At 39.8% G+C, this 144,179-nt stretch overlaps 1 protein-coding gene across 4 annotated transcripts; it reads left to right on the top strand.

The window, feature by feature from the left end:
* The first annotated feature begins 31,052 nt into the window (after positions 1-31,052).
* Positions 31,053-84,254, top strand: MACC1 (MET transcriptional regulator MACC1). Of its 4 annotated transcripts, none has more exons than XM_070767385.1 (5): positions 31,053-31,105; positions 47,153-47,260; positions 51,981-54,028; positions 61,175-61,363; positions 65,339-70,412. In XM_070767385.1, the coding sequence occupies exons 2-5, from the start codon at positions 47,161-47,163 to the stop codon at positions 65,549-65,551; spliced, it is 2,550 nt and encodes an 849-aa protein (XP_070623486.1). In that variant the 5' UTR covers positions 31,053-31,105; positions 47,153-47,160; the 3' UTR covers positions 65,552-70,412. The 4 variants fall into 4 exon arrangements, with proteins under 4 accessions (XP_070623486.1, XP_070623487.1, XP_070623484.1 ...); XM_070767386.1 differs by lacking the exon at positions 65,339-70,412 and adding an exon at positions 84,207-84,254 and having other exon boundaries at positions 31,073-31,224; XM_070767383.1 differs by having other exon boundaries at positions 31,074-31,224.
* Positions 84,255-144,179: the final 59,925 nt, after the last annotated feature.

Below are 144,179 nucleotides of genomic sequence, written 5' to 3'. Positions count from 1 at the left end.
TTCTATTTTGCATGTGAAATTATTTTGGTTCAATAAAAATTGTTTTGTAACGTCAAACATTTTTTTCTTATTACTGTTTTCTTAATGTTGCCAGTATATTTCCTATGCATAATAATGATGCTGCTCCATGGAAATTATATCTACTACATATACTATATTCATTTTTTAAATCAGAACAAAAAATGTTTCAAAAAAGTACAAAGTCAACTGGGCTAATTACAAAAAAATATTTTTGTAGACCTGTGGTATTTGTATTACTATGTCAATACAACACAGCAAACGAGATCACTATGCTGGATTTTGTATTATTATTATTATTATTATTATTATTATTATTATTATTATTATTATTATTATTATTCAGTGGTTAGAGTGCAGCACTGCAGGCTACTTGAGCTAAGGGCCTGTTGGCCACAGGACATGGATGCCGGCGGCAGAGAGGGTAAATGGGGGGGTAGCGAGTGGGGCGTAGGGAGGAGGTGCCCCCTCCCACTCCCCTCTGTCCCAGTGTGCCCCGCATTGTTGCGGGGCGTGATGTGCTTCTAGGAGGCGAGCGAGCAGCTTCCCCCATTTAAAAGGGGGCGGAGGGTCGCTCGCCTCCCTCTTTCGCCACGCTGCCTTTGGAAGGTGAACGGCCGCTCCCTGACATGGCTACAGGGCTCAGACGGCTCGGGTATGGAGGGGAGACACCATTGGGGCTCACCCACCGTACGCCCAGAGTTGAGTATCTGGGTGGGTGAGCCTCCCCACACGCAAGGGCATTGCAGGGAACAAAGGGGGGAGGTCAAGTTCAAGTTCAAGGTGACTTCCCCCTTTTGCTCAGCAGGAGGCTTTGCCCAGAGTTGCTCAGAAAATTTGGATTGATGTTTCTGCCCTCTTTGTCTTACCTCTGCAGGTCCTGTTTGATTATAATAAATGTGGCCCATTTTATAACCCATTTCTGTGTCCGTGTGCTTACTCCGCATCCACCGCAACTGCTAGCTGTAGTTAACCAGTTCAAATCTCACCATCAGCTGAAGGTTGACTCAGTCTTCCATTCTTCTGAGATGGGTAAAATGAGGACCCAGATTGTTGGGGGAAATGTGGTGATTCAGTAAACCATTTAGAGAGGGTTCTAAAAGCACTATGAAGTGGTATATAAGTCTAAATGCTATTACTATATTGTAAAGTCCCCTGCTTTACATCCTTAGAGATTTCAATACAACATTAACATGAAAATTTATCCATCACTGACATATGGATCAATCTCAAGTTTATGTCCTGTATTATTCTTATGGACAAATTTTAGTTTTATATCATTCATGGCTTTTAGGGTGGAAGAAGCAGTGCTTGTTCGAAACATGTCTACAGAGAGTTCCCTCCAGACATAAAGATTACATTTTTCCTGGGATAACAGGAAGACTGTGGGTTTTTATGTGGGTGGAAAACGTGGACTGTCATTTATCCTTTGGGGAACTGACATCTGGCTAAGCTAATCTATTTCCACTATTCCTTCCTAAAAATGAACAAAATGTTCTGTTGTTTGGTGGAAGAGAGATAAGGAATCCTTTGCAGATTTTCCTAAATCAACAGGCCATTAATATGTACTAATATCTCTCAGCACTAAGAAGATGATTATGATAATAATACATATATGCTTACGATGACTTTCTTGAAGTATCCAGTATTGCTTAAATACTGAAAGATTGTTGAATGTCCAGGCCACAAGTAACATTCAAGGAATGTGTTCTGAGATATTTCATGATGTAAGTATGATATAATTTCTTAGGAAATTGCCCCAAAGAACTCCATTCATTTGGTAATTCTAAACAGCTTGATGCATGAAGAAAAAGGTGTTTTATATTTTCACTTATTTGAAAATGAAAGGGCTGTGGGGGAGGGGGGATGTATAATAGCAAAGTTCTTCTCCTCTCTGCTTTTCATGTATGAAAAGTGCTTAAAAACCAAAATGTATAGTGGCCCATGAAACCTTTAGGTGGCAGGCAAGGGCTGCTATTAATTTCTACAGGTATAACTATTTTTGTGTTCTTATGTTTTAAAGTCAGCATTCAAAATATCCCATTGCTAACTTGTAAAAGCTATTTTCAGTGAAGTACCTTGACTTTTGCAGCATACATTCAGTTATGATAGAACTTTTGATAGTTTCTCTGTGTTTTGTAAAATAAGATTACTGAAAATTACGTGATAGTTAAGAATGAACCTATGTTATTCCTAAGAAATCATTCTTTTTTTTCTTTAATTAATTTACTATGATGTAATCCCTTGCCCTTAACTATAATATGCTAGCTGCAGTAATTCTGACAATTAGTCGTCTTATTACAATTGCTGATTACTGAGGAATTGGAATCAATAGATTTCATTTTTAATTTTTAAAAAATCTATTTCTTTTTAACCAAGGAGCACAGGTGAGCAGATATCATTTTCAAATCTATAGAGAAGTATAGAAGTATAGAAGTTTAGTAATAATTATTTAGTGCTGTCACTTAAATAAGTTTTGCAATTCTTGTTTTAAATCAATGTTTCATTTTTAATATTCAACAGTTTGACTTGGCATGGGTTCATTAGGTTCCCAGGTTCTAGGGTCTAGGTTCATCTGGAGAATCAAACTTGACTGTAAAAAATATGACTTTAACAATCGAGTTGTAGAAGCGTGGAACTCATTACCAGACTCAATAGTGTCAACCCCTAACCCCCAACATTTCTCCCTTAGACTCTCCACGATTGACCTCTCCTGGTTCCTAAGAGGCCAGTAAGGGGCGTACATAAGTGCACTGATCTGCCTATCGTCCCCTGTCCAATTGTCTTTCCTTATCCCTTTTATCTTATATATTCTCTCCTTTATATATACAGTGATCCCCCGGTTATTGCGTCCCCGACCATTGCGAACAGGGTAATTTGCGATTTTTGAACCCGGAAGTCAAAACACCATCTGCGCATGCGTGCCCTTTTTTCTATGGGCACGCATGCGTAGATGGCGCCGGGCAGATCAGCTGCTGGGCGGCTTCCCTGGGTCTTCCCCCTCTTGCTGGCGGGAGGGCGAAGCCCCCCCCCAGCACCCGCTCGCCCGCCCTTCGCTCTTCGCCCGGGAAGTTCGCCAGGAGTCAGCGGAGAATGGCGCGCCTGTTTTAAAACGATCGGAGCCAGCCGGCTCCGATCGTTTTAAAACAGGCGCGCCGTTCTCCGCTGACTCCTAAAGCGGGGAAGTTCGCCAGGAGTCAGCGGAGAACGGCGCGCCTGTTTTAAAATGATCGGAGCCAGCCGGCTCCGATCGTTTTAAAACAGGCGCGCCGTTCTCCGCTGACTCCTAAAGCGGGGAAGTTCGCCAGGAGTCAGCGGAGAACGGCGCGCCTGTTTTAAAACGATCGGAGCCGGCCGGCTCCGATCGTTTTAAAGCAGGTGCGCCATTCTCCGCTGACTCCTAAACCGGGGAAATTCGCCAGGAGTCAGCGGAGAACGGCGCGCCTGTTTTAAAACGATCGGAGCCGGCCGGCTCCGATCGTTTTAAAGCAGGCGCGCCGTTCTCCGCTGACTCCTAAAGCGGGGAAGTTCGCCAGGAGTCAGCGGAGAACGGCGCGCCTGTTTTAAAACGATCGGAGCCGGCCGGCTCCGATCGTTTTAAAGCAGGCGCGCCGTTCTCCGCTGACTCCTAAAGCGGGGAAGTTCGCCAGGAGTCAGCGGAGAACGGCGCGCCTCTTTTAAAACGATCGGAGCTTTCCAATGAGTCCCGAAGACAAACGTCAAACTTCCGTGTTTGTCTTCGGGACTCATTGGAAAGCCGTGCGGGTGTTTTAAAACGTCGCCGCCGACATGGGGGGCTTGCTAGCACCCCCCCAAACCCGGGTTGGGGGTTCGGGGGGGTGCTAGCGAGCCCCCCATGTCGGCGGTGACGTTTTAAAACACCCGCGCGGCTTTCCAATGAGTCCCGAAGACAAACGCGGAAGTTTGACGTTTGTCTTCGGGACTCATTGGAAAGCCGCGCGGGTGTTTTAAAACGTCGCCGCCGACATGGGGGGCTTGCTAGCACCCCCCCAAACCCGGGTTGGGGGTTCGGGGGGGTGCTAGCGAGCCCCCCATGTCGGTGGCGACGTTTTAAAACAGCCGCGCCGTTTTAAAACAGCCGCACATGCGCAGATGGTGTTTTTACTTCCGCAGCGCTACTTCGCGAAAACCCGCTCGTTGCGGGGGGTCCTGGAACGGAACCCTCGCAACGAGCGGGGGATCACTGTATTCTCTTCCTATCTACTTCTCTTCTTTTTACTTCCTATCTTTATATATATTACTTATTGTCTATTCTCTTTCATATGTATTGTATTTTGGACAAAGAATAAATAAATAAATAAATAAATAAATAAATAAATAAATAAATAAATAAATAAATAAATAAATAAAAAATCTCAGACATTGATCATGAGGTCATACCTAGGTAAAATTATGGCTATTATTATTTCATTACATTTATTATACTTGTTCATTAATTTCATCCTAGCCCCTAAATTGTCCTTTGCCAGGATGAAAATAGCCACTTCTTGTACTCTATATTTCTGTCTGCTACTTCTTTTCCTATGCTTCCCATAGTTTATGTTGTGGTTATCTCTGGCCCAGCTGCTGCCCCAAGGACTGTGGATGTGGGGGAGACATCCACATGCTGCAGACCTGTTTTGCCCCCGGTGGAATATGATGATGAAGGCTCCTCTGACCAAGAAGACATGAGTGACAGGGAGGAGGAGAGTGTGGCAGACAGCTCAGAAGGAGATCAATTATCTAGCTCCTCCTTGGATTCAGAACAAGAGTTAATGATACAGCCACGCATGTGGAGAGTGATGCATAGGCAACAACAACTGAGAGATTATTATCAACGAAAATGAGGCCACCTGTGGTCAGGTGGGGCTGTGGTAATTAGTGAGGCTGCTATAAATAGCAGCCTGTGGGTTTGGCCATTGTGGAGGATTATCTGATCGTTTCATGACTGCTTTACTGACTTTGACTTTTTGTGTGCTGATTTTTCCCTGCTTTGAAACTAAACCAGAGCAAAGTGTGTTTCACTTTGTGAAAGAAGGACTGTGAATTGCCTCACAGCTGCAAGCTAAGTATCACAGGACTGATAAGGGACTTGTATAAATTACCAGTTTGTTTGGAGACGAGTGCTCTTTGCTATACCAAAAGAGGGCTTAGTTTAAGTGAATTTTCATTATAAAGAACATTGTTTTGAATTTTCAAACGTGTGTGTGTCTGAAATTTGTACCTGTGAATTTTTGGGAGGATTCTACCAGAGAGCCCGACAGAACAGTTTAATATATTTTTTTGTAGTCTAGTACTTTTTGAATTTGAAGCTGCCATTCATAACTGGCATCTCTCTCCTGAGCAACTCTATTTCTCAGATCTTACATTTACATGAGTTTACTTTAAATTATTTCACTGATGTAATTTTCTTTTTTGTGCTGGTATGTAAATGTGACCATTCTTAATATTTAATCAATAATACCAGTGGTGGGTTGTAAATTATTTTGCCACCGCTTTGCGCACACACTTTTGCGCACACATGATGCTTATGCACATGCGCAGAAGCATTCCAGGCAAGTGAATGGAGCCTCCCATTGCTGGCTCTACCAATTCTAAGAATCAGTTAAAATCAGGAGCAACCCGTCACTAAATAATACATATTTGGGGTTCATTAGAAGCAGGGGCATCAAAATTCTAGAAGTACATATGGAACTTTAGTGCCATAAACAGAAATGATATGAAGGTTATAAAGTGAGAAATGTAGTTATTAAGGTTATAAAGTGAGAAATGAAGTTATTTATAAATGTGGTTGCAAACTGAATATCAAGATAGTTAGAATGTTGTGTTTTTGTCAAATGCAGAGACATGACTGCTTGTCTGAACTGAAACAATAAGTTCAACACATTAACTTGATTAATATGCTTCTTGGATCAAAATAATGGGTAATTAATGGAACTATGGAATTCACCATGAAAAGAATAGGAGTTCTCTTTTGCAATATCTTCTTAAAGATAACAGATTTAATAAGGCATAATTATTATGGATCATATTTGACCAAATGTTTATACCATAATATGAGATTTAAGGTGGTAAATAAACAAAGTATAAATTTCTGATATGAGGACTTTTACTATGCTGTCTCTCTTACAGTCTGCTTCTTCAAACCTTAAAGACTATCACACAATATTTGCTTGTTGAAGAGACATTTACAATGAATCACACATTGTACAAGAGTTGATATCCTGGGTAAATCATAGCCTTTGCATTTAGGAGGCCTTACATGATATCTTTGGTATCTTCAGTTGAAAGAATCAACTGCTGGGAATTGCTATTTTTGTCCAATAAACAACCACCGATGATCATAGGTAGATGATACAGAACAACAAAGAAAAAAACTGATGTAAAGTAAGAAAATTTCTTCCTGGTCAACAGACCACTAAAATAATCATCTAAAATTAATTTTAGATAACATTAAAAGTTGACTTATTGGAACAGGAAAAAAAATGGTTTATGGAAGTTTGTTATCATAGCAAAAATTGTAGTTATAAACAAATAAATGCATAAATATTATGATTACTAAATGCTTCTTTTAAGATCATCAATATTAAACATAGACACTACTTGGTAGAGATGTCAGAAGGAGGACAGGATACCTATACGGGGAGCCCTTTTGAGTTACTATTCCTCTTTCTTTCTTGAAAGATTTCAAAAATGTTTAAACAGGCACTGCATTTACATATTATCCAATCAATCTAAGGAAGAAATGAGTGTGAAAGTAATAAAGAATGTGCTTGTGTCCTCCACCAGCTTTAAAATCAATCATATGAACCTTAGAGATATATCCTTTTTTAAACAAGAAGTTTTGTCCTAGGACTTTCAGAACACTGTTTATATAGACTTTACTACAACACTCTATATTAAAAATGTAGTATTTGTTTAGAATAAAATTTTTTAAAATAGTGCTTCACAAGAAGTCATAGGATAGGCTTCTGAATTCACAAGGCCTACCCATTGTTTTAAAAAATCTTGTAAGAAGCTAAAATAAAATAATCCAAATACTGGACATTGATTTTTAGGGCATTGATTTTTTTTTCTGTTCCAACTTATAGTTTATACCACATAGAGAAGTAAATTAGGAAAATAGTAAGATGCTGAATACAAAGTGACACACTGTTCATTGATTATTAAATAGTATTTGCCTGCTAAATTTAGAAGCAAGCAAAGTATGGAAGCTGTCCTAAACTATCTTTAAAAAAACACCTGAAAATTGATAGAAATGATAATAAGTAAGGATATTCATGTCTTGTCTGAGAGTTTTAAAGAAACTTTTGATTGCTTGATGCAGAAATAGCGTCTAGAAGAACTAGGTGCTATAAAGAATTATATTCTTTTATTGATAAATTACTGTTTGCTGTAATTTAATATTTGCAGGAGAGACGGAGTAACGACACGGACACAAGAGCTGGATTTAAAACTGGGTCATTTTTATTAAAATAAATTTGCATAATTTATTTAATTAAATTAGCATAATTAACATAACTAACTATGACCCAAACAATGGACCTGCAGGGTCAAACAATTGCTTCCGGGGCGGAAAATGACATCAGATAAACTTCCTGGGCAACTTATGGGCGTAGCTCCATGCTAGTCCAGGTGAGGGACCCCTCCCTCACCTGAGACCCTGCCATGCACTTGCATGTGGGAGGTCCCGCCGGCTAACCCCTAACAGGGGACTTAAAGGTGCGGGACCCAAAGACAGGTTCCCCCCAACTGCTCAGGTCGCTTCCACCACAAGCTTGGAGAGAACCTGTCAATCATCCCCAAAGATGCCCAATAGAGAACACGCAGTTGCTAAACCACCACCCAATTTTCCGCCCCAACCTGCCTACCCAAATGACCAAAGGTAAGCTAGTTAGACTAAACAGCAAGCACCCCCTAACCACTTATCCTTCTCCACAGTGTGGAATAGGCGAAAAAACGGCTGGGCTAACAGGCCATGCCACAAAAAAATCCTATTCGGCCCCCTAGGGCGACCCACAAAAGCACACTGAAAATAGGGAGGGCGGGCGGGTGTCTGCTTTCACCAGCTGTCCGGGCGAAAAGGCTGAGCCGGGGCTTGCACGCCCTTTTATAGGGCTCGCAGGCCCCGCCCGGACAGCGTCACGATCGGGCCATTCTGGCCCGATCCTCGGCCGAAGTCTCACGCAATCTTGCGAGACTTCGGCCGAAAAACACGGCGGCTACGCCGTGTGTCCAGCGTCTTCCCGGCCCCTGCCTGCAAAAGGCGCCAGCGGGTAAGTCCGCCGGCGCTATTCTTTTTAAATTATCATTTTGAGGCATGTACCTATCTAGTTTACTCTCATTATTATTACTATCCCTTTTTATTGTGAACTTTGTTATAACTTATTGCATGATGTCAGTTTCGTCTGGAAATAATTGTTTATTCTTACCTCATGTTCAGTATGTCAGATCCAATACATTATGAAAACATTTTGTGTTAAGTTCATAATTAAATAACTATTGTATAAATAATTGTGCTTTCAATAGACTTTGGAGACAAAACAACATTTCACAAAAATGTTTGCCTGGAATTTATCCGTATGCCTGGAATTTATCAGTATAACCCTTAAAATACATATTTTCTGCTTTTCCATTCCTTTTTTGGTTTTGTATTCTACTGTAAAAATACAGTTGCAAAATTCATTATTATGTAATGCAGATCTTAATTTTTTTCTTATTTTCAAAGAAAGCATGTGTCAATAGAAATGTGAAATTACCTACCTTGCAAGAGAACTGTTAGCCAATATTTAAACAGGGTGCACATAGAATCAGCCTATTTAAAGATTTTAGAGAATGCAAGGGTAAGGAGAAGTCAGGCATTAAAACATTACAGGTTGTGATAGCCCATCGAGGCAATTTATTTTTGACGCGTCAAAAGTCGAATTTGAAAAGTTGACATACAAAATGAAAGCTTCATTACCTCCAAATGAAACAGATGCTAACCCACACTCAGGTTTTGAAGCAATAATGCATTAATACTGGGAAGAAATCTAATGTTCAGCACTTTAGTGATGCTTAATAAGCATTTATAAATAAGAAAAGTATTTACTTTACACATTAATACGTTTTCCTGTAGAATACAGGAAAGATTACTATGTTGAGACAAACTCTGATAATTCCTCCGATTTCTTAATTTTTTCTCCTTTTTCTTTCTAAAAAGATATCTTATATTGGTCACCTATATTCTGGTCCATCACTACCTGAATATTGCATGTTAGAAGATTACTGTAGGAGATACACAAATAATAATTGTACTATTTTTAATTAATGAATTCCATAGTAGCGTCTTCTGATTATTAAGTATTTTAATCAATAAAAAAATTGGGACACCCGAGGACTGAGCCTCAACATTATGTATTAGTTTTTGGAGGGTGGAAGAATGGAGGCAAATTGGAATAATGATTAGCTAACTCTTTATTAGTTCTAAAAGTTCAGCTAAAAATGACAGCTCAGCTAACAACAGCTGACTCTTAATTTGACAGCTTTCCTTTTATAGTCAGCTGTCAGACAGACAGCCAATCAGAACAAATGTCTCTTCCCCAGTGAAGGGCTACCAACATCTTTACTATCACACTGTAGGTGTGGCTTATGCAGGACGCCCTGCATTTTCTTTCAATATCTTTCAGTGCAAATTGGGTGCTCTGGGATGGAGCTCCATTTTCGCTACCCCACTGTGTTTCCCCCTGTCCGGGAAGCAGTCCACCCCTGCTCTTCCCGCTTAAAACATCAGACTGAGTGAAACACAACATCCTTCCTACCCAGATGGACCATGCGTAGTCTTGCAAATATGCTGGGCAGTACATTTTCTGCAGCAATCTGTTTAGTTCAGTTTTGGTGGTTGGGCTACGCAGGCAGGTTGCTGAGGATTCAGGAACTACTGGAGCCATGTTGGAGACTCAGCCATAGGTGTTCCCAATATAAGTGGGACTGCCTCCATGGGTATTTTCACCTCATGGTTGGCCCAGCACGTTTCAAAGTCTATTTGTGGTTTTGCATTATGTCTCCATTAGGAGTTCAGCCAAACTCTAGTTGGTCGTAGAGCTGGGTGTGACATACTGGACTAGCAGGTATTTAGCTATTATTATCAGCCAGTCCCTGGGCCCATTCATGCTAAAGCCTCTTTTGCTAACTGCACCATTCTTTCTGTCTGCTCATTGATAGCAGGGTGGAATGATAAGATCAAGGGTATAGATGCCATGACCTGTCAGGAATAGTTCAAATTGTCTCAATGTGAACTATGGTCCATGGTCTGACACAAGTAGGTCTGGCAGTCCATGGGTTGCAAATAGTTGCTAAAGTGCCTTGACTAGGGCATTGGAGGTGGTAGACACCATAAACACTATCTCTATCTACTTGGAATACATGTCAACCATCACCATAAATGTTTGCTCCTGGAGTAGTTCTGCCAAGTCAATGTGGATTCTTGACCAGGGGTTTTTGGGAGTCTCCCATTGTGCGGGTTCAGAGGGGGTGCCAGCCTCAACTGTTGGCATGATTTGCAAGAGGTGATGGCTTTGTCTATATTGGGCCACCAGGCATAGCCTCAACTGAAGAGAAGAGGAAGTTGATAAGCCCCTGCACACAGATTGTAGCTGTATTCCAATAGGAAAACTGTCCAACGTGACATGCAAGGGCCAATATTTGTGGCATTTGTCAGTCCCTGGCAAGCAGGCCTCAAAGTGGCTTATGGTCCATTACAAGTTTGAAATGGTAGCCATACAGGTATTCATGGAACTGTTAGATTCCAGTGACTGCAGCCAATGCTTCCTTGCCTAATCGACTTTAATTTTGTTCAGCCAATGACAGACTTCTCAAAAAGAATACGATTAGCATTTCTTTCTTGTTCAGAGGTTTTTTGGCTTAGGACTGCTCCTATGCCAAATGAGGAAGCATCACAGGTAAGAACCTTGGGGAGGCTCTTGTTGTACATAGAAACATAGAAGATTGATGGCAGAAAAAGACCTCATGGTCCATCAAGTCTGTCCTTATACTATTTCCTGTATTTTATCTTAGGATGGATATATGTTTATCCCAGGCATGTTTAAATTGAGTTACTGTGGATTTACCAATCACATCTTCTGGAAATTTGTTATACTGTACTAAGATGCTGTTTGAGGTCAATAGATTTTTGATAGCCTTAAATGCAGCAGCTTCTTTTCAGATTCAGGACCACAGTATCTTTTTGTCCAAAAGCTAATGAAGGTGTTCAGCTACTGAAGCTGTGTGTGGTAAAAAATATGCTGTAAAAGTTTAAGAATCCTAAAAGTACTTGGAGCTCAGTTTTGCTCCTTGGGTCATGCTTCCTGGATGGCTTGGACCTTGGCCTTGGTTGGGTGCAGTCAAGCAGTGTAAATAAGGTAGCCCAGGAATTCTACCTGCTGAACCGAAATTTTGCATTTCTCTTTTTTTATTTTGAGTCCTCTTATTGGAATCAGCCTAACATTGCTCATAGATGGTCAAGGAATTCGGTGTTGTTGGTTGTTGAGATTAGGACATCATCAAAGTATGGAATGATACCTAAAATACCTTGTAACAGGTGCTCCATTAGGCTTTACCCCTAACTATAGCCGACAACACTTAAAGGCTCCCTGGTGCATGGCTATGGGCTGTGGCATCATCTACAGGAAGCTGCTACTAGGCTTGAGCCAGGTCTTGTTTTGTGAATACCTTTCCTTCACCAGAGAATGCAGTAGATGCTGTTTGACTGGTATCTGATATGCATTTTGTTGCAGTGCCTTATAGTCTGCACAAATGTGGACAGATCCATCTGGTTTGATAGGAGTCACAATCAGGGACTCCCACATCACATGATCTACTGGCTCCAGGATCCCTTGCACTTTGAGCTTGTCCAGTTGTTCATCTACTTTTGGTCTTAGCTTGAACAGCACATGTCAGGGCTTCCTGCATGTGGGAACAACCTGGTGATCAAGGTTAAAGGACATTGATGTTCCTATATACTTTCCCAGGTCATCTTCAAACACATTGGTGAATTCTTGGGTCAAAGTCACTATTTCATTGCTGCTGATGGCACTGACATTGACCACAATCAACTGTAGTCATACTACAATTCTTTAAATTCTACTTGGAATCTGCTACTCCCATCAATAAGGATGTTGTTTTCCTGGTAGTCCTGGAGGTGCAGGTGGCAAGACTGCAATCGTTTCTTTGCAATTTTGGGCAGCAGTCTTTTTAGTGTGGTATAGAATATGAAGAATATGGAGAATCCTATGTCTATTTCTATGTTTCAAGGGGCCCTGTTAAGTTTGACGGTGACATGGATCTTTATTTTAAAGTAAGGCTGGCCTATCCAATGACTATTTCTGTCTGGCAATTGTCACTTGAAATGGCAAAACAGTCTTCACCATGCTTTTGCTGCTTTTGTTCAGGTTTTTTGGCATAGGCTTGGCTTACAGGCTGAATTGCCATGCAGACTCTGGCCAAATGTCCTTTCTTTCTGCACATTTCACAGATGACGTTTTTAAAGTTGCATGCTGCTTGCAGATGTTTCATGTCACAGTCAACAGATGCTGTTTGTGGTTGTCTTTTCACTGTCTCAACCTTTTACTTTCACTGACTTGAGCCAGGTTAAATAATCATCCTTGTCTATTGCTTCTCTGAGATCCACATCATCATGATATACAGTGATGGTTTTCCTTGCTACTGATGGACTACTCATCCTTTGAATTTCTGCCATTGATTGGTTTGACATCTTGGCTGCTTGTGCCATCTGTAGGGTGCCATCTGTAGGGTGAAGTCTGTTTTGCCAAGTAGATGTCACAGTAGTCTGATGTCTATCACTCCGCACACCACTCTGTCCAGGAGGACCTCATCCAGGTCCCTGAAATCACAGTATAGTGCTGCCTTCCAGAGGGCTGCCATGTATTGGTTGATCGATTCACCCTCTGCCTAATTCCAGTGATGAAATGTATGTTGGCCGATAATCCACAATGGCTTGGGTGTATAATGATTCCTCAGTTTGTCTTTCAATGTCTCCCATGGTACCAACTGGACTGGCAGAAGGGCGAGGAGAGGCCCCTGTTTCAAATATGTTAGGCCTGCAGACACTCTGGAAATAAGCCTTTTTGTGGTTGCTCAAGATGCCAGTGTAGTTATTTGCTTTATAGGAATTTGTTTTGTAGCATTCAAAGCACATGATGTAAGAATCTCATGTCTCAGAGGCTGGGTTGTAGGAAGCAAAAGTCGATAGTGCAGCCATTTTGTTCTGCTAGGCCATGGCGACTCTACAGTCATCTACAGCTGATGGCATTGTGACACTGTATTTCATCATCCATGACTTCAGTTCTAGTGGTTAGCGATCAGCTCATTTTTTTGTGACTTCAGCTCCAAGTTACTGATCAGCTCTTTGTCAACTCAGTTTCCCTAACATCCCAACTTCATCTCCAGTATTAAGTTCAGAGAGTGGAAGAACGGAGGTGAATTGAAATAAAGTTTAGCTAACTCTATTGGTTGTAACAGCTCAGCTAACATGACAGCTCTGCTAACAACAGCTGACTCCCTGTCGGATAACACTCCTTTTATAGTCGGCTGTCAGACAGACAGACAATCAGAACAAATGTCCCTTCCCACTTAAAGCATTGGACCTGAATTTTACCAATAAAAAAATTGGGAGATGTGAGGACTGAGCTTCAACTTTAAGTTTATTCTAAAAACGTCTCCATGTCCCAAAGACATTCTTAAAATATAAAGAATATAATCTAGGCCAGGAGTGTCAAACTCACATCATCATGTGTCAGGCCAAATCCAAACAGTTGGCTTGGCAATATATAAACCAACAGTGTATGTAGATTTAACTGTGTTAATCTATATAGCTTTAAATGTATGCTATTTCTAATTGGGTGATTAGGTTGCACTTTGCCACAAGAGGGAGCTAGAGATCATGGTTCTCTCTTTTCTCTGATCTGATATTCTCTATCTGATAATCTCTCTGATATGCGTTCTTAGACATTCTGATCTTTGTTGTGGTTAAGCTGTGTTCAAGCTTGGTATCTTTGTTCACTGTTCATGGCAAAGACAACTGGTAAGAACACTTTGTAATTTGATATTCCTTGGACTGTTATTGTGACTATTATGTGTATGACCTGGACTGTTTATTGGACTGTGCTATTTCTTAAAATAAACTTTAACTTAAGTCAGTGTATATGTGTGCGGCTGAATAATTATTCATAACTACTCTCATAAATGTTTCTGTGTGTGTATCCTTGTTATTCAAGAGTTACTTTATGCATACATTAACATCATGGTGCCATCACATGATGTATCGGGACTTTCCCCCATCTTTGTTAAACCAAGCATGGGCATGGGCAGTACATGATGCATCTGGTCCATGGGCTGCTAGTTTGACAACCCTGATCTAGGCTTTACCTTGAAATGCACTCTGCCATCCATAATAGGAAAGATAAATTGAATTAATGTATATGGGAAATAATGGCATTTGTTATGTGCATTTTTCTGTCTGATCATCAAAAGTAATAGGGTTTAAAAAAAAAAAATTGGCGACCAGAAATATGCAATGGCCTTTAAGGCTTGGTGCCTGCCTTTATCATTTCCAGTTTTCTGGTCATAGTTATCATTTAATTTCACCAGTCTATCTTCTGTAAAACAGGAGATTTCAGATAGCTTCACAATCTGCTTCATGTTTTGAAATCATACTAAATCTTTGAAGTGTTGACTAGTGTTTTTTATTCTGCAGCTGCAACCATTCACCAATAACTTTGAAGAACCTGGTTTATTTGCTGCTAATCAGTGTGCAGAACAAATGAGCTGATAGAAGAAATAGGTATGGGAAAATAATATTTTGGCCTAAACAACTGGAACAATTACCTTCTGTTGGGAACTCTATAGCTTTTCTACAGCAAATGCCACTATATTTAGATACTTAAAGATGTAAACAAGCAAATGAGTATTTTAATTGACAAGGAAATATGGTTAGATTTTATTTTGCTGCTTCCTTTGGGAAGCACTTAACTTCAATAACATTACCACTAAACATGAATGCCAAGTCAAAGATTTTGTCCCAATACCAAAACAAAAAAACAAAACAAAACAAAAAACACCACACCGCCCGACAAAAAAACCAAAGACAGAAATAAACTTTCTAAGTTCAATGTTTGAGGTTTCGTCTTCTTTTTGTTTTGCTTTTTTGAGAAACCCCCTCCCATTTTGCCATGGGAGCAAATGAGTTGCTATGGAGACCAACCGGTGCAGTGGCAAAATATAGAAAGCTAAATCTCTCTAGAGCAACTAAATGAGTACACGGCCTACGTCAACCATACATCCTGTACAGAAATTGACCATAAATGTCTTCTTTTAGATAAACGTGGTCTCAATGTTAAAAGACAATAGTATAGTTTATGGGAATAAATTTAAGATGGAGAATTTTTATCTTTTAAATCCCATTGATGATAGTACAAATCTTATTTCTGGAAGTGAACTAATTTTGGGGATTAATTAATTTCTTGTAGATGTAAACATTTAGAAAAGAATTATTGCATTATGCAATTGATTATACCAAGCTGTAGCTATAGAAGTTAATTTACTAGTAATAATTTGAAAAAGGAAGAAAAATCTTAGAAGCAACAGGAACGAAAGACCTGAAAAAAATAGAAATATGATGATATCTGAATAATCCTGAAGAACTTCAGTATATTAAATTTTTTCTAAAATGAAAGAGCTTTCTAATGCAAGCAACAAAGTGCAAGCTTGGGAGATTAGTTATATCGGGAAAAGGATTTTGCAGCATAAACAATCTGCAAATGCTTAAACTACAATTCCCAGAATTTCCAATCAGCATACTCATGTCTGTTTTAATGGGGAATTGTAGCCCAACATATTTAGATGTTTGCATTGAGGCATTAAAAGGGTGGCAGCAGTGAAGAGGTACCAAAATTTTTACTACCAAACTGTGGGAGTGGCTTATGCAGGACACCCTGCATTTTCTTTCAACATTTTTCAGTGCAAATTGGGTGCTCTAGGGTGGAGCTCCATTTTCACTACCCCACTGTGTGTGTGTGTCGTCCCCCCCCCTGGTCCAGGCAGCAGCCCAGCCCACCCCTGGGTGGCAGGCACTATCATACAGTATACTCAAAGGCCAGCGTGTTGCCATAGGTTCGCCATCATGGCGATAAGGCTTCTGATTCTAAATGCATTCTCTTAGATTTTTTAAATTAATATTCATTTATTAACTTTCCTCCATGGATTTCCCTTCTCTCATTTCAAATTATCTAAATTAGGATCTCCTAATGACTTAATCATTTTCTATCTGGCTAGATGATGTTCTCAACAGAGCCACAATGTCATGTCATATTACTAAAAGGTTTCCAGGTATGCATAATCTCTATAGTAGTTTTAGTGGAAATGTACAGAAAGGGAATTTATATGCCCTTTTATAAATAGCCTATTGACTTGATTTTGTATATTTATCATAACAGCACTAGGACCATGGATAAATATTATTTTATGAAATATTTTACTTGATAAATTAAAGTATTACTTTTCATATTCCCACATGTGTCTAGAATGGAGTTTGGTTGATATATATATATAATGCCATGGAGATATTTTTAAAAAGAATAATTATAGTTCCAAATAACCTTTAAAAGAAAAACAAAGCAAAAAAAGAAACAAAAATATACATGCCATGTACAGATACACATACATGGATAAAAGTTTTATAATGAACATTTCAATGAATTGAAGTCATAATTCACTATAATTTATATCACTAATCTATATTAATAATTAATTGTTTATAAATTGTTGGTAATATCAATTATGCAGTGCACTGAATAATGGGGCCACATGTTTACTTCCCAGTGCTGAATATTAATTTTTTTTCTCTGTAAGCTGAGAACTGAAAATCTATTTTTTATTTGTCCAAGTGTTCAATTGTTCACTTTCTTGAATGATTGGTTTGCTTCATTTTGAAAATCCATTAAATATATTTTAACAGATTGTCAAGGCAGCTAATTATTGGAAACAACAGTAGAATTAAAATAGATTTCTACTCATTAATGAATTACCTACAACTAGCTTCTAATTTAGTCAAAACAAGTACAGTGGTACCTCAAGATACGAACCCCTCGTCTTACGAACAACTCGTGATACGAACCCGGGGTTCAGAAAAATTTTGCCTCTTCTTACCAACTTTTTTCGAGTTACGAACCGGTGTTCGGAGACTGCTGGGAAGCCGCGCAGCTATTTTAAAAGGTCACAGCCGGGCGGCGGGGCTTCCCAGAAGCCTCCCGAACGCCGGTTCGTAACTCGAAAAAAGTTTGTAAGAAGAGGCAAAAATTTTCTGAACCCCGGGTTCGGTTCGGGAGGTTTCTGGGAAGCCCCCCAGCCCGGCTGTCACCTTTTAAAACAGCCGCGTGACTTCCCAGCTGTCTCCGAAAGCCGAACGCGGAAGTTCGGGTTTGGCGTTCGGCTTCTGGAAGCTGCTGGGAAGCCGCACGGCTGTTTTAAAAGGTGACAGCCGGCCTGGGGGGGCTTCCCAGCAACCTCCCGAACCCCGAACTTTTGCCGAACTTCCAGGTTCAGGGTTCGGGAGGTTGCTGGGAAGCCCCCCAGGCCGGCTGTCACCTTTTAAAACAGCCGCGCGGCTTCCCAGCAGTCACCGAAAGCCGGTTTTTTGCGGGGGGGTTTCGGTTGCACGGATTAATTGACTTTACATTGTTTCCTATGGGAAACAATGTTTCGTCTTACGAACCTTTCGTCTTACGAACCTCCTTCTTGCACCAATTAAGTTCGTATCATGAGGTATTACTGTAGTTACATTTTTTTCTTACATTAGTCCTCAACTTAAGATCATAATTGTGTCCAGCATGTCTGTTACAAGTTAAGTGATCTTTGCTCTATTTAAACTTTAACATTGAAGTTTACATAAAACTCATTTTCTGTTATCAGTGTTAAGAATTGTTCTTGAAGTTTACACAAAACAAACACAGAGAGATAATTATTAACATTTTGATTCTCACCAATGACTGGAGCACAGAATGGGATTGATCAGAATCTTATACCATTAGGCTATAAAGAGAAAAACTAAAATACATCAAGGAAAAATCAGAACTTGTGTTTATCCTACCTTGTGTTTATCCAAAAAAAGACTCAACAATAGCTACTCCATTACAGACTAAGAAGAGAACAAGTGTAGCAATGTTGTCATTCCATATATTGCAGGAATATTTTAAAAAGTTCAGAAGGATTTTCAACCAGCATAACATACATGTATACTTTAAACCAAGGATCCAGGCTGTGATCCAGTACTGGGCTGCGGCTCATTCAGAACTGGGACATGGAAGCAATGGGCAAGTGCATGTGCAAACAGCAGATGTGAGTGTCGGCCATTGCACAAATGGAGCTGCGTGTGTGAGTGCTTGCCCACCACTTGCACAGAATCATTCTCCATAGTGCATGGAACTATCAGCCAGGAGGGTTTGACCTTGTCTAGTCAGATAAGGATTGAGTTTATCAATTTATATACTGGGGGTACTTCTGCCTTCCTCCCCCAGTTACAACTTAGTCCTCAGTCTGGACAGACATACTCTTGTTCCATTCTTGATAGTTTCATTAGCTGATATCTCTACCTTTCATCCTACATCCAAAGTGAGTTTAAGATTCCTTGATTCATCCGTCAGTTTCAAGAATCACTGACTCTAACTGGGATGCAAGAACAATAAGGGGCCTTGGCCCTACTCCAGTCCTGACAGGACTGAGGGAATACTCTCTGGGGTCTTGTTCCCCTTTAAAATCCCTCCTTTTGCCAGCTAATATCAGGAGCTCGTAGGTTCCACCTTTCCCTACCTGCCAACATCTGCATCAGACTGAGGGGAAAGATTTAAGTCGCTGTGGGAGCTATTCCTTGCTTTTCCCTTAAGCGCTAGCAGATATAGACATCAGCTGTTTCCAGTCAGCCCAGGTGACAGCCTTCAGCAATTGCCTGGCCACACCTACCTCCACAGCAAAAATGGAATTGTGCCTTCGTTCCTTGCTGTCTCCTCACTCTCTCATTACTGCCACTGCCACCTGAGCTCTCCCTTCATCCGACAATCGCTCGAAGAAGTCCAGAAGCTAAAGTGCTCTTTTCAGAAGGCTGTTGCATGTGCACACAAGCTAATTGAAGGCCGACAATCAGCTGAGAGCCATCAGCTGCCTTTTGGGAGCAATGGAGCGGCACAAGTGATCAGGAGGCACAATCATTGAGCCCTCATGTCAGGCAAGTTCCTAGTAGCCCCCAAAGAGTCTTTCCTGACTGCTGGGCCTCTCCTGCCTTCTCTGTAAGTTACTAGTGTCTTGGAGGTTTGGTAAGTGGCCATTTTAGGCCTCCTTTAGTCATGGCCACCATTTGTCTCTCCCATTACCCTGCCTTATCTTGTTCAGTCCTTACAAAGCCCTTGGTTTCAGGACTCCTCTTAACGAATTGTAATTCCCTTGGTAGCTCCCTCCCTGAAGGAGACATGGGAGAGCCTCCATCTAAGAAGAAGGTCAAGTCTAAACACCACTCTGCTGAGGCCTCATCCCCAAGTACAGCACTGCCTGGTTTCTCAAGGGGAGGGGGCAAGGAAGCATAGGCACAAACAGGCCAGCTGCATACATCCTGTGCCCCCAAAAGCTCCCCCTGCAGATGGTTCCAGATTTTCCCAAGAAACTTATGTCTCTGGTTAGAGACCAAATATTTCAGCCAGACAGCAATCTCTGGAGGCAGCCTCTTCAGCCTGTCCTACTTCCACCAGCTGTGCCTCCTCAACCTGAGGTACCCTTGTCAACCCCAGCCTCTCCAGAGAGCCAAGCCTCAATATTTCAGGGCCCAGCAGTACCTGAAGTTACTGCAGCCCAGGACCAGTTACCATGCCCAGCTTATACGGTGGGTGTCTCTGACATTGCAGTGGTGCAAATTAGCCTGGCTGACTTAAAGGCCATGCTTGCCTCAGCTGTTCAACAGGCAGTAATGACAGGACTGTATCAGAACCATCAGCAGTCCAGGGTCACGCAGCAGGCCCAACTCTCTATTCCCTAGCCCTCCAAGGGATATGTCCCAGCAACAAGCAGAGAAAATAGAGCTCAGGACTTATCAGATTCCTTCTCAGAGAGGTCATCAGACAAGTTGGTTGAGGAAGGTGAGATTCATCATGTGGTCTTGTCTGAAGATGAGGAGTTTGTACCAGAGTCACCCTCTTTTTCATCCCTCTTTAACCCAGATCTCTTCAGCTTCCTACTGTACAAAGCCAAGTTGAAAGCAGGTCTCAGCTCCACTCCATCTGTTGTTACTTCTACTGCTGACCCACTCTTTTCCAGCCAATCCCCAGTTTTGGACATAGTCCTGGTGCTCCAGCTTTTTGTGGACTCTGTCCTACATTAATGATTTGCTCCAGTGGCAAGCGTCTACTCCAGAAGGTCCAATTGCTGGTTCTTTAACTTTGGCAATTCCTTTCTACAGCTGCTATCTGACTCACTAGTGGATCTCCCGGTGACTGCCCTCTACTCCCCAAATGCCATGCATGGGGACTAAGGAGCTTCTTCGACCTGAGGAACATAGGTCTGAGTAATCCCTATGTAAGACTCATCAGGCAGCTGCCTGGGCAGTGCATGCAGCCTCATGGCCTCATTCCTCAATTGCTCATCCCTGAGGAGGCTACACCAACTACAGTAACACACACCATCCTCTGACCTATGTGCCCAGCAGGACATCACAAAACAGATCACGGCAACTCAATTTTCTGCCGATGTCACTCTTCAGGCCTCCACATACATGGCCAAAGCCATCACCAACGTGGTGGTCACCCGACGAATGCAGTGTCTCCAACAGTGGCAGGCAGATGCCCATCACAAATTGGGTCGCATCAGCCTCCTTCAAGGGTCGGACCCTATTTAGTGAGGTATTTGAATCCATCCTGATCGAGACCCAAGACCGCAAGAAGGTTGATCAGGATGGATTCAAGTACCTCACCTGTGCTATAGGTTCACCATCACTGCCTTATATACAGTGATGGGCTACCAAAATTTTTACTATTACACTGTGGGTGTGGCTTATGCATTTTGTTTTCAGTGCAAATTGGGTGCTATGGGGTGGAGCTCCATTTTTGCTACCCCACTGTGTTCTCCCCCATCCGGGCAGTAGCCCACCCCTGATTATCTACTATATTAAAGTGTATGTACACACACACACACACAGCTCTTCTAAAATTATACACATTCAATCTCATTTACTACAATAGGAAAAACATACCCAGAGCCCAGAAGGGAAAAAAAATCAAAATTTTGCTGCTGATACTGTGTACCTGACCAAAATTTTGCTACCGGTACTGCATACCTGACCGTACCTGTAGGAGCCCATCATTGCTTATATAATTACTCAGCCTTTACAAAAACGAATGCCTCCCCATAAAATAAAATGCAGGTATCGCTTATTTATGTGCATTCTTAATATACAGTATGAAACTCAGTACTACTAGAATCAATTTGTCAGTGAAGAGAAAATTTGATGTAGTGTTTAAGGCACCAGGCTATAAATCAGGAGACTGTGAGTTTTAGTCGTTAAATGTACAAAACCAGCTGGGGGCCCTTAGGCCAGTCATTTTCTCTCGGCCCTAGGAAGGAGGTAATAGCAAACCACTTCTGAAAAGCCTTGGCAAGAAAACTACAGGGACTTGTCCAGTCACTCACCAAGAATCAGACATAACTGAACAGAAGAAAAAAACAGAAGATATGTAAAATATCTGACATTGAAAGGTTCCATTTGTTTAATTTTTAACCATACAATTTTCCTCATGTTTATATTTTTTTATTTTATTGTTAGTTAAAATTTAGAACAAATGAATACATATTTTACATAGAGTCAGAAATCAAGGATAGGCAATACTCTGGGGCTAATAGTTGGAATTTTGAATCATACTACATATATATATTCACTTTGGTCTGGAATTCTCACTTTTCATGCCAATTTTAGCTACCTTAGAGCAGTGTTTTTCAACCAGTGTGCCGCGGGCCCGGCCCGGCTGGAGGTTCCCTGGTGGTGATGGCAAGTGAGCTTTTGGGGCCCGGTGGGAGGGCGCCGGCCACTGTTGTCTCTAAGCTGCGTGGGCATGCACCCACACAGCCATTAGGAACCCCCCCGCAGAAACTTTTGAAGTGGCGCAAAGTCACGCAGTCCCGAATCGCTCCCTTCTCTGGCCAGCAAAGCCGGCTGCTCAGGAAAGCGCCGCATTTGAAAAGCGCACGTTTAAAAAGTGCGCCATTTTCCCAGGCAGCTGGCTTGCTGGCTGGAGAAGAAGGGAGCGATCCAGGACTGCGTGGCTTTGCACCGTGACGACAGCAACGGCGCCGTGGCAGCCTTCAAGGGCCGCCCTTCGTGGCGCCCCACCACCCGTTCCTGCAGGGCGCGCTACCGGGAGGTGGAGGCGGTGTGTGGCTGGGCGCTGAGCACCGTGGACGCCTGGGAGTGCAAAGGGGTGGATGTGGCTGCTGCCTCTTAGCTGCAGAGCCGGACGGGGCGGAGGTGAAGGCGATGGCGGAGTCCGCGCTGGGGCCATGCGGGGCCTCTGATCCAGAGGGCTGCGGACCGGCAAGGAAGAGAGGGGTTTTTTGTCCAAATTGTTTTTAGCCCCTCACCCCCACCCCACCCCCCGCTCAATGTTCCCCAGGATTTTGTAAATGTGAATAATGTGCCGCGGCTCAAAAAAGGTTGGGAAACTCTGCCTTAGAGAACAGAATAGGATAGGATAGAATAGAATACAATAGAATTATTTACTGCCTAAGTGTGATTGGATACACAGTCAATCAGTCAGTCTGGTGTGTAGAGCCCAGAGTTTTGATAGTAGAAACTGAAACAATTTATGTCCAATATATGAGGAGTCTATTGATATTTTCACAGCCCTCTTTCACAGCCTGTAGTTATCTGCACATACTCATACAGTATTCAGATCCTCAGTGGAAGGCAGGTTGGTAGCAAATTTTTTTTCTGCAGTTCTAATTATCCGTTAAAGTTGTGCCTGTCTTGTTTGGTTACAGAGCCAAATCAGACAGTTATCATTGACAAATCAGTGACAAACAATCAGAATTTAATAGTACACAAACAGATAAGGAAGCTTTCTATTATCTCTTGAAGACTAATTAATTATGCATTATCTTAGGAGCTTATCTTTGTTTTGTTTGTTTTTCAAGCCAAGACTGTATACTCCCAAACAAAACATTAATCCACAATCATGATTTGGTCTTCTTTTCTAAGAATATTGACGATATCCCTGTGGATTCCCAAAGCATTAATGTAAACAAAGAAGCTGCTGCAATTCGGTGCTCTGCTCTTCAGCATTACAACTTCCCGCTCACAGCTGACTGCCCTGCTGCCACCCACGGCTACTGCCCAATGTTGCTGTTGCCAGCATGGTGTACGGCGCTGTTGTCGACCATTTGCAGCCGCTGCCCCGTGGCTACTGCCCGGTGCCATTGCTGCCGGCACCCTCCCGCTCTCGCTGTCGGCGCTCTCCCACCGGGACCCAAAGCTCACCTGCCGCCGCCGCCAGGGAAGCTCCAGCCAGGTGGGGCGCTGCAGCTGCCAGAAAACTTGGAAGGCATGAAGAAGGAAGCTCAGCTTCCGGTCTCGCAACTTTTTGCTCTTGCGTCCTCGGCAAAAAGTTGCAAGATCGGAACCTGAGCTTCCTTCTTCACGGCACACCTGACCATGTCTCGCAGCACACTACTGTGCCACGGCACATTGGTTGAAAAACACTGTTATCTGCCTGAAGACATCCATTATAGTGCCAGTCCCCAAGCAGACAATAATGGTACTTCTTAATAGATCAGTAGCTTTGGCATCTGTTGTCATGAAATGTTTCAAGAGACTGGTGTTGAACTACATTAAAGCTAGTCTTTCATCTACTTCGGACCAGGAACAGGTTTCTACTGGTATGGATGAGGACGCCGTACCAGTGGTGAAACTGGAGCTGTGTGCGCAGCTTTGGGTCTGTGGCATGCATGCGCATGCATCCCAGCAAGACTTTTGGAAGCAAAATCTCTCAAGAGGATATGCATGCGAGATTTTGGCAATTTTTGGCATGCATAGGAACAAAAAATCTCTTACCATATCACCAAAATCTCTTTTGTGCACACCCCCTTGCGAGATTTTGCTTCCTGCACATGCTCAGAAGCAAAATCTCACTGGGGCATGTACGCGTACACCCTAAAGACAAGAAGCTGCACATACAGCGCACTAGTAGCAGCGGTAGCAGCAACCCCGCCTGCTTTGGACCCATACCAATTTTCATATAGGAGTAATAGATCAACTGAGGATTCTATGTCTATTGTTGCCCATACTGTATTGAATCAATTGGAATTTATATAAGGCTGTTATTTATGGATTATAGCTCTGCTTTTAACACCATTCTATCCAACAAGTTGTTTCTTAAAATGTCCAGTTTGGGTATAAATCAAAGGATTTGTTTATGGATAAAGGATTTTTTTGACAGATAGGCCACAGTAAGTAAGGATGGGATCTTACCATTCTTCCACTCTGATACTAAGCAAAGGAGCCGCCTCGCCTTAGTTGTGTGCTAAGCCCTTTCCTTTATTCCTTGTACACACACGACTGCATCCCATTGTATAACACCAATACAATTATTACATTTATGGATGATATGACAGTGGTGGGCAGTGAAGGGCTATCAAAAGTTTTACTACCACACTGTGGGTGTGGCTTATGCATTTTCTTTCAACCTCTTTCAGTGCAAATTGGGTGCTCTGGGGTGGAATTCCATTTTCGCTACTCAACTGCACTCACCCCCATCCGGGCAGCAGCCCACCCCTGGTGGTATGTCTCATTAATAAGAACAATGAGTCTGCTTATAGAAAGGACGTACAAGGGCTGACTTGGTGGTGTAAAGAAAATAATCTTACCCTTAACATTAAAAATAAACCCAAATAATTTATAATTGACTTCAGGAGGAAGAAAGATGTACATTTACCATTGCCCATAAATGACAAGGAAGTAGAGAGGGTTGGTAGTTTAAAATTTCTGGGTATTTATATCTCAGAAGACCTCTCATAGATTATGAATGTTAACATGTTTGTGAAGAAGGTGTAGAAGAGGCTGTACTTCCTCAAAATGCTTAGGAAGATAAATCTATCTCAGTATCTACTACTGTTCTACTATCTCAGCATCATTGAGAATGTCCTAACATAGGGCATTCTTGCATGACATGGGAGCAGCTCTACAGTGGACAAAAAAAGTTCTACAGACAATCATTAAAATTGCGCAGAATATCATTGGGCTCCACCCACTAGCCCTGGAAGATGTCTTCACATCTCACTGTTTTAGGAAGTTGCACAACATTCTCAAAGACTTCTCATTCTGTTTACAATCTTTTTGGACTGTTGCCTTCTGGCAGAAGATGCAGGAAAATTAAAACCCAGAACACACGTATTCCGAATAGTTTTTATCCCAGAGCTATAATTGCACTTAATAAATTAAAGAACCGCCATTCTTTGTGGTATTACTTGGTCTGCTGTTTGGATGTTTGGATGGCTCAGGGTGGGGAATTTGTGGCAGATGGGGGTGTTTTTGAGATTGTTATGTGTGTTGGGCGTAGTCTTTGGGCATTATGTGAATTTTGTTGTATGTGTATACATATACTGTGTATATATGTATGATGACAATAATAATTAGCAATTAATAATGTATCAGATGACTTTAAATAAGGTATTTTTAAAGTAGGTGCTATTAGATTCCCTTACTTCACTGCTTTATATGTTCATATGTGGTAACAGTCTTTTAAAATATGCAGTTCACCAACTCTAGTGCCTTGTTATCAAGTTTGGAAAAGATTCCAAGGCACTGATAAGTACATTGTAGTGCTAATTCTGCATACCAGACAAAGGTCATGTTGAGAATGACAAATTCTTTGAGGAGAATATGGTCAAGGCTCACTAGCTTTTAGTGCTGAAACTATTTTTGCTGTCTTTCTGCTGTTTTATTACAATAAATTACTAAACAAATTTTATTACATTTAATGCATACTGCCCTGATATTTACAGGAGATTGGATGTTCTTTATATTAATAAAATGTCACTGCTGAAAATAAAATTCATTCTACTGCGTAACATAAATAATATTTGAGATAGAATCATGTTACAAAAATTAGAAACAATCTAGTAACAATTTTTTTTCAGAATAACAAGCTTATGCTTATTAATAAAACATATTACTTTAGCCTGAAAAGTTCAGACAAACAATTACTGATTTTTGTGTACCAAATAACATGACTCTTTCCCCAAAAATCTTATTACAAATGGATTTTTAAATTAGGGAATTGACATACTCCTCTAGATTTTTACTTTGAAGTATGTCATATTGATTTTAATAACAATTTGCATCAGTGACATGTCTCAAAGGTCATTGTTTCAAATGCAATAATTATAAAAGGAGAGTTTCCTTGCAACAACACTTCCTACTTGTGGCCTTATTTTAGAAATAATATTTCAAACATAATCCAGGTCAGAGGCAATTCAATATGGTGATCACAATAAGAAATGCCTATTGTATCAGCAGATGGCAGCACTTGACTTATTTCTTATGAACCAAGATGACAATCAGGATCTTAACCATTACAGTGGTGGGTTGTTGCTGGTTTGCACTGGTTCTTTAGATCTGGTAGCTCTGACTCCAAGCCGAGAACAAATCAGTTCTCTTTACCTGTTAAAGTGGGCCCGCTCAACTGCCTCTGCGTTATACTGACCTTTGTCTATGCTCCCAAAGTCCAGGTGTACAGGGGAGGCAGATTGAATTGCTGCTCTGCAACTGTTTTCCATGCTCCTTGCCTTGTTTTGCAACGTGTAAGGGTTGTTTTTTTTAAGGTACTGAGCATGCACAGAAGATTATTTTTGGAAGTGCAAAATGTGCACTTCTATCACAATGTGAACCAGTGGGGAAGGTAAGTAGAACCCACCCTTGAACTATTACCTCCAGAGTTTCCTGCCAGATTATCACATATCCACAGCAATCTGTCATTCCCTTTTAAATAATTGCCCAATGTACATAATTTTTCCTTCATATATAGTACACTAAGGGGTCTCCAACCTTTGCAACTTTAAGACTTGTGGACTCCATGAATCCCTCAGCCAGCTTTTCTGGAAGTTGAAGTCCACAAATCTTAAAATTGCAAAGATTGGTGATCCCTGCACTAAGGTATAATAAAAAATCATGTAACTTTAGGTTGAAGTGGTGAGTCCTTGGCACTCTCTGGGGATAGTTGTTTGCATATACAGTAGATGTTTCATTATCCAAATGTCTCCAAGCAAACAATGAAACTCAGAGACAGCACCAGGCACTCTACATTGAAAAAGGTTTACCATTTTGCTGAAGAGATCCTTTTGCTATCCATTTTTATCTTCACTGCATTGAAAACATAGTCACCTCACTGTTCCAGGTCATTTAACAACAAAATTTGACTCATCAGTTTCTGTACTAATCCTTGGAGACTACACTTCCTGCATACCATTCTTGAGGACTGTCCATGTATTGCTATATTCTTCCTGCTCTTTATGTAGTTACTGATTCATAAGAACTCCTCACATCCCATGGTTGAAAAGCTTGTTCGGAAGTCTTTGGTGAGGCACTTATTAATAAATTACTGTGACTTCTGTACTATTAAACTTAACTGTCTAGAAGCTTAAGAACCCAGACAAATCCATGCCCTTGTATATCAGAATATTTTAAAAGTTTAGTGTAATAATGTCTCATCAGGTTTACATTCTTATTAGGCACTGGCAGACTGGGTATAATCTAGAAGCTTGTTTTCTAATATACCCAATGAGCTTAAATAATCCTAAGAGATTGTGAAAACAGAATTTGAAGGTTACTGAATTGGTTATTCATGCAGTGTTATGATTCAGAGGAAGCCTATGATTAGACTGTTCTTAATCACACTCTCTTTCACATTCTCTTTCAGTAACTCTTGTTCATGATATGAGCAACCAGATTCCACTCTACGGCCTAATAGTAATAGGTATCATCACTCCCCTTTTTAATTATTACTTTTTGCACACTGTTGTTATAAATAATTTAATGTGCCTCTTGTTTAGGTAAACATATAGAAATATAAACCCTTTGATTTAAAGAAACAATGTAAGGTGACTCTGCTATATCTAAATCCCAGAAACACTTATAATATATGTTATATAATTAATATATCTCAAGCCCTTAAATACAGCATTTTTTTTACCTTTTTACAATTTATCTTTGCCAAGCAAAGACAGCATATTTTGACACAGAAGTAATACAGATTGCAATACATTTGAAGGATATTATAGCAATTGAGGACATAACTTGCCATACCATAATTCACCTCAGTACATTTATCCCAAAGGAATTCAAAAGAAAGCTGAAAAAAATGCTGCATATTGCCTTCAGCTTTTGCCAAAGAATTGGTGATACTGAGCAATGTTGAACAGTGTACAATATAAAATGTAACTCTCTCTCTCTCTCTGCTTGTCTCTCTCTCTCTCTCTCTCTCTGTGTGTGTGTGTGTGTGTGTGTGTGTGTGTGTGCTTGTGCGCTTTGTGTGTGTGTGTGTGAAGAGTATGTGTGTGTAATTACAGTATATACAATCTGGTATGGCTAGATGTCTTGAATAACTTGAAGTTAAAAAGTTGCATATAATGGATATTTATGTATCTGTCTCTGGATAAATCTATTTTGTTCTGAACTCAGACCTCACCTTCTTATTCATGCCTCACTCCCCCCCCCCCCTTAATTATCCTAACCTGAAACTATTGAACTATTAAAGCAACATGATAACCCCAATTGGCTTCACAGCCAAAAAGAGAAGGAAAAAAAAATGAAGAGTGTATCAATAAATTAGAAGAAAGTTACTACTGTGTTATTACTGAAAAAATTCTTCTACAAATATTCTGATTAATCCATTGAAGTACACAATTGTTTATTAGCCAATATTAGCAATGAGCATTGCAGATATTAATGTCATGATCTAAATATGGTGTCTACTATATTACTGTGTTAGGCTACTGATTTTAGTCATAGAGGAACTGTGTCAGAAACCAAAAGTTAGTATATAATAACATCAATAGTATAATTATAATTATTGCCACAACCAATAGATGGTTGCAGAAAAATGCTAGGAAACAAATCTATTACTTTAATGTAATTTAATGTAATTAGAATTCTAATCTAAACTTCCATGAAGGAACCAGTGTAATATTTAAAGTCAGAAATTATTTAAAAACTAATAGAATAATTAACCCCATATTCAATTTCCAAGGCTGCCTATTACCAATTCAGCACTTCAAAATAAAGACTATTTTAGTTGTAACTTTGCTAGCATATAATGAACATGTAGATTTGAGAGTTAGGAAAGCAATGGGCACAAGTTATAGGAATCATGACATCAAAGCACAAATGCAATACCATACTATATATAATTTCATTACTGCAGAAATTACATAGTTATATCGTTTGTGTGATGTCAAAAGGCCCCTGATGTCTTGAACTAGATACCTCTGTATAAATAGTTTCAGAAAAACAAATCACTTCATATAAAATCATGAGTGAAATCTGATCCACAATCGGACTTGATAATTTGTCATATAGCTAAATCCATGTGACTACCTATGAGCCAAAACTATTTGTGAATTTTCAACAGTGTTTTGATTGGAAGACTGGTGTGTTTCCCCACCAGTTTTTAAAGTTAAAAGAAGTGTGGGACAATATAGCAAAGCTTAACACACCTGCATACCCTAATTCAGAATAAACAACTTAGCAACAAACCAGAACAGTGACTGTGGAAAAGTTATTTTCAAAATGTTTGTAATTTTGGTCCATTAAATAAAGGTTCAGAAGTTAGATACCCACTCTCTATACTTCCAAAGAATAGAAGCTGATTTTTTTTTTTTTGCCAAGGGAGATTAAGATTCTAATTGCATTTATGTATTTGTCAACTCCTTTGATATCATAAGTCTTTATAGAGATCACTAGGTCGCACAGAAATATGTCCATGTTAATGCACTAAAATTACTACATCAGTTAGATGTAGGAGCCACACTAGAAATCAGCAAAGACGGAGTTATGATCTCTTTTGTCATGAAGCTGGCTGGGTAACTTAGACCACACTCTTTCTTTCCTAGAAGCTGTGGGGCAAATGCAAAGCAAAACAAAATACTATGTATTCTATTTTGAATTATGGAAAGTCAAAGGCAGGATATAAAATACAAGATGCCATTCTTTATTATATGTCTGATTGCATTAATATACTGATCCAAGGAATAACTTTATAATGGTGTACATATGGATTATTATACAACAGGGCCTACAAAAATAAATGTGTGTACAGTCTCTGCTCTTCCTAGAAATATGCTGATATAGTCTAGAGCTACCTGGGGAAAATCCTGGTAAACTGCAATTTATTTAAAAGTAATAAGGGGATGATGCAAACACAACAATATTTCTGCAATCTGCATTAATCTCAGTGAGATTGACAAGGACTTTTCTCCCTTTTTAATATTATCTTCTACAGCTGTTGGTCTACCCCTTGTGCCTGCTTTCTGGCAGTTCAAAGTTTTTCCAATAATTTGAAAAATAATATTTTATATTTCTATATTTCATACCTTTTTGAAACCTAGTTTCTGTAGTGGCAGATGTTAATTTCCCCCTTTCCTGGCTTTTTTAAATTCTACAGATTTTAAGGTTTAGAAAAATGAGAGGTGATAGGCTAGAGCTAGCATACATGCATAGTTAAATACTCATTGAGATAAAGCCTAGCTAAACTAAACAAAGTCCACAAAAAACAAAATGTAAACTGAACTATTCTCTCCCCATCTCTCTTTCCGGCTCAAGGTGAAACTCTAGTAATCAAACCAGTTCTCCTGGTTTCATTTGGAAACTCAGGTGAAGAGAATGGGTTTATGGGTAGTGTAGTTCAAGCTCTCCGAAACGCCTGGCTAATTGGGTGTTCGGAAACGGGAGTTGGACTCTGTTTTCCAGAAGGCGCTGCCGCCACTAGACGAGGTGTTGCTTCTAATTAGGAAGGTAATCAATTCTACATTTAGGAAGCTCGCGCGGGATTATCAAGAATCCTGAATCACTCGCAAGTTTCTGAAGTGATGCTTCAGGATAATTAACTTCTGCAGATTTGGGGGAAGAGAAAGGTATGATTTTGTTTAAATTGCACGTTTCAAATGTTAAATGAGAAACAGCTAAGACGGAGAGGAGTGTGGTATACTGTACTTCTGTTACTGGATGAGTGCCCAAGCCTGAGCTTGGCTTTGGGGGAAAGTTAGCTCACAGCTCCGGTCTTTCCTCGAGCATGTGTACAACCATAAAATAAGATAAAACAAAATAAAATAAATATCCCAGTTTCTACTGTAGAGATTACTGTGTTAATCAAGCTTTGTTCTAGGTTTCTTCTCTAAGAGTTTGTGAAGTTATCAACATTTAACTACGATAGTTTGTGGGTGCTTACAAATTTGAAATTCTTATAGAGGCGAGCGTGGGAGTCGTTTTCCCTTTGTTTCATAGAGTTCATTTTAAATACTATCCAGAATGGCATAGTTCATGACACGTTTAGTAGCTTATTTTCTCGTTCCAAGTAGAGCTATATTTTTGTTGATCGTGCAGTGGATGCCGATTTATAGCATAAAGAACACCATTTTTCTTCTGCTTTGCAAGGATAAATAATAGCCACGAACTATTTTCTTCATAGTCACATAAATCCTAGGTGCTATCTTGCCTCGAAATTCACAGGCGGGAGGTGGCGGGGGCTAAACTAGTTAGCAACTCTCGGCCAAACTCTCTGGTTGTGTGAGAATCACATGGGCAAGGGCGGGGAGTGGGGGATAACAACATCCGCCATTCAGAGTTTTTGGGAAGCAAAAGTGAGTTACAAATATAAAAAAGGGCGTTTTCAGCTAGTGGGCTTCTATTTCTGTTGCAGTTTTATTTTCTTGTACGTTTGTTTCGTAAATCAGATTTTGAATGGTTATGGACTGTGGTAGTATTTACTTATCCATGGCTTACAGGTTTATGGCTTTTTTCCCCAAGACTATAATATTTTGTTTATGAGTTTGCTCGGCAGCCCAGGGCAAATAACGTGTTAAATGGGTAGTCATGTGGTTCCCACTTGAAAGAAAAGTAATATTCAACTGTATCCTTCAGTTATGCAAATAAGTAAGTAAGTCATAATAATTCATTGTAGCCTATTATATTCTGTGGAGGAAATAGGTAAAGTAAATATTTTAATCTAAACAATACTATGTAAGCTAGGCCTTTCAAATGAATTAAGTTGAAACATATTAATAAAATAAATAAAACTGTGTTGCTAAATGTGTGTGTGTATTCCTCAGTGCTGGAAGTTTTCAGGGGTCCCCAAACTTGGCAACTTTAAGACTTGTGGACTTCAATTCCCAGAATTCTCCAGCCAGTTCTGCTGCATGAAGAATTCTAGGAGTTGAAATCCACAATCTTAAAGTTGCCAAGTTTGAAGACATCTGCTTTAGATAATGGCCAGAAAAATAGCTGTGTAGCAGAAACAGCTAGCATTTTGGTTTCTTAAAGATTCGTATTAATAAATAATAATCATGTGGATGTACTTCATAAAAAAAAAGATACATTTTCCTGTAAGATTCTACTCTTTTCTATATAAAATAATATATAATTTGATAAACAAAATAGTGTTTGCAAAACTTCTAGAAATGTTCTAAGAACCCAGAATTTTTTTGGAGTGAGTAGCCATATTAAATTGATCAATAGTAGCAATATTCCTGTAATATTTTTCTTGTCAATGGATATTCAATTTAATTGGGAAAAAATATAAATCTTCCAAAGAAGAAGATAATCTTGGTGAATCTTTATAGAGCATTCTTCTACTTTGTGGGTATAAATTTTTTATTGTTTTTCACACCTTACAGAGATTCCAATTTACCTCAAATTAAAATATAATACAATATAATTTCAAATGCCAATTTCTTAGTTAAATTAATCATTTTTTTCTAATTATTTATCCAATTATTTCTGGTATATATCGTTCATCCTGTGCTACCTCCTTTCCAAATGCTATCATCCGGATTTTAGATAATGTTCTTTGCTTTCATTTATATTTTATTTATATTATATACTTCCGTTGCCAGCGAAGCGTCCGTTTTTGCAATGCTGGGATTTCCCTGCAGGATCGCAAAAATGAGGAAGTCCTGAGGTGGGGTTTCCCATGGAGGTGAGCCTCAGGGGAATCCCAGCAGCGCAAAAATGGGTGCTTTGGCTGGCAAAAGGGGTGAATTTTGGGCTTGCACGCATTGATCGCTTTTCCATTGATTCGTATGGGAAACATTGTTTCGTCTTATGAACTTTTCACCTTAGGAACCTCATCCTGGAACCAATTAACTTCGTAAGACAAGGTATCACTGTATATGCATTTGGGCATGCCCATATAATTTTCTTGGGTGCATCATGAAGTGATTTATAATTGATTTAAAGTTCCAGGAATTTTGGAAGGGACCCATCTAGGTTATAATCAGATCCAACATTACTTACCATATTTTTAGTGTATAAGACGCACTGGTGTATAAGACACACCTAGATTTTAGAGGAGGAAAACAGGAAAAAAAGTATTCTGAGCCAAATGGTGTAGTATTATATTGTTTAATAAAATTCCAGTGGAACAGAATACTTTTTACAACCATGTATGCTTTTAAAAACCATGTACACTTTTTACAAACTTCAAATTTGAGAACTTCAACACTTGTGGACTTTAACTCCCAGAATTCCTCCACCAGTCATGCTAACTCAGAAATGGGAGTTGAAGTCTACAAGCCTTAAAGTTGCCAGGTTTGAAGACCCTTGCACTCCTAACTCCAAACTCAGGGGTCTTCAAACTTGACAGTTTTAAGACTAGTGGACTTCAACTCCCAGAATTCCTCCACCAGTCATGCTACCTATTCAGTTTTATAGAAATGGCTAGTATATACCTGTGACGGTGAATCTTTGGCACACATGCCACAAGTGGTATGCATCACCCTGTCTGTGGATGTGCGAGCCCTCGCCCTAGTTCAGCTCCAATGTGTGTGGCCTCCCACCAGCTGCTGGTTGTCAGGTCTCTGCCACCTATGCACGGGGGACAGGGTGGATGCAGGGGGATGTGTGTGCAATCATAGGGTCAGGGTGTTTGGGGGGTTGGAGTGCGAGGCGGTGGGAGGCATGCATGGGATCTGCACACACATTGCATTTTGGGAGAGGGGTGCGCATTTGCACATGCACACTTCGGGTAATCTCATAAAAACAGTATATATAAAAAACAAGCACACAATCAATCAACAAATAACATGTGCAAGGGGGAGGTGTTTTAGTTCCCCCATGCCTGACGGCAGAGGTGGGTCTTAAGGAGTTTACGAAAGGCAGGGAGGGTGGGGGCAATCCTAATCCCAGGGTAATGGACGGACAGATAGAATTGTCCTTGGGAGGCAAAACCCACAGCCACTCCGTCTTGTCTGGGTTGAGTTTGAGTTTTTTGCTTTTCTTTCTTCCCCTTTTATGCTTCATTTTCTCTTCTTCCCCTTTTTCGCATCTTATTTTCTAATTATTTTCATTTCCTTTTCACTTTATACCCTAATAAATTAATTTAAAGCGATATTTTACGTTGAGGAAAAATTATCGATAATCTAATACCATAGTACTACTTTACAGTTCAGCCACCTAGGATCTCGTAACAGAAGTGTCAGTATGCTTCTAATATATTTTACATTTGATATTTTACATTTTAATTGGCATTATAAGCTTTCTTAGAAAACAAAAATCATTGGTAATTGCAACTTTTTGTTTTGTTGGGAAATGTGCTGAGATATGTGGGAAATAGTTAGAAGCAATCAAGATGGTAGAAAGCTCAGAAAGCTTATGAGAAGTGACAGAGCATGCTGCGGAGTCCTCAGAGATGGACGTCATATAAATCCAATAAATAAATAAATAATAATAGTGCCAATCTTTGATGAATTAGTAATGTCTTCTTAGTAGACCTTTTATAAAAATATTCATAATATGCCTCAAAATTGCAGCTGTCCAATAAAGGATTAAAAAGAAAAGAGAGACTGCACTACTAAAAGGTTTACACCAATAGTCATCAGTTTTTGTTTTTGTTTTTGAAAATATACGTGGGCAAGAGACTCCTGTATTTTAAACCTTCATTTAATATACAGTTTCTAATTTATGTCTAGCACATGCCTGTTTAAGCAAAGCATTTATCAGCATTCGGTTGGAAAATACAGTGGTATCTCTACCTATGAATGTCTCTACTTAAGAACTTTTCTAGATAAGAACTGGTGTTCAAGATTTTTTTGCCTTTTCTTAAGAACCATTTTCTGCTTAAGAACCCGAGCCCGGAAAAATTTCCCAGGAAATTTGAGAGCGGCACGAAGGCCCGGCCAGTTTCTTGCCATTCCCCCTGGGTTTCTCTCTCTGGCGCAATGTATGGGAGGCAGCCTTGCACCGAGTATATGGGAGTGTGCTCCTCCTCGCCACCTGAGTCCCTCTTCTTTTTTTAAGCCTTAAAGTTTTGGATTTTTTTGATTCCCCTCACCTTCCTTCAGCAGCGACTGTCCTCCTCCTCCTCTTCTTCTTCCTCCTCCTCCCACCCAAATTCCGAGCTTTTATTTCTTTCCTAATGGGTTTACATGCATTATTTGCTTATACTTTGATTCCTATGAGAAAAATTGCTTCTGCTTGCAAACTTTTCTACTTAAGAACCTGGTCACGGAACGAATTAAGTTCTTAAGTAGAGGTACCACTCTATATCATTACTTGCAATTGTCCTGTTATATTCAATATTGGCAGATCTAATGACAAATTTTAAATTGCTGTTTTCTTTGTCACATTAGAATGGTTTAAATGATCCTTTTATTTTATATATATCCTGCCACAATTATGATTATGTAGTTTCTTGAGAGATATCTTCTTCTAAATCAGCTGTATTCATTTCTTCTGTGAGCTTTGTACAGCAATAAAAGATGTAGATGAGCAGAATTTTTGAATTCATTTTGTTTTTAATCCCAAAATTATTTGGTCTGCTTTTATATTCTTAGCTGTTCACTTCTTTTTGTTATTTGCTTTTTAAGGCTTATTCAATTCTTGTTCCAGTTGTATCAGTAGTATATTGGTGGTATTTACCTTCTTTTGTTGTGCAGTGTGGAATTTTGCAGCACTGTGACAAAGTCTGTGATTGGAACAAATGGAATTGTTTTAAAAGTGTTTCCAACAGTCTAAGGTTGCACTATTTAGATACAGTTTTCTTTTTCAGCATCTGATTTTAATAGAAAGTTTATCAATCGAAAGCTTCCTATGACAGGGGAAATTTCTCTCTTCTACATATTCTACTCTTTTAAAAAATGGGTGAAATATAATTGGAGTTCAGTTTTTTTTTAAAAAAAAGAAAAAGAAAAATGTTAGTGCACTAAACATTTTAAATAGACATTTTATATATAATAGCACCAGGTGACCTGAAAATAGGTATTTGTAAATTTCCTGATGAAAACTAAAGGTTAGATTGGCCAATATCCTGCCATTGCTCTTAGGATCTAGAAAATCCAGTACTTGAAATACTTGTAAAAAGTATGTGACTGTCATAGTTTAAACACAACAGGCTTTTTATAAAGCCTGTTGCTCAATTAAATTGTAAATATATTAGTTAGAGAAATAATTTAACTTTGATTTTTCATCAGTATGAGGGGGAATAGGACAACAAAGATTTTGCTTTATGAACATTATTGGCTATACCTTATTGATTTTTGGCTGCTAATAATAAAAGTAGCCTTAATTGAACCTATTGCATACCATTTTGTAGAAATCTTCTGTTTTTAATAATATTATTTATCGACTGCTGCATACATGAAAAAAATGGAACTGTTGTTGGTATATATCCAGTATACCAAGTACAACTGAAAGATCCAAAAATAGTGGTTTTATTGCTTGAGTTTGGATATACCAACTACTGTTTTATATAAGTGAATGGGAGAGCTAAGTGAGACATTACTTTTAAAAAAATTGGCCACTCTGAAAAAAATTGTTTCCAGGATAGAAGAACATGAACCACTTGTTGATCTAATAGATATTTTTAATAATGGGAAATTTTGTGAAAGCAATGAACAAGGAAGGTGAAGATTTTATTACTTAAAACAAATATTTCCAAGAATAACTGATGCATAAGATCAAGAAAGGCATCTTTGTTGATCCACAGATCAGATGGGTCATCAGTGACAAGCGGTTCCAGGATCTGATAAGTGGGGCCAGATAAAATTGCTTGAAAAGCAATGGGTTTTATTGAGAGTTTTCTTGACACCCATTCACAGAGGACCAATTCCATTCAGCTGGTTGACAAGCTTACAGCATACAAAATCATGAAGTGCAACATATAACTTTCATTTTCTGCATCCACATTTGGACTTCTTTCCCAAAGATTTAGTGCAACGTTTCAGCAAGACATTGCCATAGTGGAAAAACAGTATCAGGGCCATTGGAATCCATCAATGCTGATTGACTATTATTCGGACATTACACTGAAATTCATTGGACACTGAATACAAATGAAAATAGGCAGCAAATCACTTTTGGCTCGGTTGAACTTGTGCAGCATGTTAGAAACAATGTGAATAAATACATTATAGTCATCCAAAGTGAATGTCTTATTTATCAAAATTGCTATATATGACATTGTCATTATGAAATAAGATTCCTTTAAAATGAGCATAAATATATCATAATCTGTAAAGGTTTTTCAGGAAGCAAAAATTTTGAATTTTTTTCCCCTGGAGATATTAAGTTAAATTAATTCTATCCAATAGAAGAAGATAATTTTGTTATCCAAAATTAGTGAATTTTGTTGTTGTTAGTTGGACCCTATGGACAATGTTCCTCCAGACTTTCCTGTCCTTTAACATCCTCTGGAGTCCATTAAAGCTCTAGCCTAATGCTTCAGTGATTCCATTCTGCAACCTCATTCTCTGTCGTCCACTTTTTCTTTTGCCCTCAATCGTTCCCAGAATTAGGCTCTTCTCCAATGAGTGAATTACAGAATGATAAATAAAAGAGTTTAGGATTCACGTCAGTTTTGTACTATTGATATATACACAGCAATTTCATTTATAGGTTTACTTCAAAAGACTTCATTCTTTTGTTTAATACATATCAATTGAAAAAAAGTATTTTATCAAGCACATTATGCATCATTTTGGACTTTAAATCCTTTAAAAAAACATCCGATGTAAAAACGGCTCTCTTGGAGTAGGAAGTCAACAATAGAAGGAGGTTTTGGTTGTTTATTTTTTAGCTAAGTGACTAATAGCTCCCTCGGTCATTCCATGTCAAGTGAACCAATAATTTTTTCCTATATATTTTTAATTCTTTTGAGATTTTGTTATTTGGTAATACAGTGAACCCTCGAGTTTCGCGTCCTCAAGGATCGCGAAAGGGCTATTTCGCTAGTTTTCAACCCGGAAGTAAACTCCACCATCTGCGCATGCGTGCCCTTCCACGCATGTGTAGATGGTGGAGTTTCCCCGCCGGGCAGAGGCTTCCCTGGGTCTTCCCCCTCTTTCTCTATGTTGCTTCTTCCTCTCTCACACTCTCTTCCTCCCTCTCTCATCTCTTTCTTTCCTTCTCTCTCTTTCTCTATCTCTCCCCCTCTTGCTCTCGAGCGGCCGCCTAGCAGCTGATCTGCTCGGCAGCGCAGCAGCAGCGAGGAGCCGAAGATCTTCGGCTCCTCGCTGGTGCTGCGCTGCCGAGCAGATCAGCTGCTAGGCGGACGAAGGAACCTTCCCTGGGTCTTCCCCGCCCGGATCTTCGGCTCCTCGCTGCAGCCGCGCGCCCCTCGCCTTCGCCTCACCTGGCGGGCGAAGGAGGGCGCAGCTCCGGCCGCTCGCCTCGGAGCCGGTCTGCCTCACTGCCTCCAGTCCGCGGCAATTCCCCTCAGCACGCTGCCGGATCCAGCGGGGGAGGGGGGGAAGCGAAGGCGCGGCGATGGGCAAGGGCTGCCAGTGAGCCTTCTCCGTCCCTTTCCTGCTGCACCGGTCTGGGGCCAAGTGGGCGGGGGGCGGCCGGGACCTCGCCTGTCTCCGCCGCCCGCATCGCCCCTCCGGCGGGCCGGCCTCCCCCGCCCGCCTCTGCTGCAGCCGCCACCGCCTCCCCGACTGGCACAAAAGGGCCCCGCCCGCCCCGCCCCGAAGCTTACCTTGCGGCGGGATTCCCTCCCCCCGCAGCCAAAACTAAAAGCCTGTCTCTTTTTTTTCTTGCGGCGAGCCCAAGCCGTTTCTCTCTCGACCGCAGCCGAGCTTCCCTCGGCCCCCTTTGGCCCCGTCGCCTCCTCCCCGCCTGCCTTTCCTCGCCAAGCGCACGAAAAAAAGAGAGAAGGCTTCTACCAGAAGCGGGTGATGGCGGAGGAGCTCCGAAAGCTGGCTAGCGGCTTTTCCCCCGCAAGAGATCCTTCATGCCCCTGCCCGCCGTCCCCGGCTTCTGGTAGAAGCCTTCTCTCTTTTTTTTCGTGCGCTTTCAGCAGAGGCGGGCGGGGGAGGCCGGCCCGCCGGAGGGGCGATGCGGGCGGCGGAGACAGGCGAGGTCCCGGCCGCCCCCCGCCCACTTGGCCCCAGACCGGTGCAGCAGGAAAGGGACGGAGAAGGCTCCGTCAGGTGAGGCGAAGGCGAGGGGCGCGCGGCTGCAGCGAGGGAAAGTGAAATGCCGGCGGCTCTAGCAGCTGCTACGAGCGGCATTTCACCTTCCCTCCCAGGCAAAAAGATGCCGGCATTCTGGGCTGATGGGGTCGGACTTCCCAGGCGGAAGGCGTGCCCCGGCATCTTTTTGCCTGGGAGGGAAAGTGAAATGCCGGCGGCTCTAGCAGCTGCTACGAGCGGCATTTCACTTTCCCTCCCAGGCAAAAAGATGCGGGGAGAGGGGCACGCCTTCCGCCTGGGAAGTCCGACCCCATCAGCCCAGAATGCCAGCATCTTTTTGCCTGGGAGGGAAGGTGAAATGCCGCTCGTAGCAGCTGCTAGAGCCGCCGGCATTTCACTTTCCCTCCCAGGCAAAAAGATGCCGGCATTCTGGGATGATGGGGCCGGACTTCCCAGGCGGAAGGCGTGCCGGCATCTTTTTGCCTGGGAGGGAAAGTGAAATGCCGGCGGCTCTAGCAGCTGCTACGAGCGGCATTTCACTTTCCCTCCCAGGCAAAAAGATGCGGGGAGAGTGGCACGCCTTCCGCCTGGGAAGTCCGACCTCATCAGCCCAGAATGCCGGCATCTTTTTGCCTGGGAGGGAAGGTGAAATGCCGCTCGTAGCGTGGGCGGGCGCGCGCGCGGGGACCCCAGCTTCGCTTCCCAGCTGGGAAGCGGCCCCAGCAATGGCGTGGGCGGGCGGCGCGCGCGCGGGGAAACCCCAGGCGCGAGCAACGGGGTGGGCGGGCGAAGGGCGGTGGAAGTAAAAACACCATCTGCGCATGTGCAGATGGTGTTTTTACTTCCGCACCGCTACTTCGCGAAAAATCGATCATCGCTTGGGGTTCTGGAACGGAACCCTCGCGATGATCGAGGGTTCACTGTAGTGTGTCAGAGAATGCAAAATGTGAAGAAAAAAATTCTAGATTTTTTAAAATTGATTTTCAGAGTTCTGAAAAAGTGCAAATTTTGGTGTTGCTTACCTTTACATTTCTACTCATAACTCAGGCTACAAAAAAGAAAGAAAAAATTAAAAAATGGTTACATGTATAAATACGTGTTAACAATATTGGTTCTTTTAATCTTGTTTTTAACATATAATTAGGATCACCCTGTATTTAGAAAATCACACTTGAGGATATGATCACCTTTTTTCTTTTGGTTTGTTCAATGCATTCAGGTTGAAAATGCTGAGCAAGTTGTGTTATGATGATTAAGATGTATTTATTCTGGCACTTACGATATTTGTTTTTTGTGTTTCTCTATTGCATATAAATGTTGGATTCAATAGGTTGTAATTTGAAAAGAAAAAAGGAAACTCACACAAAATCAGATGATTCAAGGCTTTAAATTTTTTTAAAAATTGATAAGGTTAGGGTTCCAAGTTGAATCCCTGTTCAAATATAACCAAGAACACAACTAACACACATGCATTTTTTTACAATTTTAAAACATGTTTTTTTCACAGTTGTGCATCAAAATTTTGAATTTGATTTCTCCAAAGCAAAATATACAGAAACATAGTCTGGTGACATATCAAATGAAAGCCAGTACCGTTGTGAGAAAAATGATGCCACCTCTTAATTCTAGCCCAATATATGAAAAACAAATGTAAAGCCATACGGCGCCAAAATTCACGCTTTTTCAAAACTTTAGAAGTCTGTAAAAAATTAACTGATGAAGAAAGAAATTCAAAACTTTAATTTGTATTTAACTAAAGTAGCACTTCATAAAAAAATAAAATATCTAAAGACATCAGGTTTTTTAAAAATCATATTTAGATCACTTGATATGGAATGACCCTCACAGTGCTTAGAACAGGTATGTCCAACTTGGAGTCATGTGCATCCCTGGACAAGCTAGTCTTGCAGCACACGAGATTGTAAACTTTAATATTACCATTTCCCCCTGAAAATAATGCCCTTTCTTATATTTTTTTGAACCCTGAAGCAAGTGCTTCTCAAAAGCCCAATTGGGCTTATTATTAGGGGTTTGTCTTATTTTGGCGAAAACAGGATAGTATGTGATTTATATACCTTAACTATATTGTATGTACCCTATTTTTGGAGTATAAGATGCATCCCCTCCCCCCCCCCTAAAAGAGACTGAAAATTTGAGTGTGTCTTATACTCTGTAGCTTTTTTGAAGTTTTTCCCTCCATCCCTAATGAGGTGTTAGTGATCTTAATGGCTCTTTCCCATCTTGCAGGCTTATTTTCATTGCTACTCTCTCCAAAAAAAACCCTTTCTTATACAGTGATACCTCATCTTACAAACGCCTCATCATACAAACTTTTCGAGATACAAACCCGGGGTTTAAGATTTTTTTGCCTCTTCTTACAAACTATTTTCACCTTACAAACCCACCGCCACCGCTGGGATGCCCCGCCTCCGGACTTCCGTTGCCAGCGAAGTGCCCGTTTTTGCACTGCTGGGATTCCCCTGAGGCTCCCCTCCATGGGAAACCCCACCTCCAGACTTCCATGTTTTTGTGATGTTGCAGGGGAATCCCAGCAGCGCAAAAATGTGCTCTTCACTGGCAATGGAAGTCCGGAGGTGGGGTTTCCCAGCGAGGGGAGCCTCAGTGAAATTGCAGCATCGCAAAAGCACAGAGGTTCAGAGGTAGGGTTTTGAAGACTTTGGCATTTTTGCAATGCTGCAATTTCACTGAGGCTTCCTTCTCTGGGAAACCCCCACCTCCGGACTTCCATTGCCAGCGAAGCGCTCGTTTTTGCAATGCTATGATTCTCCTGCTGGGATTCCCCTGCAGCATCGCAGAAACACAGAAGTCCAGAGGTGGGGTTTCCCATGGAGGGGAGCCTCAGGGGAATCCCAGCAGTGCAAAAACGGGCGCTTCGGCTGGCAAAAGGGGTGAATTTTGGGCTTGCACGCATTAATCGCTTTTCCATTGATTCTTATGGGAAACATTGTTTCATCTTACAAACTTTTCACCTTAAGAACCTCATCCCGGAACCAATTAAGTTTGTAAGACAAGGTATCACTGTATTTTTTTGAATCCTGAAATAAATGCTTGGCTTTATTGCCATTCACCCTAATGAGGTGTTAATGATCATCCCAGCTTGCAGGATTTTTTCATTACTACTCTGAAGAAAGGTTTTTTTCAGCCCTAGGTTTTTGCAGGTTTGTTTTCATTTCTACTCACCCCCAAGAAGATTTTTCCAGCCTTAATGAGGTGCTAATGATCTTTCGGGCTTGCAGCATTGTTTTCATTCCTACTCCTTCTGAAAAAGGTTTTTACATCCCTAATCAGGGGACAATGTGCTGAAGTTGACCAGACCAAGGACACTAGCCAAATGAATACCTGGTAGGTAGATTGTTTTCCCCTTATTTTCCTTCCCCAAAACTTAGGTGCGTCTTATACTCCCCAAAATGTGGTGTATTTTATAAGCATCCCAAGACAATTCCTCTTTCTCAGTGAGGCCCAGGCAAATCAAAACATCCATGATTTAGAATATCAACAAACCTTTTTATGAGTGTTTTTTTAAGCTTGCATTTATTCATTTAATTTGATACTGAAATTATTTATATTCAGATAAATAAATTATAAAACTTCCAAGAAATGCCTTAGAGGCATTTACTTACTACATTTGTATCACTGCATAATGTATACAAACAACATGTGTTTTCTGCCTTGTTATATCCCTACTCTAGAAATCTTTTTTCTTACAGTGTGCAAAATTTGCATCAGTTAACAGCTGGGTGATGCTTTGCTCTTTCTTTGCCCTCTTTATTTTAAATTATAGCAGTCGGAATGACTATTGCTCAACTGTGCTTTTGTTTTCTCTGCATAGAGAATCCACTATTCTCCATTACTGGAATGTATAATAAGTAGTCTTTTTGTACCACTCTTTAATTGTGATTTAAAAATAAATAGCAAAAGACTTTTTTTTAGTCAGTATGTTTTCAGTTTAGCAAGAAACACTGAAATGTTATTCTTCCGATTCAGTTTTGCTATTTACCCATACTTCATCATATGGAGTTTTAGAAAACCATTTTTAAAAATTATTAGCTTTCATTTCTCCTGATCTCCAATCTGAAGCAGATAGAAGAGCGCAGAGCATGAACATCAAATTGCAAAGGGTTGTCTTTCTTGAGAAGAGCTGGGTTTCCTATGATAGGAATGAGGGGAATAAAACTGAGAAAGCTTACATCAGCAGATGGGAGAAGTTGCCACAGGCAAGTCCTTGATTTACAACTATAACTGAGCCACAAATTTTTGTTACTAAGCATGGCAGCTATTGAGTTTTGCTCCCATTTTATGATCTTTCTTGCCACATATGTTAAGTGATCCACTGTGGTTGTTAAGTTAGTAACATGGTTATTAAGTGAATCTAATTTCCCCATTGATTTTATTTATCAGAAAGTTGCAAAAATGATTGTGGTACACTGCAACCATCATAAATATGAGTCTGTCGCCAAGCATCTGAATTTTGATCAAGTATCTATAGGACAGTGATGGTGAACCTTTTTTGTTTCACTTGTCAGAAGGGTGTGTGTGTGCGTGCGCATGTGCTAGTGTGCGCACATGCCCACACCCTTTCCTTCCCATGCATGAGGACTCCTGCCCCATGCTGCCTCTGTGCATGGTCACATACACCGTTCATGCGCACAAGCCTCGCTGAATCCTGGGACAGCGAAAAAATAGGCAAATGGGCAAGCCGGAAGTTTGGAAAAATGTACTTCCAATAGGCCCATTGTGCTGTTTTTCACACCCTGGAAGCTGCAGGGAAGCTTGCTGAAGCTTCAGAAAATGAAAAACAGCACAATAGGCAAATTGGAAGTTGGTTTACTAAACTTACATTTTTCCTGTTGGATGATTTTTTTGCACTCTGGAACCTCTGGAGGCGAAATGGTCTTTCCCAAGGCCAAAAATCAGCTGGCCAGTGCGTTCGTGTACCCTGGAGCTGACATAGGGCAATGCCTCGCCTACCCTCCGATATGGCATACATTCCATAGGTTCGCCGTCACTGCTATGGGATTTTGCCACGAGTGTGGAAAATTGTTACAATTCGTTTTTTCAATGCCATTGTAACTACGGAAGGACACTGAATGAAGTTGAGGATTATGTGTACAGACTTTTTTTAAAAAAAATTATTCCAAATGAGACCACATTTGGAATACTGTGTTCAGTTCTGGAGACCTCACCTACAAAAAGATATTGAAAGACGGACTACAAGAATGGTGGAAGGTCTTAAGCATAAAACGTATCAGGAAAGACTTAATGAACTCAATCTGTATAGTCTGGAGGACAGAAGGAAAAGGGGTGACATGATCGAAACATTTAAATATGTTAAAGGGTTAAATAAGGTCCAGGAGGGAAGTGTTTTAATAGGAAAGTGAGCACAAGAACAAGGGGACACAATCTGAAGTTAGTTGGGGGAAAGATCAAAAGCAACATGAGAAAATATTATTTCACTGAAAGAGTAGTAGATCCTTGGAACAAACTTCCAGCAGACGTGGTAGATAAATCCACAGTAACTGAATTTAAACATGCCTGAGATAAACATATATCCATCCTAAGATAAAATACAGAAAATAGTATAAGGGCAGACTAGATGGACCATGAGGTCTTTTTCTGCCGCCAGACTTCTATGTTTCTATGTTTCTATTCTTAGCTTTTCATGAAACCAAACTAGGAAAAAGACATTGAAAAGTTTCAGAGTGTCCCCACCTTTGTAACATCATTAATAAAGGAGGGTTATCTGTTGTCAAGATTCTGTCTTTTAATCCCTAATTCTTGACTTAAAACCAGTTAAAATCCATGTGAATCTTGCTTCCTAAGTCATACTCTTGAGTTAAAGGAGTTGACAAATACAGCAGTGGTTTTCCATTGCCCCCTTCTGGGAAGGTCACCCATCATCAGGTCTGTTTAGCTTCAGATAATGTCTGGCAGATGCTGCCACCTGCTGGGAGTAGTGAAAGCACAAGATATTAACTGAAGAAGTATAGGCATCTCTTATCATTGGAAGGCAGACTTTTTAAAAAATAATAATAGTGCTTTAGCAATAAAACATAGACCTAATTCTTTATTAAAGGAATAGGTTTTTTTTAAATTAGATAGGGAGAATACTTCATACTGTGGCTACTTCAAACACATGGTGATAAATGTATAAAATCAATCAACTCTAAAGAAAAAAGTAATTAGAAGAAAACTTAATTTTTAATAGCATTTTTTATAAGATAAGCTAATGCTGTAATCAGAAAATTATATTTTGTTTATGACCACTAAAGGTAATTTTATATTGATGAAACTATTGTTGAAAATCAAGATAATCTTACTAAGTTTATATAGTTAATAGCACATTATCAATTTTTAAACCTTCCTATTTTTAAATATACTATATTAATATTACTCAGTGTCTTTCAGGCGTAGAACAAGAATTTACCCAATCTATTCATGGATAGTTGAAGTCCTCCATTATGACTATCCTATTTCTTTCTGAAGCCTCCTTAAATTCATTTTCCAAATACCAATCTGCCTCTGGAGATTGGTTGGAAGGGTGATAGCAGATCCCTAATGTCAGATTTGTTTTCTGTTTTGGGATTTTATCCATAATGTTTCTGTGAGTGAGTTTGAATTTTCTTGAATTTCAAGTTTATGAGATTCTAACTCCTCATTTATGTACAAGGCCACACTGCCACTATTTCTCCCTCTCCTGTCCATCCTATACAGTTTGTAACCTGGAATCCTTGTGTCCCATTGGTTTTCATCTGTCCGCCAGGTTTCTGTTATGCCAATAATATCAATATTATTTTCTTTTGCCAAGAATTCCAATTCCTCTGTTTTTGCTCGAAGGCTTCTAGCATTTGTGTACAGACACTTATATATAATTTTCTGGTGCACTTTCAACTTTGACTGTAGAATTTGACTGTAGAATGTGTAGATGGCCTGCCATGTCCTTCTGCTTGACTATTACAATTTAGTTTTCTTCTTGACTCATCAATGTGTGCATAACTTCTACCCTCCATATTTGACAGTGCGCCTTCTCGAACTGGAAGCTGCCCAGTTCCTGTCGACTTGCCCCTAGGGATCAGTTTAAAAGCTGCGCTGAAACATATTTAATATTAATCGCCAGCAGTCTGGTTCCATTATGGTTCAAGTGTAACCTGTCCCTTTTGTATAGATGTGGCTTGTCGCAAAATGTTTCCCAGTTCCTAATGAATCTAAACCCTTTCTCTCGAAATGCTGCCTCATCCATTCTTTGTTCTATGCACAAAAAACATTGCCTTAAGAAAGAGGGTGGTTTGTTTGAAAACTATGTAGGCACATACATGCCTGAAAAATTGCTTAGATACTGATTACCATGCCACATTTTAAATGATGTATACTATTTTAAGTAATTCTCCATTTGTTTTCAAATTTATTTTAAATCTTCTAGGAAGAAGAATGTCTGTTTCCTGTCATTTAAATGAATTTTCATGGAGCAAATCAGAAGGATCTTTGGTTGACTTGGATGACGGAAGCCTTACAAGAAATGATTGGATAGGTATGTAACTGACAACTCCACTACCTGCACAGAAAATGCAATTTGCTGTTAAATTTTAAGAAGAAAATAAAAAATTTGCTATCAAAGCAAAATGGAAAAGAATGGAATTCCTTGTGTGATTTTGCTCAACCATTGCAGACCATTGTTGTTGTTTTTAATTAAATGTGGTATTGGAAAAAGTATTTATCACAATATCACATTCCCAGGGACAAAGGTTTCATTTTCTGGAGGTAGTCCAAATAAGTAGTAAATAGTGATAAGGTTGAGGTTTAGCTAGATGTTATCAGTATGGGTGAGAATTTTGAAAGAATATAAAAATGGCTGCCCCTTCAGCATCAAGTCTTTGACTATAATGAACAGAGACAAGTATAATTTATTTATTTATTTCATTGAATTCATAAGCCACTCTTCCCCAAATGGAGTCAGGGCGGCTTACAAGAATAAAAAAACACAATAATAGAATAAAATAATAAAAATAAAGTTTAAAACCCTCAATATTAAACATTTTTTAAAAAAATCTGTGCTTCTAAGGCCTTTCGGCAGGCCATGAGTATGGGGACCATACAAATATCCAGAGAAGTTGGTTCCAGGACTCGAGCTGCCTCAGGGAAGACCCTCTTTGCGGCCCTGCCAGGCAACATTGCTTGACTGATGAGACCCGGAGGCTGACTCTGTGAGCTGTTATTGGTCACTGCGATGTGTGATGCAGAAGACAGTCCCACAAGTATTATTTATTTATTTATTCAAATTTTTTTTTAATGCCCTTCTCCTTAGACTTAGGGCAGCTTATAAAATGTTAGCAATAGCATTTTTTAACAGAGCCAGCATATTGCCCCCACAATCTGGGTCCTCATTTTATCCACCTCGGAAGGATGGAAGGCTGAGTCAACCTTGAGCCGGTGATGAGATTTGAACCGTTGACCAGCAGATCTAGCAGTCAGTTTTATTGGCCTGCAGTACTGCACTTTACCCACTGTGCCACCTCGGCTCTTTAAATTCAAAGTGCTGGTAATTCAAAGTGCTGGTAATGACCTATAAAGCCCTACATGGCATCGGACCAGAATACCTCCGGGACCGCCTTCTGCCACACAAATCCCAGCAGCCAATCAGGTCCCACAGAGTTGGCCTTCTCCGGATCCCGTTGACTAAACAATGCCGTTTGATGGGACCCAGGGGAAGAACCTTCTCTGTGGAGGCCCTGGCCCTTTGGAATCAACTCCCCCCGGAGATTCAAACTGTCCCTACTCTTCCCGCCTTCCACAAGATGTTGAAGACCTATCTATGTCACCAGGCATGGGGGGAATAACTATCTTGTCCCCCCAGCACCACCTTTTTCTGACTGTAATATATGAGAATGGTATGATTGTGTAGTAATGATCATTTTATAATATTTATGGGGTTTTAAATTGCTTTTAACTTATATTGGATTTGTACTTGTATATTGTATTGCTGTTGTTGTGAGCCACCCCGAATCTTTGGAGAGGGGCGGCATACAAATCTAATAAAACTAAAATTAACTAAACATCACTTCCACTGCTTCACTGAACTGACACGGGATGGAAATGTTCAGCTGAGTGTCATCAGTGTACTGCTAGAAACTCACACCATGCCGTCAGATGACGTCACCCAACAGTTCATGTACATGTTAAACAGTAGGGGGAAAGAACGGACCCCTGAGGCATCCACAGTGGAGGGGCCTAGGAGCTTCATCCAAGGACCGCAGGAGCTAGAATGCCATCTCCTTCTCAATAACCTTCCCTAAGAAGGGAAGGTTGGAGACTGGACGATAGTTACTCAAAATAGCTAGTTCCTGGGAAGGCTTCTTGAGGAGAGGATGTGTCCCGCCTCCTTTAACGGAGGCGGAACAGACCTCTCCATCGGGGAAGCATTGGTCACCACCTGGATCCAGCCTCATGTCATCACCCTACTGGCCGATATTAGCCAGGAGGCACATGGACCCAACAAAAGGGGTGGAGGACATTTTTTTTATTTTAAAATACAAACATAAAATTTGTCAATAATATTTGAAGTATAAATGTACAGAGCAGGGTGATCAGAATGAACAATTCCATTATGAAAAGCAATTGTAATAGTTGGGGGCTTTTAGTATTAAAAATTATTAAAAAATAATTATTATTTAGTATTTTTAAAAAATGATAAAAGAACCTCCTATACATTCACGTCACTTTCTGGTGATTTCATGGATACATGTATGTAGATTTCTTAGCAGAAATAGAAGGGATTTCCCAGTCTTCCTGTAAACCCTTATATTTCCTTATTCCCCCATATAAGCCCAGTAAGCCCAATCAGGCTTTTGAGTGCATGGCAATAAGGCCAAGTGCTTATTTCAGGGTTCAAAAAAATATTATCTGTCTGTCTGTCTGTCACATGTTTTTTTGCTGAATTTGAAAATTCTAGGAGACTAGGATAGACCTATTTCGGCCTTATTTTGGCCTCATCAGCTAGCCATACCCACTGGGACTTGAACCTGCAACCTTTGCCTTATAAGGCAGAGAATTATCCTCTAGACTACAGTATCCAATCCCTTCAGCTCTGCACCAGGGAAGGGTTACATATTTTTTTGTCGAATCACCCTGGTGTATTGAAGGAACATCACAGCTCCTTATTTGCCTCTCGGCCCAACCCAGGGCCATTTCCAAGGCAGTTTTATATATATATATAGTATATATAGTACATAGTATACATAGAGCCGGGGTGGCGCAGCAGGTAGAGTGCTGTACTGCAGGCCACTGAAGCTGACTGTAGATCTGAAGGTCAGCGGTTCAAATCTCATCACTGGCTAAAGGTTGACTTAGCCTTCCATCCTTCCAAGGTGGGTAAAATGAGACCCGGATTGTAGGGGCAATATGCTGGCTCTGATAAAAAGTGCTATTGCTAACATGTTGTAAGCTGCCCTGAGTTTAAGGAGAAGGGCGGCATAAAAATTGAATGAATGAATGAATGAATGAATGAGTAGTAGTAGTAGTAGTAATCCACAATTTCTGCTTGTAATAGAGTCTCTAGCAATTGAGGTATTCATTTGACCACACATAATTTTATGACTTTTTTTGCAGCATTTGTTAAGCAAACATCCCAGTCATTAAGTGAATAATATCATTGCCATTAGGGAAATCAATGTATTCCCATGGACAATCTTTTGCCAGCAAAAAAAGATCATAAATTATGTTCATGTGAGAGCAGAATGTTGCAACCAGCCATAAGGGTGACTCGAGCATCCAAAATTTGGCAAGGTGACCATGGTCATAATAGTTTATGGAGACCGTCAATCCTCCGGTCATGGTTGTACAAAATATGCTTTTCCCAGAAGGGCAAATAGATTCTTCCTTTCATCCGTCCGTCCTTCTAGTCTGTGGCCTGGTCAGGTCAAGTTAAAACTGAAAAATCATTTTGGATGAGAAGCAAAGAAAAAAATGAAGGAAGTCCAGTTGCCTTTTGGCAAAAGCACTTTTGCAACAACAAGGTGATAAGTAGCTTTGAGGGGCAAGTCTGTTATAATTTTGAGTGCTTACTAAGTGAACAGTCATAAGCTGAGGTCTATCTGAGGTCTCTTATTTAAGCTGCTTAGAGAGCTAGTCTTCTGAACTTTTAAATACACATACGTTCAGCTCCGATGGAGATAATTAAAATAAAGATCTAATATTACAAATGGAATGCTAAAAGTGACAAGTTCACTCCTCACTTTGTTTTTATAATTTCAAAATATTGCATGCCTTATCAATCCATGGCAAGTCTTGTTTTGCTAACATTTCCATTATTTCTGTGCCAGATTCTTCTGTAGAAACTCATGAAATGGGGAGTCAACATTCCATTATATAGAATAAAATATTAAGCAATGACAGTTTCAGTGGGTTTTCTTGGTTCTCTATTCCAAAGCAAGTAACATGATCACAAATTGTGCTTTTTGAAAAATATCACTAATTCATAATATTTTATGTGTTGGGGAGAAATAGCACCCCCCATTCCTGCAAGAGAAGAATAGCAAATTGAGAATAGATGATATCTGTAAACCTTCTCTAGAAATCCCAAGACAAAAACTAAATTCAAGTAAGGTCCTGTCATATATCTTACAGGACTTAACAATTTAAGATAGATGCATGACTATAAAAAAATTGAAATTTTGTGCTGGCATTATTAGGGCTATCTCACCATGACTAATATATATCCCTAGGGCTACAATAGTGCACTTTTATACTAACCTAGAACTTTGCTTAGTGGAACCTGATCAAATAAAGTGTTAGGCATCAGGATAGATAACACCCCTCAGTATTCATAGATTGTTTTGTTGGCAATTGAAGAAGCTTGAAGCATACTCCAATTTGAAGATAACAATTGCATCCTAAAAATATTAACCATTTATTCTAATTTAGTGCAATTGTATTCTAGGGGATTTTACTTCTTGGAAAACAGAATTACATGCTATACCTGCTCAATAGTTATTTTACTGTCAGTCTGGGAGTAGTAATTTCTTTCAAGCTAACTACCAAACTACAAATGGCCACACTATATTGAGTGTTTTTGTATTTAAAATTTTAAAAGAACCTTAAGAAAATGATAATTTTCCAAATGGACACAGAATTTCTAAAAATGAGTTTAGGTGGATAAATGTGTATTTTTTTCCTTTCACTTTATTCTAAGTATATTTAAATAAATTGAGATGAGAATTTACATTTCACCTTTTCTCTCTCATCCCAAAAAACAGATAATAAAGAAAATGAATTGCATCTTAAATCACACTGGACTGGAGACTTTAAACAAGATGCCCCTGGTGGATTTAAGACAAATCCGTTTTGGAAGGAACTGTCAGCATCTAATCCATTTTTAGATGACATAGCTGAATCGTGCAACAAAGAAAAAAACAATAGACGGATATCTATCTTGAAAGAAGATCCAGATTTATTTTTTAGAGATTCAAATGGTAGAGAATCTGCTGCTTCATCCGGAGATGAATTAAATATCGAATATCTCTTTTGTCGCAAACCTTCTAAAAGATCTGCAAAATCTAGGAGTGTTTCAGATCTTTTGGATATTATAGATGTAAGGTGTGATTTTTCTAATACAGAGCCATCCAATTATATCCTACCTCCAGAGAGTGAAACATTTCAGAATCAACGTGAGGCCTATAAGACAGCTTGGTTGAATCAACGGCAACTGGCCCGATCTTGCCTGGATTTGAATGTGATAAATCAGGGTCCTGGATGGTCACAGACCCAATCTATAGAAACCCATATAGTCTGCAAAGTGAATTATGAAGGTGGTTCGGTGCAGCTTCCGGACTCAGATATTGCTGTTCATTTCCCTGAAGGTCATGTGGCACATGGAGAATTCCAAGAAGTTGGCCTACAGGCCATCCTTGATTCTCCACCATCACTAAACGATGAGTTTTCAACCACCTTGACCCCTTTGATTGAACTTACCTTGAGCAAACTTAATACTACTGAAGCTATTTTACTAGAGATGAAAATTGCAGCTGAAATAAAAAAGGATCCTTTTAGTCAGGTAATGACTGAAATTGTTTGTCTGTGTAGTTGCAATAAGGAAGGGCCATTTGAAAAAATACACAATTGTTACATTTATAAAGATACTGTACAAGTGAAATTGACAGATCTTAGTCATTTGATGTATATCGTTGTTGTAGCTCAAACAAACACAGTTAATTCTCTTGTAAGTGTTTGGGAATATATCCACAGAAAACTTTCAGTTGGGATTTATGGACCAAAACATATCCATCCATCGTTCACTGTTGTGTTTGCTTTGTTTGATCACAACTATGTTCCTGAGAAACTAACAGTATGTGACATTAAAAGGGGAGGAAAGAGCTTGCCCCCAGTTATTTTCCAGCTATGGGGGAAGCACACATTTGCACTGGAGAAACCGCAAGACCTCAGCATTTCTGTTGTCTCCTGTGACCCAGATTTTGAAGTGAAGAAAGAAGAACAAAGGAAGGAAATTAAAGAAGAAAAACTGAAAGGAGGTGGTGGAGTAATTCAGAGACATTTTCCATTTTCTGTAATCTGCAATAGGAAAATACATATTTTTGTCTTCCGTGTTCAAATCAAAGCCCCAGAAAACAACCTGGCATGCCAGTTTTACATTACCACACCTGAACCACCTCCTAAGTTATTAATCGGAATAACTAACAAGCCAAACCGAATTGAAAAACGCAAGGAAATAAAATCTGCACCATTATTATTATTGCCCACCATAAAATACCCTACCTTTCAAGACAAGGTTTTAAATATTACCCGCTATGGTACAGCACTCAAAACAGTGTTACGCCAAAGTAAAATCGATTATTTACTAGAATATTTTAAAGGTGATACAATAGGAATACTTGGAGAAGATAAGGTCAAAGCTATTGGGCAAACAAAAATTAAAGAATGGTATGTAGGAGTTCTTAGAAGAAAAGTTGGTCTTGTACACTGCAAAAATATCAAAGTGATAACTGAAAACCAGACTGTTGATGTTGAGGATAGTGAAATCATGACTAGTAGCCTCCTTGAACAGATTGCATTGCCGTTTAAAAAATTGACTTATATCTATTCAACAATCTTATCCACAGTATCAGAGAATTTAAATGATTGGAAAGCTTTGGCTGATGCTCTTCAGTTTTCAGATTTGTCCCGGTATGATTTAAATGCATTACAAGTTGAAAAGGAGTCTGAAAAAGTAGCATATATTATGAAGAAACTTAAAGAAATTTGCCATACTCAGAGAAGCACAAGACGTTTCCTATATGAACTCTCTGTGGTAAGTACTATGGGCTGTCGGATGAGGAGGGGAAGACTTTAACAATACTTGTTATGATATTGCCCTTCCTATTGTAACTCAGAGCTTGTTGAGTTGATAGCAATGATGGTTTAAATTTGAAAGATTGTCTTGGATGAGCAACAGCTGGAATGCAACATAAAAGAGTTTTCTGGCTTGGTACTTCATTTTCACCATCTGTGTTTATAGGTTTGTTTGGATTATAATGAAGTTGTTTAAACAAAGCTGAATGTGAATATACTAGTATTTTGAAACTCTTGTCTTTTAAAACCCCCATTCCTCCAACATACACATTCGCATCCAGCATTAAATCAACTTGGATTTCCTGCTAAACAGGTGATGATAATGGGTGTGTAGTATCAGATGGTGAATGTAGCACCTTCATGCAGTGTCTTAAAGCAGTTGCATTATACAGTCCCAGGAAAAGAAATAGGTACTATAAGAAGTTACAGGCAGGTACTGAGTTCTCACTTCAATATATTTTGGACTCATGGTCACAGCCTAGTTTAGTTGCACTATTGGGACACACTCTGCAACACACTGCAACAGCCTTAAAGATCACCCAGAAGTCACAGCTGGTCCAAAATGAGGTGGCATGTTTATTTTATTTATTTATTGATTTGATTGATTTGATTGATTTGATTGATTTGATTGATTTGATTGATTTGATTGATTTGATTGATTTGATTGATTTGATTGATTTGATTGATTTGATTGATTTGATTGATTTGATTGATTTGATTGATTTGATTGATTTGATTGATTTGATTGATTGATTGATTGATTGGATTTGTATGCCGCCTCTCTCCGTAGACTCAGGGCGGCTAACAACAGTGATAAAAAACAGCATGTAACAATCCAATATTAAAACAACAACAAAAACCCCTTATTATAAAACCAAACATACATACAAACATACCATGCATAAATTGTAAAGGCCTAGGGGGAAAGAGTATCTCAGTTCCCCCATGCCTGATGGCAAAGGTGGGTTTTAAGAAGTTTACGAAAGGCAAGGAGGGTGGGGGCAATTCTAATCTCTGGGGGGGAGTTGCTTCCAGAGGGCCAGGGCCGCCACAGAGAAGGCTCTTCCCCTGTGTCCCACCAAACGACATTGTTTAGTTGATGGGACTCGGAGAAGGCCCACTCTGGTCGCTGGGATTCGTGCAGCAGAAGGCGGTCTCGGAGATAATCTGGTCTGGTGCCATGAAGAGCTTTATAGATCATAACCAACATTTTGAATTGTGAACGGAAACTGATCGACAACCAATGCAGACTGTGGAGTGTTGGCGTAACATGGGCATATTTGGGGAAGCCTATGATTGCTCTTGCAGCTTCATTCTGCACGATCTGAAGTTTCCGAACGCTTTCTCTGTTTCCATATACAGTGATCCCCCGCTCGTTGCGAGGGTTCCGTTCCAGGACCCCCCGCAACGAGCGGGTTTTCGCGAAGTAGCGCTGCGGAAGTAAAAACACCATCTGCGCATGTGCAGATGGTGTTTTTAACTTCCGCAGCGCTAGCGAGGAGCCGAAGATTGGGGGGCGGCGCGGCTGTTTTAAAACGTCGCCGCCGACATGGGGGGCTCGCTAGCACCCCCCCGAACCCCCAACCTGGGTTTGGGGGGGTGCTAGCAAGCCCCCCATGTCGGCTTTCCAATGAGTCCCGAAGACAAACACGGAAGTTTGCTGTTTGTCTTCGGGACTCATTGGAAAGCTCCGATCGTTTTAAAACAGTTGCGCCGTTCTCCGCTGACTCCTGGCGAACTTCCCCGCTTTAGGAGTCAGCGGAGAACGGCGCGCCTGCTTGGCTTCGCTCGCTGCTGCAGCCAACGCGCGCTACGATCTTCCGGGCCAGCCAGGCTCAGTGACGGAAGGCAGCCGCTTGGCCCGGGATGCTGGGCCGAGAGGAGCCGGGCTTGATCCGCTGAGCCTGGCTGGCCCGGAAGATCGTAGCGCGCGTTGGCTGCAGCGGCGAGCGAAGCCAAGCCGGCAGCAATGTCGCCGCCGCTGCAGCCAACGCGCGCTACGATCTTCCGGGCCAGCCAGGCTCAGCGGATCAAGCCCGGCTCCTCTATAGTCTGGAAGACAGAAGGAAAAGGGGGGACATGATCGAAACATTTAAATATGTTAAAGGGTTAAATAGGGTTCAGGAGGGAAGTGTTTTTAACAGGAAAGTGAACACAAGAACAAGGGGACACAATCTGAAGTTAGTTGGGGGAAAGATCAAAGGCAACATGAGAAAGTATTATTTTACTGAAAGAGTAGTAGATCCTTGGAACAAACTTCCAGCAGACGTGGTTGGTAAATCCACAGTAACCGAATTTAAACATGCCTGGGATAAACATATATCCATTGTAAGATAAAATACAGGAAATAGTAAAAGGGCAGACTAGATGGACCATGGGGTCTTTTTCTGCCGTCAGTCTTCTATTTCTATTTCTATTTCTCTCTCTCATCTCTCACCATCTCTTTAATTCTCTCTCTCTCTCTCTCTCTCATTCTTTCTCTCTGTTTCTCTCTCTTTCAGATTCTCTTTCATTTTCTGTCTCTCATTCTGATTCTCTCTAATTTTTCCTCTTTCTCATTCTCTCTAATTTTGATTCTCTCTCTTTCTCTGATTGTCTCCCCCACTTTCTCTTTCTCTCTCTCTCTCTAATTCTGATTCTCTCTCTCATGTCATGGGCTGGCCCAGTGAGTCAAGCATCTCACAGAGAGACCAAGGTGTGCAGAACACCAAAAAAGGCTGGAAAGAGATCTAGGAAGAGATGAAGCTTCATTCCCGGTCTGGAATATGGACCAAATTGTCATCTGCCACCCTTCCCTTCTCAGGCCAAGGTGAGAAATGAGTGGGAAGGGGCAGTGAGGGGCAGGGACAGCAACTGGTAGGTTCACCCAACAGGAAGCCACATCAGGAGGAAGAAAGAGGCTGGGGTTGCCAACACCCATTGCTTCAGCCAGCCTGCGCCACCACCATCCCTTGTAACATTAGCTCATTCTAGACAGCGAGGGCTGCAATGCAAAGTTACAATTTGCATGCATCTCCCTCTACGGCAGAGATTTCAAGTCCCACAATGAGCTGCCTGGCCGGTCCCACATTCCAGAGCTCTAGTCACAGGACTTCTCCCCCTGGGTGCTCCGCAACGCAGACCACCAAAATTTTGCTGAGAACCACCAGTGGTCGACAGACCACTGGTTGGTAAGCTGTGACTTACAGGATGGAGCCAGAAAATGAAAGAAACTTCTTAACTTTTCCTCTATTCCTCTATTCTTTTAATTCATAATCGGGTGCTTTTTTTGTTCTGCTGCTATCAACTTTACATATACAACCAATGAATTTACCCCTGCAGTGTAAGACATTTTTAAAAAAATTCTTGACATACTGGTACATGGGTATCAAATTCAGTTTCACTGAGAGCTGAATCGGTGTGTAGGTTGTGTGGTCAGAGGAGGCATGGCCAGCTTGATGTCACTTATCAAGGCTCCATTTTTGGCTCTTGCAGCCTTCTGCCAGTGAAACTGAGCCCATGGAAACTCTATTTTTGCTGGCAAAGGATTGTAGGAGGTCATCATGGCCAAAAATGGAACCTGGGTGGGCCACACATGTCCCACCCCCAAACTCCATTTATACTGACAGAGGGTTGCAAGACACCATTGAAAACAGAGCCTTGGGAAGGCCATGCACAGCTGTCTTGACCTCCTTTTTTGCTGACAGAGGCACCGCGGGCTGGCCCTTCTCTGTTTCCATGGCAGCCCAGATCAAAGCACTATGTAGACCAACTCTGGCCCGCAGGCCTTGAATTTGACATCCCTGTACTAGAACGTATATACATATTCCCTATGAATAACTGCAAATTAATTAGCTATCGCCATGTATATAAACACACTTCCTGTGAATTGATTAGAAATCTACATTCAATCAATTTGATTCAAAGCAAATTTTTTTTCCAAATTACAAATTTGAATGTAATCATCCAGGGGCATGGGGTGAGGTATCATCAGTATGCGGATGATACCCAGTTATACATCTCCACCCCATGTCCAGTCAACGAAGCAGTGGAAGTGATGTGCCAGTGCCTGGAGGCTGTTGGGGTCTGGATGGGTGTCAACAGACTCAAACTCAACCCGGATAAGACAGAGTGGCTGTGGGTTCTGCCTCCCAAGGACAATTCCATCTGTCCGTCCATAACCCTGGGGGGGATTATTGACCCCCTCAGAGAGGGACTGCAACTTGGGCGTCCTCCTCGATCCACAGCTCACATTAGAGAAACACTTTTCAGCTGTGGCGAGGGGGGCGTTTGCCCAGGTTCGCCTGGCGCACCAGTTGCGGCCCTATCTGGACCGGGACTCACTGCTCACAGTCACTCATGCCCTCATCACCTCAGAGTTGCCCCCACCCTCCTTGCCTTTTGCAAGCTCCTTAAAACCCACCTCTGTTGTCAGGCATGGGGGAATTGATATTTTCCCTTCCCCCTAGGCTTATAGAATGTATACATGGTATGCTTGTATGTATGATTGGTTCTTTAAATTGGGTTTTTTTTAGATTATTTTTAATATTAGATTTGTTCACCTTGTCTTTTTTATTGTTGTTAGCCGCCCCGAGTCTTCGGAGAGGGGCAGCATACAAATCTAATAAATACAAATACAAAAATCAAGATTGCTCATATAATCCTAATGCCTTGAGTTCTCTGTAAAAGAAAGCAGTAAAAATAATTCTTCTGGATTTTATGAGATATCTTTAATTTATATATACAATCCTTGACTTAACGATTGCAATTGAGCCCAATTTGCACTTATGTGAGACTTTTAAGTGAATTTTGCCCCCTTTGACAAGGTTTCTTGCCTCAGTTGTTAAATGACTCACAGCAGTTCATAAGTTAGTAACCTTTAACAAATGTTATAGGATCATCTTTTGCCAGTCACATCTATATGACCCATCAGAGTGGGGAGGTAGGCAATGTTGCAGATCCCATCCTTGAAATACTTTCTTTCAAAGAGGTTGTGTACTTTTCTGTTTTTTCCTTTAATTATAATCAGGAAAATGCATGTCTTTTGCTATTCCCAGATTTTAATATAATTATATCAATACAGATACTAGAATTAAATGTGCTTTTTAAAAATTGGGGTTTTGTAATATTCGTAATAAATAGTTTATAACTGGAGAGATAAAAAGAAAAAAATGAGCAAGTCAGGAAGAAGAAATGAAGAGTGCCAAGTTTTACAGTAGAAATTTTAAAAAAACAACCTTTCTCTTGTTTCTGTGTCATAGTGCTTGTTAGCAAAGTTACTAAAGCCATATAGCTTAAAAGTAACAAGCATAGCTTTTCTCATTGTCAGACGATAGCTAAGGGATTCTCATTAATTCGCTAGAGTTATAAGCAATCACTTACAGGAAAAACATCCTATCTCTTCTTTCATAACTTTTATTCTTTAAGAATATGTCATCCTTTTAAGTTAGATGAACAATCAAGCCAAATCATTTAAAAAAAGGCAGTAATTTAAAATATGAGTACGGTACATTTGGGAATGTTTTCGTATCACAGTTGGCAAGGTTCAAATGCTCCTACTTTTTCTCTCAACCCATAGGTATGGATAAGTAAAACACAGTTAGTCATGGCATATAAGCCACGATCCATGGTGTCTGGCAAACAAGATGTGACATGAGAATAAACCAGGGCATTCAGCTCTGTTTGGAGGACAGGCCTGGGAATTTAGAAGCAAACAGGATGGGGTAAACAGTTTGGGGAAGGTATTTTCATAGATTATAATCTATGAAAATACCTTCCCAAAACTGTTTACCAAATCCTGTGGTCAATAGGAACCAAGCAAGATAGCTGAGTCAATTTGGCCAAGACTGAGATAGGGAAGATTCAGATTGAAGTCAGTCTCTAGCCACATAACCTCACTTTATTATTTAGAACTTCTATGGTTTTCTTTTCTGCTCAGTCTACCTTGTAAAGTTATATTTTAGGTGGGGGAAGGTATATAGGGTATGCAGTTCTCCTGGCACATGTGTGGTTAATATAAATCTAACTGTTAGTACAAGGTACATGGTTGTTAGGGTTTGCCATTGTAAACTACCTATTGTAGTCTCTTGTACTATCACTTTAAATATTTTGGGCTGGTTCGCCATAAGAGGGCGCCAGTACTCCTTCCCTCAATGATGCTTTAACACTCATTCACTTTTGCTTTTCCTTGAGGAGGCAGTGTATTTGCTTAGTGCTTATGTTTGCTTAGTGCTTGTTATGGATTGTTTCTATTTTGTATATATATAAATAGTACTTATTCAGCATAACAAAGTCTGTGTCTTTTCCTTTGGCTTTACCACACATCCACATTTTGTTAAAATTCTCTGCTCAGTGTATGTCAAAGGTCTCATAGCCTAGCATACCAACATTAATGCTCAAATGAATTTTAATGAGTCACAAGGCGCGAATTAGGTCTATGTAACTTACAGTGCTATTTTCTGTGTTAATGGAGTAGTAATGTTGGAAAGAAGGACGTGATGGGTTCAGTAGCGAAGATGCTGAGCTTGTTGATCAGAAAGGTCAGCGGTTTGAATCCCTGGCATTGCATAATGAAGTGAGCTCCCATACTTGTCCCAGCTTCTGTCAATTTAGCAGTTTGAAAGCATGTAAAAATGCAAGTAGAAAAATAGGGAACACTTTTGTGGGAAGGTAACAGCGTTCCATGCGTCTTTGGCATCTAGTCATGCCAGCCACATGACCACAGAAACGTCTTTGGAGAATGCTGGCCCTTTGGCTTTGAAACAGAGATGAGCACTGTCCTCTAGAGTCAGGAACGACTAGCACATATGTGCGAGAAGAACCTTTATCTTTAATGATGGAAATCACTTGGTTTCTGGCTTTCCAATATGTCCAGAAAATGGAGAGAGGGGGAGAGAAACTCTTATATTTCTACTGTCTGAAATTTCTCAATAATTGTTTTCAAAATCTAGACCAATTTTCTATTTTAAAAAAGATTAATAAATAATATGGGGAAAATTACAATTCTATACAGTAAAAAGTTAAGCTTTTTCTATCATTATGCTTCCAAGCAGTTACATTATTATTTTGCTATAATTATTTGTTATTAAAAATGTTTAAAACATAATCATCACATTTGTGCTTCCAGGCACTTTTAAAGCTAGACTGTCAAGGATTAGTAGCCCGTATTACCCAGGATACAGTTATTTTTACTGCAGCGGTAAAACTTGGGAAGAACTGGAGAGAGTTGGCAGAAAAATTAGCACGACTTACAAAACAACAAATTGATGCTTATGAGACTCCCCATCATAACAAAAATGGAGAAGTTGCTCCAGAGGTAAGTCTCACAATATTTCTCTTGTATTCATTTGCTACAAAAGTTAACAATGCATCTGTAAACCGAAAATTGTCACCATAAGAGAAACTTGAGAGAATGAGTCAACGTTTTATGCTTTATTATTATTATTATTATTATTATTATTATTATTATTATTTATTAGATTTGTATGCCGCCCCTTTCCGTAGACTAGGAGCGGCTCACAACATAATAAAACAATTCATAACAAATCTAATAATTTACATTTTAAAATTTATAGTAGTTAAGAAAACCCCATTTTTAAGCAGAAATACCTACAAACATACCATACATAAATTGTATAGGCCCGGGGGAGATATCTCAATTCCCCCATGCCTGACGACAAAGGTGGGTTTTGAGGAGTTTATGAAAGGCAAGGAGGGTAGGGGCAGTTCTAATCTCTGAGGGGAGCTGGTTCCAGAGAGTCGGGGCCACCACAGAGAAGACTCTTCCCCTGCGGCCCGCCAACCGACATTGTTTAGTTGACGGGACCCGGAGAAGGCCGAATCTGTGGGACCTAATCGGTCGCTGGGATTCGTGCAGCAGGTTCCCTTAATCATTTTATTACAGCATCTACAATACAGTAAATTTTTGGTCTCATCATTAACAGTATCTATGTTTAAATAAAAAATGCACTTTTGATAGAGGTAAGACAGTACATAATGTATAATGTGAGCATATCCTTTCTCTCATACTGCTTTTCTTCAATCTATTTTTAAATTTAAACTTTTATTGTTAAAAAAAAGGATAATTCATATGCTTTTCTTCAATCTTAAATAACATTATGGCCACTGCAGTTTCACCACAATTAACTACTGAAAATGTTGCATTATGATGTACTGCCTGACCTAATTGAAGGTTACCAACATTATTTAAAATGCTGTTGTTCATTAACCTGCTTGAAGGGATTGACCTAACCTATATAAGTCCTACATGGCTGACAAAATGGATGATTTAAGTAACATTGGTTAAATTTCAACAATAGGTCTATTTTTAATTTTGATATCCCACTTGTTTTTCTTATTTTCTATATATAATCTCTTCTCTTCTTATGTAATTCTTAGAATATGATGTATTATTTGTTTTCCTTACAGTTTTCTATATCTGTAGAAATGCTTAAAATTCTTCAGCTTTAGTATAAATTTAAGATAATTCTTCAAATTTTTACTGTGGTAAATCTTTCTGTAAAATAGGGTTGAAATGGCATGTAAATATTAAATCCAGTCCATGGCTCTGTGATGAAAATTAAAGTATCAGTGACAGATATATTTAAAATTGTAATAATGCATAAATAAATTTTAAAAAATCAGTTAAACCACTACAATTGGATTGCATTTAAAATGTTTTTTCTATTTACCTGTGCTATTTTTGGCCAATATAATATATAAAAACAAACATCCATAGTTAATTTCCTTTCTCGAATGCTTATAGATGTTGAAATACTGCTATAGCTATATATCCTCAGTTGGGAATGGGTTTATGTGTTTAAATTTGGAATAAAGAAAATACAGCCTATTTCTCCCCTTAGAAACATAGAAGTCTGACGGCAGAAAAAGACCTCATGGTCCATCTAGTCTGCCCTTATACTATTTTCTGTATTTTATCTTAGGATGGATATATGTTTATCCCAGGCATGTTTAAATTCAGTTACTGTGAATTTATCTACCACGTCTGCTGGAAGTTTGTTCCAAGGATCTACTACTCTTTCAGTAAAATAATATTTTCTCATGTTGCTTTTGATCTTTCCCCCAACTAACTTCAGATTGTGTCCCCTTGTTCTTGTGTTCACTTTCCTATTAAAAACACTTCCCTCCTGGACCTTACTTAACCCTTTAATATATTTAAATGTTTCGATCATGTCCCCCCTTTTCCTTCTGTCCTCCAGACTATACAGATTGAGTTCATTAAGTCTTTCCTGATACGTTTTATGCTTAAGACCTTCCACCATTCTTGTAGCCCGTCTTTGGACCCGTTCAATTTTGTCAATATCTTTTTGTAGGTGAGGTCTCCAGAACTGAACACAGTATTCCAAATGTGGTCTCAGCAGCATTCTATATAGCGGGATCATAATCTCCCTCTTCCTGCTTGTTATACCTCTATCTATGCAGCCAAGCATCCTACTTGCTTTCCCTACCGCCTGACTGCACTGTTCACCCATTTTGAGACTGTTAAAAATCACTACCCCTAAATCGTTTTCTTCTGAAGTATTTGCTAACACAGAACTGCCAATACAATACTCAGATTGAGGATTCCTTTTCCCCAAGTGCATTATTTTACATTTGGAAATATTAAACTGCAGTTTCCATTGCTTTGACCATTTATCTAGTAAAGCTAAATCATTTACCATATTACAGACCCCTCCAGGAATATCAACCCTATTGCACACTGTAGAGTCATCGGCAAATAGGCAAACCTTCCCTACCAAACCTTCCCCTATGTCACTCACAAACATATTAAAAAGAATAGGACCCAGAACAGACCCTTGTGGCACACCGCTTGTAACCTGACTCTGCTCAGAATACTCGCCGTTAACAATAACTCTCTGATGTCTACGCTTCAGCCAGCTGCAAATCCATTGAACTATCCAGGGATTAAGTCCAATCTTCACTAATTTTTCCACATTTGTCTCTTTACTGAAAAAAATATTGGTTTCATTTGTACTAGATTAGAGGTTCGCTACCCCTGATTCATGGAATGGTCCCAGAAATCAGGCCGTGCAATCAAGCGAAGCCCCAGCTGCGGGATGCAGGCAGTATGCAAAATCAGGCCCTCCCATCAGCAGAAAAATCTCTCTCCACCTTACTGGTCCTAGTGCCCCAAAGGTTGGGGCCTGCTTTACTATATGTTAATAGATGGGAAGAAAATAGTGGCTAAGCCAGAGATTCCAGATAAGTGGATGTCAAATAAAAATCTAACATCTTACGTTCCATTCACTCATGGATTTTAAGTTATTCTTGTTCAAAAAAATAATCACAGTTTTATTTGGTAGTTCTTTTTGCTTCTCATAATATGTACACTTTTGCATAAACCGGAATAATATCGTATTTAATGTTACATTGATAATAGTCTAGCAGATGATGTCCACCCTTTTTTAAGGAAGAGATTTTAATTACAGGTACAGGTATAAATCTTTTTTATATATACTATAAAAAGAACTGTTTTCTCAGAGTAATTTGCAAATCTTTTTAAAGTTTCATATAAGCTTTAAACAAAAAATGAAATAATTATTTCTTACAAATGACAGAATTTGAGATATACAGTTTATTTAAAAGCTCTGTTTAAGTATGAACAAGTTAACAGCACATTAAATGGCTCAGGAGAGTAAAAATATATCAAGATGAAACTGTTGCTAGGTATTCCTTTCTAGGGAGCTGAAAATAGATCCTGAACAGTACAATTCATTTTAGAGAACTTTTCTATTTGAATTGTATAGGAAAATGTTAATATACATTGATAGGTGAGCATATTTGGAACTAATATGCTTTAATTTCCATGATTCATGGAGTTGTAAAAAGCTTGGTTATATACGGACTGGAATTTAGCATAAAAGTAAGGTAGTTGATGGTGTTTTATCATACTCTGCACAGAAGTCCAGATTATTGATTAATCTATTTTATTTACGTTATGTGCACTATGAGCATATACCCTGTTTCTCCAAAAATAAGACATCCCCTGATAATAAGCCCAATCAGGCATTTGAGTGCAAGTCAATAAGGTTAAGCACTTATTTCGGGGTTCCAGAAAATATAAGACAGGGTATTATTTTCAGGGAAATGGTAACCAAAGGCAAATTTCTTGCATGTCCAATCACATTTGGCCAATAAATAATTCTATTCTATTCATATATGAAAGTCATAGGTCAGACACAATTCAGTATCTAACTTCAAGTGTCTGTATGCAGTTATCTACTTATTACTGAACTGTTTTGCATCTAAACATGATTTTGTTAAATTTCAGATGATGTGGAAACCAGCTTACGATTTTCTCTATACTTGGAGTGCTCACCATGGAGACAGTTACAGAGATATGTTGCAAGATCTGCATTTAGCTTTGGACAAAATGAAAAACCCTGTGAGCAAACAATGGCGAGAAATAACTGGAGCTCTAATCCTGGTCAATTGCATGGAGGTTCTTCGGGCCAGTGCTTTCTCCATGTTGGATGAAGAATAAAATTCATTTTCAAATTTAGAAATATATTCTATAACTAGTCTTCTTGGAATATCAAACAGGAATACTAAACCGGAACATTTTCACCAAGGAACATTTGAAATCTTTGTGAAAATTAATTCCTAAAATGTATTCTTTTAACTTGAGAAAAATGAGTCATTGATTTTCAAGCATCACCAATATTACCTCATTTTAATTTAAAGATATTTAGTTAGTAAATGTTTATCAAAAGAACACAATTGTTGCATGGTTTGAACAGAATTCTGAAAGAGTGCAGAATACTGTACTCAGGAGAAATTACAATACTGATGTTAAGAAGCAACTTATGTTTGTAAAGAAAAAAGTTTTTTTTTCTTAGAAATTGAGTCATAGAGATCTATTGTCAATTCTATCAATAATACATATATTCATGTATATATGTTGCTCTATGATAGACTTTCCAAATATATAAATACTGTATAGTTAAGATTGCAGTTCCCAGGATTCCCAATCCCCATAATCAATTACATTGATTATGTTTCTCAGCCTTGGCAAATTTAAGTTGTGTGGGTTTGATCTTTCAGCCATGTTAGCTGGGGAATTCTGAGAGTCCAAGTCTACACATCTTAAAAGTATTCTAGTTTAAGAAACTCAGACATGGATCCAGTGAGCTTGGACACAAATTTGGGAACACTGCTTTATGATAATCACATTACTTCATTGTATGTATCAATTGAATATATTCCCTTGGATGTAGTATGAACTTGGCTATTGATTTTCAATAGAAGTTGGGCACTGAACCATGTATCTCTATAAACTTACTCATGATATTCTTAATGGGAGTTAAGCTAGAGATACTATAAAGACTATATGAATTCACGTAAGTCTTCGCTAATTCACTTCCTTGTTATCTGACTGCAAAACAGCCAACTCTTTCTGTAATTGTGTACAGGTTTGTCTTGATTTAAAGTATTTAACGATACTTGTCTTTTCTTTCAACCTGAATGTGTGCTTTTTTGGGAGTGGTAGTTCATTCATAGCAAGTTAGAAACATATCATCATAACTGTGTGGTTGTCCCAGCTGCTTTTTAGCTATACAACATTATCAGTGTTGTATAATATTGGTCATATTTCTAAGTAGTACTTTTCTTGTTCATGGGCAAGATGATTCTTCTAATGAAAGCTGCTTATTGGCAGAGGAATTGTGACATAAATGCTTGCTTTTTTAATTGAATCATGGGAATTCCAAGATTCATATTGTACACTATTTTTTCATAGTTCTCCTTAATTAATGAAAATATATTGTGACAAAAAAGTTTGAATTAATTCCTATGTTTCCAAACTACTATTGTTTCATAGAGCCTTTTTTATATATTATCATTTACTCTATATTTTGCTTTCAGTATTTTGTATTTATGCTTGAATCTTAAATTCAAGTGAAATCAAAAAGATGAATGCCCATTAACTTATAAACGGTTGTTACATTAGTTACTATTTTTTGTCTTTTATTTTTAAAAATTACATAGTAACATAATAGTTAGAGACTGAATTTGCCTGCCATTTCAACTAATATTGTTATGTTTGTCAAACTGGCTACTACTGACAATGTTAAAGCCAAATGCTTTTTAAGAAAAATGTTTCTTTTGGAATTCATAGGGGCCTTCATTATTTGCCTCTAATAACTTTTTTAGTGAGAAATATTCTAAAATAAATGGAAAACTAATCTGAAATTTCAATGTATAAATGACAATCTTACCTCATAACATTTTATTAAAAAGAATACTGCCACTAATGTGCTAATTATGTCATAGTACTTATGTAATATTTTTAATATTATAAAAAATGGAGCTTAAATTCAGCGTGGGGAATTATTGGATGTATCCATGAGTGGATTCAATTTGTGCTTATTATTTAGTTTCCTAACTTGATAAGATCAACTAGATTCTGTCATCTGCTAGTAGTAGCAGATTGAATCCTGTACTTAAGTTTTTGTTGATTCACTTGATATAACATAGTTAATAATAAGTACATTTAAAATATCTTTGGTGTATTTACGTAATTAAATTTGGCTAGATCTTGGAGATGGATTGTTGCCTTTAAGTCAGTAGCGATTCCTTGGACAAGTTCCTAAGGTGTTCTAGACAAAATTTGCAAGTGGTTTGTTTTTAATTGCACAAACTCAGCTGTTTATTTTAAAATGCAGTGTATTATGAGCATCCAGAAAAAGAATTGATTTGAAATTGAGGTAAGCATGTTATATGAATCCAATCGTTGAAAAATAGAAATTTTGAAAAATGGTGGCATAAAATGGAACAATAGGATTTTTTCCTTGCTATCTGCATTTCAAGTTTTCCAGGCCTAATTGCTTGCTATAGTCTCAAGCTACAAACTACTTTGAGACTTAACATGGTTTGACTATGTCAGAAATATCAAGCTATAATTGTAAATTGAATAGTTTTTTTTAATGAAGCTTCTTTTGTATCTCTTTGTCTTTTTGAAAATAATTTGTATAATTTTGTAATATATTTACAGAACATACTTTTAAGTTAGGCTGAAATTCTTAAAATACTATATAAATATTTCTAATCTTGTTATGTAAGCATATGGGTAACCTAAGCATTACTAAATGTTGTTACATTAATACATGCACAAAGAATAGCAATAACACTCATTATAATGTTAATATATGTACAAAGGGAGACAATCATAATTTGCTTAGCATTTTACGTATTTCAAATAGTTTCAGTCTAGTGTACGTATTATATATAAAATGTGGATGTGGTTAAAGATCTTGTTGGGAAGGACCTAATTTGTTGATGAAATATTATTGGAAATAAATAACCAAAGCATTATACTTATTAGAATAATTAAAGAGATTATTTCTTTGTTAATATATTACAACTGCTAATATGAGCAGCACATGATTGCGTTTACTGTGTTGCATCTATGAGGAATTCCGACTATAATATTTCAAATTCTATATGAAATGAAGATTACATTAACGTGTACCTTAAGCTGGGGAAAGAAAACTGAACAATACTTTCTAAAGGAATATCTGATTAAACAAAGATACAGTGTTTGAAATGTATGCTAATATTGTTCTTAGTTAATTGTTTTTTAATTGTGCATTTTGATTGCATCAATTTGGTCCAGACTGGTTTTCAGTATATTGATACTATTAATAACATCTTTTTTTGTGTATTTCTCTTCAGTTTCTCTTGTGTTGAAATATAACTATAGGCTCCATCCCAATGCCTATGTTAAATGCAAGGTGCTTTCTTCAATGTAAATATGCATTTGCTGGACTGATAATAATACACTGTTTTTGAAGATACATTAATGCAGAACAGGTTTGCTATTTTTCCGAAACTTGCTATTTTTCTGAAAATAGCATAGCAAGCAAAATTGTTCACACTGAGTAGTGAACAATTTACTATCTAGAAGTTCCAGCTCAATATATTGCACCATTCTAAGCACTGTGTTAAAAAGGTATTAGACTCAAATAGCAAACTTAAGGAGAAAAAAAAAGATATATTAATAGAGAAAATATTTTCCCTTCATCTTGTATAATATAAAAATGGAAACCAAAAAACCCCCCTCTGTCTTTGACAGTTGTCTGTCTATATTTAATTAACAGCAACCTGATAATGCATAATAGAGTTGGGGATTAGCAACTGATATACTGAAATAACTCGCCATCATGGATTGAGGTATTATCAGTTTACATCTGAACAGATCCCTACAGCCACAGATTTACAGACCACAAGTTGACCACAGATTTAAACTAAATCCTGGCAAGACTGGGTGCATCGAGTCTCAGGATTTGAATGTTTGTAATACCTAGTTGGAAAAGGTTGCACTGTCCCATGAAGACTCAATTCACAACCTAGTGGTACTCCAGGACTCACATGTGTTGCTCAAAGTGCAATCATGACCAGGAGATCTTATACAAAAGTTCTGGTTTGTGCATGGGTCCTAACCAGTCCTGGATCATTAATTCCTGCAGTCACTTACTCAAGCCCTACTGGATTGTTGCAATGCATTCTACATGGAGCTACCCTTGAAGTTCATTCAGAAACTTCAGCTTGTGCAAAGTGCAGCAGTGAAAGCAGTCTTTTGGAACTCCTAGGATGGGCCATATATCTCTGTTTCCTGAATTTTACTGGCCATGTGTCTACTTCTGAGTGTAGTAGTGTAGTTCAAGGTGTTGGTTATGACCTTTAAAGCTCTTTAAAACTTTTTAAAGCATAGGTCCAGGCTACCTGATGAACCAATTCATCCTGCCACTACTAATGTCAACAGAAAGGGCCTACTTTGGATCCCATCAGTCAAAGAAACTATGAAGTTCCAGAAGAAGAGCCTTCTCTGCTTCTGTGTCTCTTCTTTGGAACATCTTACCTTGCAAAGTAAGGTCAGCTCCTACCCTATTATACCTGGCTCTTTCAGTTTCCTGACAATCAAGTGGAATTCCACACCAGAGGTAGCTGCAAGATAGATGGCAGATGGCACCTTCCATTCTTGTTCTTTGCTCTCCACTCATTCATTTTTTGGTTATCATATTGATGTATTCTAATTGTGTTCCTTTTTCAATGTTTATTTTATCGTTTTATTATTTTACTTTTGTTTACACTCCTTTCATTTTCTTCCTTTTTATTGTTGTAAACTGCCTAGAGTAGCCCCAGGGCAAAATCGGCACTAAATTTAACAACAACAAAACCTTAGATAAAATTTACTAACCTGTGTACTGGGAAATCGTAATGCCACTATTACAAAATCAAGGATGTTACTGTTCATTTATGAATCTATATGAGGTAATGAAGCTTATAATCTATGTACAATTTAGCTAATATAATTTGTCCTTAAATAAATACTTTTGCATCATGAATATCAATTGGAAATAAGTCATTGAACTCTGTTAGGCTCATCCTACATAACTATGAAGTCAATGAGAACACAATGCCTATAGGCGTTTATTATTTATATCCAGCTCTTACTCAAAGCAGTTTACACAGATCCCTTCTAACTTTGTTCCATCTATAGCCATTTTTTAAAATCTTCCTGAAAGTGACTGGTCCACAGTCATTCTCTCCGAGTCTTCCGAGAGGGGTGGCATACAAATCTAATAAATTATTATTATTATTATTATTATTATTATTATTATTATTATTATTAATTATGTGCTAAGTGGTCAAATAGGCATTTCTACCCAGTTCTACCTGATCCAAGATGATTACAATGCAGTAGCTCTGAATTGCCCTGGAGTGAATGGATAGCTATGGTGCAACCATTTACTACTTCCATTGAAGGCTAAAGTTATCCAAAAGAATGATGAAGTGCTTTTAGTACGACATAAACTATTCCTGGGACAGAAATATCAGCTGAGGAAGGAAATATATGAAGGCAAAAGGGGAAGGATCGTAGACATATTTCATGTTAACAAGTTTTCATTTTAATCAAGACAGTTTTGCTGAGCTATCATAGAACGATTATTATTAAACACCAGAAGATACCACGGGGGGCTTTAAAGTAGATAATCAGTTTATTTGGGGAAGAAAAGATGGAAATTCTTGCAGGAACAACACCCTTGTCCTCAAAATAAGCAAAGACTGCCTGCCTGAACTTTATTGTCTTGGATTATTTAGCTATTAAGAAACCTTGAGAGAAGATAGAGGTGCAGGAGACAATTGATGGAAGATGGCAGTAATGGTATACTGTATTTCCCACACAGAATGTAGCTTCTTTTCCAACTACTTTAGAGGGAAGTAGTTGGAAAGGAAGCTGATATTCTAACAGCTATAAAATGCTTTTGATTATATGATTTCAACTTTTATGTGCTATTGTCTTCTAATTCTAAATCAAAATTATTACCTTTTAGCAGAGATATAACTACAGCAAATCTATCATTTTGGGGGCAGGGTATTTTAATAGAAGAGGAACAAAGTTCATTAGTGCATTAGGACTTTGCTTTTGTTACTCATGAGGACGTGTCTGACCCATTGCAACCCCATGGACAAGTTCCTCCAAGCCTTCCTGCCCTCTACCAACCCCCAGAATCTACTTAAGCTCACCCTGACTATTTCATTGACTCCATCCACCTACCTCATTCTCTTACGTTCTCAATCATTCACAGTGTTAGGCTCTTCTCCAGTGAGTCCTTCCTTCTCGTTGATGTCCAAAGTATTTGAGCTTCATCTTCAGGATCTAGCCTAAAGAGCAGTCAGGGTTGATCTCTAGTACTGACCAGTTTGATCGCCTTGCAGTCCAAGGGACTTGCAGGAGTCTTTTCCAGCACCATATTCCAAAGCCCTCAATTTTGCACTCCTTATGGTCCAACTTCATAGCCATATTTGCAACTAGAAAACTATAGCCTTAACTATACACACTTTGTTGGCAGGATGATGTCTCTGCTTTTTAGTATGCTATCTAGGTTTGCCATTAGGGGAGTAATGGTCCTAAAACATAAGAATGGTTACAGGAACTGGGCATGGCTAGTCTAGTAGAGAGAAGGGCCAGGGTGCCATGGTAACTATTAAAATACTTGATGAGCTGTCGGACGAGCAGGTCAACCTATTTTCAAAAGCACCTGAAGGCCAGAGAAGGAGCAATGGATGGAAACTGATAAAGAAGAGATTCAACCTAGAAATAAGGAATTTTCTGACAGAACAACCAACCAATGAAACAGCTTGCCTTCAGAAGCTTCATCGTGGGAGGCTTTAAAAAAAAAAAGACTCAACTGCCATTTGTCAGAAATGGTGTAGGGCAGTGATGGTTAACCTTGTATCCCTATGTGCCAGAAATGGCACACCAAGCCATCCCACCTGGACAATGCAGCTTCATTGGCCTTCACACATATGGGGCCAGTGAAACCTAGAGTGTTGCAGTCCAGTGTGCATGCTTGCGCCGGCATCTGAACTTCCAGTTTATGGCATGGATGCAACCCCGAAGAACAGCTGGCCGTCACATGCTTGCAGAGGAAACCTGGACATTCGTGTGCTGGTGTGTGCGTGTGCAACAGGACGCTGCTCTTACAGGTTTTGCCAACCTCGCAAATATGGAGACCAGCTGTGCATAGGAATGTGGCAGAGAAGCCAGCAAGGCACACGTTCCATAGGTTCACCACTACATGTGTAGGGTGGGAGGTTGGACTAGATCAGGGGCTGGCAAACATTCAAAGCCATTTTGAAACACAAAATTCCCACTGAAAAAAAAACACTGGGAGCCACAAAACCTAAGCGGGGGTGGCCAACTCAACACCACTCACTTTCACATGACCCCATAGCCATGCCTACCCAACCAGTCATTAGGACAGAAAACTGGGAACCACAAAAACCTCCTTTCTATGTCTCTCCCCCTCGTCTCTGTATCTCTCCCCCACTCCCCCTCTATCTCCCCCCTCTTCCTATATCTCTCTGTCTTCCTCTATATTCTCCTCTGTATCTCTCTCCGCCCCCTCTATATTATCCATCTACCCCCTCTCTGTATCTCTCTTTCCCCTCTGTATCTCTCTCCATCTCTATATCTCCACTTCTGTCTATATCTCTGTGTTTGAAGTTTTAAATCTTAGTTAAACTGTAAATTGAATAAACTTGATATCATACTTAATATTATAATTGATATTTATCGATAAAATTAAATTCATTACAATTTATTTTACAATATCCATAAAATTAAATCAGGGAAATGACTGCCAAACACTAATGTGAACAACGGCCTTGTATCTTCTTGGAAAGATTGAGTAAGTCAGGTTTGTATGCTGTTGTTTTTAATTTTAGGCATGATTCTAGGTTCTTATCAATTTCTCAATTTATTCTTGATAAGGTTCATGCTTGAAAATAATTGTTCTCATAAACACATAGACCCAAATAAAGAACAGCAAACACTATTTTTCTCAGTTGAGTCAGGAATACTATTCCAGGTATTAGAAATCAACATATCTTCTTTCTGCCGTCTCCAGAGGACTTCTTTTTTTGTTACCAGATGTAGAACATCTGTTCTGAATAGGGCTGTGAACTAGCTGCAGAAGTTTCCTTCTCAACTCCTTCCTAAGAAACAAGAGACATGGGTACTCATATAAACCCAGGAAACATTCAACAATTAGGTCAATCCACCACTGTTTGGAGCATCAACTATTTTGTTAAATGCTGATTTATTATAAATATATATATTTAAGACAGCAGAGAAGGTTCTGTGTGGATACTAACTATGCACACAAAGCATTTTGTTTTGAACTTTAGCTGAACACAGACATGCCTTTCAATGTTCCCCCTTTAAACCTCTACACAAGACTTTTGGGGGAAATTTAATTACAGACTGAAAGAACCTCTTAAGAACCATCAGGTCATAATCGGGTGCTTCCTGGTGAGATTGTGCTTCTAAACATTCACAGGAAGCAAAATCTTGTGAGAAGAGGTACATGCAAGAGAGTTTTTGGCAATTTTTTGCAATCTTCTCACAAGATTTGCTTCTTGCACATGCACAGAAGCCAAATCCCACTCCAATGTGCATGCGTGCACCAGTCACCCAGAGCTGCATGTACATCATCACCAGTAGGGACAATAAGTTGGAACCCCTGCCTGGGGGTCATGGGGGAGGGAATGACTTCCGGCCTAAACCTGGCAAAGCTGTAATCGCTAACCAAAAATAAAGTCCTAATTTTTAGATCCTCCAAAACAGCCTGGTTTTAAGTCACCTTCTCTTTATATCTCTTCCAAAACTCTGCCTGTTTTCAGTTCTGCTGGATTCAGTGAAGAAAGTTGGCTCTTTTATGTCTTCTTGACTTCAACTCCCAGAATTCCTAAGCCAATCATACTAGCTCAGGAACTATAGGAGTTGAAGTCCACAAGTCATAAAAGAGCCATCTTTACCCACATGGAATAAGAGGAAATCTGATGGCTGCTGCCTTCTGAGTTTGCCTCTTCTACATCCCCAAGTAAGCCGCTCTGAGTCCACGAGGAGAAGGGGGTCCTATAAATCTAATAAAATAACAACAGTCCTTGGACAAAGCTAATTATCTGGGCCCTCAACAGTCAGGACCCAGCTACAGCATGGAAACTGCTTTGGTTGCACTGATGGATGATCTCTGGCGCACACACATTTCTAAAAGTCATCTTGTGCAGATTCATGAAACCCATTACATTTTATGTTAAGGTGTTCATATTTTATAATGAGGAGTTTCAGTATTAGTCATCACAAGAGAGGAATGCAGAGCTGGGGTTTTTATGTTGAGTGAGCAATATTAAAGAAGGTAGCAACTCACCACCCATTCAAGATTTGTTACTTGAGCAATCCTGGAATAAATGAGGTGTACATGGGCAGTGGCTTCCTATTTCTAAATGTAGATAAGGTGGGGTAGGAGAATGTTACACGATTCAATGTTTTCTGCTAATATTGGCCAGAACTAAGAACATTTGAGGAAATCATGGTTGTTTCATGATTTTAGTAGGAAATGGGGTTTTCTGTAGTATGTAATATGAAGGTACAACAAGAATTTAGAGACTTGAAAATATTCTTTCTCCACTTGCACTGCTTCGGAGAGTCCAACATGGGTTAATCTTCAGCCAAGCTGGAAGGGACTGAGTTAAAAATTAGCATAATTTACTGGTCCAACCCCCATGCTGCCCTTCCCGGGTCAGTCTAAAAAACTCAGTCATAGTGTAGGGACACATGAGTTTTTCCTCCTAGGACTCTTAGAGTCTAGGGGTAGTTTTACTTTTTACTTTATTTGGTTTTAATTGATTTATGTGATTTTAATTGTGTACTTATCTGTTTTAATTATAAAATGTGCTTAATGAAAATTTTTTCTCCTTTCTGTTTCTATTTCAGAATCATGGAGCAGCTCACATTGAGGTGATTGGGCCCCTGCTCTGTGGAGTATTGCCCTAGATTGTCTTACCCAGGTCGGAGCCTCTTCCCTGCGTGGGTACAGCTCCCAAGACTGGTGTTACCGGAGATGGAGGTCCCTGGCCTGCGCGGCCATACCGTCCTTGGAGCGGTTTCTTTGGACTCAGCAACAGGAGATTCAAATCTCCCGCCACAAACCGCCATCGGTAGAGGTCCCCGGCCTGCGAGGCCATACCTCAGGGCAAGGCGTTTTTTATACCAAGTTGGGCCAGGGCGAGCAGGAATTTGAATTTCCCGCCCAAAAACGCCGCCCGGGATCGGAATGAATCCGACGATTCCCTTTTGCCGCCTGAGACGGCTACGTGAGGGAACGGCCATTAGAAGATGGCGCGGCACACAGGGGGCCGCCATTTTGGAGCAGCCGATTTCCGGCTTGATGCCTAGAGAGGCAGAAAAGAGACCGGATTTCCTGTTACACAGGAAAAGAGCAGCGGTGGCCATTTTTTGCTCGGTAATACTTGTTATAACAACAGAAAAAGTTCTTTTCTCTGCCCTTGCGTTGAGGAGGCTTGGAATTAATTCCCCAATGGCTGATCTTCCACAGCAGGGGACAGCAGAGCCCTCAACAGCAAAAGCCAAGGAGAAGACTCACTCCTCAAAGGCAAAGTCAAAAACCTCTCAATCATTATCTGGACTGAGAGAGGCCGAGCGTCGAATTAAGGCATTGGAGGAGCAACTAGAGGCTCAGAAGCAATGCAATACCGCTGTCTCTTCAGTGCCAGGTCAGAGTGGGGGCATGATAACTGGGACCCCCCCAAGACTCCCAGAGGGAAGTGGCTTGGCCACAGACAGGGACTGGTCTCCAGATAGGTTCGGGGGCCCATCCCAGGTGGCAGAACCCATAAGGCCTGAGGTTGCCAGGCCACCCTCTGTTTCCCCTGCATGGCACATGGCACCTCAACCATTGCCTACTGCCACATTCACCCCAACAGCTGCGGGGCTCAGATCATCTCCAGATACCTGGCAACGCCTACCACCAGCCTTGCAGGATATGATCGCTTCAGCATATTCGCATGGCATAGCAGCGGGGGTGCAACAATACACGGCAAGTGCACCACCTCCCTCTCCGCACCCTCCTCCTCCTTCTCTGCAAAGGAATATTTGGGCAGCTCCAGCCCCCCCGTCACCTGCGCATGATTCATTTCTTGAAGACCCTGCGTTCAGAGGACAGGGATCAGAGCCAGATGATGGCCTGTCTGAGGATGAAGGGGCACCCCCAGAACCACCAGTGTATACAGGCCTTTTTAGGCCCGCTATCTTTCGTGTACTGCTCAATAAGGCAAAGTTGACTGTGGCTTTGAGCACCCCTGAGAAGCCCACAGATCCAGCCTCAGCCCCTCCTCCGGCCTCGAGAGTGCTCACGGAGATCCAAAGGGATGCTGACCTGATACCAGCCCCTAAAATTTTTCTGGACAATGTACAGAGGCCTTGGCAATATCCAGCAGCTGCTCTGGGCCCAACAGCCTCTGAGCGTAAGTTTTACGCATTTGAGCCGGAATTGGAAAAGTTACTTGAATTTCCATCAGTAGATGCTCCAATTGCAGCACTAGTATCTAATGCATTAGTCCCTTCCGATGTGGCAGACGGCCTGAAACCGGAAGACCGGAGGGCCGAGGGAATAAATAAAAAAGCTCACCAGATGTCGGCATGGGCCCTCAAAGCAGCTTCGGCAGCCTCATTTTTTAACAGAGCTTCGGTCCTTTGGCTCCAGGAAATGCTTTCAAAGCTGGGACCTGAAGAGGGTCGCTTAAGACAGGACCTTAATAAGTTGCTGGCTGCTGCGGAATTTTCAGCGGATGCCACTCTGTCCGCATCTCGTTTCTCCTCACGAGCTCTAGCAGCAAACCAATCATCCCGACGATTACTCTGGCTCCGGACTTGGCAAGCTGACGCCAAATCCAAAGGGCGTTTAGCCTCAGCCCCATTTGATGGGTCAAAGTTATTTGGAGAATCTCTTGACAAGGTCCTTGTGGAGGACAAGGACAAGAAGAAAGTCATGCCTAGATCTTACAGAAGGCAGGAAAGGCGCACTGCCCCGTAATTTAGCCCTTTCGAGCTGAATCTTCCTCCACTGCACCCCAGGTTGGAAGATCATATTCACAGAGGTCCTACTCCCAACTGTCCTACAGAGGGGACAGGGGTAACTTTGGAGATCGGAACAGGCAGTTCCAGCAATCAAGGAGGACCTATCGAGGTTCCAACAGAGGAGGCTTTAGAAGGAACAAATGACTTTACCACAGTAGTTCCCATAGGGGGGCGGCTGCAGCACTTCACCGCCTCCTGGGCATCTATGTCCACCGACACTTGGGCCATAAGCACTATAACTCAGGGACTCACCCTGGAGTTTGCCCTGAACCCTCCAAACAGATTTCTGGAGTGTCCGGTACTTTCCAACAATCACAAGCGCAACCTCCTCTACCAAGAAATTCATCATCTATTTCAAATCAAGGCCATCGAGAAGGTTCCACCACACCAGGAGAAGCAGGGGTACTATTCCATAGTGTTTATAGTACCCAAGGCCTCAGGGGGTTGCCGCCTCATCCTCAACCTGAAGCAGTTGAACCTATATATAAAATACCGCAGGTTCAAGATGCACTCTCTAAGGACTATACTAGCTGCTATACGTCAACGGGACTGGCTGACGTCAATAGACCTCAAAGAGGCATACCTCCATGTCCCAGTGCATCCAGATTCCAGGAAATACCTCCGGTTTTGTTTCGAAAACCACCATTTTCAGTACAAGGCCATGCCCTTTGGCCTATCATCAGCTCCCAGGACTTTTACAAAGTTATTGGACATCCTCACCGCAGAGCTAAGGACACGTCCTCTACGCCTGATGGCGTATCTGGACGATATCATCATGCTGTCCAGCAGCCACAGTCGGGCACGACGCGACCTGTCAGAGACTATAGAGACCTTGGCGGAGGCGGGGTTCTCAATCAATTACCAGAAGAGTCATCTCATACCAACCAGGTATTTACCGCACCTAGGTACCAACATAGACACCATGGAGGGCAAGGTCTTCCTATCGTCAGACCGCCAGGTCAAGGTCAAGGCATTGATCACAGAATTACAACGCAGCCGTACAGTAACACTGGCGTTTCTGTCCCAACTGTTGGGAGTTCTCATATCCTGCATAGACATTGTTCCCTGGGCCAGGCTACATGCCAGACCACTGCAGTGGTTCCTCATTCCTTTTCAACAGAACCGGACCAGCCACTCTTCCAGATTGGTGTCAATTCCACCAGAGGTACGCCGATCGCTCCCATGGTGGAAGTCGTCAGCGCTACATCAGGGGTCACCGTTCCTACTACAACAGGAGGTGACGATAACTATGGACGCGAGTCTCTCAGGTTGGGGAGCTCATTCCGAGGTAGGAATGGCCCAAGGATTATGGAGTCCAGAGGACCTCGCATGTCCCAACATCAATTACTTGGAACTCAGAGCGGTCCACCTGGCTCTACGACACTTTACGGACCTGGTGAGGGGCCAAAATGTACTGATCCTTACAGACAATGTGGCGACCAGGGCACACATCAACCATCAGGGCGGTACGAAATCAGGCCGCCTGATGAGAGAATCTCAATCCCTGTTCAGGTGGGCAGAGCAACATCTCGCATCTCTACGAGCAGAGCACATATCCGGCACCTCCAACATACAGGCGGATTGGCTCAGTCGGACCACTATCGACCCGACAGAGTGGAGCCTGAGCTCAGATCTCTTTCGGGACATTGTGCACAGATTTGGGACTCCGGAGGTGGACTTATTCGCCACCTGCCACAACACTCACTTACCGAGGTTCTTCTCAAGGTTCCCATCACCAGGAGCGGAACAGATCAATGCTCTAACCTGCCCGTGGCCAAGGGGTCTGCTGTATGCATTCCCCCCCCATCTGCCTAATACCGAGGGTGATACACAAACTATTACAAGAGCAAGCAGAAATTCTCCTGGTGGCTCCTCACTGGCCCAGACGCCCTTGGTTTGCGGACCTCGTGGACCTTTCAACTTCTCCCCCTTGGCGCATTCCACATCACAAGGTGGTACTGATGCAGGGGTCAATTTGCCACCCAGACCCCCAGTGGTGGAGTCTTGCCGTGTGGCACTTGAGGGGGAGAGGTTAAGGAAGGAACGGATCCCGGATAAGGTGATATCCACCATACAGGCAGCACGCCGTCCTTCCACAACACGGATTTACCAAGCTACCTGGAAGGCTTACTGCTCCTTCTGCAGAGCTCATGATCAGGACCCTCAGTCACCATCAGTGATTCAGATTCTGGAGTTTTTACAAGCAGGCCTGGATAAAGGATTGGCTCCGAATACACTTCGCAGACAAACGGCAGCTATTGCCACAATACTTAAGATGGACTTTGCTACTCCAATCTCCCAGCACCCATGGATCCGGGATTTCATTAGGGGAGCAGCGAACATCAGACCTCCTACTATACACCGTTTCCCCACATGGGATCTGCCACTGGTGTTACAGGCCCTCACGGAGCCTCCCTTTGAACCTTTGAGGGAGATACCGCTGCGTCTGTTATCACTAAAGACGGCTTTCCTCACGGCAATCACATCGGCAAGGAGGGTCTCTGAGCTCTCAGCATTATCAGTACGATCGGACTTATGCATTTTCCACAGCAACAGAGTGGTCCTCAGACCAGACCCTGCCTTCCTACCTAAGGTGAACACGGTTTTCCACAGATCTCAGGACATTGTGCTACCGGACTTTTGTGCCCAGGGGTCTCATCCACTGGAACTAAGATGGCACAAGTTGGATGTTCGACGGGCCATCAAACTTTATATTAGACGGACTAATACCTTTAGAAAAACGGAGGCCCTATTTGTCTCCTACTTTCCAGCATCTATGGGGAGTAAAGTCTCGCCCAAGACAATTAGTTGCTGGATTCGTTCCTGCATTATCACGGCATACAAATCACGATCTGCGCCAATACCAAGAGGCATCACGGCACACTCAACAAGGAGCGCAGCCACTTCAGCGGCATGGACGACACAGGCCCCGATTGATGATATTTGCCGTGCGGCAACTTGGGCCACACCTAATACATTCATTAAACATTACAGATTGGACACTTTCGCTTCTGCTGAAGCAGCCTTTGGACGCAGAGTACTGCAGAGAGTTTGCACCGATACTGCGCCCCTGGTCCAGCCTTTCCCCCCCCCTAATATGTTAAGCTTGGGTATATCCCATGTTGGACTCTCCGAAGCAGTGCAAGTGGAGAAGAACCGTTGCACTTACCTGAACGGTCTTCTCGCTGCACTGCAAGGAGAGTCCAAACCCACCCGGCTGTTTGGGCCCAGGGTCTCAGGGTTGTCATAGTTTGAGTTATTTCAAGTTAGTTGATTAATAAAGTTCTTTGGTTTACTATCACTATGACTTCGTTTTATTATAAGACTGACCCGGGAAGGGCAGCATGGGGGTTGGACCAGTAAATTATGCTAATTTTTAACTCAGTCCCTTCCAGCTTGGCTGAAGATTAACCCATGTTGGACTCTCCTTGCAGTGCAGCGAGAAGACCGTTCAGGTAAGTGCAACGGTTCTTCTATGCTCGCTATATTTTTGTATTTTATTATTTATCCTTTCTTAACATATCTATTTACCAATTTATGTACATTGGTTGTTCTGATTTTATTCTGTTCCCATCCTAGTACTCACCAATCAATATTAGGCTTAGAATATCTGCTATAAATTGGCTGAGGCATTTGGGGGGTTGAAACCCACTTGTCTTAAAGTTGCTAAGTTTGAGACACATTGATCTAAGTAATCCATCCACCTGTTTCTTAACAGTGCTAGAAACCAAAGTCTAGGAAATGCACAAGGAAATTTCAAGATACAGTGGTACCTCATCTTCCGAACGCCTCTTCTAACAAACTTTTCGAGATACGAACCCGGTGTTTAAGAATTTTTTGCCTCTTCTTCCGAACTATTTTCACCTTATGAACCCAAGCTGCTGTTGCTGGGATGAAGGGGTTTCTTTTCCCCCCCTTTTTTGAAAAAAGAAAAGGGAGGGGCGGCTTGGAGGGGAAAGACTTTGCATTAACAAAAGTAGGAGAACAACATGCTTGCAGAGGCACTGAAAGGGTGTCTTTTGAAGAAAAAAGGGAGGGGTGGCTTGGAGGGGGAAAGAGTTTGCAGAGAACAGCGTGCTTGCAGAGGCACTGAAAGGGTGTCTTTTGAAGAAAGAAAAGGGAGGGGCGGCTTGGAGGGGGAAAGACTGCAGAGAACAGTGTGCTTGCAGAGGCACTGAAAGGGTGTCTTTTGAAGAAAGAAAAGGGAGGGGCAGCTTGGAGGGGAAAGACTTTGCATTAACAAAAGTAGCAGAACAACATGCTTGCCCCCTTGCCTTTCTTCCTTCCCACTCACCTTTTAGCCTAGCCTTGCTTCTTCCACCCGCCCCCTTTAGCTGCTCCTCCCTGCCCTCTGTTTGCCTCCCTTCTAAAGTTTGGGATTTTCCTGAAGGATTTGCATGCATTATTTGCTTTTACATTGATTCCTATGGGAAACATTGTTTCGTCTTATGAACATTTCACCTTATGAACCTTGTCCTGGAACCAATTAAGTTTGTTAGACAAGGTATCACTGTATAGCCCATTCAGTAGTATAGTATCTCATCCTGATGATACCATGAATTCTCCATTTTGTTATGCAAATATGGATTCTTTTAGACAAAATATAACTATTGATGTAGAAGATTTCTGGTCTCAGAGAGACATGCACTTTTAGAATTATTACATAGTTAAATTACTCAAATAATCGGTTTAAAATGACTGTTGACATTTCCCCCAAAATGTCAGAAATTTCCTAACAGGTCTACCAGATCTATTAAATTTCATAAACTTTCATAAACTTAAGTTGTCCTTCATAGCACAGGACAAATATAATAAATGGATTCTATAGATTATCTTTGAAATAATAGATTTAAAAGGTCAATTCATTTTTTAAATGTATGATGAAATTTAATCAAGTGATGGAATCCCCTTTGATTAAATCTAGTCAATGGAGATTGCCAACTCTATTTTTCAGTTTCAGTTTTATAAAAGGAGCTGGTTGAAAGGCTGCCATAGGTATCATAGGCAAGGGAGCTCTCCCTATTCAGACTGGATCACCTGACCTGGTAGTGACTCACTGGTAACATCACATAAATGTATCATCCGTTGCTGCCATGCAAATCACCATTTTTGGAGGGTTCAGCTGCTCAAAAAAGGGTCCTCTCTCCCGCCACCAGATTAGTACTGACCTTTATTTCTTCACCCGAAGCACAGCTGATCAGCTCCTCAGCTGTGTTTTGGGCTGATTCCAGCCCCGAGCATGCGCAGAAGCCTAATTATATGAGGAGACATAGGCATGCCTGCAATGGAGTGAACAAGTGCATGCAAAACATCACGATATAAACCACTGGGGAAGGTAAGTGCAACCGACCCCTGATCATAGTTCACTAAAAAACAGTTCTTAGCACCTACACAATCCCTTTTGCACTTATCAAAGCTTCCCCCACATCTTTCTTATGGTTATATATAGAGCACATAAAACACTACTTCAGTCAGCCATCACTTTTATTTTCTATGACAGCTTGTCAGGGTCATTTGATTTGATTTATCTTGTTTTCAACAAACCTTTGTACCAATGTAAAATATGTGGTGGGGCAGAGAATTTGGAATCTACTACACAGTGGTATCCACAGATGGCATGATAGAAAAGCTAGGCCTGAAAAGTATGTATGAAAGTATGTATGGTTAGTATGAAATGCCATAATAAGCCCTGGTCAATTTGTCTTGGCTATTCTTTATTTACTTCTTAAATTGGCTTCAGTAGCTAGAGCAACTTTAGAGAGCTTACATAGTGCATTCTTGGAAGATTGTGTGGGTTCTTGAGATTTCACAAAGCCCAAATTGATGACCTGGCAACTCATTCAAAATGGAAGTCTATTGTTCTTTTCATAAATACTGTGTTTACACAACATGCTAACTCATGGTAGTTAATTGCATTGTGAGTAACATAATTTTCTGTTGTTACACAGTAAACTGAACCATAAATTAAATGGACTCTCAAAATACTTTCTGCTAAAGTGTGGTTGGCAATGTTATGATTCAGCATGTGTCATATGATCTTGGCTGAACATTCATCATTTACTACACTAGTATTAGCAGTTAGCCTTTTTATGCCTTTTAAAATAAATTTTCAACCAAAATTTCACTGTTTGCTAACCAACATTCTGGTTTATTCGCATGTTTAAATTTTCTCTGCCAATTCTTTCTGCAGGTTCATGTTAAGTTTATATTTTATGAAGTCTGTCTTTTTTTGAAATCATGGTATTTTGGGAATCTTTCTGTAATTCCAGTTCCACTTCTTAAAGTTCTTCCTGCAATGTTTCTTGTTGCTATTTCTTATTTTTTCTTGCCATATAGGCTATGGTTAGTCCACATATATGCTTTTGTGGTGGCCCACAAAAATGATGTATCTTCTTTTTTGTTTACTATAAAAATAATCTCCGTTCTTTCTGTAGCATTTGTTTATATTCTCTGTCTTTTAACAAATTTTGGTTCATTGTCCATCTCTTTTTCTATTTCTGACCTTTCCATACTATTTTTATGGGATTATGATCTGCCCAACTATTAGTCTCTATTTCTACTTCTTCTATCTTCTATCTAGCAGTTTGCGTAGCAAAATTAATCAGAAGCTTCAGAAATGACTGCATTTTGCTAATTCAAATAACCTTTTATAAGCATAACAAAGATTTCTACAATATTACATGTTTTTTCATAGACCGCATGGCAAGATGTTTTCACAACAAAGGTACAATGAAGAACTGGCTAAAATCATGTCCTTCTTTTCCTCAGTTACTGGACATGCTCCATCATCACTTCACATTAATTGGCTGACTGAGTCACCAAACAAGATTCATTGACTAACCATGTTCTGATTGACTCTCCCAGACAGGAATAAATCTCAACATAAAAAAATTTGGATACAGCATAGATTTGGAGAAATGGGAGCAATTTGGGAAATAAATTTGAAATTGACTCTCAGTGGCATATAAGAAAAATCAGTACAAAATGTTTTATAGATAGCACTTTCCACCAGCAAGACTCACTAAGATATTTCCAAATATTTCACTGATTTGTTGGTAATGCAAGAAATCATATGGAGCATATTATCATCTATGGTGAACATGTCCAACAGCAAAAAAATATTGGACAAAAATTTTAAAGTAATTCAAAGAGATAACTGGACATCAAATAGACTAGAAACCAGAACTATCGTTATTGGGAATACCTGCAAGAAGCTATAACAACAACAAAAAATCAATACTTAATTCTTTATATTATAACTGCAGCTCAGATACGTTATGCACAAAATTGGAAAAATAATATCGTAGGAAAAAATAAAAATGTGAAAAGAAAAATCCTGGACTTTGTGGAGATGGATAAATTGATGAAAGAAATAAAAGATAAAGATGAAATGGAATGTTATTTAATATGGAACAAATGATATAAATGGCTAGAGGATATAAATAATAAGGAAATATACAATAGTAATGACTTTGAAATTAGGAATATTAGCAAATGGCTATTAAATATACAATGTATGTAAAGTAATTAGTATATAAGAAGTAATATAAATAATGTCAGGAATTAGGGAAACATAAATATATATATGTGAATAAGAAATGGGAGAAAATCTAAAATATGAATATACACTGATATGGAACTGTTGTAAAATGGAAACATTTTCCTTGTATGTTTGTTTTTGGATTTGTTTTGATTTTGTTTTTTAAAGATAAAAATAATAATAAGTATTTTTTAAAAATTCAATTGACTCTATTATTAATATTGTGTTTGCCTAATTTTGATACAAATTATGAGCATCTAATTGGTACCAAAAAGAAAAGAGGGTCTTAAGTTCCTGGGCTTATTCTTTAAAGTAAAATGAAATAAAAATAGAGAGGAATGCTCAAACAAACAAAGTTCATCAAAAGACCATTAAGGTTAAGATAGCTTCAAGTAGAAGAATATCTCCACAATTATTTCCTCCTCACCTTAACTTCTGTAGAAAGTTATACAGGAGGAGACTGCCTTGTTATATAAGGGTTGAGTGAAAAATGAGACTTCAATGTTATATTACCAACAGATGGCAGTACTGATATATTGAAGCTCTGATGTTTTGTTCTGACATGATAAGTTTCATGTTAACATGAAATTAATGTGAGAACAGGTTGTGAGACTGTTGTTTTAAAATGGAAGTTTGCAATGTGTATTCACCAGTGAGCTTTAAGTAACATGCAGGGGTCACTAAATGGGGCGGAGTTTCCTGAACACAACATGATTGGGCAACTAAATGGGTGTAATTCCATGCCTGGTCAGGATGAGACATGCCCCACCTACACCCAGCCTGTAAAGCCATGCCCAGCATGTGGGAGGGCTCACCACACATAACCTGGAACCAGAAATGATGTAGGTGAGCCCCAAGGGCACCCCCTTCACACTGCTCCATCCGGTTAGGCAGCATGAGTTGTGCAACGGGGGTGCCAATCATCTTACAAAAGATGCCCAAAGGAGAACACACTGTTGCTACTGATACACTTTCCACCCTGTTTCTGCCACAGCAGGGGTCAGATCTCTATCTTGACCTCCTGCTTCCACACCTAAGCCTGCCTCAGCTCATGCAGGCACCACTGCAGGTCTGTGGAAAAATGCCAGTCCCAGCATCTGTACTACATCAACCCAGTGAAGGCTAGGGGAGTTTAAACAAATACCCGGGTGTCTGATCACTGTGCCACCCAGTGCTATGTTAACCCGTATCCTTGTCCCACACCACCATTGGTGTGATGGCATCTCTTCACCTGCCTCCATGGAAGGGTATCAAAAAACCACACAAAAGCCATAGGCCCTGTATGGCCCATGGATTTACCATGGCATGCTATCCCTGTGCTAAGTCCTTCACCAAAAATTGTATGTCAAGCCATATGCTCCGCAAGCTCCAAGGGTCTACCATGACTTGACATCCCTATGCCAAGTCCTTCACAACCGCAAAGTCATTGACACTGATGTGCCACACCAACCATCTGTGTCCGGCCCATCACAGCTCCCAACTTTCCACAATGGTAGAGGTCCGTCTCAAATGGAGACCTCCTTGCACAACCCCTTCCACAGGCCCAGCGACACAGCCACATCTTTGTCCCCAAGATAATGCTGCAGTCCACCTTCCAGCCCCCATGCCACACTGTGGCCACAAATCAATACTATGGGCAAACAGAAGAGCAGCACCTTCATGTTTCGCACATAACAGAGTGGAGCAGGGCCAGGACCGGGAGAAATAGTAAGAACACAAAAAACAGTGTTAGCCACCCGAGCCCAAAATAGCTTATACTCAGGTGTTCTGAATCTACTCACTGAAAGGCACCTAACTTCCATCTGTCACTGGATTCATTACTTCGCTGAGAAACCTGCTGAAACCTGCATTCAGTATTGTCATGGGAATCCCCCGATATCCCACAGGTCCTTTTTTGTAATGGCCAGGAAGGCCTGCTTCTGACAGCACAAATACTATTATAGTTAATCAATACAATGACTTCACATTTGAAGTATGTGGAGAAATTCAGAATATTAGTTTCTCAGTTCATGCAAACATAGTAATCTCTGTGCACAACTGTTTCAGGGTCTGATAAAAAATGGCCATACACAGGAGCTAGCACAGAGAAATAATGTTGTACAAGTTGTCCCTTAGTGCAGTGCATAACCAATTAATCATGGTCATAGTCATGAAAAGGCTAATTCATAAGAATAAAAGGCAAACATCACAGAGGGGTACCATGTCCATGCGTCCAGGATTCTTCATGCAAGAACAGTGAGGAGCAACAAACAGTCATGCTTACATATAGAGACATACACAGTGTCGGGGACCAGATTAGTGCTTTACCTCCCAGACGATCTGCTTAGCGACTGTGACTTGCCAGGTGGCTAACCCTCCCTAAGGGGAGAAATGCCTCCACTGGTGGCATGTATCAATCCATACCGCAGGTTCAGAGTGCGATTGACTGAAGGGACATTGGCAATTTTAATATATCCCCATTTAATAAGGCCAATAGCTGCCTTGTATGGATCATGCGTCAAATGGTGGACCGCCCCTTGGCATAGCCAAATATTCCCTGGACCCTGTAGTCCTTGAAAAAAAAGGTTCAGAATATTTGAATTATGAACTACAGTATATTCATAATCCAAGAGTCAACTGCAAAGACAAGGCCTAGATTTAATGGAAATTTATATTACTTCAATCATATTTAACTTATTTGTACAATCTGCAAACTGATTAGATTTTTGTACAGTTAGCATTGCACCTTTTCCCCATCCAGGTATATATCACTTCCTTCCTCAAGCTGTAGTTACTGTTTAAAAATCTGAACAGAATTTTTCACAAGAAGAACCTGTCCAAAAAATATTTGCTGGGTAAGGATACCACATAACCAGTCTGTTTTGATTACATGTCAACTTTACTAAGGAAAAGCTAACATCTTCAGTTGCTCTTGCTCTATCTGTTCTCTTGGTAGCCATACTTATTATTCATGAATTGAATTCTCAAACATTCACAGGCTTTTTACAATGGGAGTTATGCTCCTACATCCTCCAGAAAGTCCCTTCCTTGTGCAAAAGGCAGAAAATAAATTAAAAAGTTAAAAAAAATACATGAAAGGAATATTTTTGGGAGGGAAGAAGCCTTGAAAAAGCTGTACTTCAGAATCATAATTCACCCTTTCTTGGCAAAGTAGACCACAATTGATAGCATCTCTTAAAACAAATTGTGAAAATGCCAGAGGAATGGATAGTTAGTGAGAATCAGTCTCCAGATTTCAATGTATTTTAGTATTAACGGGCCTAGCTATGGGGTTTCCTGGCAGAGAAGCTAAGATTTATGCTTGCTTAAAGGTTTTAGGTTTATGTAGCAGAAACAGCTTTTTATGTTCTTTAAATTTCTTCCTAGTCACAGCTGTAGGAATACAAATATCACACTGGACTCTGTAGTATCATCCCCTAACCCCCAACATTTTTTCCTTAGACTATCCATTGTTGACCTCTCCAGATTTATTTATTTATTTATTTATTTGTTTGTTTGTTTGTTTGTTTGTTTGTTTGTTTATTTATTTATTTATTTTGTCCAATACACAATGAGGGTTTTAGTGGGTACCGTGTTTCCCCGATAGTAAGGCAGTGTCTTACTATCTTTTTACCCCCAAAAGCCCCACTGTGTCTTACTTTGGGGGTATGTCTTACATTGTCCCGGGCACCGGGGCCGGCTCGTCTTCGGGCGCGGGGAGCTGCCGGAAAGGAGGCGGGCGCCGACCTCGACGTTCAGCGGGTTGCGGGGAGCATCCCCTCGCCGCTCCCGGCAATGTTTCTCGGCAGGGGAGGCCAACTCCGCGGCGACACGGACGCTCGGCTGGCTGGCTAAAGGCAGGTCAAGGGGTGGATGGGCAGTCAAAAAGGGTGAGCGGCCGCCGCTGTGCCCTCCTTCGCCCGCCTCCTTTCCGGCAGTTCCCTGCGCGCCCCTCGCCTTCGCTCGCCGCGGCGCCACCACCTCTTCCCCTGCCGAGGCTCAGCTGCAAGCGGCTCCGAGGCGAGCGGAAAGGAGGCGGGCGAAGGAGGGCGCAACTCCGGCCGCTCGCCTCGGAGCCGAGCAGCCTCGCTGGCCGCTTGCAGCTGAGCCTCGGCAGGGGAAGAGGCGGTGGCGCCGCGGCGAGCGAAGCGAGGGGCGCGCAGGGAGCTGCCGGAAAGGAGGCTGGTGAAGGAGGGCGCAGCTCCCTGCGCGCCCCTCGCCTTCGCTCGCCGCGGCGCCACCGCCTCTTCCCCTGCCGAGGCTCAGCTGCAAGCGGCTCCGAGGCGAGCGGAAAGGAGGCGGGCGAAGGAGGGCGCAGCTCCGGCCGCTCGCCTCGGAGCCGATCGGCCTCGCTGGCCGCTTGCAGCTGAGCCTCGGCAGGGGAAGAGGCGGTGGCGCCGCGGCGAGCGAAGGCGAGGGGCGCGCGGGGAGCTTGGAAGCAATGTCATTGCCCCCCCCCCCGCAATACCGTTTATACCGTGTTTCCCCGAAAGTAAGACATATGTCTTACTTTCGGGGTATGGCTTATATAAGCTGACCCCCCTGAAACCCCCCATATGTCTTACAATCAGGGGGGTCTTACTATCGGGGAAACACGGTATATATCAATATACACATAGTAAAATACATGATGAAGGTTATAGAGGAGATACTCATAGTAAAATATATCTAAGAAATAATAGAAAAGAAGATATAGGAATAGAATATATCAATGAAAGAATAGAAGAAGAGATATAGGAATAGAGGAAAGGTATAGGAGATATAGGAGAGCAATAGGACAGGGGACGGAACCTCTTAGGAATCTGGATAGGTCAACCGTAGATAATCTAAAGGTAAAGTAAGAGGTCAGTAAGGGGTGCACATAAGCACACTAGAGTGCCTTCCGTCCCGTCCTATAGTCTCTCCTATATCTCGTATTTCTCCTCTACTATATCCTTTATAACATTCATTGTGTATTATTGTGTATTGGACAAATAAATAAATAAAATAAATAATAAAAGATCTTTTGGAAATGCCCACTGCATTCAAAAGGTTGACCAGGTAGAATATTGAAGTTAGTGAGCAAGAACATTTTACCTTTAACTACAATTATACTAAGTTAAATATGAATAGTAAAGCTATTATTCCACTGTATATTCCTTTCCCTTCTTTCACAATTTGGTGTCAATCACAATTTGGTGTCAAGTTCCTTCCTACAATTTGGTATCAATTGCTGAGGGAACACTGGTACTGCATTCAAATTTTTTGGAAGATAAATCAATCTTGTCTTTCTCAAAACCATGCAATATGCCAACTCCTGAGTTTGTCTAGCTTTTAAAAAAATATTTGGGGGATGATTTGGGAATTGATGCTCATCTAAATCTGCAAATTTTCTTAAATGTCCCCAGCACATGAGGTAGGAGAAAGTCTTTTAGTATAGCAAATAATAATAATAATAATAATAATAATAATAATAATAATAATAATAATAATAATAATAATAATAATCAGAAGAAGAAGAATTAGAATTAGAATTAGAAGAAGAAGAAGAAGAAGAAGAAGAAGAAGAAGAAGAAGAAGAAGAAGAAGAAGAAGAAGAAGAAGAAGAAGAAGAAGACTCGGAGCAAAGTTCTTTTTAAAGGTAAACAGCTGCTTCTAAGGGGTGCAGTTCCATATCTCTTTGGCCATTACAAACCAGCAGGAACACTATTAGATAGGAGTGTGAATTTCACAGTTCCTATTCATCTAGGTATCTTTGCCCACACTTTCTCACTTTCACATTTTCTAAACTGTCTTCTAAAAGGTTACAGATAGCACTTTAAAAAGTGCTAATACTGAAGCTTGAGATTCAGAGCATTCTAATACATAAATTGATAACCCACGCCTTTTGTCAAAACATCTGCCAATCCCACCAGATTATTTGAAAACTATGATTATAAAATATATGACATCATAAAAGGCTGATAGGAATAGTAATTTAGATCAGCCAGGAAAACAGTAAGTTACAAAAGGAGCCAAAAAGCTATAAATATAGAATTTGCTGCAGCAAGCCAAAATGATGCTGATGTTTCAAAATGTTGCATAGCTCAACATTTTTTCCATAAATTTGCCATGTCAATTCCATCTTACTTATTTTTAAACATACAAAAATATGTTCAAGAAATCATTTTAATATTTACTCTGATTCTAGCAATAATTTATAGAGCCAGGGTGGCGCAGCAGGCAGAGTGCTGTACTGCAGGCCACTGAAGCTGACTGTAGATCTGTAGGTCAGCGGTTCAAATCTCATCACCAGCTCAAGGTTGACTCAGCCTTCCATCCTTCCGAGGTGGGTAAAATGAGGACCCAGATTGTGTGGGTAATATGCTGGCTCTGTTAAAAAGTGCTATTGCTAACATGTTGTAAGCCGCCCGGAGTCTAAGGAGAAGGGCGGCATAAAAATTGAATGAACGAACGAACGAACGAACGAACAAACAAACAAACAAACAAACAAACAAACAAACAAATAAATAAATAAATAAATAAATAAATTTATATAAATTATTCTGAAAATAACTGACATATGAGAGAACATCAAGTTTTCAATGTTTAATATATTGGGCAGTGTTATATGGTATTTATAGCTGTCTTCTTATTTTCTTGAAAGGGCAAGAAATAGAAACTATAGTCATAGAAGATTCAAAAATAATACAGCAGAGAAGAAACCCAATTTATTTACAAAATTGAATATCTGCTTTACAAGAAAATATTAAACTGAACAATGGGAAAACAAAGGGTTGTGGGCTTTTTTGGAAGTTAAGGGCTATACGACAGTTACCCAAAGGCAGGGGTGTCAAATTCACATCATCACAGTGGAGTCACCTGACGTATCAGGACTTTCCCCACTTTGCTACACCAGGCATGGGTGTGGCCAGTGCATGGGAGTTACAGGAAATAGGGATGAAAAAGGTGGGGAGAAACCTCCATGGGGGCTTCCACCCTCCCTGTGGTTTCCCCAATCACACACATTATTTGCTTTTACATTTATCCCTATGGGAAAAATTGCTTCTTCTTGCAAACTTTTCTACTTAAGAACCTGGTCACGGAAAGAATTAAATTCATAAGTAGAGGTACCACTCTATATTGTGGAGATAGAAGTGACTTTGGAGAAAATTATATTATGATCTGTGTGTTTCTAGTGAAAGAGCCAAGTATTCAGAGAGAGGTTAATAGCTTTTTTTATTGGTTTATACACTATTATTTCATGAGTGAATCAAACCAAACCTCAGAAAGTGAGTTACATCTTTGTACAGTATCATTCACTTTCTTTCATAGAAAGCAGAAGAAAAATATAAACAAGCTTTTTAAATAACCTTTCTGTAGAATTTTACTTGGTCTTCTGCATCTATTTTCTCAGATAGCAAATTATCAGTGGAAATGTCAGTTTTCAGTAAATCACCCAGAAGAACATCATGTTTTTGTTCAATAAGTTCCTGCATTAGAGATGATGTCTCAGTTACATAAAGTACTCTGTTTCCTAAAATTCTAAGAAGAGTTTGCAAAAAGTGTTCTTTGAGGTCAGGCATTCATCTTTCACTTATAAACTGGGCTTGTTAAAATTGACTTTCTTTTTTTACAGAATTGGAAGCATATTAGAAGTGCCCACTTCATTTTCTTCCACTTAGTTTATTACAAGTAGGTGAATAAGTCCTTCATGATGTGGCAGTTGCTAAATGTCCTGTACTGAAATTATAGCAGGCTATCTTTAAGTATCAGTATGGTTGTATTTATAAGATAAAGTGCAACAGATGGATTTGTACTAGAGGATTTGGGCGCATACAATGTATTGTTTGTTTTACATTAAGTGAAAAGTAGAAATATGTACATGCACACAACAAAAGTCAGTAAGTTTCTGACATAAGATGATGCATATATAATCGCAGGTGAGCTGAACGTAAATCAAATCTAATGGAAAAGTGTTAGATTAAGTTGAAATGTAAGAATTTGTATCCCAAACTGCCAATTGTTTCATATCTATCTGAAATACGAGGGGTGTTGATAAGTCTTTGGCTTTGTGATCTTTTTTGTTGTTTCTATGGTAACTAATGTTACATCACATGAAAGCTTTATGTGTCTAATATATGTTTTCAAAATTTTGTATTTGTAGCTTATGGCAACAGTGTTCTACGGACATGGAAAAACAAAATGGCAGAGTCTAAGGCAATATTTACAGCAAATGAGAGCACAGGAGCAATAAAATTCTTGTTTCTGCAAGGTCCATGAAGGATATTTATGATGATATGTCAGAGACACTGGGGGATCAATGCCCTTGTGGTTGTTGTTCCGGAGATCGTCAATGCTGTACACAACCTCATACTGGCGAATCATCGAATTTCAGCAATAGCAATAGCAGACATCATGGGGATTTCCTGTTAATGTGTTTCTCTCATTATCCATGAACATTTGGACATGAAGAATCTGCAAAGTGGGTCCCCAAATATTTGACAACAGATCAGAAAACTTGTGAATGAAAACTTCCTGATCTGTTTGTCAGCGCTTCCCGATCCATTTGTCAGCGTCAGACTGATAAGAACTTCCTGAATGAGACTTGGATTTATTTGTATGACACCGAAACCAAGGAGTAGTCAAAAGAGTGGAGGTTCAGTGGTTTCCCTTGACCAAAATAGTTCAAAGTAGCAAAAATCAGCCACTAAGGTGATGGCGTCTGTGTTCTGGGATAAGGATGGCTTGCTGCTAGTGGACTACCTTCAGAAGGGTTCCACCATCAATGCAAGGTATTACATTGAAGGCAGCTCTGAAGGCCAAAAGGTACGGCAAGCTGTCCAAAGTAATCATGTTTCTGCAAGACAATGCCTCTGCTCATACTGCACAAGCGACCTTGGCAAAACTGGTGAAGCTAGGCTTCCAGCTGGTTGACCACCCACCTTATTCACCAGATTTAGCTCCTTCTGACTATCACCTGTTTCCAAACTCGAATAAACACCTCAAGGGTACCAGATTTCACACCATTTCTGATGCCATGGCTGCTGGTTTGAGGCACAACCAAAATCTTCTTTTTGCAAGGCTTACAGAACTTGGAATATCGATGTAAGAAGCATGGTGACATCAGTGGAGAGTATGTGGAATAAATGTAAACATCCCAGGAAGAGAAAGGAAGAAAGAAGGTATAAGACTAACTACTACATATATCACATCCTTCCATAGAGCAAAAACATTTTGGAAGCAGCAGAATGCAACTTCCAAAATCTGCAAGTGGCCATTGCACACCACCCAAGAGAATGCCATACAAGGATAAATCATTCATTGCAAAAATTGCTTGGAGGTGAGATATACTTTTAACGTAAGAGGGAGAGGAATCTAGCCACCAGATTGCAAGAAAGCAAATGAGCGGTCAGACAGAGACTGAACTCATTGGTAGCCTTACATTGCAATGAACAAAGACATACATTCAATTTCCTATCAAACAGACAACAAGTTGTCAAAATAGGGAGCACCATATGTAATTTCTGTTCCGGTTAAGAGCGGCGTACCCCAAGGCAGAACACTCTTCATACTCTATATAAATGACCTTTGTGATCATTTTACAAGCAACTGCATTATCTTCACCGATGATGTTAAACTTTTCAACACCACTGATAACACAGCTACTCTCCAAAAAGACCTTGATTTTGTGTCTGAATGGTCAAACATCTGGCAACTCCAAATTTCAACCAAAAAATCCTCTGTCCTACATATTGGCAAAAAGAATCAGAACACCAAATACAAGCTGAATAAGCAAGACTTTGTAGACAACTTTCATTCCATTAAAGACCTTGAAATACTCATATCAAATGACCTCAGTGCCAAAGCCCACTGCAACAACATTGCCAAAAAGGCTTCAAGAGCTGTTAACCTAATCCTACGTAGCTTCTCCTCCGGTAATCTCATACTACTAACCAGAGCATACAAAACTTATGCCAGACCAATCCTTGAATACAGCTCATCTGTCTGGAACCCGCATCACATTTCGGACCTAAACACCCTAGGAAATACGACTTTAGTAACAAGTAGTTGATGCATGGAACTCACTACCTAACTCTGTAGTATCATTACCTAACCCCCCAAAAGTTTACTTTTAGATTATCCACTGTTGACCTCTCCCGATTCCTAAGAGGTCAGTAAAGGGCGTGCATAAGAGCATCAGAGTGCCTTCCATCCCCTGTCCTAATGCTTCTCTTTTACTAGTATCATGTATATAAATATTACATCTTTGTATACCACCAATACGTACATTATAAAACAAACGACTTAGAATTGGATTCTGTAACATTATCCTGGAACACATATATTTGCCTCCATCTGTAATAAACTTTAAGCCCAATTGAATTCCTATACTCAAAACAATTTCCTAGGTTTAGAAGAAATACTTTAAATTTTGCAATAGTAAATTTCCCGAGTTATTTTATCAATAAATCCTAATGCTAAATACCTTATCAGGTATTTTTCTTCTATTATCAGTAGATGAAAAAATAAGATTTGGTTAAAATGATGTATTTTGCATATCGTTTTTCTGTGTGACCCCGGAAAATGTTGGTACATGGTAGAGTCACAATGAGACATCTTAAATTAGTGTCACTGACCTCAGGACTAAAATAATTGCAAATTGAATGAGACAGTTTGAAAGCCAAATGTGCTGTATCAGCTTCAACTTTAATATTTTTATTAGCATGGAGGTTAATACTAAGAATCTCATATTTCTTTTTTTTTTTAATTAAGGTTTGTACTGCTATTTTGTATAAGGTTATACAAATCTTTTCCTTTGAATCCACTCGTGCCAATTGTTCCACATGCTTTTAGTTTCGTTGATTCTGTTTCCCTTAAGTAGGTTTGTCAATTTATCCATTTCTGCACATGTATATATTTTTTCTATTATTAAATTTACATTGGGGGTCTGTTTGTTCTTCCATGTTTGCGCAATTGCAATTCTTGTAGCTGTATTTATGTGAGTCACTAAAAAAAGGGTTTGTTTCAAGTAAGATTTTTTCCAAATTCCGAGGAGCATCCCCTCCGGTGAGTACTCTATTTCCTCCTTCGTGATTTCCTTTAACCATTTGTAAATTGTTTCCCAAATTTTTTGGATTTTAGGGCAGGACCACCACATATGGAAGAAAGTTCCTTTTTCTTTATTGCATTTCCAACATACATTTTGTAGTGCTGGGTAAATTTTGGCAAGTCTTGCCGGTGGTAGATACCACCTGTAAAATAGTTTGTAATAGTTTTCTTTATAGGCTGATGATAGGGTGATTTTGGTTATTGTATTCCATGTTTTCTCCCATTCTGCTATATGGATTTTTCTTTGTAGGTTTTTCTCCCAGGCTACCATTGGATTTTTAATCCAATGAAAATACCATTTGAATGTTTTTACCCTGTTTTGCATTGCATAGTATTAAGTTAATATTATCCATATAACAACTGTAACCGGTAAAAAAGTTGGATAAGACCTGTAAACTGTATAAACAAATTGTGATATATGTATCTATAAAACAATAAAAAGATTTGCAAAAAAAAAAAAAAGAATCTCATATTTCATTCAATGATGGTTGCTATTCTTTATGATAGCATTATTCTAGATAACAATGCCAAGGCTAGAAATAGTGTAAAAATTTCAAACTTCTATCCTGAGATATACTTCAAAATATTCTTGTTCTTTCTATTGCAACAGCTGGATCATATTTATTGTTCCAGTAATTCCCTTTCCATTTTTCTCTTGGCCAACACAAACAAAGGTTAATTTTATTTTTCATTTTGCATGACATTATTTTCAAAATACATTTTGGCAATAGTACAGCATGTGTAATTTATCTCTAATATACTTCCTGCCTTGTAACTCCTCACATTCAGAGATATATCATTCAGTAGCACAGAGATCATGTGTTTTATGGCTTATTATATACTAGGAAGACAGAAATGGAAACACAGGGTAAGTAAATTTAGTTATAAGTAACAATTTTACAATTGCATGTGCATATTAATGGATGCCTTGCAGGTAAATAAGCACACTGCATACCATATACATTTTCATCATAATTATTAAATATAAATATGCAAACATGTAATTGATGCATATCTTATTTGCTTTCTTTAATGATCAACAATAGAGAAATGAAGCTACAAATGGCCGAAATGAAGAAATTATGTGTCTAACTGCAGCAGTTAACAGTTGGCCATGTAAATTGGTTATTATCCACATATTAAAAGTCAGAAAGCTTTTGTCATACTGTTATTAGTTTAGATTCAATGCATGTTTCTTATTCTAACCACTCACTTGTTCACTTTTTTCTTGGCCCAATTTGTACCACTGGGTAGTGTTGTGATTCCGTCTGAGGCCCCTCAGGGAACGGCTGATCTTCTGTCGGTTTCCTGCTCAGAGGGGGAGGATGAGGAACAGGAGGTGCAGGCAGACGAGGAGGAGGAATCCCAGGCTGAGGAAGAGGGGGAACAGCCAGAGGCCCCCGAGAGGGAGCTCTCCCCAGCAAGCAGCCTGGATTCCTTAGAGGAAAATGCACAAGCAATAATCGATCTGCGACAGAGAAGAGCAACACAAAGAAGGGACCAATTGGCTAGGTACTTTCAGCACTAAAGAGGCAACAGCTGGGTTTGTGTGTGGTGCTCTCTGGAAAGGCTAAAAGGCAGACCCACCCTTCCTGGCTTGTGGAGTATTATCTTTGGGAGTCCTGGGACCTGGCTGTGATCTTTGGCGTCTTGGAATTCTGGTTTGTGACTTTGACTACTGAAACCTTGGGGGGAAAAGGTGGGGGTCTTATGCTCTACAGTGGTGGGTGTGCCAGCAAGAAGTTTGCTGTATTGTCTGGACATCAGGACTCTGCTGTAAAGTCTCCTAGCCTGCCTATTGGGAAGAACAGGTTTTCTCTGTGTTTATTTTTCAAGCTATAAAGCTATTGCTTTTACCAGCGTGTCTGGCTGTTTTTTCCAGTTGGTGTTGAGGTCTGGGGGAACCCAGACAGAACAGGTAGAAAATGTAAATAGGTAAATTGAAGCTGTTATCTCATGCTCTTCAATTTGATCATCTTTATTGGATATTTCTCTCTCCCTCTCCTTCCCTCCGCCCTCTCTCTCTCTCTCTCTCTTTCTCTCTCTATCTTTCTCTCTCTCTCTCTCTCTCTCTAAGATGGAAAGTGTCTACCCATCAGTTGCCTGGCAGTACAATCAGTTATGTGGATCAATATGCCACAGATATACCTAAAGTCCAGAGGCTTTTTTACATTTATTTACAGTGATCCCTCGGTTAGCGCGGGGGTTACGTTCCAAGACCTCCCGCGCTAACCGATTTCCGCGTTATACTGGATGCGGAAGTAAAAACACCATCTGCGCATGCGCGCCCTTTGTTCCATGGCCGCACATGCGCAGAAGGTGGAGCGACGCAAGTTCGGAGGCTGGCAATGCAATGGTGATTTTTTCCGGGCTCCTTGCCGCTACCCCCCGCCTGCCCGATTCGCCCCGCTCACCGGCTTTCTTGGGGCAGCGCTGGCGGCAATGGCAACCCTCCCTCCTTCCCTTCTCTCCCTCCCTCCCTCCTTCCCTCCTTCCTTCCTCTCACCGGCTTTCTTGGGGCAGCGCTGGCGGCAATGGCAACCCTCCCTCCTTCCCTTCTCTCCTTCCCTCCTTCCTTCCTTCCTCTCACCGGCTTTCTTGGGGCAGCGCTGGCGGCAATGGCAACCCTCCCTCCTTCCCTTCTCTCCTTCCCTCCTTCCTTCCTCTCACCGGCTTTCTTGGGGCAGCGCTGGCGGCAATGGCAACCCTCCCTCCTTCCCTTCTCTCCCTCCTTCACTTCTCTCCCTCCTTCCCTCCCTCCTTCCCTCCTTCCCTTCTCTCCCTCCCTCCTTCCTTCCCTCCTTCCCTTCTCTCCCTCCCTCCTTCCTTCCCTCCTTCCCTTCTCTCCCTCCCTCCTTCCCTTCTCTCCCTCCCTCCCTCCTTCCCTCCCTTCTCTCCCTCCCTTCTCTCCCTCCTTTCTCAAAAAACACTTAAATACAGTATCTAATGACAGAATAAAAAAACCCAGCCCTTACCTGCGTTTCCCTCATCTGCATCGCCTTCTTCTGTGACTTCAAGACGGTTGTACAATTGTTGTGCCTTGGTCCTTATAGTGTTGGTATCCAAAGCAATGCTCTTTTTGCGGCAGTCTTGTACCCACAGGGACAAAGCAGCTTCCATCTTCATAAGCCGTTTGTTTCTAGGCGTCACCATTCTTTTTGCAGCCTTGTTGAATGCCATCAGAGAACTTTGCCTTATCTTTTTCTCGTCGTCCCGAATGGTTCGCACACTCGATTCGTTGATCCCATACTGCCGACCAACATCTGCATAAGAGCGTCCCCCTTTCAGCATGTCCAAAATGTCAATTTTCTCTTTAATTGTGAGTATCCTCCTGGTCTTTTTAGCGTCGCCGCCTCCACTCCGTGCACAACGTTTAGGAGGCATCTTCCAACAAGTCTGAACAAGTTCCAACAGTTGCAAAGCTTTTTTTTGCGTTTGCAACGATTGGTCGAGATTTTGGCCAATCAGCAATCAGTATGACGTCATCGGGCGGGAAAAACCGTGGTGTAGGAAAAAAAACGCGGACTTATTTTTTAATTAATATTTTTTGAAAAACCGCGTTGCAGCGTTTCGTGCTAATCGAGAACGCGCAAATCGAGGGATCACTGTATCCCATCTTTGTTACTTTTTTTTTTAATAAGTAGTTCAAAGCAATGAACACACCTAATACTCCTTTACTTGTCTATCTTTCTCACAACAAGAATATTGTGAGGTGAATAGAGCTGAGAGCGACTGACTGGCCCAAGATCAACTTCTGTGCAAACAAGGATCTCTAATCTAGATACTACATTATAAGCCAACATTGCCTATAACCTTAATATTATAATACTATTGCTCACATTTTATCAATGTTAAAGTATGCACTTTTAAGATAGGGGGGAAAATATCAGGAAATTTAAAACTTTAGGAAATTTAATTAATTTAAAACTACCAAGAAAAGTAACACTAGGTAATACAATTTCCAGAGATGGGAAAATATTTAGAATAGGAATGGATGCTTGCCCACCAGTGTAATCATCATGATATAACCCCAAATGAAGGAAGCCCATCACCTTTGGTTACATTTCATGGCAGCATCCTGCATTCTTACTCCTGACTGAAATCAAGAAGACTTTGCTTTGTTTTGCATTTGTATAAATCATTTTAGACTTTTTTGGGGGGGAGGGGGATTTCTATGAAGGCATGGTGAATTGAAAATATTTCCATGAAAGTAGAGCCAACATCTGCAACAAAAAACAAAGCACTAGTAAGTAAAATTATTCTTCAGAAGTTCTCCAGAAAAGGAGATGTTAAGACAGCAAAATTCCAGGGGATTAAATGCCGGAAAATAAAGGGATTAGCCAATGGTTCACAACCTATGCCTTCTAAAGCTCATTAAATTTGCAACTCTCACTTTCTAATCACTTTCATAAAATGCCTATTAGACATTTTAAGAGCCTATCAGCCAATATTAGAATGGCAAGTTTGAAAAGTTACCAGATGAGTTTAATTTCAACTATGAACAAAAGAGAAAAAATGATTAAATACCTAAGGAAAATAATAAATCACAAATGAAATAAGATTTTAACCTAAGAAATCTACATATATATTAATGATCTAGTTAAATTTGGAATATTAACTTTTACCATAGCCTTGGAAATAATTATAATTACTATAAAAATTAAATATTTACTAGATTATTAGAATTATTTTGGCTACCTTAAAACATTCAAAATAAAAGGGAAAAAGAAATATAACCAACTTTTGGGGTTAATTAATTGACACTTAAAAATGATGAAGAATATCATCATAATAGAAATAATAAAGGAGAACTTGGAAGAATAGAGCCAGAAATTATAGAGCAATAATATCAAAGTGTCAATAATGTTGTTTGATTAGATGGATAGATTATTTCCAAAAGATTTCAATGAGTTATTGACAGATGTGGAACATATTTTGTCTGAAAAGACAAAGTACCAAAAATGGAATTATAAATGACAAGCCAAAAGAATGTTTTGAAAAAGGAATACAATAGAATCTGCCTCTATAATTATTTCCAAGGCCATGGTAAAAGTTAATATTCCAAATAACAATTGAAAAGGAAACACAAATGAGACAAAGAGAATGACCTGAAAAATATTTTGTTATGTGATCTGAAAGAGCATGCACACATGCTGTTGTGCATGCATGAGTGCCCACACCTATAATTCGATGCCTAGGGAAGATGAAAACAGCTTTCCCCACCCCAGTGGGCCCTCTGGAAGCCAGAAATGGCCTGTTTTCCAACTTCTGGTGGGCCTAGTAGGTTTTACCCTCCCCAGGCTCCAAAGGCTTCCCTGGAGCTGGGGGAGAGTAAAAACACCCTTCTCCATCCCCCAGAAGTAAAAAATGCCCTCCCAAAGCCTCTATGCAATCCAAAAATCAGCTGGCCGGCACACACATGCACGTTAGAGCTAAGCTAGGGCAACAGTTCATGTGCCGGCATATATGGTTCTGCATGCCACCTGTGGCACCCATAGGATCACCATAACTGAGCTATGGGATCAAGAGATTTTTGTTGGCAATGTTATAGTAGATGAATTTGATTGTATTTGCAATAAAGTTACCTTTATATATTTATTTTATTTTATTTTAACACGTTCTTTTTTTACCTTTCACTTTTTCTTTTATTACATTCATTGTTCTTTATTAGTATTCTTTCTTCTTTAAGTTTAGTTTGTACAAGTTTGTGCTATTGTAGTAAAAATTCTTAAATTAAAAAAATGAGAAAAAAGATATTTGAGAAATTGGTAGCATGTATCGCTGAGGATAAAGGGGGTAAATTGCTTTAGTGAGGTGAAAATGAGAACCAATCTTGGCCTTTAGGAAATATTCAAATAGCAGTGGTCCAAAAAAGAAAAAATAAGTGGTCGGACCAAAACAAAATTGTGCTTTGTTTCTAGTGCGTTGCAAATTCCAATTTTGTAATAACCAAGACATGAAGAATGTGTCCATTGTTAAGCTACCATACGACTCTGATATTTGGATTGTATGTGCGTCTAAAATAGGGAATATGAATTTCCAATGTTTATATTTCATGGCTCATTTCCCACTTTCTAAACATCATAAAACTTCTAAATTCTGTGAGATTTATGCTTGCAATTATCCAAATAAGTAAGCTGCTTATTGATTTAGGTTGAAGCCTGCAAAATTAAATTACTGTAAATCAAACTGTTTGTAGTGACCCTCTGTTGGAAGACACTCATCTGAAATTTATAATTTAGGTGTCCAATCAATATTTACTAGAATTCTTAGGCTGATATCACATTTATACCTATGGCACTCAAAACTTAATGGAAGCTGGACTAGTCTCATGGTTAAGGAAAATAATGCTGTGTTTTTTCTGAATGGTAAACATTATTTAATAGCATAAAAGGGAAAAGGGAAAAAGGCAATTACTATTAATCAACAGGCTACAAAGAATTATTTTTGTTTCATAGATATGAGTGCATCTGTTGTATTATAAGTTTTAAAAGTTCAAATTCCTTAAGAACGTAAGAAGAGCCACGCTGAATCAGGCCAAAGCCCATTGAGTCCAGCATTCTGCACCACACAGTTGCCCACCAATTGTCCATGGAGATCTTGAGCAAAAAGAGAAAGCAAGACCCTCCCTTTCCCTGACCCCCAACAAATGGTACTCATACCTGCCTCAACCAACATAGAGGCGGCACATGGACATCCGTTTCAATAACCACCAATACACTTGGCATCCATTAATCTGTCTAATCCTGCCTTGAAATCCTTGTTTGAGATAGAGGAGCAACCCAAATCAAAGTTCTAATAATTCTTGTATTATTATTTTTTTTACTAAGGTTCAGATTTAATTACCTTCTCAACAAGCAACATATAATTACATCTGATTATTTTGTTTGTATACTATGAATTTTATATGTAAAATTTATATGAATGACCTAAGTGGTGAATATGAAAAGCAATGTTGATAAATAAGGGTTTGGCATCTCTTGGAAATGTCCACTTTCCAACTCAATGGGAAAGGCATTTTCAGATATGTTCTGCTGGAAGCATTCCCAGATGGCATTCTGGGCAATTGAAATATAGAAGAGAATGTTCCAAAGTGACATTTGGATTGAAATGCTATAATTTAAAAAGCACTCAGTTATGGAAAACAAACCCTACCCATCCTATTTGGCAGCCTTTCTCCGGGGTAAGTAGATTTAAAAATAGAACTATTTATTTTTACATTTTTTCCAGGTACGAAAGACTTCAAGGGGAAATCAGGTGCCCTAAGCCTTGCAAATATTTAACAAGCTCATGACTCAATTGGGAGTCAAAAGCCAATTTAAAAGGAAATGAATCACATTAGCTTTCATTTTGCAAGAATCATAACAGTCATTCAGATATTAGTGCTGAATTAGCACCAGAGCTTTCTTTCAATAATCTTTGTGCTAATAGCAATGGCTCTTTCAAAGCTCCAACCTGTTCCACATGCCATGTGAGATGATCTGGCCAGGATTGAAGTTGTGTTGCTTCATCTCACCTGATATCCCTAGCAAGGATGATGATGATGATGATGATGATGATGATGATGATGATGATGATGATTACTTATTAGATTTGTATGCCTCCCCTCTCTGTAGACTTGGGGTGGCTCACAACAGCAATAAAACAATTAATGACAAATCTAATAATTTAAAAACATTTTTTTTTTAAAAAAAAAAACGTTATTAAGCAGACATACACACAGACATACCATACATAAATTGTATAGGCCTGGGGGAGATATCTCAGTTCCCCCATGCCTGGCGGCAAAGGTGGGTTTTAAAGAGTTTACGAAAGGCAAGGAGGGTGGGGTCAGTTCTAATCTCTGGGGGGAGCTGGTTCCAGAGAGTCAGGGCAGCCACAGAGAAGGCTCTTCCCCTGGGATCTGCCAAATGACATTGTTTAGTCGACGGGACCCGGAGAAGGCCAACTCTGTGGGACCTAATCGGTCGCTGGGATTTGTGTGGCAGAAGGCAGTCCTGGAGATATTCTGGTCCAGTGCCATGAAGGGCTTTAAAGGTCATAACCAACACTTTGAATTGTGACCGGAAATTGATCAGCAAAAAATGAAGACTGTGGAGTGTTGGTGTAACATGGGCATACCTGGGGAAGCCCATGATTGCTCTCACAGCTGCATTCTGCACGATCTGAAGTTTCTGAACACTTTTCAAAGGTAGCCCCATGTAGAGAGCATTACAGTAGTCGAATCTCAAGGTGATGAGGGCATGAGTGACTGTGAGCAGTAAGTCCCGGTCCAGATAGGGCCACAACTGGTGCACCAGGCGAACCTGGGCAAACATCCACCTCGCCACAGCTGAAAGATGGTTCTCTAATGTGAGCTGTGGATCGAGGAGGACATCCAAGTTGCGGACCCTCTCTGAGGGGGTCAATAATTCCCCCCCAGGGTTATGGACGGACAGATGGAATTGTCCTTGGGAGGCAGAACCCACAGCCACTCCATCTTATCCGGGTTGAGTTTGAGTTTGTTGACACCCATCCAGACCCCAACAGCCTCCAGGCACCCGCACATCACTTCCACTGCTTCGTTGACTGGACATGGGGTGGAGATGTACAACTGGGTATCATCTGCATACTGATAATTCCTCACCCGATGCCTCTGGATGATCTCACCCAGCAGTTTCATGTAGATATTGAATCGCATGGGGGAGGGGACTGACCCCTGAGGCACCCCACAAGGGAGTGACCTTGACGTTGACCTCTGACCCCCCACTAACACAGACTGTGACTGACCGGAGAAGTAGGAGGAGAACCACTGAGGAACAGTGCCTCCCACTCCCAACCCCTCCAGCAGACGCAGAAGGATACCATGGTCGATGGTATCAAAAGCCGCTGAGAGGTCAAGAAGCACCAGGACAGAGGATAAACCCATGTCCCGAGCCTGCCAGAGATCATCCATCAACGCAACCAAAGCAATTTCCATGCTGTAGCCAGGCCTGAATCCTGACTGTTGAGGGCCTAGATAATCGGCTTCTTCCAAGGACCGTTGGAGTTGGAGTGCCATCACCTTCTCAGCAACCTTCCCCATAAAGGGAAGGTTGGAGACTGGCCGATAGTTGTTAAGAATGGCTGGGTCCAGTGAAGGCTTCTTTAGGAGGTGGCGCACAAGTGCCTCCTTGTAGGGATCCAGAAAGGGCCCCCTCCCCAAAGAAGCGTTGACAATCTCCTGGACTGGACCAGCCAGGAGGGACACGGATCCAGTAAGCAGGTGGCGGAACTCACAGCTCTAATGGACTTGTCCACTTCATCAGGTGTCACCAAACTCTTCCCAGACAGGTGGACAAGTACGGGTCCCAATCACCTCGACTGACTCGTTGTCAGTCGACTCTGTTATCCAATTGGAGTTGAGGTCCGCCTGGATCCAAGCAATTTTATCAGCGAAAAACATGTTAAAATCCTCGGCACTACTCTGTAAGGGCTCCCCAACTCCCCCCTGGTTAAGAAGGAAGCGGGGCACCCTAAACAGAGCGGCTGGGCGGGATTCCGCTTATGCAATCAAGGCGGCATGATACGCGCATCTTGCCGCCTTGAGCACCACTTTGTAAGTCTTAATAAAAGCTCTTACAAGTGCTCGATCGGATTCAGACTTACTCTTCCTCCATTGCTTCTCTAGACATCTCTTCTGGCGTTTCAACTCCCGGAGCTCAACTCTTCCATGAAGCTCTACGGGGTCTAGTGCCGCGGAGAGGTCACAACAGTGCAATCCAGTCAAGAGCATCCACTGTAGCCTTGTTCCAGGCCTCAGCAAGAGACTCCGCCAAACTGTGGATGAGTGCCTCTGGAATAACCCCAAGCGCCCTCTGAAAGCCCTCTGGGTCCATCAGGTGCCTGGGGTGGAACGTCTTAATCGGTTCCGCCTCCCTGCGGGGAAGGATTGGAGCCAGGAAGTCAAGCCGCAGTAGAAAATGATCTGACCATGACAAAGGCAACACTTCTAAGCCCCTTAATGTCAGACCATTACTCAATTGCTCAGAGAGGAATACCATGTTGGGTGCATGCCCCCCCTCATTAGTCAGACCCTGTACTAGAGTCAGGTCCATGGCTGTCATGGTAGCCATGAACTCCTGTGCTAATCCAGAGGTTTGGCTGAATGACAGCAGGTTAAAATCTCCCAAGACAATAAGTCTGGGAAATCCTACTGTCAGCCCGGCTACCTCCTCGAGCAGCACAGGCAGGGCTGTTACCGCACAGTTGGGAGGCAGGTACATGAGCAACAAGTCCACCTGAACCCCTAAGTCCAACTTCACAAGGAGGGACTCAGCAACCCGCAATCTCTGGGGCAATGAGTCTACGTAGGCAAAGGCTCTCCCTGGCTATAATAGCCACTCCTCCCCCCCTTCCCTGAGGTCGAGGCTGGTGCCATATCTGCTGGGCAAATTTCAGAGAGAGGAACTCCTCCCTCTGGGCCCAGCCAGGTTTCAATCACACATGCCAGGTAGGCCTAATCATCCAGGATCAAATCATGGATGAGTAGAGCTTTATTCACCACCAACCTGGCATTGAGTAGCAGCAGCCTGAGCCCAGGGCCAGAGTTACATTCATCACCAGTACCCTGGGTTGAGCTCACAGAGCCGGAACGAGGGATCGTTGTTAAGCAGAGATCTCTCATTCCCCTGGAATGGCTAGTCCTGTGGCTCCCGCCATACCTGCCTCTCCCCAGCAACACTGGAATATTCTGACCCTCTGCCACCCCAGAGATCGGTGCCTCCTCCCCTCCTGCCTCTCTCTCGTCAGGTGGGCTTTCCTAGCAAGAATGGGTTCTTATTGGCAGACATATTTTTTTAGATCCTCACAGTGAGTGGACTGCCATAACCATTGCTTGGATTCTGACTTGCTGTATCTGGAACTCAGCATGATCTGCACCATGATTCAATCCTCAATAATTCTTGGAGCTCAATAAATGTACTTTACTGGTCATTTTGTCTCAGCCAGACTATGTCACAAAATTCTTTTTATGGAAATAAAATTAATGAAGCCAAGGGCCAAGCCACTATATTTTTTTTTAAAGGTGAACAAACCAACAATAACATAAAAGTAAACTATCTTCTAATATCTAGAAGATTAACAGATAAAAACTTCTACTAGTAATTCAACTGATTTTTAATCCCAAAACCATCTGGTATTAATAATAATATTTGAACTATATTTACATTCTTATGAACTAAAAAAATGTTTATAACTGCTTTTTAGCTAATTTCATCCCTAAACATACTTGACTGGAAACTAAGCATTCTTTACACGAATAATTAATATGCCTGATCTGCTAATCTCATTAAGTTTGATCAGAATCTTTTTGTTTCAAATATAGTACAGAAATATATGAGGCAAAACAAATATTGGCTTCAAATGAACCTAGCTGAAAGGATATTTTCCCATGTGACGATAGGACTAACAAACCCAATTGTGTTGGAAATATCAGAAGTCAAATGTCAGTAGTAAACCAGTCATAGTTTTATTCATTTAAATTGTGATGCTTTGGAAATACTACTTAGAAACTGTGGGTTGCATAGTCCACGCAAAAGCGTTTATCTTTACGGTCTGTGTGATCATCTTTTCTAATTGTTACTGGAAAGTATGATAATATTTTCCTGCTATCCTCCCCAAAACCATTATGCAATGTTATTGTACAATATAATAATTTATTTCAACATAAGCTCTTACTGAAGCTTGTAAAAGAAGAAGGGAAAAAAATCCCCTACCCTAATAATGAAATGTTAACAAATTAATGCCAGATTTTAATTTAACTTTTGCCAATGAATTTTTTAGAAAGAGAACACCCGTCAATTTCCTACCAGTAAAAGAGGATACACATCTTTCTGTACTGCCAAAACATTTAATTGAAACATTTCAAAATAAGCCCTTTTATATATACAATTTTCTGTAGATCTTTTTTTAAGTATTAGGAAACATCTGTCAGCTAGCAATTTAAAATTAAAAGGAAAACAGCTGGTCTTTATTAGTGATTTTCTTTTTCTCACCTACCTCGCCTTCTATATTCAAAACTTTATAATATAAGTCAGATTTATTTTGGGGAAAGGGAAGAACAGTGGTGGAGATGGGAACACAACTTACTTGTCTTTTCTACAGCATTAACTTTGGCTACAGATCTATAAAGTCACCAGGGCAATTAATTTCAAAATCATAGCTATCAATCTGTTGGACTAAAGAACAGAGAAAAGTATCAGAAACCAAGGTGATTCATCCTACATACCTTCAGGAATACTTATTCCTTAACGTAAAGGAACACAGAACGAAACATTCAAAACGCTACCATTCATTGTTAACTTAGAAGTAGGAATAGAAATATCCTTTCTGAATACATGCACCCAACAATATTTCCTGCTATGAATAATACATAGGGTCATGTATGTTGAATTGTCCTCTCATGTACAAGCAGCTTCTATTTTTAATGTAACCAAACTAGTACATTTTATTTTTATTGGCAGCCTCTGTTTATGAGAAAAATATTGAGCAAACTTCTGCGAGTATAGGACATCAAAAAGATTAAAATACCTACTAGGTTCTACATCAGGAATCAAGTTCATAATATTGTCTGTTGCATAATATGAACATGCCTTCCATACAGCTAAACAAATACATTTTATCAACTTGTATGGTTGACTAACTTATGATTCAGTGTGTTATTTGAAGGAAGGGAGCCAATAGAATAGAATAGAATAGAATAGAATAGAATAGACAGATTTGAAAGGGACTTTGGAGGTCTTCTAATCCAACCCCCTGCTTAGGCAGGAAACACAACATAACTTCAGATAAATGGTTATCCAACATTTCCTTAAAAACTTCAAGTGTCGGAGCATTCACAACTTTTGGAGACAAGTTGTTGCACTGATTAATTGTTCTAACTGTCAAGAAATTTCTCCTTAGTTCTAAGTTGCTTCTTTCCTTGATTAGTTTTCAGCCCCTGATTCTTGTCCTACCATCAGGTGCTTTGGAGAATAGCGTTACTTCCTCTTGTTTGTGTGCCTCCTGAGATATTGGAACACTGATATCATGTATCCTCTAGTCCTTTTTTTCATTAAACTTCATATGTTTTAGCCTCCAGACCCATAATAATCTTTGTTGCTCTTCTCTGCACTCTTTCTAGAGTGACAACATTCTTTTTACATTGTGGTGACCAAAACTGAATGCAGTATTCAAGTGTGGCCTTACCAAGGTATTATAAAATGGTATTTACACTTCAGGTGATCTTGATTCTATCCCTCTGTTAATGCAGCTTAGAACTGTGTTGATTTTTTGGCAGCAGCTACATATGCAACTGCTGGCTCATATTTAAATGGTTGTTCACTAGGACTCCAAGACCCCTCTAAAAGTTACTACTATTGAGCAAAGTACCATATATATTGTACCTGTGCATTTTGTTTTTCTTGCCTAAATGTAGAATCTTACTATTTTTCATCATTGAATTTTATTTTGTTAGATAGTGCCCAATGTTCAAGTCTGTCAAGAACTTTCTGCATCTTGAGCCTATCTTCTGAATTGTTGGCCATTCATCCCAATTGGTGTCATCTGCAAATTTGATGAGTTTCCTGTCTATTCCTTCGTTCAAATCATTGATGAAAATGTTGAAGAATGCTGGGTCTAAAACAGAGCCTTGGGGTACTCCACTGCATACTTCCCTACATGTAGATGCAATTCCATTGAGGTCTACAGTTTGAGTGCAGTTGGTCAGTCAGTTATGAATCTGTCTGGTGGTGATGCTGTCTAACCCACATTTTTCTACTTTTTCTAGTGGTAGATTATGGTCTACTTTATTAAATGCCTTCCTAAAGTCCAAGAAAATTATATCGACAGTATTCCTCTGGTCCACTAATTTTGCCACTTTGTCAAAGAATGCAATAAGGTTAATCTGGCATGGTCTGTTTTTGACAAAACTACGTTGTTGCTGTTTTGTTACATTGTTTGCTTCTAGGTGTTTGCTGGTTTATTGCTCAATTCTCTTTTCCAGAAACTTCCCTGGTATTGAGGTTTGGCTGATAGGTCTGTAGTGTCCTCGATCTATTTTTTTCTCTTTTTTGAAGATGGGAACTACATCAGCCCTTTTCCAGTCCTCGGTAAACTATAGACCAATTAGTCTAACATCAATACCCAGAAATTCTCAACCAAATGAATAGAAATGTGACATTTGAAACCTCAGACCATTTACTAACTACAGTAGTACCTCTAGATACGAGCTGCTCCACATGCGAGTATTCCAAGTTACGAGCAGAGAGGCAAGCAAAATTTCTGTTCTACATACGAGCTTAAATTCGGGATATGAGCCGAGTGTCCACTAAGTGGTGCAAGAATTCCATTTTTTCCAGTTATCTCCAGGCGAAAAGCCAAATCTAAATGCATTGGTTCGAGATACGAATTGATCGACATACGAGGTCGGCTCTGGCACGAATTAAACTCGTATGTCGAGGTACCACTGTACTTCATAAGGGCAACCTGAATAAAAAGTATTAAATCTGTATTTTTTCTTATTTCTCATGAACATTTCCACTGAAATTTTAAAAAAGCCTGCAAAACATCTGTACATAGAAGGGAAAATATAGAAGGTGATGATAATCTTGATGCACATCAAATTTTGCATGTAAATTAGCAGTGATAGCATAACACTTGTAGAGAATTTAGAAGAAGATCAGGTAAGGAAAGGTAAATAAGATTTTAAGGAGTAGAATATTATCCCATTCTTTGACAGACTGGTCAAAATCAAAATGCTGAATTTGTACTAAAACAGTTTGTTTTTGTAGCTGAGTTTCTCACATTGGGTCCATGCAATTATGGCTATAATAGCTACAGAGATCTTTCCCATAACCTATCCTTCTAAATAAAATGTTAGAGACTGAATATAGAAATATATATAGATAAAATATGTTGATTAGTATTGAAGAAGAATGACCACTAATATAAAATTATGTATGTATTTATTTATTTATTATGTTTATATGACAAATATGAAACAAAAAATTTGAAATACTAAAACTGTCAGGCCGAAGCCATTTATTTATTTATTTGTTTATTTATTTATTTATTTATTTGTTTGTTTGTTTGTTTGTTTGTTTGTTTGTTTGTTTGTTTGTTTGTTTAGTTAGTTAGTTAGTTAGTTAGTTAGCCTATTACACAATAATACACAATGAAGCTTATAGTAGAGAAGATATAGGAGATATAGAAGAGACTAAAAAGAAACAAAGTACCATTTTTGTATTGCAAAGAGCACTCGTCCCAAAACAATCTTGTAGTCTGTACAATCTCCTTAATCAGTCCTTAAGTACTTAGCTAGCAGCTGTGAAGAAACGTCACAGCCCTCCTTCTTCCACAAAGTGAGACACACACACTCTGCTCTGCTTTGGTTTCAAAGTCGTGAAAAATCAACAAACAAAGTGCGGAAACAGCAAGGCATGGTCCTGAAGAAACAACGATCAGATAATCTTCCACAACAGCCAAGCCAGCACGCTGCTATTTATATCAGCAGCTCTAATTGCTGGAGCCCCACCCAAACACAGGTGGCCTCTCTTATCTCCTGTAATATTTCTTCAATTGGTCTCTTCCATGTATAATTCTGCGCCTGCGTGGGTCTAACACTTCCTCATCCGAATCGACTGAAGATAATGGAGATTGGCTTCCTGGGCTAAGTGCCAAGCCCCCCTCTTCCAAGTCACCCCTACTTTCTTCTTCGCCTGAGGAAACTGCACTACCTGACTCTGTCAGCAATAAAATAGGCCTATGACATGTTGATATTTCCCTGCATCCACCTCCACATTCCTTGGGGCAGGAGCTGGGCCAGAGTCAACCACAACATTATGCATTTTCTATTGTGGGAAAATGGGAGTGTGGATTGTATGATGAATTTCTGTTCCAGATTGGCATAAATGTATCTCCTTAGCTCCTCCATTTCTTTAGGAGCAATGGAGTACATATTTGATTTTGGAAGTGTTCCCCCCTGCACAAATTCTATTGCATAGTCAGTTGGTTGGTGAGGGGAGAGATAATTGCAATCTTCCTCACTGAAGACCCCTTCTGGATCCCGATATTCTATCAGCACCTCGACTGCAGGGGCTGATAGCTTGGGGAAAGTCTTTGGCTTAGAGATTTTTGGGGATAGTGGCCTAATGTCTATGGCTAGCTTTTGTTAACCATCCTCCCTCCTTATGGTGGGAATCCACTTGTCCAGCCAAGCAAGTCCCAGTATTATTGTCTCTAGCATTTTTGGAGCAACAAGAAGTACCAAAAAGTTGGAATGTAAAAGCTGATAGATTGGTGAAGCAATTCCATGATAAATAGCTGAATAAGCCAAAGGGTCCCCTGTCATGGATACAAATATAGCAATTGTAAATCAGAGTCCGAGGCAAAGTATTCTTCAAAGTTCCAATTTATTAGCAGAGCCATGTTGGAACGTCTGAGATAAACCCAGTCTTCAGAGAGGGGCGACATGCAAATTTAATAAATAATGTCCCAGGAGTTTCTCCATCCAGTTGAAAGTTCAGTCCCTTGTCCCCACTCCCCCAGGTCCATCATGTTGACCAATCTTCATCTGCTAACTTGGCAGAAACTCCCATCTCCTTCCATGCATGTGCAGGAGTGCAAAGACAAAGGATGACCTTAGCAACCTAGAAGGAATTTGTTATGGCTACATACAGACATCCCTCATACATATTGGTTTTAGGTTGGGTTTCTTCTGCTATATCTAGTATTGTATTTTATTCTTTCTTTTGTAAGCCGCCCTGAGTCTGCAGAGAAGAGCTGCATAGAAATCCAACCAAACAACCAGCCAGTCAGCCAGCCAGCCAGCCAGCCAGCCAGCCAACCAACCAACCAACCAACCAACCAACCAACCAACCAACCAACCAACCAACCAACCAACCAACCAACCAAACCAACCAACCAACCATCCATCCATCCATCCATCCAAAACTACCCCTCCCAATTCCCACAGCAAAGAATACATTTTAAAATAGCATAAAGTGTGGCGGGCCAAAGACCCCAACTAAAATGGCTTCAGCCTGACATCCTCCTGGGGTGGTGGTGGTTAGTGCTACTCTATTAATCACTTTATGTTATTTTCTCTCACTCTTCTTTAGGACACGGTTTTCTCCTGAGGGGATAAGATTGGAGGAGGTGGACAAATAGCTTTTGTCAGGATTCCAAATAGCAGCCAAAATTAAATCAGAGTCCAAGGCAAAGTATTTCTCAAAATCCAATTTATTAATAGAGTCACGGTGGCACATCTAGGTGAAACCCGAATCTGAAGTCTTCTGGGCTTCACCATTCAGAGACAAAGGATGACAAACACAGCCACAGTCAGTAAGGCCATAGTGGGAGGAATAACTGAATGGGCAAATCTGCCCAGGATTTTGCTGATAGTAAGCATTCTAAATAGAGCACAAGCTATTTCTATTTCTGCTCTTAGGAGTTCTAAAATTGGAGTGTATTGTGCTTGGCTGAATGATCAACTTGATAAATGAGAGAGCGGAAATAATATGCAGTCGGCATGGACAACTTAAGGGCTGTACATAGCTCCCCATTTCATTTTTAGGGTCACATAAGTTACAAATTACCTGTAGAATTACCTATAGCAAAATGTAATTTTGAAAGTATAAAAATATATATTCCCATACACTCAAGTTACACAAAATTTGTCCAGCCTATAGTTAATAACTATATACCAGTATTTAAATACTGCTCAATCATCTGAGATATATCTAAATAGCCCTAGGCTCAGGATAAATTATCTCCAGAAACGATAAAATGCACTGAGAAAACACTGCTATTTATAACATTTCAGCTTCCCAAAGCATCCATTCTGACTCAGATTGATTTATCTTACATGAGATAGACATATAAATCTTTATATATTCCTAGAACATATTTTATGTATTCCTAAATGTTTTCAAAAATTAATGCATTATTTTGTTGACAGTAGTCAGGTTTAATGGCTAGAGAAGGAAGATTTGATTTCTCAGTTATAAATGTATCATCTTCCTTGCATCAATGACTGGCAGATTTTGTCAATTTAGACTCTCCTACAATCAATTTATTTTGCACCCTGCATAAATTGGAAAATGTTAGGATACAATTGTATAAATATGGAATTCCTCCTTCTATTATTAACTTACTAGGGAGGTGCTATGGAAGGTGTGCAATAAGAAAAAAAGTTGAATCCACATCAACATGGTAAATGTATGGAAGGTGTGCAATAAGAAAAAAAGTTGAATCCACATCAACATGGTAAATGTTGTTTAGGAACCCACATTTGAAAATAGTAGGATAATATCCCTTTCTTTGGGCAAAAGTGAAGTTCTATACATATGTGAAGAATTGCCCTAGGAACATAAATTATCACAAAATGCAAAATGACAATAATGTCTGTTGAAACATTTTTACCTACGAGATATAAGCCTTGCTGCCCTTCCTAGACTGAAGAAGTCTAGGAATGGAGAAGAGAATTTATTTAAGAGTATTAGAAGGCACATCATAATAATTGCATAAGAAATATGAATATAGCATGAATGTAAACCATCTGGAGCAAAAATGGGCAACTTGAATAAATTATAACAATAAATTGTCATTCAAATTGCCTTTTTTTCTGGAACATAGGTGTTTCTTTTTATTGGGTTAATAAACTAGCTTTCAATATAGTATACTTTTTGCCTAATTATCAGTCTTAGAGTTACTAAAGCCCCTCGATCTATTGCAAGATTCCTGGCTGATTCCTATATTGCCATTTACAAATGTACATGCACTAACTTTAATTAAGCTTATGGTAAATAATTTTAGTCTCCTAAAATTAGATTATCAGGTCAGATGTAATCACATATTTTATTTTTTAAGAAAATAAAATTGCTGTCTACTTTGTCATTTATCATATATCATGGATTGAAGGAAGAAATTACAGAAAAGGGTAAAAATGTCATTTAATTATGCTAAATGCTGTATTTATAAAGGTTAAAGAAAAAAAATGTTAAGGCCAAAATTGCACAACTTTCCTGCCAAACAAATGAAATCCAGAGAAAAAAATACAAAGTCATGTCCTAGCTATTTTGCTTTTACAACAGTCCTCAACCCTCTCCCAAATGTTATAAGCAAATTGCAACATCTCATTGCTACTCATGCCTGGCTTATAATTACCCAGAAAAAAGTGGATAGGATGGGATGGGATAGGATAGGACAGGACAGGACAGAATTTTTAATTGGACACACAATATAAATTGAAAGATCAAACAACGTCATTATGGTAATAAGTGGAAAGAGATAGATATTAGTAAAGAAGAGGAGAATAATAGTAATACAGTCTTGATAAATTATTTGACAGTGTTATTGGAATTAGTTGTTAAGCAGAGTGATGAAGGAATGAGTGATGAAGGGATACTGTTCTTGTGTCTAGTTGTCCTGGTGTGCAGTACCCTGTAGCACGGTTTTGAGAGTAGAAGTTGAAGCAATTTGTGTCCAGGATGTGAGGAGTTTGTAGATATTTTCACAGTCCCCCTTTTGATTCATGTAGTATACAGATCCCCAATAGAAGGCAGTTCTTAAAATGCATTTTAATCGGGGCAAAAAACCCCAATTATACCTACTAATTGATGGGGCCAAGCTTTCTGAGACAACCCAAGAAAGGGATCTTGGGATTTTGGTAGACAGTTCAATGAAGATGTCAACCCAGTGCCCAGCAGCAGTAAAAAAAGCAAATTCCATGCTTGGCATGATTAGGAAGGGAATTGAAAATAAGTGTTGTATTGCCTCTGTACAAATCAATGGTGAGACCACACTTGGAGTACTGTGTACAGTTCTGGTCACCTCACCTCAAGAAGGATATAATGGAACTGGAAAAGGTAAAAAAAAAAAGGCAACAAGTATGAGCAAGGAAATGGAAAACCTCTCTTGTGAAACCAGGCCTTGGTCTCTTCATCCTTGAAAGATGGTGTTTAAGGGGTGACTTGATCTAAGTGTTTAAAATCATGCATGGGATAGAAAAGTTGGATAGAGAAAAATTCTTTTCTCTATAACCCAATACTAGGATGAGGGGGCACTCCCTAAAGCTCATAGGTAAGAAAGTGAGGACAAATGAAGGGAAATATTTCTTTACCCAGAGGGTCGTTGGTTTATGGAATTCACTTCCAGAAGATGAAGTGTCAGCTGTCAGCCTTGATAGCTTCAAGGCAGGATTAGACAGATTCATGGATGCCAAGTGTATCAGTGGTTATTGAAACGGATGTCCATGTGCTGCCTCTATGTTGGTTGAGGCAGGCAGGAATCCCTTGAGTACCATTTTTTGGGAGTCAAGGGAAAGGGGGGGTTTTGCCTTCTCTTTCTACTCAAGATCCCCATGTACAATTTGTGGGCCACTGTGTGACTCAGAATGCTGGACTCGATGGGCTTTGACCTGATTCAGCATGGCTCTTCTTATGTTCTTATGTTCTGTGGTTCTAATTATCTGTTGAAGTCTGTGTTTGTCCTGTTTGGCTGTAGAACCAAACCCGACAGTTATAATTGGACTCAATCATTCCTCTGTAGAACTGCATCAGCAACTCTTATGGCAGTTTGAGCTTTTTGAGTTGGTGCAGAAACAACATTCCTTATTTTGCTTTTTTGATGACGTTTTTGATGTTAGGTGTCCCTTTTAAGTCTTGAAATATGACAGAACCTAGTAACTTGAAGGACTCTCTCTATAACTTTATTTATAATTTTATTTCTGAACAGATAATAATATCTGAATATTATTTTATGAATATAACTTTATTTTTGAACAGATATGCAAAGCAGATCTTAATAACTGCATTACCCATGAATTCCACAATATCTGTTTGGATCTATCTTTGCCACATTATTTCTATTCTTCCTCTCTACTTTTAAAATATTTTTTCAAACCATTAAAGCTTCATTGCTTTGCCAAGTGGACTATATTTCAAAGTTGTGATATTTACAATTTTATTTGTAGGTTCTGTGGTTAGAGAATGCATGCTATTTATTTAAGCACCAAGAATCATACTGAGAAGTTTTATTGGCAGGATTAAACTAATGAAGAGTATTTGGCATGGAATAAAATTATTACTCGAGTAATAAAAACAATTCTGTAGACAATACAGAAATGCTAATAGGAGAAAGGAAGCAAAAATGCAACTTCATATTCTGGATCTTCTGTGGGCAGTAAATAATTAATTAATTTTCCTTTTATCAGTGGTCAATTAATTTTAGGACCACCCTGGCTGGGTGCTTAAAGAAAAGAAAAAACAATACATCTCATTTTTACGTGTGCACACACACACACACACACAAACACACTGGATTGACAGGATTTGTCTGTATACCATGTGTCACATATTAACCATTTATTCATTGTAACTAAATTAGTAAAGATTAATCTTTTATACTTGTATACACAAGAAAATGGTTATAAACAATAAACTACAAGTTCAGAGAGAGAGCTTCTGAATACTCATCTCAAAGACATTTCCAACTTGGACAAAGCTTTGCTAGAAATGGAGACTGGAAACAAATGGTTTCCAGTCTCTTATAAAGTATTAGTCCATTATCTCTAATCAAAGCAGTTAATTTTGCCACCTCTGCTAATTCAGTCAATTTCAAAATCAATTACAGATAGATTTGTTTGGATTGCATGATTGTTTCTTAATAAGGGTTTTAAATATTGGTTTTTCAATATTGGATTTGTATTTTGTATTGTCTGTTGTGAGCCGCTCTGAGTTCTCGGAGAGGGGGCGGCATACAAATCAAACAAACAAACAAATAAATAAATGAATGAACGAACGAACAAACGAACAAACAAACAAACAAACAAACAAACAAGCATAAATGTATAATGGAACTTCTAATAAGTGCTGAAAATGTAATCAAAATCCAGGTGGTGATCTTGCAAATTTTTATTCATTTATTGTTGTGATTCAGCCTGAGGCTCCTCAGGGACCGGCTGGAGCTCTGCCGGATCCATGCCCAGAGGAGGAGGACAGTGACCAGGAGGAGGAGGACCAGGCAGACGGGGGAGAGGAACGTCAGGAAGAGGAGGAGGGAGAGCAGCCTGAGACCCCCGGGGGGGGGCCCTCTCCCCAGCTAGTAGCCTGGATTCATTGGATGAAGATGCACAGGCTATAATAGACATGAGGCAGAGACGTGCAGCTCAAAGAAGGGGCCAATTAGAAAGGTATTTCCATCCCTGAATTGGCAACAGCTGGGTTTGGGTGTGGTTCTCCTCAGCAGGGTTGAAAAGGCAGGCCCGCCCTTACAGTCTTGTGGAGAGTTATCAATTGGGAGTCCTGTGACCTTGCTTCGATTCTTGACGTCTCTGATCTTGGCTTGTGGCCTAGAAGGCTGAAAGATTTGGGGGAGGCGTGGGTTTTATTATCTCCAGTGTTGTTTTTGCCAGCAAGAATCCTGTTTTATTGCCTGGCCTTCGTGAAACCTCTGTGAAGCTTCATCGTGTTCCTGTCTGTAAGAACAGTTTTTGTTACCTGTGTTTGCTTTCCAGTATATAAACTGCCTTTGCTTTTTACCAGTGTGTCTGGATACTCTTTTTGGTTGGTGTTGGCGTCTGGGGGGACCCAGACAGAACATTTATTAGATTTGTATGCCGCCCCTCTCCAAAGACTCGGGGCGGCTAACAACAATGAAAGACAATGAAAACAAATCTAATATTAAAAATAATCTTAAAACCCCCAATTTAAAGAACCACTCATACATACAAGCATACCATGTATAAATTCTATAAGCCTAGGGGGAAGTGAAATTTCAATTCCCCCATGCCTGATGACAGAGGTGGGTTTTAAGGAGCTTGCGAAAGGCAAGGAGGGTGGGGGCAACTCTGATATCTGGGGGGAGCTGGTTCCAGAGGGTTGGGGCCGCCACAGAGAAGGCTCTTCTCCTGGGTCCCACCAAACGACATTGCTTAGTCGATGGGACCCGGAGAAGGCCAACTCTGTGGGACCTACCCGGTCGCTGGGATTCGTGTGAAAAGATACTGAATAAATGTAATAATAATAATACAAAATATATTTAAGAGACAAATATTAACGAAAGCCAGAGCTTTCTTTTAGGATAAATCAATTGAAAAAGCAATTTGGGGTGATATTCCCTCACATGGTGATAGTTGCAAGGATTATACTTGCCAAACACTGAAAAGAAAAGGAAATGCCGGTTGTTGAGGGAAGAAGGTTTTTTGAGTCTCTTAGTCCATTCACTATCCAGCAGTGGGCTGTGCATAAGTGCACTGGTGTGCCTTTCGTCCCCTGTTCAATTGTCTTTCTTTTCTCTCACTTATCATATATATTTTCTTTCTTTCATATATCCTCTCCTCTAAGTTCACTTTACCCTTATATATATTACTACATGTCTATTTTTCTTCCTATGTATTTGTGTATTGGACAAATGAATAAATAAATAAATTATCTGACCATTTCCATGGAAGCATTTCTTTGCCCAAACTTCCAAGATATTTCCCATGTTCAATTACCAGTATCAAACAACCCAGTACTGAACACTGTAGCAAAATCATAAAACCGATTACATTTTGCCAAATATTGCATCATCGTAATTTTATTTTAGAGACAAACAACCATTTTGCTTCTTTCAACAGCCTTGTCTTGGCATTTACTCTGCCCTGCCATGCGTGCATTAGCTGAGACCTGAAAAACCAGCTTGACGCTTTACAGCTGCCCTTTGTTGCTTGTAGATTTATTTGATGCTAAATTTGGAGTGCAGCTATTTCACTCCAGACAGCATTATTGAGCTGGATAAAACTGAGCAAGATAATAGATTAGCATATTGTGCTTTCAACTAAAGTAATGTGCCAAATCAGCTGGATTCATGCTCATCTGGACAGAACTAATTTTTTTATTTAATCAGATGAAAAATATGCCAAAGTAACATTTAATAACCCCAAGTGTTGCTTTTTCTTGAGAAAATTGTATAACCTTGTAACGATATCAGCTTAACTCTCAAGGACGTGCACAAACTCATCTAGATCCATATTAAGGCTTTTGCAACATTCAGTGATCTTTGTTTCTTAGGTACTTACTGTAGGATTTCAAATTCAACTAGCAGAATTGCAATTGCTGATTAGTGAGATATGTTTATATTATTATTATTTATTTATTTATTTATTTATTTTGTCCAATACACAATGAGGGTTTTAGTGAGTATATATCAATATACACATAGTAAAATACATGATGAAGGTTATAGAGGAGATACTCATAGTAAAATATATCTAAGAAATAATAGAAAAGAAGATATAGGAATAGAATATATATGGAATATATAGAATATAGGAATAGAATATATATATATATATATATATATATATATATATATATATATATATATATATATATATATATATACAGTGATCCCCCGTTTATTGCGTCCCCAACCATTGCGAACAGGGTACTTTGCTATTTTTCAACCCGGAAGTCAAAAATACCATCTACGCATGCGTGCCGGGCACGCATGCGTAGATGGCAGCGGCTTCCCTGGGTCTTCCCCCTCTTGCTGGCGTCAGCGAGGAGTTTCCCCACCGCCCACGCAAACTCCTCGCTGCCGCCCGCCCTTCGCCCGCCCACGCCGTTCATTCTCGCCGCTTTTGAGCTGAGTCCGGGAGCGAATTCGCTCCCGGACTCAGCTCAAAAGCGCCGATAGCAAGCGGCAAGGAACGGCTTGTCTCGGCGCTTTCGAGCTGAGTCCGGTCAGCTCGAAAGCGCCGAGACAAGCCGTTCCTTGCCGCTTGCTATCGCCGGTTTTGAGCTGAGTCCGGAAGCGAATTCGCTTCCGGACTCAGCTCAAAACCGCCGATAGCAAGCGGCAAGGAACGGCTTGTCTCGGCGCTTTCGAGCTGAGTCCGGTCAGCTCGAAAGCGCCGAGACAAGCCGTTCCTTGCCGCTTGCTATCGCCGGTTTTGAGCTGAGTCCGGAAGCGAATTCGCTTCCGGACTCAGCTCAAAACCGCCGACAGCAAGCGGCAAGGAACGGCTTGTCTCGGCGCTTTCGAGCTGAGTCCGGTCAGCTCGAAAGCGCCGAGACAAGCCGTTCCTTGCCGCTTGCTATCGGCGCTTTTGAGCTGAGTCCGGAAGCGAATTCGCTTCCGGACTCAGCTCAAAAGCGCCGAGAGCCAGCGCCCCCCGGACCCCCAACCCGGGTTTGGGGGGCTGCTAGGAAGCCCTCCATGCCGGCGGCAAACAGCCGCCCCGCCCCCAATCTTCGGCTCCTCGCTAGCGCTGTGGGAGTAAAAACGCCATCTGCACATGCGCAGATGGTGTTTTTACTTCCGCAGCGCTACTTCGCGAAAACCCGCTCGTTGCGGGGGGTCCTGGAACGGAACCCTCGCAACGAGCGGGGGTCTACTGTATATATATATAGACACACACACACACACACACATATATATACACACACACACACACACACACACACACTTGTTGTGAGCCGCCCCGAGTCTTTGGAGAGGGGCGGCATACAAATCCAAATAATAAATAAATAAATAAATAAATAAACATACACATACACATACACATACACATATATATAGGAATAGAATACTGTATATCAATGAAAGAATAGAAGAAGAGATATAGGAGATATAGGAGAGTAATAGGACAGGGGATGGAAGGCACTCTAGTGCACTTGTACTCGCCCCTTACTGATCTCTTAGGAATCTGGATAGGTCAACCGTAGATAATCTAAGGGTAAAGTGTTGGGGGTTTGGGGATGACACTATGGAGTCCGGTAATGAGTTCCACGCTTCGACAACTCGGTTACTGAAGTCATATTTTTTACAGTCAAGTTTGGAGTGGTTAATATTAAGTTTAAATCTGTTGTGTGCTCTTGTGTTGTTGTGGTTGAAGCTGAAGTAGTCGCCGGCAGGCAGGACGTTGCAGCATATGATCTTGTGGGCAATACTTAGATCTTGTTTAAGGCGTCTTAGTTCTAAACTTTCTAGGCCCAGGATTGAAAGTCTAGTCACATAGGGTATTCTATTTCGAGTGGAGGAGTGAAGGGCTCTTCTGGTGAAGTATCTTTGAACATTTTCAAGGGTGTTAATGTCTGAGATGCGATATGGGTTCCAAACAGATGAGCTGTATTCGAGGATGGGTCTGGCAAAAGTTTTGTAAGCTCTAGTAAGTAGTGTGAGATTGCCAGAGCAGAAGCTACGTAGGATTAGGTTTACAACTCTTGAAGCCTTCTTGGCTATATTGTTGCAGTGGGCTTTGGCACTTAAATCTTTTGTTATTAGTATATCAAGGTCTTTAACCGAGTGGGGATTATCTGAGATAATATTAAGTTCGTATTTGGAGTTTAGATTCTTCTTCCCAATGTGTAGGACAGAGCATTTGCTAGTTGAGATTTGGAGTTGCCATGTGTTAGACCACTCAGAAACAGCATCAAGGTCTTTTTGGAGAGTAGTTGTGTTATCGGTGGTGTTGAAGAGTTTTACATCATCGGCGAAGAGGACACAGTTGCTTGTGATGTAATCGCAAAGGTCATTGATGTAGAGAATGAAGAGTGTTGGTCCCAGTACACTACCTTGGGGAACACCGCTTTTAACTGGGACAGGGGTGGATATGGTGCTTCCTATTTTGACCACTTGTTGTCTGTTTGACAGGAATGCTGTAATCCATCTGTGGAGGGATCCTGAGATGCCATAGGATTTGAGTTTTAGGAGTAGTTTGTCGTGGACCACTAAATCAAAGGCTTTGCAGAAGTCAATATAAATTGCATCTGTAGATTTCCCTTGATCTAGATGAGTTGTCCATATATTTTTGCAGTGGAGGAGCTGCAGGTTGCAGGATAGTTTTTTTCTGAAACCAAATTGTTTGTTAGAGAGCAAATTATTAGTTTCTAAATGGAGAGTAATTGATTTGTTTATAATTGATTCCATAACTTTGCATGGGACACAGCATAGTGAAATTGGTCTGTAGTTATCTACAAGAGAGGGGTCTCCTTTTTTGAAGATGGGGATGACCATTGCTTTCGACCATAGCTTAGGAAGTGTGCTGGTTCTGAAGGATTTTTCAAAAATTATGCTTAGTGGTTCAGCTATGGCAGAAGAGAGCTTTTTTAGGAAGTATGCACATAGACCATCTGGTCTGACTGATAGAGAAGGTTTAAGGTCACGTAATGCTTTTTCAACTTGGTCTTCAGTGAAATCTACTTGGGTTAAGTCGTTGAGGGAGTTTGAGGTGCGATTGCTGAAATTGGGGGATGAGCCATTGCTGTTAACAAAGACAGAGCCAAAGAAAGAGTTGAAGAGGTTGGCTTTGGATGAATCATCATGGTATTCTTTGTTGTTGGGTCCTTTGAGAGGTGGGATTGGTCTAGAGTCTTTGAGTTTATTGTTGACAAAGTTGTAGAAAGCTCTATTAGATTTGGTGCGTAGGAGGTTTTCCTCTTGTTTGCTGTAGTAGTTAAGGCATTCTGCTTTTATTTGATTGCAAATGCTTTTATATCGGCTTTTGAAGTTGGAAACTTGTCCTTTTTTGTTTTTCCTCCAGAGAGATTTTTTCCTTGTTTGTAATTTTCTTATTGAGATGGGGAGGTTATTTTTTTTGTTTATGGTACATGTTAGAGGTACATGAAGTCTGATAATAATTTTCATTTCGAGTAGGAATGTGTTGTAGAGGTCATCAGTAGTGTAGCATTCAGAGAATATAGTTTTCCAGTTTAATGTTGAGAGGTGGGCTTCAATGAGTTCGTAGTTCGCTTTTTTGAAATTGAATTTTGGTTTTGTATTATTTTGGTGGTTCATAGTGTGGCTTAAGTTGAGACTGAAGTTTATCATGCTGTGGTCGCTGTTGGAAAATGGTTCTGTTATTTGTAAGCCATATATTGTACTTTTGCTGTTACAGAAGATAAGATCCAGAAAGTTATCAAGTCTGGTATTTTTAGTTACTAGTTGGTCGAGTCCCAGATGGGTGACGGTATTATATATAGTAGAATGGATGGTTTCCGTGCTGCATTCATTTAAGGACCAGTTGATGTGTGGTAGGTTGAGGTCTCCGAGGAAGATAATGGGGTATGGGCAGTTGGTTGCCCACGTTAGTAATGTGGATAATTTGTTAGCATGTTCGATGTCGTAGTCCGGGGCTCTGTAGCAGAGTAAGAAGCGAATTGTGGTATTTAGGGATAAATCACAGACAATAGTTTCAGGTACCAATAAATCCTGTGCAACTTTGAGGATTTTTAGGTTCAGCGATTTTTTGTAAAATATAGCTACTCCGCCTCCTCTGCGGGATTCACGGTCTGAGCGGAAAACATGGTAGTTTTTTGATGTGATAATGGAGTCTGGGTAGGAAGCATTTAGCCATGTTTCACATATAAAAACTATATCAAAATTGGAGGTGTCAAGTAAAAGGAGGAATTCAGATATCTTGTTGACTAAACTTCTAGCATTTAATAGTTTACATTTGAGATTGGTCTTATGTTGGGGATTGGTTTTGGGGTGGTCAGAGGAAGTAAGGGGCACGCTTTCCTATTCTTGGTTTGAGGTGGTAGGGTTGTCCATTTGTTGTTGTGGGATGGTGGTCAGGCAGGTGTCAGTTTGATGTTGTGAGATGGTAGGTTGAAAGTTAGACCGGAAGATGTGGGGAGAATTATGGGTTTTGGGTTTGATGCTTTCTGTGCAGTAATCTATGTAAAGGTTTGTTTCACCAAGTTCATAGCGTCTCCTGAGTTCTGCCCGTAGTTCGCGAGAGCGAATACGTTGGAGGGGAGAAAGATCTGGTCTGGATCTGAGTTTGTTGAAGGACTTGTTATTTCTGGCAATGTGGTTAATGGTCTTGATGAATTGCTGTTTTATTTTTTCAGTTTTGCATACTACTTTGCAGAAACGGGGAGCTATTGAGCCATCGTTATACTTGTGCTCAGGTCCAATTCTGGTAACTTCCAAAATGTCTTCTTGGGCGAATGTTTGTGCATGTGAGTGATGTTGGTGGATGATATTTCTTATTCTTGTTATATCTGATTCATGACTTTCATCAAGACCAAAGAGGATAGCATTCTGGCATTTTTGTTCACGTTCCATGGCATCCTTGACTAGGGTAGAGATATCAGTGGTAGAATTAGCGGGTTTTTGGAGTATTGGAAGTGGTTGAGGTTGAGGTTGGGGTGGTGGAGTGGTGAGTGGTATTTTGTCGGGTGGATTCAGTGTTTGGATATTTTTCTCCATGGATGAGAGTCTTGATTCAATACTTTCTTTCAATTCTTGTTGTGTTTTGAGAAGTCTAGGTTCAATACTTTCTATTAATGTTTTTTGGGTTTTCATGGCTTCTTTTAAGGTATTAATCTCATCAGACAAGCTGCTAAGTATATTTAGCTTGGGGGCGCAGAATGAGCACATATAAAAAAATGAAGAGTTTGCTTTTAGGAATGTGTCAATATGTTTGGAAATATTGAAGCAGCTTTTGTGAGCAGACTGATTGCAAGTCTCACATTTTATGAAACCATCATGATCATTGATAATGTCTTTGCATTTAAAGCATTGATAGCTGTGATTATCAATTGTTGCTTGTTGTTCTTTTTGGTCTTGTTGTTGTATATTCTTTTTGATTGGCATTTCTGCTTTGATTTGAGCTGTTCTGTTCCAGCGTCTGTTTACCAGGGGGGGGGTGTGGGGGGGTGTTAGTGCTTCAGGAAAGTCTTTTGGTTGCCCTGCTTGAGTTTCTGGCTTCCTGCTCAGTGGGCCTCTTTATGACTTTATAGCTGCAATTAGGAGTAACTTTAAGAGAGAGGCAAATAGTTGAAACAGGCAAGAACAATGGCTTTCAAATGCCCAGTAAGCCCCCCTCTTCCTTTGCAGCCAGCACCTAGTAGTTTAAGCTTGCCTTATTAGCCCAAATGATGTGTGAGAAGGTGATTTAGAAGATTTTTCAGTCTCCCTTTGAATGGAGCGTTTACAGGTCCTTTTGTTGTTAAAAGGACTCCTAGCACTTGTTCAAACTAAGGGTTTCTCTCTTGGTTATTCACTTGGCTTACAAGCATCAGATGGCTCCAAGCCTTGGTTGATAGCTCGGCTGATGGCAGGGTAAGCTTGGTTCTGCAGGGGGTTCGGGCAATGGCAAGATGTTTGATGATGCTAGGGTGCTGGAAGTCCTGGGGTGCTGGGCAGATTGAGGCTTTGTGGTGTTCAATGGGCAGTAGGGATCAATCACTTACGGTTTGATGTCTTGCGTTTGTCTTGCCTTGTTTCCACGTGGATGTCTTGTCTTTGTCTTGCCTTGTTTCCTTGTGGAACTTTCTCTTCTCTTCTCTGCTCTGTTCTACTCTGCTCTCCCAGAAATGTTGATTGAAAATGTTTTTAAAATATTTATATTCAATAGAATTACTTTTAAAAGAAAGAAAGAAAAGAAAGAAAAGAAGTCCATGCTCAGAGCACAACATTGCAAGTGTGATTGCTACCACGAGTGGTATCCAAGGAAGCGCAATGTGTTTCACTTTAATGGTCTTCTTACTATCTATAATTTGGAGATAGGCCAGTTGGGACTGGATATATTGCATGCTTTGAATATTTGGGTCCTTTGGATCCTTTAGTTAATTTCATAGACATTACTGTGTAATCTTTGTAGCATATGGAAAGAGCCAACATAGCTCTCTGTAGTGCCTGCCTACACCTTGTTCTAAACTGGGGGCAGGCGAACTTGCTTTTTAGGTTACATGCATTTGAGTAGGCTGTTAGTGGTTACATTGCAAAATATAAGCAAGTGCAGGACAGAAATAAAAAAATGGGAATAGAAAGCAAAATAACATATAATTTAAATTACATTTAATATTTTCAACATTATTTTGTCTCAGTTTCTCTTTCTTTCAGGTTGAAATGTATAATTTATTTGAATATTTTGGAAGAATTATGGGGCAACAGCAAGCAAGATTATTGATCACTCACATGGCTCTTGCTCAATCAGTTGTGCATCTTGGCTCTAAGAAGCCCTTCTTCAGAATAAGATACTGACCAGTCTTGCCATAACAATAACAATTTGCAAACTCTTATAAGATAGTCTCAATGAGCATTAAAAAACGATCATGTGCTTTGTAAATCCATTTTCCATAGTTTATAAGACTCCACTGGAAGACAGGGAGCATAACATGAAATTATTTCCCCAGAATATCAAACAAAAGCAAGGATAGACATACAGTGGTGCCTCTACTTAAGAACTTAATTCGTTCCATGACCAGGTTCTTAAGTAGAAAAGTTTGTAAGTAAAAGCAATTTTTCCCATAGGAATCAATGTAAAAGTAAATAATGTGTGCAAACCCATTAGGAAAGAAATAAAAGCTTGGAATTTGGGTGGGAGGAGGAGGAGGAAGAAGAGGAGGAGGAGAATCGCTGCCGAAGGAAGAAGGTGAGGTGGAGAAAATCAAACAAATCCAAAACTTTAAGGCTTAAAAAAAAAGAGGGACTCTGAGGCAGCAAGGAGGAGCATGCGGCTCCCATACACCCAGCACGGGGTTTCTTTCCATATACTGCGCCAGAGAGAGAAACCCAGCTGGACGACAAGGGAAGCACCACTGAAAGGCTCCTCTGGCAGCCCAGAAAAGCCTGAGATGACCGGGATTAAAGGGGGAATGGTAGGAAACTGGCCAGGCCTTCATGCTGCTCTCAAATTTCCTGGGAAATTTTTCCAGGCTTGGGTTCTTAAGTAGAAGAAAATGGTTCTTAAGAAGAGGCAAAAAAATCTTGAACACCTGGTTCTTGTCTAGAAAAGTTCTTAAGTAGAGGTACCACTGTACCTGCATGCCTACTGTTTCTGATATGCTAGTACTAGAGAAAAATATATATTAGACATATATGGTGACAGATCACTGGATTTGGGGGGGGGGGGGGCGTGTCTTTGAAATATACCAGCCTTGATTGCCTTTGTGAAATTAGCCAGAGAGTTATTAAATACAAATGCAAGGTCTGTTAAAGATTACTAGGCATTGTATAAAGTTATTTTCCAATATCTGGAAGATGCCAAACTGAGGAATATTTTCTCCTTTTTTGTTCTTCAGGTTTTGCTAGCAGGATTGCTCATTTGACCCAATCTTTGTTACTTTAGATGGTTATCATTATAAGTATTATGCTGCATTTTTGAATCAATTCTGAAAGTTTTGATAGCTGCAGACACATACACACACAAATATCCAATAGTACAGTTCTCAAATTGTTAACTACAACCAGAGGTGGGTTTCTCCCGGTTTGGATCGGTTTGCCCAAACTGGTAGTGACCTGCTGATGACATCACTATGACATCATGTAACTAGTTTGGTTGGTGTCAGTCCATGGGCACTGCCATCTTTTTAAAAAATGGTTGTTTTTTTTAGGTTTTTATTTTTATTTTTTCCCCAGGTTTTCTTTTGAGTTTCTGGTACTGTGTATGTGGTTGCCATCTTGTTTGGGGGCTTTTTGTGGGGAAGATGATTTTTTTCAATTTTTAAAAAAAGATTTCTGTTTTTTTCCCCCCATGAACATGAACAGAAGCCAGGTTTTGGCATTGTACATGCGGTTGCCATCTTGTTTTTGTCTGGTTTTTTTTTTGCCACTCTGCACCATACAGCCACGTGGTGTGCAAAGAAGCAAACCAACAGCAAGGCAAGTTGGAACCACCCTTATTACAACAGAATTCACAATACCTTATTGGATAGAAGCTCAAAAGAAATGGAAAATAATTCCTTTCCAACCAACTTTCTGAAGTCCCAATCATCATATTTATAGGATAGTTACCATTTATGAGAGCTAATTTCAGGATCTGGGGATGGAAATAATTGTATCCTTTTATATTAGAAAGGAATGTCTAATAAGATCTTTCCCCATCTCAAATCTTCCAGGTTTTGAACTTGATACTTTTCCAACCACCATGTGGGTATGTACAACTTACAGTTCAATGTTTATAAAAAAAATCCAAATTCATTTGTATGGGTGTACGCTTTAGCATCCCATAATATTAGAATGGTGCAAATTCATTAGGAAATATTTTTTCTAAATGTATCCTAGTAAATTATTCAGTTAAAAATAGAAGTGAGAATAACAAGTAGCAATACTCATAGAATCTACCATTTTTATTTTAAGAAGTTCAAGTCTTATTTTTTCCTCCCACCAAATCAGAAACAGTTCATTCTGGACAATCTGTGCAATTGCTGCACTTAATGAACCCCCTTTTTATGAGGAACATGACTAGAATTAAAGAGCCTTTCCCACAATACTTGTCTCAAATAAATCCCATGAAGAGAAAATATTATTTGTCTTACTCTGAGTCTTATGCCTCATGAATGCCAATTCAATTCTAAAGTCTGTTTTCATTTTTAAAAAATAGCTAAGGCACTAAATTTTTCAAGGATAGGCAACAGTGAAGTATTAAAACCAACCCAATAATTCCCCCCATTGTGCAACTACTTTTTTTCCTATCTGTAACATTTTTTTCCTATTCATACAGATGTGTGCATGGCATATTTTTATTTCTTTAGATACCCTAGACTCAGTATGATCTGATAGTTAATACTTGATAACCACTGGGATCAACAAAATCACCATAAGTGAATTGCAAAAGGTAGTTTTGCAACACTTTACATACTGTGATAATACCAACATCAAATATCTTCCTACCTCGGTGTTTGGGAAGGGTTCAATAGATGGATAAAAATGCCAAATGCAGCTGAACATCTGTCTGACTGTGCAATATGAACCACAATAATAATAATTGTCTTTTGCAAAATGATTGCATGACATTCAATTCACTGAATGATCTGTAAAAACTATGAAGTGGTAGTAATGAAAAAATTGAGGGAACATACAGTTGAAAAATAGTAGAAAATGAAGATAAAATTTAATTATTATGGGATTGCCAAATGCAAACTAATTTAACTTCAGCTCATAACACGCCATCTTTTACAATAGTTGAAAAGAAGAAAGTATGGATAATTGATGTGGCAATACTAGGAAAGACGGAATTGAAGAAGATAATAAAATATCAAGATCTGAAAATAAAAGTTGAAAAATTATGGCATAAAATAGCCACAGAATCCAGCTGTGATGATCCCATTGGCTATCAGCATTACAAACTGCTATACAAAAAAAACTTGGACATCATGTAGAGAATTTATGCACTAACAACTTTCCACTTATCAATTACAAAAGGCCACATTGCTTGGATCTGCACATATGCTATGCTGATACATAATAATATGAATAGAATAGAATTTTATTGGCCAAGTGTGATTGGATACACAAGGAATTTGTCTTGGTGCACATGCTCTCAATGTAAAGAAAAGAAAAGATAAGTTTGTTAAGTATCATAAGGTACAACACTTATTAACAGTCCAGGTACATATAAACAATCAAATCATATTAGGAACCAAATTGTAAGGATACAAGCAATAAAGTTACAGTCATACAGTCATTTGTTGAGGGAGATGGGTGATGGGAATGATGAGAAAATTAATAGTAATGCAGACTTAGTAAATAATTTGACAATGCTGAGGAAATTATTTGTTTAGCAGAGTGATGGCACTTAGGGAAAAAGTTTTGTTGTGTTTATATGTTCTAGTGTGCAGTGCTCTATACTTTCATTTTGAGAGTAGGAGTTGAAACAATTTATGTCCAGGATGTGAGGTGTCTGTAAATATTTTTAGAGCCTTCTTTTTGACTTGTGCTGTATACAGGTCCTCAATGGAAGGCAGGTTGGTAGCAATTGTTATTTCTGTAGTTCAAAACCGGACAGTTTTAGAGGTGCAGATGACAGACTCAATAATTCCTCTGTAGAACTGTATCAACAGCTCCTTGGGCAGTTTGAGCTTCCTGAGTTGGCGCAGAAAAAACATTTTTGTTGTGCTTTTTTGATTATGTTTTTGATGTAAGGTATTTCAAGATTTAAGATCTTGAAATATGGTCAAACCTAGAAATTTGAAAGTCTCTACTGTTGATACTGTGTTGTCTAGTATTGTAAGAGGTGGTTGGGTTTCTCCTAAAGTCTGCCACCATTTCCATGGTTTTGGGTATATTCAGTTCAAGATTTTTCTGGTCGCACCACAAAGTTCAACCTTCCATCTGTATGTAGATTCATCATTGTCTCGAATGAATTCAACCACTGTCACCTGCAAACTTCAGTAGTTTAACAGATGAATGGGCAGAGATTCAGTCATTGGTATATATAGAGAGAAGTGAAGTGGAGAGAGCACACAGCTTTGGGAGGGCCCTGTGCTAATTGTACAGGTAGCTGATGTGATTCTGCTTAGCTTCACCTGCTGCTTCCTGTTTGTTAGGAATCCTATGTTTTTGAGTAGAACTCGATGATTTTCAAGGCCAATACAAACTAAAGAATGTGCATGCCATTCTTGCACATTTTGAATGATTTACAACAAAACAACTAAAAAATTCCTGTAGTGTGCAGGATGACTCACAGAAAGAGACTGATCTTTCACAACACCTAAAAGTTGTCATAGTAGATACATCACAAATAACAAGGGGTAAAGCATTCCTGTATGTAAGGGTCTCCACAGGGAAGAATCATCCACAAGCAGCCTCAGATAAACAGACCTTCAATTAGTTTATACAAGAGAGGAAGGCTGGGGAATAGGTTAAAGTAGTCAAAATAAGTTTACCTCTTCGCATAAATGAAGAGAAGTCAGGAATGTTCTAAAAGTTAGAAAAAAGCATTTCATGCTGATATATGTCTGTTGTGATTCAGCCTGAGGGTGCTCAGGGACCAGCTGTGTCTCTGCTGGCTCCATGCCCGGAGGAGGATGACAGCGCAGAGGAGGGGGCTGAACAGTCGGACGGGGGAGAGGAGAGTCAGGAATGGGATGAAGGAGAACAGCATGAGAGCCCCCGGGGTGGGGGCTCTCCCCAGCCAATAGCTTGGAGTCATTAGGTGATGACGCACAAGCTGTCATTGACATGAGACAGCAACGAAAGGAGCAGTTAAAGAAATATTTTCACCATTGAATTAGAACAGCTGGGTTTGGGTGTGGTCCTCATCAGCAGGGTTTAAAAGGCAGGCAAGGCCTTGAAGCCATGTGGAGTGTTATCAATTGGAGTTGCGGTGACCTGTTTTGATTCTCAGCGTCTCTGATCTTGGCTTGTGGCCTCGCAGTCTGGAAGACTCGTGGGAGGCGTCTGTTTGCTATCTACAGCTTCGTCTTGGCAGCAAGAATCCGGTATTGCTTCATGGACTATTCCCTTCGTGTATATATTTGAAGTTCCAGCGTTTTTCCTGTTTGTAAGGACATTTTCTGTTACCTGTGTTTTCCTTGAATTATATAAACTGCCTTTGCCTTTTACCAGTGTGTCTGGCTTCTCTTTTTGGGTTGCTATTGGCTTCTGGAGTGACCCAGACAGAACAATGTCTATGCATCCATAGAAAGTAATAAGTTGAAATGATTTCTGCTATATTGCCCCAAGGAATCTGCATTGTCTGCCAAAACCACCCTGACTGTACTCTAAAGGCTTATATATTTTAGCTGCAGGCATTACATGGATTCTTTCCCATTTCTGAAGGGAGAACATTTTTTGAACATTTTTTCTTAAATGAGGCAAAACAAGCAAATACTCTCTTACAATACTAGACAACACAGTGTCAACAGTACAGACCTTCAGGTTTCTAGGCTTGATCATATCTCAACTTAAAATGGACATCTAACATCAAAAATGTCATCAAAAAAGCACAACCAAGAATGTTTTTTCTTTGCCAACTCAGAAAGCTCAAACTGCCCAAAGAACTGCTGATTAAGTTCTACAAAGAAATTACTGAGTCTGTCATCTACATCTCTGCAACTGTCTGGTTTGGCTTTGTAACCCAACAAGACAGACACAGACTTCAGAGGATAATCAGAACTGCCGAAAAATAGTTGCTACCAACCTGCCCTCCACTGAGGACTTGTATACAGCAGAAATCAAAAATAGGACTGTAAAAATATCTACAGACACCTCAGATCCTGGACATAATTTGTTTTAACTCTACCCTCAAAATGACGCTAAAGTGGACTGCACACCAGAACAACTAGATACAAGAACAGTTGTTTTCCGAATACCAACACTCTGCTAAACAATTAATTTCCACACACTGTTAACTTATGTACTGTATTACTATTATTCTTCTCATCCTTCCGATTATATATTTCCTTCCACTTGTAACTATAACCTTGTTACATCTCTATGATTTATATTGTTTTATTTGTTTCCTTGTATGATTTTTGTTGCTTATTTATTTATCACTAAGTGTTGTATCTTAAGATTCTTGATGAATGTATTTTTTTTCCTTTTTATGTACACTGCAAGCATACGAACTAAACACAAATTTCTTCTGTATCCAATCACACTTGGTCAATAAAGAATTCTGTTCTAATGTGTCCAAGGAAAACAAAGAAAATCCAGTTGCCTCTTGAAAAAGCACTTTTTGAGCTCACCCTTAATGGTCAAGGCGAGCATCTTTGAGATACCTTATTTCCTTAATGTCTTGAGCTTTCTTAGATAATACAGAATGTAGTTTCTTACGTATCAATTTTTGCCTATCAATCTTGATAGGCCTTTGGGACTTAGAAAAATATTTGCATAACCAGAGGTTAGCCACTCATGGCTCTGGAACTGCATGGGGCTCTTTTATCCCTCTGCTGCAGCACCTGCCTTTCATCCATCTGCTGTGGAGAGAAGCGGCCAGGGCTGATTCTATGGCACCTTATCTCTTGTTGGGTCTCACTGGAGCTGTTAATATTATGTTTGAATCTGTTGCGTGCTCTTGTGTTGTTGCGGTTGAAGCTGAAGTAGTCATTGACAGGCAGGACGTTGCAGCATATGATCGTGTGGGCAATACTTAGATCATGTTTTAGTTCTAAGCTTTCTTAGTTCGAAGCTTTCTAGACCCAGGATTGCTAGTCTACTTTCGTATGGTATTCTGTTTCGAGTGGAGGATTGAAGGGTTCTTCTGGTGAAGTATCTTTGGACATTTTTGAGGGTGTTGATGTCTGAGATGTGGTACGGGTTCCAGACAGATGAGCTATATTCAAGGATGGGTCTGGCAAATGAACAGGCCCACACAGTCCAGACATGGTTTTAAACCTCATACTGGGGATTTTTGCCCACCCAGATGACACTTTTTAATCAATATTGCTGGTGGCACCACTCTGCTGGAGCAGTAAAGAAGCTCAGGGCAGTGAGAAAAGATGGCTGGTCCTGCTGAAACTCACAAGTTCATTTATTATTTGTTTGTTTGTTTGTTTTGTCCAATACACAATAATACACAATGAGGGTTATAGAGGATATAATCAGGTAGAATGTATTAAAGGGGGAATAGAGGAGAAAATAAAGGAGTGAAATATAACTATGAGAGAATAGCAGAAAAATATATAGGTATAGAAGAGAAGATATATGAGATATAGGAAAGACAATAGGACAGGGGACGGTAGGCACTATGGTGCACTTATGTACGCCCCTTACTGACCTCTTAGGAACTTGGTGAGGTCAACCATGGATAGTCTAAGGGTAAAGTGTTGAGGGTTAGGGATGATACTACAGAGTCCGGTACTGAATTCCACGCTTCGAAAACTCAACTCAATTACTAAAGAGACAGCTAGACCGCCCTCACCAAAGATGCTTGCTGATCAGCCGGTCAATCCTTTGCTGCACTTCATCTAAGCCTGGCTGCTCACTTGAGGAGAGTATCCCTGGTCAAGCACACCCTCCAAACTCCACCACACCCAGCCAGGGGAATCACATGAGGAGAAGGAGTATTGTCTTTAGGAAAGCTGCTGCAGCAGCATGTACTCACTCCTCAAAGAGAGAAACAGACAGACAGATAGACAAGCAGAAACAGAGAGACAGAAAAATATAAAGAGACAGAGATACAGAGATACAGAGAGAGAGGGGGGGGGAATAAAGGTGAACAACACACCTGAGGCCAGTGTGGCAAGAAATGGCTGAGAGGGGAAGGATAAGGCAGGGCCAGGAAGGGCCAATAATTTAACGATCAGTTCTCTGCCCTAATGACCAACTGGGTAAGTATGACTAGGAATGTGTGTCATGAGACTGTGTTGGAATGAGTGACATTGAGTTGGCCACGCTCACCCAGTCACACCATTATTAAATATTGCCTCCCGGTGTTTTCTTTTCTATGGAAAATGGGTCCAAATGGCTCTTTGAGTATTTAAGGTTTCAGAACCCTCCTTGAGTTGAGACAGACTAGTTTCCTTTGAGACAGTTACAATCCTTCCCTTATATCTTATTTACTTCTGCTTGAGGCTCTGAAAGGCTCCCAAAACTATGAGTGAAACCTTTCATATTTTTACTATTCTTAATGTGTCAACCAACTGTTGTTCCAGAATATAAGTAGACACTCTTTTAGCGCTTACTAACAAAAAATGAAAAGGGCCCAGTAAAGTTTGAAACATGAAATAAGTAAAAACTGCATGATAAACTACCAGGTAGACTTTTAAAACAGATAAAAGAAACACATTTATTTATTTTATTTACTTTATTTATTTTATTTTTATTTTTATTTATTTATTTATTTTGTCCAATACACAATACACATTGAAGAGAATAGACAAGTAGTAATATATATAAATAAAAGGATAGAAGAAAAGATATAAAAATAGGGGAGAAGATATATTAAAGGAAGAAAAGATAAAGGAGATAAAGGAGAGACGATTAGACAGGGGACAGAAGGCACATTAGTGCACTTATGTACACCCCTTACTGACCTCTTAGGAACCTGGAGAGGTCAATCGTGGATAGTTTAATGGAAAATGTTGGGGGTTAGGGGTTGACACGCTTCGACAACTTGATTGCTAGAGTCATATTTTTTACAGTCAAGTTTGGAGCGGTTAATATTATGTTTGAATCTGTTGCGTGCTCTTGTGTTGTTGCAGTTGAAGCTGAAGTAGTCATTGACAGGCAGGATATTGCAGCATATGATCTTGTGGGCAATATTTGGATCATGTTTGAGGCGTCTTAGTTCTAAGCTTTCTAGACCCAGGATTGCTAGTCTACTTTAGTATGGTATTCTGTTTCGAGTGGAGGAGTGGAGGATTCTTCTGGTGAAGAATCTTTGTCCGAGATGTGGTATGGGTTCCAGACAGATGAGCTATATTCAAGGATGGGTCTGGCAAAAGTTTTGTAGGCTCTGGTGGGTATTGTGAGATTGCTGGAGCAGAAGCTACGTAGGATCAGGTTAACAGCTCTAGAAGCATTTTTGGCGATATTGTTGCAGTGGGCTTTGGCACTTAGGTCACTTGATATTAGTATTCCAAGGTCTTTTATTGAGTGGGGGTTTGCTGTGAGATTTTGTTTATTCAGTTTACATGACACTGTGGGAAGACTATCAAACAGAATGTCTCAGGAAGCAATGGGTTGCAATGACATTGCTATCAGTTTGCACACACACGGCACTTCTGTGCCACTACCGGTTTACAAAATTGGTCCAAACTGGTAGCAACCCACCATTGGTCTCAGGGCTGAATCACCCACTGAAGCTCCATAAAAAGAAAAAGTCAGTTCAGGATTACCCTTCCTATGATAGCTGCAAACCACAGATCAAGACATATATAAGCCTTAAACATATTGAGTAATAGAGCAACAAGATAATTCCCAGAAATATCTTCTGATACAAGCAGAGGAAATTATGGTGACCAGTTCAAACGATATATGCAATACTAGGAAAAAACGTACATTATAGGCTTGTTTTAGCATGGTTTCTATTCTAGATAACTGCACAGGAGCACTTCACTCCATGAAATTCCCTATAAAAAGTCTTCTTCTATAAGTAGACCTAAGGTATTGAATTTTTTTCACTTCCCTAAAGCGAATTTATTGTCTTTCTCAAATGTTTCAATCAGTATACTTTCTTATCCTAATTTCTATTTTTAAACCCATGGGCCATGTACTTCTGTAACAAACTAATTATATTAATTATACCAGAAAGTCAAATGAATGTCTTTTCACACATAATGTAACTACCTCTTGAGAAAGCCTAATAAAATGCCCTGAAGTATTTTGCTGAGATTAGAAAAAGGAGTCATTCATTGCTTTAGTATTTTACAATGAAGATTATGTTTCTACACCGTTTTTGGAGTGCACAAACACATAGCTGTAGTTAGTTAAATTCAGAATATGTTCTTCATCTATGTGTAGCTGTGCATGGCTCAGCAGCTCTGAGTTCTTGTTTTATATAGATAGCCTATTATCCATGCAAATCACGAGATGCATTCAATCTGTGCAGTCATGAGCAGCTGTTCCTTCCTTTAAAAGGAGAAGTCCTTAAATATTTTTCTGGGTATAAGCCATAGCAATGAAGAGCCTAGGCATTTATTAAAATAATATTACATTATGTGGCATGAAAATATTGTATGCTGTTTGGATCTTTGTTAACATAAGCAGCTTAATCCTGTTACTGAATTAGCCCGTTTGCTGGGATTGTAGAACACACTGAATAATAAACCATGAGTTACATTAGCATCAGTGGTGGGTTCTGACTTATCTTGCCACCAGTTCCCTTTCTCCCACACTGTGTTGGTGCATGTGTACCGCATAAGAGGTCAGTAAGGGGCGAGTACAAGTGCACTAGAGTGCCTTCCGTCCCCTGTCCTATTGCTCTCCTATATCTCCTATACCTTTCTTCTATTCCTATATCTCTTCTTCTATTCTTTCATTGATATGTTCTATTACTATATCTGATTCTTTCTGGAATTGTTGTGAAAACTCTTGTTTTCACACCTAGAGTACTGTATTCAATTTTGGTCACCCCATTACAAAAAGGACATTGAAACTCTAGAGAAAGTACAGAAAAAAGCAACTAAAATGATAAAGGGTCTGGAAACGAATACATAGGAAGAGAGGTTGCTGGAACTGGGCATGGATATTTAGCAAAAAGGAGGGCCAGAGGGGACATAATAGCAATATACAGATATTTGAGGGGTTGCCACAGAAAGGAGGGGGTCACACTCAGTGTTCCCTCTAATTTTTTTTTGGGGTGGGCGTAAAAGTATAGTGTCTGAGCGGCAGTCCCTTTGGGACTGGGTGGCACAGAAATAATTAATAAATAAATAAATAAACAAACAAACAAACAAATAAAAAACCCACCCTGTTTTGTCTCAGAGAATTTCAAAATAAAATACTGTACTGTGTGTCTATAACAGTGAGCTCATAATAGGGCAACTCTATCAATATCAAAATGCCACTTAAATAGTTGAGCTAGTTTCAAACTAGATTTTGATTTTCTTTCTCTCTTCCTTACTCCCATTCTTTTTCTTTCTCTTTTCCTTCCTCTCTTTTTTCTATCTGTTTCTCTCTCTTCCTCTCTTCCTCTCTCTCTCCTTCCCTCTCACTCTTTCCCTCTCAGCTTCTGGGCAGGTTTGGAAAACTCTGAGTTGATGATGATTTTTAAGTGAGTAATTGCTCACTGCTCAGCTTAGAGGGAACTATGGTCACACTATTTTCCAGGGCACCAGAGGGCCAGACCAGGAGCAATGGATGGAAACTGAGCAAGGAGAGATTCAACCTGGAAATAAGGAAGAACTTTCTGACGGTGACAGTGATCAATCAGTGGAACAACCTAGCAGCAGAGGTTGTGAAAGCCCCATCACTTGACACATTCAAAAGAAAATTGGACTGCCATCTGGTTGGGATGGTATAGGGTTTCCAGCTTGAGCAGGGGGTTGTACTTGATGACCTGCAAGGTCCCTTTCAACTCTAATAAATAAATAAAATAAAAATATAATATAATATAATATAATATAATATAATATAATATAATATAATATAATATAATATAATATAATATAATATAATATAATATAATATAATATAATATAATATAATATAATATAATATAATATAATATAATATAATATAATATAATATAATATAATATAATATAATATAATATAATATAATATAATATAATATAATATAATATAATATAATATAATATAATATAATATAATATAATATAATATAATATAATATAATATAATATAATATAATATAATATAATATAATATAATATAATATAATATAATATAATATAATATAAAATAAATAACTTTTTTGTAACAAATTACTCAAGAATATTATGAAAGATTTGGGGGGAGAGAGAAACAACTTGGAAAAAGAAACCAATATCAGAATTGAATTCTAATGTTCAAAAACAAACACACATATAAATAGTTATTTTGTGATTTTGGAGTATTAATATTTTACTTCCCCCTAAGTCAGAAATTCAAACTACTCTGCATATTTTTATTTTAGTTGTGTGTGTCCCCTTTGTTTGTGTGAACTTTATTTCTTCCATTGCTTCTTCTCACTCATTATTTTAGCAAAAAAAAAAATTACAAGAAAGAAGCTGGTAAAAAATTAAACATGAAGTACTTCTGTCCAGAGTTTCTGGCTTTCCTCAACATTTTTTCCAGCATTTGGCCTATTTGAAAATCATGCTGAAACTCTATTTTAGTAGGCTATATAATGATTTCATTTAGGACAGACACAACTGGGTGGAACAAAATTTAAAGCTGCAGCCAGAAGAATGGCAAGTTCTGCCAGTAATTCAGAGCTGCTGGCAGAACATTTCTTGATAGAATTAATCAAAGCATCCTTCAGTGTGCTGAAATAAGTGGTCTTATTTTAATATAATGACATCCAGTAGCTATAAGACCACAATCTGTAATGTGTCAGTTATCTTCTAAAAGAATCAAGCAATATGTCATGATGCATGGCCGAACTTGCTTGTTGGAACCAAGGAGATCTGGACTTAATATTGCCATGGAGGAATGGCAAAAAAGAATCATTGGAACTTTTTAGTTAGAAAATAGGAAGTAATGATTCACAGAAAAAGGCTAAAAGCTTTTAAAACTTGTATTTTTATTATTTATTTAACTATGGTTGTTTAACCTTATCTATGATACTGGACTGTGTATTTTTAGCGCACTGATAGGCTATTTCATTTTCATGTTCATTATCCAACCGCAATACTTTATTTTTTTTTTTTTTATTTATTTATTTATTTTATTTGTCATACAAATATAGTATTATATTGTAGTATGTTTAACATAATATAAGTATAAAGTAGAGTATAAAGTAAATATACTCTATAAATATAAGTATATTATATTATATTATATACTTATTATAATATAAGTATAAAGTATAAGTATAAAGTAAAGATAAGAAGACATTAGGACAGGAACTGTAGGCACAAAGGTGCACTTATGCACGCCCCTTACAGACCTCTTAGAAAAGAGGAGAGGTCTATTGTTGATAATGTAAGGTTGAAGATTTTGGGATAGGGAGAAGAAACAACAGAGTCCGGTAGAGAATTCTAGGCGTTGACCACTCTATTGCTGAAGTCATATTTTCTGCAGTCTAGTTTGGAGCGATTTACATTTAGTTTGTATCTATTGCATGCTCTTGTGTTGTTGTTGTTAAAGGTGAAGTAGTCACCAACAGGGAGTACATTGTGATGTATGATTTTATGAACAACAGTGAAATCAGTTCAGAGGTGGCATAGCTGTAAATTTTCTAAACATAGTAATTGAAGTCTGGAGATGTAAGGTAATTTGTTGCGTGAGGAGGAGTGGAGGACTCTTCTTGTGAAGTATTTCTGCACTCTTCAATTGTATTAATGTCTATTATGCAGTGTGCATTCCATACAGGTGAGCTGTATTCAAGAATTGGTCTGACAAATGTTTTGTATGCTCTGGTTAGTAGATCAGTGCTTCTAGAAAAGAAGCTGCGTAGAATTAAGTTTGTGACTCTTCGTGCTTTTTTGGCAATGCTGTTGCAGTGGGCTCTGGCACTTAGGTCATTGGAATACATTTCAAAGAAAAATGCAGTTCGCTTTCCATAATGCAGATTCTCCATATGATTTAAATGTCTGCATGGAAAGGGAAGGGTGAATTAATATAACTCCACCTGGCCTTATGCTAATTTAGTTGCAATGGCAGGAAAAGAATGGAAGATTTGGGTTTCCTACTTTGTATCTTGTTAGTGACTAATGAAAATCATTCATTCGTGAAACAAGGAAACAGGGAAAATGTCCACTGGTTCACTTGAATCTATTACTTTCACACATAAGGTGCTGTGTGAATCTTATACTAGTGGCCCAAAAATCATGGGCTATGGTTCTGCTAAGTCTGTTCATTAGCCACCCTTGCATTATCATACTGTGGGAATCTGCTTTGCCTCATGGATCATCCCTTTGACAGTTCAGTGGTTTCTCACCTGCCATTCTCTGAATCTAGCAGAAAGACTAAAGAATTCATTACCAGCATCAGCAAATTAGTGATGGTTCCCACAAAGCATCTCTGTTCCAAAGATGTTAAAATGAGATTACCGGTAGTTACCATTTACAGAAATTTATATAGAAGAACTACCTACAATGAGAAATGAGGGAAGAGATATGGTTAATTGCCGCCAACAAGGGAGTTATTTCCTTGTCAGCAAGCTGGAGTTTTCCTGACAAAAGCAGTAGGCAACTGAGGAAAAAGTGTCTTTGGAAGAGGAGCAGAGAGAAAGGGGGAACAGGTCAGATTTGTCTACCGCAGTGTTTTTCAAATTTGGCAACTGTAAAAGATATGGGCCTGAAATCTGGCTAGAGAATTCTGAGAATTGAAGTCCATACAAATTTGCTAATTTTGAAAAATAATGATCTTAAAGGAGAAAAATACTTGTTATAAAGGAATCTGCTGAGTAAGGTAAGCTTGTCAAATAAACAGATGTAATTATGTATTAAAAGTACAGTGATACCTCGTCTTACAAACGCCTCGTCATACAAACTTTTCGAGATACAAACCCGGGGTTTAAGATTTTTTTGCCTCTTCTTACAAACTATTTTCACCTTACAAACCCACCGCCCCCTCTGGGATGCCCCGCCTCCAGACTTCCCTTGCCAGCGAAGCACCCGTTTTTGTGCTGCTGGGATTCCCCTGAGGCTCCCCTCCATGGGAAACCCCACCTCCAGACTTTGTGTTTTTGTGATGCTGCAGGGGAACCCCAGCAGTGCAAAAACATGTGCTTTGCTGGCAACGGAAGTCCGGAGGTGGGGTTTCCCATGGACGGGAGCCTCAGGGGAATCCCAGCAGCTCAAAACTAGACGCCTCGGCTGGCAAAAGGGGTGAATTTTGGGCTTGCACGCATTAATCACTTTTCCATTGATTCCTATGGAAAACATTGTTTCATCTTACAAACTTTTCACCTTAAGAACCTCGTCCCGGAACCAATTAAGTTTGTAAGACAAGGTATCACTGTAATTCTTAGGGAGAAATTGAGATTTGAACAAATATAAACTTGATATTCATATTCATTATCCTACAATTCAGGATATGGACACGTTTATATTTTTAGAATGTAATATGAGTTTTCGACAGCCTGTACCTAATCCAGATGTATTTGGCATATATGCATTGCACTCTTTTACGAACACATTTATACATGCATTGAATATTTAAATCAGGACAATAATAGCTGAGCGCCAGTATGGTGCAGTGATTAAGGAATCAGGCTCGAAAGCAGAAGACTTACCGTACTTCCAGCTTGGGCAAGAAACGACCTGGGTCACCTTGGACCAATTATTTTGTTTCTGCTCTAGCAAGCATGTGGTGGTAAACCACTTTAAAAACCCTGCCAAAAAATGACACCAACAGGGAATCCATAGGATTCAATACTATCGTGGAGTCACAAAAACCAAAATGTTATTTATTTGATATTGTGCTGTTTCCCATGAAAATAAGTCTAGCGCAATAGCTACTTTTTGCTACTGTTATAATGTTCATGCATGCTATGGGTGCATGATAATCAGAATTGCAGAAAAAACAATTGTTGCCAATCTGCCTTCCATTGAGGACCTGTATACTGCACGAGTCAAAAAGAGGGCAGGTAAAATATTTACTGACCCCTCACATCCTGGACACAAATTGTTTCAACTCCTACCCTCAAAACGTCGCTACAGAGCACTGCACACCAAGACAACTAGACACAAGAACAGTTTTTTCCCGAACGCCATCACTCTACTAAACAAATAATTCCCTCAACACTGTCAGACTTTCTACTAAATCTGCACTTCTATTCTACTAGTTTTTCTCATCATTCCTATCACCCATTTCCTCCCATGTTGACTGTATGACTGTAACTTGTTGCTTATATCCTAAGATTTTTATTAATATTGCTTCTTCATTGCTTATTTGACCCCTATGACAATCATTAAGTGTTGTACCACATGATTCTTGACAAATGTATATTTTATTTTATGTACGTTGAGAGCATATGCACCAAGACAAATTCCTTGTGTGTCCAATCACACTTGGCCAATAAAATTTTATTCTATTCTATTCTATTCTATTCTATTATTTCACTACAATAAAAATGCAGGTATTTGAAGCTAGTTAATTAGCTTCTGTATAATGAAATCTACAACACTACTATGTTTTTATTTCAGCTTTCCTTCTATATTTATTGTTGAATACATAAGATAAAAATGACGAGGCTATATTATAATCTGATTCTTTATTTTTCTCTTCTAGCCATAGTAAATGCCTTGAAAAAATATTTAAACATCTATTTGAGAATACCATATAGGCTGCTTGTTGTTGCCGTTACTTCACTGCCACTGTGATTCATCTTGCACAGGTCTTTTCATGCTTTGCCATTTTTCAAAGTATGAAAGGACTTGTGTAAAGCTAACATTGATTTAAGATGACTCTCAGAAGAGACTGTCAAGGTGTGCAAAAAATGGTATTGTAACAAGAGAAGAACAGAGAGTAAAATGCACTGTGTTGCATGTTAAGAGTTGAGAACTTCCAATACATTTTATTAGAAGCTGGGTTAATTCAGTGCCTTTCCTTTTGGCTGAACTATCAGTTATTTAGAGAATGTACAACAGAGAAAGCAAATATTTGAATGCTACTGGTTTTTATCTGAAGTTTTTAAAAAGGTTTTCTATCATTTATTGAGGCTAAGCTTTAGGCATTGTTTACTTTCTCCTTCCAGAGCCTCTAACCTTCCAGGCATATAGCTGTTATTATTCTCAGCAGGAAAGAAAGGCTTAAACCACTGTGGCTGTTGAATTAGGACTGGGGAGAAAAATGTCTGAAATCC

Source organism: Erythrolamprus reginae, chromosome Z, assembly GCF_031021105.1.
Source record: "Erythrolamprus reginae isolate rEryReg1 chromosome Z, rEryReg1.hap1, whole genome shotgun sequence".
Taxonomy (NCBI): domain Eukaryota; kingdom Metazoa; phylum Chordata; class Lepidosauria; order Squamata; family Dipsadidae; genus Erythrolamprus; species Erythrolamprus reginae.
The sequence above is the reverse complement of the archived record's forward strand: the minus strand, read 5'-3'. Positions and strand labels throughout refer to the sequence as shown.

Coding starts and splice junctions, on each gene's coding strand:
- MACC1 (XM_070767385.1), top strand. CDS start 47,161: ATGTCTGTTTCCTGTCATTTAAATGAATTTTCATGGAGCAAATCAGAA. Junction 47,261..51,980: donor TACAAGAAATGATTGGATAG/GTATGTAACTGA, acceptor CCCAAAAAACAG/ATAATAAAGAAAATGAATTG. Junction 61,364..65,338: donor ATGGAGAAGTTGCTCCAGAG/GTAAGTCTCACA, acceptor GTTAAATTTCAG/ATGATGTGGAAACCAGCTTA.